The sequence below is a fragment of the Lonchura striata genome, chromosome 25, assembly GCF_050655825.1.
Source record: "Lonchura striata isolate lonStrDom1 chromosome 25, ASM5065582v1, whole genome shotgun sequence".
In the NCBI taxonomy this organism is placed as follows: Eukaryota; Metazoa; Chordata; class Aves; order Passeriformes; family Estrildidae; genus Lonchura; species Lonchura striata.
This window is the reverse complement of record NC_140727.1, coordinates 1,579,307-1,691,762: the sequence shown is the minus strand read 5'-3', so window position 1 is coordinate 1,691,762 and position 112,456 is coordinate 1,579,307. Positions and strand designations below refer to the sequence as shown.

Below are 112,456 nucleotides of genomic sequence, written 5' to 3'. Positions count from 1 at the left end.
GGCACGAGCCGCCCCCTCGCCGCTGGCCATGTGCTCGGCTGCATCCCGGGATCTCTGTCCGTACATCCCCCGCATCCCGGGATCTCTGTCCGTACATCCCCCGCATCCCGGGATCTCTGTCCGTACATCCCCCGCATCCCGGGATCTCTGTCCGTACATCCCCCGCATCCCGGGATCTCTGTCCGTACATCCCCCCCTGTCCTGGCACCACCCCGCAGCCCCGGATTCTCAACCTCTGCCACCCTGAGTCCCGAGCAGACACCACAATCACATCCCGGGCTCCTGGCTGTGTCCCCTCACCCCGAGATCCCCGTGCCAGCCCCGGTGACACCGCGCTCCCCCCACCCCGGGACCCCCGGCCCGGCACTCAGCCCCCCGGGCCCCCTTGCCCGGCTGCCCCCCGCCCCCGGCACACATTAGCGGCCTCGGCGGCTCCCGAGGCGCCGTTAATTGCTCTGCTCGTTACAGGAACAGCTCTAATCACTCGCAACGATTTGCACGTCCCGGGGAGACTCGGCTGCCCGCCCCCCTCGCCGTTCCTCCGCCCGGCTCTCCATTAGGATCGAGCCCACCCGCAGCTGGGGCTCCGTGCGACCACCCCAAAACGGCGCTCCCGGAGCAGGGGCGGCCACGGGGAGCGCGGGGGCCTGGAGAAGGAAAAGGATATTGGAGATGGGACAAGATGGGACACGCTGGGGACATCCGGAGCTGAGGGTCTGCTGGGGAAGCGACCCCTCCCTCCCTCCCTGCGATGCTTTTTAAGGTGTCCCCGGGGCGGGGGAAATATTGCTCGGGGACATCGCAGCGGCACTTCAGTGCCGAGATGCCTTTGCAGCCCCCCCGGGAGCCCCGGAGCCGGAGAGGACGGAGACCCCCGGGTGCACTTTGGTGGATGGGCAGGACCCCGCTGTGCCCTCAGCAACCCTAAACACCACCCCAAACACATCACTGAGCCTCTTACCTGGGGTCCCCTCAGTGAGAGTAAAAGGGTTTTAAAATCATGGGGATTTAGGGTGAAAAGGAAAAATAAGCTTAGTAGGCCTTGGAAAAATAAACAGCCTAAGCACATGGAGAACTTGTACTTGCTAGAACTGCACCTGTGTAGCTGGTACGTGATAAATAATTGTTAGATGTGATGATTGTTTAGTAATTAAATATAATTACTGTTTAATCGTAAGAATAATCATGAGAAACTGTGGTCAGGGGCCTAAGAAAGATCACGAGAAACTCATGTCAATGTATACAATAGAACAATATCAGTTTAATAATTAATATGTAAGTTATATAAGGATAGAATATAAAATACGTTCAGCTCGAAAGCCGTGTCGGAGTCAGATTTGGGTCTGTACCTGATTCCCAGAGCTCTTCATCAATAAAAGCACCTGCAAATAATGATATTCTGTGATTCTGTGTGTTCCTGAACGCTGACATTAGATTTTGGGAGGGAGCGGGACCCTCTAAAGATCAAACCCGACCCCGCCGCGCCCAGCGCTGGTGGCACCAGGGCGCGGGAGGGTGGCACAGCCGGGGTGGGACCCGCGGGGCGCGATGTGCGTGGCGACCACCGCAGCTGTGCCCGCCGCCCGAAGCGGGCTCGGCTCCGGGAACCCGGGCCCCGATGAAGCCGGGGGAGCGGGGCCGGGCCCCGGTGCCGCCCGGGAGCGGAGCCGTTAATTACCTCATTGCCAGAGTCCATTACCGCTCCCCGCGGAGCGCTGAAATGGAGAAACTTCCCCAGCAGGGAGGCGCGGAGGGGGGGGATAAAATCGATCGCGGGGTGAACCTTAACTCTTCCCTGACCGCTCCAAGGGGGAAACTGAGGCACAGCCACGCCCCGCTGAGGCATTGCCACCCCATGAAGGGATCTGAGCGACACAGGGAAGCCCAGCCTGCTTGGAGAGGGGGTGTCAGCACACACGGTCCTTTTGGGGCACCGGTCTGCGGCAATCTCCGGCGCGGGGCTGGAAAAGCTCAAGGTTGTAATCTAGTTCCTTCCTCAAATTAGATAAGGGGGCGGGGGGGGATGGCCATAAATCAGCGAGGGCAGCGATTAGAGACCCCAAGGAAGCGGGTGGGGGGCTCTGGCAGCCAGGCTGAGCCCCAGCAGAGCCGGACCTGCCCCTGGCAGCTCCCCTTTTCCCGGACAGGACCCTCAGCCAAGATCCAGGGCGAGCCAGAGGGGCCTGGCCCCGCTGCGGGGCTGAGGGCTGCTCAGGCTGGGAGCTCCCATTTCCTCCTGCCCTCACTGTGCCACGCAAGCCACTGGGCACAGCCAGGTGCCAAGGCAGCCCCAAACCCCTCCGCACCCAGCAAAGAGCCCCCTGATTTCTCCCACCTCGTGCCGTGCCTCAGTTTCCCCTGCGAGCCCGCTTTCCTCCTGCTTATCTTGGGTCACAGGGGGTAACAAAGGAGCTGCCAGGGCTCTGCCTGTGCTGCCTAATTATCCAGATGAAATCAATTCAGCTCCATTATGGTCAAATCCAGGTCTCAACCATTACCAAGGCGGCTGGAGAGCCTGAGGAGGGATGATGGAGTGGCTGCTGCGGGGCATGCGATAACCCCCGGTTCCACGGGAGGACACAGCCAAGGAGGGATGTCGCTCTTTTGGGGGGGATGGGTGGTGGCTTTGTGCTGCGGAGTCCCATCCTCCAGCTGGAGCCCTCTGCAAGGAGACTCCCCGGGCCAGGGTGTGGCACAAGAATCGCCGGAGCCCTCGTGGCACAGCCAAAAGCATCCCTGGTGACATCCATGGGGACACCAGCCCTGCCCCGGGGTGTGTGACCCCCGCAGCCCAGGCTGTCCCCGCATCCTGGGAGGATCGCTGGCCCAGCACCTCCTCTCCCCCAGACAGAGCAGCTTCCCTGAAGTGAAAAACCCCCTTTTTCTCCCCAAAATGCCCCCAGTCCCACCTGCCCAGAGAACGCGGGGGTCACTGCGGAGGAGACACGGTTTATTATTGATTGGCTTCGCTGCAGAGCGGGTGAGCACGGGGCAACCCCAACTCCCCGGGGAGAGCCGAGCCCCCCCAGCTCCTGCACTGGCACGCAGCCCGTGCTGGGGTCCCCCGGCTCTGCACCCCCCCCCGAGCCAACCCACATCAGCCAAGAGCCTCCATCCTGGCACTGTGGGAGCGTTAAGGAGTCAGACAAGGGGGGCACAGCCCCGGGGGTCCCCCAGCCCAGCCCTCCAGCCCCCCCAAGCCGGGATTGGGCTGGCGTTTTGCACTATAAATAAGGTTTCAGGCTTCTCCCGCCTGTGGGTGTGCGGGTGGCAGGGCGGGCAGGGGAACAGCAAGGAGCAGAGGGTGGCTGGGGGGGTCCCCACTCAGCCCAGGATGTCCAGATAGACTGGGGGTGTCTTGACGAGGGCCTGCAGGCGGCTGTGGATCTCCTTGATGGGCTGGCGCTGCTGGGGCTCCCGCTGCCAGCAGCTCTGCATGATGCCATAAACCTCGGAGGGGCACGTGCGGGGCCGCTCCAGCTCCCGGCCCTGCGTGATGCACTCGATGGCCTGCGGGAACAGGGATGGAGATGGGATCCCCCCGCGCTGAGCACCCCCAGAGGGGCTGCCCCCATCCTCCTTGCCCCAGCTCGCTCACCTCGGCGTTGGAGAGTTGGTACCAGGGCTGCTTCCCGTAGGTGAAGATCTCCCAGAGCACCACGCCGAAGCTCCAGACGTCGCTCTCGGTGGTGAATTTGCGGTACAGGATGCTCTCGGGAGGCATCCAGCGGATGGGCAGCATGGTCCTGCCCCCCACCTGCCCACAGCAGGGCTGTCAGCAAGGCAGGGACCCTCCTGTTTCCATCCCCCATCCCTGGCCCCGTTCAGTAAACCCTGCTGGAACTCAAACTGTCCCTCAGACATTTTTAGAGGTTCCAGGCCTTGCTCAGAAGCATTTTAGACCCTGGCAGGCAGCTGGAAACAGCTGGGATTTTGAGTTGGAGCCATGGGATGAGTTACCAACTTTGGAGGTGGAACACTCACAAAGGGTTGGATAGTATAGTAGAAGTAGTTACAAAACAGAAGGGAAATTTTTTTAGTATTGTACAGGGGGGTTTTAGCACCTGTACAGGGGGGTTTTTACTTTGTACATGGGGGTCAGGAGTTCTAAGATGGAGGAAAGTGGGCTGATCCTGTTCTTCCTCCTTCCTTTTCCTCGCCTCCATGTTCTTGGTGATGTTGGCACTCACAGATTGGTTTAGAGTAGAAAAGCACTTTGTAATATAGGTAGTAGGAATGGGGGGGAAACTATAAACACGTAATACGTAATATATCATAGAAAAGATAGCAGCAGCCCTGGGTGGGGAGGGAGAAGAAGAAGACAGCAGATAGAGAGGGTGTCAGGGGTGTGTGTGCCTCCTGCCTGGGCTGCTGAGCAAACCACAGCAGCTCAAGAAGACAATCTTTTAGATAACTCGCAATAAACTGCCTTGAGACCAAACAACAAGAAACTGCTGAGCCTTTCTTTGGAAGCACAGCTTGGAGGAGAGACTTTTCCACCACACGGAACCCCTGAACCAGGCTGGGTGTTCCCACAAAACCCCAGGTTAGGTGTAAGGAAGAAACGTTTTTACTCTGAGGGTTGCCCAGAGAAGCTGTGGCTGCCCCATCCCTGGAGATATTCAAGGTCAGGATTTGGAGCCAGCAACCTGCTCTATTGGAGAGCGTCCCTGCAGGTTGAGCTGGACCATTTCCAAACATCCTTTCCAACCCAACCCATCCTGCGGTTAAACGTGGATGGAGAAGAGGTGGCAGGCAGCAGCCACGGGCTGGGGGTGGAAAATCGAGCGTGACCTCCCACCCCAGAGCGGAGAGGAGAGAAGGAGCAGCTCACCCGGTAATAATCAGTGCTGTAGATGTCCCGGGACATGCCGAAATCGCCGATTTTCACCACCAGGTCGTGGCCCACCAGGCAGTTGCGGGTGGCCAGGTCGCGGTGGACGAAGTGCAGGGAGGCGAGGTAGACCATGCCCGAGGCGATCTGCGTGGCGATGTGCAGCATGTGGCCCAGCGCCAGCGGCCCCCGCGCCTGCCCCGCGCCCTGCTCCAGCATTTTGGCATCGGGGCCGTGGGACCTGCGGGGCACAGGGGCGGCTTGGAGGGCACGACGTGGGCGAGAGGCCGGGCGGGGAGAGGCTGCGCTGCCCGGCTGGGGAAAGGGGTAATAAAGGGGGTGCAGGGGGGGAAAGTGAAAATTTAAAGGGGGTGCACATGGGGAAAGGGGTAATAAAGGGCGTGCAGGTGGGGAAAGTGCAAATCTAAAGGGGGTGCACATGGGGAAAGGGGTAATAAAGGGGGTGCAGGGGGGGAAAAGTGAAAATCTAAGGGGTGTGCACATGGGGAAAGGGGTAATAAAGGGGGTGCAGGGGGGGAAAAGTGAAAATCTAAAGGGGGTGCATGTGGGGAAAAGTGAAAATCTAAAGGGGATGCACATGGGGAAAGGGGTAATAAAGGGGGTGCAGGGGGGGAAAAGTGAAAATCTAAAGGGTGTGCACATGGGGAAAAGTGCAAATTAAGGGGTGTGCAGGTGGGGAAAGGTGTAAATCTAAAGGGGGTGCAGGTGGGGAAAAGTGCAAATTTAAAGGGGGTGCACGTAGGGAAAAGTGAAAATCTAAAGGGTTTGCACATGGGGAAAGGGGTAAATCTAAAGGGTTTGCACGTGGGGATGAGTGCAAATCGAAAAGGTTTGCACGTGGGAAAAGTGCTCACGTGTGTTTGTGCAGGTACCCAGCACAGGCAGGCACTAGTGTTCACACGCACCAGAGAAGGGTGTGCAAGTGTTTGTGTGTGTGTGTCTGTGTGTGTGTGTGTGTGTGTGTGTGCAAGTGTGTGTGTGTGTGTGTACACGTGGGGGAAGAAGGCACCCACAGCCAGGGGGTCAGAGCACACTCACACACACACACACACACACACACACACACATGTGCATCCTCCCCTGGCACGCGGGCACACGAGAGAGAGGCGTGGACGTGTGTGCCAGGGAAGGGAGGGCACACACGTGTGCACGGAAGGGAAATGTGCTCACATGTGTGTGTGCGTGCACTGGGGAGGTGCACACTCACAGGGGAGAGGTGTGTGGGTGTGCACACGTGTGTGGGCATAGGGAGGGCACACATGAATGTGCACACACACAGGGAGGGTACACATGAACGGGTAAACACACAGAGGGCACACATGAATGTGCACACCCATGGGATGGCACACACACCTGTGCACACACACCTGTGCACACACACAGGGAGGACACACACACCTGTGCACACACACAGAGAGGGCACACACACCTGTGCACACACACACACACACACAGAGGGCACACACACCTGTACACACACACAGAGGGCACACACACCTGTGCACACACACATAGAGGGCACACACACCTGTGCACACACACACACACACAGAGGGCACACACACCTGTACACACACAGAGAGGGCACACACACCTGTGCACACACACACACACACAGAGGGCACACACACCTGTGCACACACACAGAGAGGGCACACACACCTGTGCACACACACATAGAGGGCACACACACCTGTGCACACACAGGTGCAGCCATTCCCCTGCAGAAGGCAGCATGCCAGGGGTGGAAAGGAGCATGTTCGGGTGTGAAAGCAGTGAGTCAGTGTGGAAAGCAGCGTGTCAGGGTGTGAAAGCAGCGTGTCAGGGTGAGAAAGCAGTGTGTCAGGATGGAAAGCCGCGTGTCAGAGTGGAAAGCCGCGTGTCAGGATGGAAAGCAGCGTGTCAGGGTGGAAAGCCGCGTGTCAGGGTGTGAAAGCCGCGTGTCAGGATGGAAAGCAGCGTGTCAGGATGGAAAGCCGCGTGTCAGAGTGGAAAGCCGTGTGTCAGTGTGGAAAGCCGCGTGTCAGGGTGGAAAGCCGCGTGTCAGTGTGGAAAGCCGCGTGTCAGGATGGAAAGCAGCGTGTCAGGGTGGAAAGCCGCGTGTCAGGGTGTGAAAGCAGCGTGTCAGGGTGTGAAAGCAGCGTGTCAGGGTGGAAAACCGCGTGTCAGGGTGTGAAAGCCGCGTGTCAGGGTGGAAAGCCGCGTGTCAGGGTGGAAAGCCGCGTGTCAGGGTGTGAAAGCCGCGTGTCAGGGTGGAAAGCCGCGTGTCAGGATGGAAAGCAGCGTGTCAGTGTGGAAAGCCGCGTGTCAGGATGGAAAGCCGCGTGTCCGGATGGAAACCAGCGTGTCAGGGCCCGTGGGGAGCTGTGCAAGCAGCCCTGGCTGTGAAGCGGGGCGTGCAGCCCCGGCCGGGCAGCGCGGCCCCGCAGCCCCTCGGTGCCTTTGATGGCGAGCGCGGCTGACAGCCCGGCCGGGGGCTGGGGCAGCTCTGCTCGGCACAGCCATTAATGCCAGCTCCCATCACAATAATCATAAAAGCCACGTCTCAGAGCTCCTGGCGCGGCCACTAAAGCGATGCCTCGGGCAGCCCCCCCCCCCCCCCCCCCGTCTAGCAGCAATACCTGGGGGGGCAATCGAAAAGTCTCTGCTTATTCCAGCTGATGGCCAATCTCTCTCTATTTAAGCCTCTCAGACAGCTAATCTAATCAATATTGCAAGGAGGGCTGCATTAGCAGGGAGCAGGCTGGCTGCGCTGGTGGAGAGGCAGATGGGGGGCTCCTGTCCCCCCCCCAGGTCCCACCTGAGGAAGCGGTTGAGGTCGCCGTGTTTCATGTACTCGAAGACCATGATGAGGGGCTCGCCCTCCGTGCACACGCCGTAGAACTTGACGATGTGCTCGTGCTGCAGCACCGTCAGCAGCTCGGCTTCGCGTTGGAAATCCGAGCGGGCGCTTTCCGTCACCTCCTTCAGCGCCTGCCGGGACACGGCGCCGGTGACAGCCCACGGACGCCCACCCCCACCTCGGGCACCCTCACCCCACATTGGACACCCTCACCCCACATTGGACACCCTCACCCCCACAGACCCCCTCTCCACCACATTTAACCCACTCACCCCCACCTCGGGCACCCTCACCCCGACACTGGACCCCCTCACCCCACCTCGGACCCCCTCACCCCCACATTTAACCCCTTTAGCCCACATTTAACCCCCTCACCCCCACATTTAACCCCCTCACCCCCACACCGGACCCCCTCACCCCCCCATGAGACCACTTCACCCCACATTTAACCCCCTCACCCCACACTGGACCCCCTCACCCCCACACTGGACATCCTCGCCCCACATTTAACCCCCTCACTCCATACTGGAGCCCCTCACCCCACACTGAACCCCCTCAACCCCACATTGGACCCCCTCACCCCCCCTTGAGACCACTTCACCCCACATTTAACCCCCTCGCCCCACACTGGACTCCCTCACCCCCACACTGGACATCCTCGCCCCACATTTAACCCCCTCACTCCATACTGGAGCCCCTCACCCCACATTGGACCCCCTCACTCCCACATTTAACCCCCTCACCCCACACTGGACCCCCTCACCCCCACACTGGACATCCTCGCCCCACATTTAACCCCCTCACCCCACATTGGACCCCCTCACTCTCACATTTAACCCCCTCACCCCACATTGGACCCCCTCACTCTCACATTTAACCCCCTCACCCCACACTGAACCCCCTCACTCCCACATTTAACCCCCTCACCCCCACACCGGACCCCCCTCACCCCACCTCGGGCCCCCTCCTCACCTTCACGGCCACCAGCGTCTTCTCCTGCTCCGGGAGGAGGTTGCAGCACTCGGCCAGGAACACCTTCCCGAAGGCGCCCTCGCCCAGCTCCCACTTGAGCACGATGTCCCTGCGCTGCACGTGGTGCACACCTGGGGGGACCCCCGCCCGTCAGTGCCCCCCGGCTCGGCTGGGAGCCTGGGGGGCTGCTGGGGGACCCCCAGTCCCTTACAGGCGTTGCAGAAATACTGGGGGTTCTCGATGACGTTGCTCTTCGGCCCCTCCAGCTTGCTCTCAGCCGAGGAAAGCGGGCTGCTGCCCAGGGTCATGAAGTGCAGGGACATGGCCAGGTCGTCCTCTTGGGCCAGCACCGCCGAGCCTCGTGGGGACAAGGACAAAGGCATCAGGGGACCCCCGGTCCCTCCCCCAGCCTGTGCGGCCGGTGCCAGGCTCTGCCGAGCAAACCCCCAGTTCATCCATCCCCGGGGGCCAGGCAGCCCAAAACCATTCGATCGAACCCATTTAGAGGCTGAATCCATTCCAGGAGTGAATTAGCAGCTGCTGCCCGCGCTCCCGGGGGAGCCGGCACCTCTCCACGGGTGTCCCCCCGCCCGCCGTCCCTCTTGCCACACACCTGGGGCCCAGCCCGGGTGGCCGCAGCCCCGGGGACGCGGGCACGGCGCTGTCCCCGGCTCACAGCCCCGCTACCGAGGCACCCGGCCGGCGGCACTCACGGTTCATGCCGAACTTGGAGCGGCGCCCGCACTTGTTGAGCAGGAGGAGCAGCACGGAGAGGGAGAGGCAGGCGAACACAGCCAGCGCCACGGCCACCGAGACCTGCTCCAGCGAGGACAAGGCTGGGGCCCAGGTCCCACCAGCTGGGTTCCCACCAGCCCAGGTCCCACCAGGTCCCTTTTCTCAGCCCATGGGGTGGGAACAAACCCCCGAGATGGTTACAAGCCCCAGGAGATGCCACGGGGGCGCTGAGGGTCTGTCCTTCATCCCCGTTGTACACCCCACATCCCACGCGGTGCTGGCTGCGCTGTCCCCACGGGATTTTTGTCCCCCCCTCTTCAGGCGTCCCCCCATCCCAGACGGCAGAGCGGCTCCTCACCCCAAAGGTGTGCTCATCCATGGTCTCCACAGGCCCCTCCAGCGAGCTGTTCCTGGTGCCTGGGGCAGGGAGAAGATGTAGGGTGACTGTGGGGTCCCCGTCCCCCGACGTGGCCCTGGCGAGGACCTGGACACCCCAGAAGAAGCCCTGGGGGGGTGGGTGGGACGCCCAGTTTAGGGGGGCCGGGGCAGCAATCCTGGCCACTCACCCAGTGGGGACAGAGACACTAGAGCAGGCCGAAAGGAGAGAAAGAAGAAACACTCATTATTCATCAGCTGGGAGCAGCCCATCCTTCCCCCTCTCATCCCTGGGGAAACTGAGGCACACCAGGGCTTGTACAGACAACAGGCGGAGCCCAGTACAACCCGCCCTGCCCAGCGGGTGTGGCACAGCTCCTCTGTAGGACGGGGGGGACACCCCAGGTGGCACCTACCGGGGATGGGCTCCTCAGGGCTGAAGCTGAAGGGGTTGTCCATGAAGCGCACCTGGACGCTGCGGGAGGCCGAGCCCAGGGCGTTGCGTGCCACGAGCGTGTAGTTGCCGTTGTTGACGTGGGTGGGCCGGTTGAGCTGGAGGCAGCCGTGGAGCACGGTGGAGTTGTGCTCGTACTCCATGATGAGGGTGTGGATGTAGGGTCCCTCCAGCAGCGTCGTCCCGTTGAAGAGCCAGCGGATGCTGGGGACGGGGAAGGCATCCACGGAGAAGGGGATGCACCAGAAATGCCGGGGGATGGCTGTGTCCAGCAGCAGAATCACGGGGGGAACTGGGAGAGACAGAGCTGGCTGCGTTCCCGAGCCAGACCCCTGGGCAGCCCTCACGCCAGCCCCTCCTGCGCTTCTCACAGGTGACGTTCAGCACCACGCTGTCCTCTGCCAGCCCCGCCGCGTTCTCGGCCCGGCACGTCAAGTCCTTGTGGTTGAGGTGGGAGGAGACGTTGTTGATCTCCAGGACGATCTCCCGGTCTGAGAGCTGCAGGGAACACCGGGACGGGATGAGCAGATGCCACCCCCCAAGCCTGGGCACCTCCTGCATCCCCCCACGCCCACCCCACCAGTGAGAGGGTGCTGGGGGGGGGTCAGCGCTGCTGGAGCCATACCCCTGGAAGGCTGAGCTTGCCTTGGTGACAACGAGCAGCTCGGGTCCCACCTCGGGGAGCACCTCGGGGAGCACCCACTCCGCGGTGGCCGGTGGGTTGGCGCTGACGTGGCACGTGAGGTTGGCGCTGTCCCCTTGGCGCAGCACCGCCTCGGGGGGCTCGATGCGGACGGCCGGGGGGTCTGCAGGGGTAGGAAGGGTGAGCCACGCGTGTCCCCGCGTCCCTGCTATGCCAAATGGGGACAGGGGACAAAGCCAGGGGGCAAAGCCATCCCCAGCCACGTACCACAGGGCTGGAGAACCTGGCTGCCCAGGGGCACCAGCACGCTGCCCTCCCAGCAGAGCAGGGACTGGTTCCCCAGCTCGGCCCGGCTGCTGCTCTGCCACAGCTGCAGCCAGCGGAGCCCGCAGGAGCAGTTGAAGGGATTTCCCACCAAGATGCTGAGATGGAGCAGGGAAGAGAGAACACGGGCTCAAAAGGACTCCAGGAGTTGGTGCGTGTCCCAGAAGAGTCAGCCAAGGCTGCGCCTTGCGCCGCCAGCCTCCAGCTTTGTGTCACACAACGCCCAACGTGCCACCCCCTTCCCCACACCCGTGGATGCAGAGCCACCACCTCACTGCATCCCCAGCTCTGTGTCACCCACAGGGTGCACCCCCAGTGGGAGACACTCTGCGCCCACCTCCCCCCTCTCTCTCATCACTCACAGCTCTTGCAGGGGCAGATGCCAGAAGGTTTTCCAGGAAAGGCTTTGCAGCGCATTGGAGGAGAGATTCCTGTTGGGACAGCCCCCATCAGCCACCCCTTCCCACTGGAATTCCCGCCCAGCATCCGCAGAGGATGGGGGCACGGGGCTGTCACACCGTGCCCCAGCACGGCCGGCTCTGCCAGGCGTGCCACCAGCCTTCAGCGGGGAGCCCCGTGCAGCCCAGGACGGCCCCCCCCCCCCAGTTTTTGGGGGATTCGGGAGCACAGGGCTGCCGGGGGGGCCGGCAGCTGCCCGCACTCCTGCCCAGATCGATGGTTTCCCACTCAGCAGCACAGCCCCGCCCGCCCCCGCGATGTGCCCGTGGGCAGCGGGACCATCGATCCCACGCGGGCACGGGGACCGGCCACCCCGCACCGGGGCCAGCGCCCCGGGGGGACCGGGGCGACCATCCCCGAGCGGAGGGGAGGGGGAGACTCACACGTGGCTCAGCCTGGGGGTGTCCTGGAAGGCGTCGGCAGAGATGTGCTGCAGCCCCGTCCTGGAGATGGTGCTGGAAGGAGGGAAGGGCTGAGCACCCGCGCTGTGCAGCCCCAGTCTCCCTCCTGGGAGCGGCCCCTGTGGCTCCGATCGAGCCCTGGGGATCCTCCCCCTCCACCAGCCCTTCCCTCCCTCCGATTCCCCGGGCAGGGACCCCATCCCCGGGCTGCTCACAGGTTCCTGAGGTCCCGCAGCGTCCTGGTGTCAGCTCGGGTCAGGGTGGTGAGCGCCGGCTGGTTCTCGATGATGCTGGAAGGCAAAGGAGAGGGCTCAGGGTGGCAGCCCACGACCCCTCGTGCCCGGGGCTGTTGGCAAAGCGTGGGGCATGAGAGCTCTCCCGCTCCCCAGGCCGTGCCCACAGCCGGGGATGGGGACAAGGATGGAGCTGAGCCACCCCACTGTGCCTCAGTTTCCCCTGGGATGAGCTGGGAAGAAGGGGGGATGGCAGCAGGTGGTCCCGGTGGTGCCGAGCCCCCGATCTGTGTGAACTGTGTGGGGTCAGGGCTGAGCCACCACTGGGAGTCCACACAGAATACGTTTGCTGGGTCCCAGCCCCACTCACCCTTTGGGTGCCCACCTTTTCTCAAACCCCAGGGTGTCCTGCACTGTGACAGGGACACCGCTGTCACTGTCCCCCCATCGCTTTATTCTTCAGGAGATGAAGAAAAGCCCCTGTGGGAGCAGGGCTTTTCCCTGCCCCACCCCACAGGCTGCTGCTGTGAGCCCCAGATCACAGGGGTTGGTTAATGGGGTTCAGAGCCACACCAAGGGGGTTTGGCCGCCCTGACCCCCGTGAGGGTGGGACGAGAGCAGCTGGGGCAGTGGGACGGCCGGGGTTCTCTCGGGGACCACCATCCCCACCACCAGCCACCCCACCCTACCCCACCAGCCAGCGAACAAAGAGCTGGCAGCGCCTGTGGCGCAGCATCCCCTGGCACGTGGGGAAACTGAGGCACGGAGACACTGCAGCCAGGCCCCAGCGATGCGGCACAGGCAGCGCTGTGGGGTGGGGGGAAACCCCAGGAATTGGGGCACTTTGGGGGCCTGCAGCACCCCGGCACCCCCAGCACCCTCCCATCTCTGCTCGCTCCAGCCCTTGTCTCCCCACCACGCATCCTGCAGCGGGGGAAGCAGAGTGGATGCCCCAAAGCAGCAAATGTGGGGTGTGTCCCCCCCAGCATGCCAACCCACAGACCCCAGGGCACAGCGACACCTCCAGCAGGGTGGGGACAAGCGGCTGCCCACAGCCCTGCCCTGCCCAGCACGGCGTGGGCGCTCCCCGCCCGGGGTCCCTGCTGCACCCTCAGCGTTTTGCCCTGGTTGGCATCGCCGCAGGAGGGGGTGAAGAGCTGCCCCCAGCCCCTCGCTTGCTCCTTGGGGGGATGCTGCAGCCCCCCCACCCCATTTTGCAGCCCCCAGGCTCTTCCCCCGCAGCGATCCCAGCCCGTCCAGCGATCCCTGCTCCAGCCCAGCCCCGCCATCCTGTCCCCGAGCTCATCCCCTCCATCCGCAGCACTGCCCGGTCCGTCAGCTCTGCTGCCCCCAGCCACAGCACCTCACCCCCAGCCTGGTCCCCAAAATCCCTCACTCCCGACCCCATCATCTCCATCCATGTCACCGCCAACTCCATCGCTGCACCACGGCATCCCCCGGCCCCGTCACCCCCAGCTCCTCTGCCTGCTCCCCGCGCTCTGTCCCCATCAAACCCCGTCACTCCCACCCCAGACCCCGTCACCCCCACCCCAGACCCCGTCACCCCCGGTTCCACCGCGCTGCCCCATCGCTCCCGGTGCCTCTGCCCGGTGTCTGAGCTCCATCACCCCGAGCCCCGGCCCCATCGCCCCCGGCCCCACTCACACGTCGGTGAAGCTGCCGCTTCCCAGCAGCGCGGCCAGGCTGCCCACGGTGTCGGGCTCCCGGCAGAGCAAAATCCCGGCCCCGGGGCAGCGGCAGGGCCGGGGGCAGGCACCGGCAGCGCCCGGGGCTGGCAGGGACAGGGACAGGGGCAGGAGCAGCGCGGCCAGGCAGAGCCAGGCGGGCAGCGGCGGCATCGCGGGGCCGGTGCCGGTCCCGGTGCCGGTGCCGCTGCTCCGGTGCCGCCCTCCCTCGCACTTGCCCGGCAGCCCGAGCACGGGGCCGTGCGGGGCTTAAAAGCAACGCACGGACCGGCCTCCCGGGAGGGGCCGGCGGCTCCCCCCGCCCCGGCACCGCCCCCGCCCCGGCCCGAGACACCCCCGGCCGTGATTCACCGGCACCGGGAATACTCCGACCCGGGGCAGGGGTCTCCGCACACGGGCACCGACCCGTCCGTGCCCTACCCGTGCCCTGCCGCCACCCTCCCTGCCGGCTGGCACCCTACACCTGCACCCCCAGCCCCACCGACGGGATCCGTCCCACCGCTGGATTCCCAAAATTCCCCCAAAATTCCTGGGGCACGCCCGTGCACACGCATGGACACACAGACGCCACACCCGCTCCAGGACCTGCCTCGCCGCGGGCTGCAGCATAAGGGACAGGGCTTATCGCCATCCCGGGGGCCACCTACAGCCCCCCAGGCTGTCACCTCCCCCGAGGGTGCCCCCAAATCTCGAGGCGTGATGGCCTCTTCTGGATGGAGCTCTTCCCAGCACCCCGTTATGTCGGGGCGCGGAGATGCTGGAGACAGGGGGGACGTTTGGTGGCACAGTGGCCCTGTCCCCAGCTGTCACCTCCGACCAGGACCCACCTCGTCCTCCTCCCCGAGGTGGGGCAGGGCAGGACAGGGTGCCCCATGCCCACCCGGATGCTGTTTTTCCCCGAACTCGCTCGGGAGCACGTCGGGGGTGGCTCATCCGAGCGTTGATTTCTGCACGTTCTCAGCCCGCACCCTTCCCCCCGCGGCTCATCTCCACCGCCAGCCCCCAGCGGCACCCACAGGGCCACGGTTCCCTCGGGGCCACCTCCCGTGGGGCCCCACTGGACACCCCAGCACCCCCCCGGCCGAGCGGGCCAGTGGCTGTTGCCACATCCTCCTAAATTCCACTGATTTGACGTTTTTCTCGAGAAACGCCCCCGGTTTGGGCACCGCAGGGCAAAGCCACAGGACGCAGATAGGGCCGGCGGCGTGAGGAGTGGGAATCATCGTGTGCCGCCCCCCCGAGCCAGGCACCGCCGCAGCTGAGCTTCATCCCCTTTATTCGCACTCAAATTAGGCAGTGACGCCCCTGCCGTGGACCAGCACGGCCTCAGCACTGGTCCCAGTGCAGGGGACTGGGGAGAGACATCAGGGCAACCTCAGGCTTCTCGGAGTGCTGTGACTCAGTTTCCCCGCCTGTGAAAGGTGTGGGGGTCACAGGGGTGGCTGACCCGCTTGCCAGGCAGCTGGGCAGCGATGACAGGGTCAGGTTGATGGGGGACCCAAATGCCAAACCCTGCTACCCATTCCCATACCCACATTATCCCACCCCCCCAAAAAAATAAGTAAGAAAAGACTGGGGTGTTCTCCTCCCAACCGGCAGCCCCCCACTCCCTCCCCCTGACTCGGAGCACCCCCAATTTAATTTTCAGGGGCAATGCACCCCACGGAACATCCTTGCCTTGCTGCCACCCTCTTCCCAAGGCAGCCACTCCCCGGCTGGGCCCTTGGAAGCAATAAATAATGCAGGGGGGGTCCCAGCAGTGGGGGGTGGCAGGAGAAGGGCGTGGGGTGCAGAGTCCAGCGGGGTCCGAGGGCACCCCGGGGTCAGAGCGGGGCTGTCCCGTTGGGGAGCTGGTCCTTGCGTGCGGGCAGGGGGGACGCGGGGGGCTCATCCTCCTCGGGGGGCGGCTCTGTCTCGGTGTTGGAGGGCTCTCCCGAGCCGTGATGGCCGTTCTCGGGGCTGTAGAAGAAGGAGAGGGTGCGGAAAGCAGGCGCCATGTGGTCCTTGATGCGCTCCAGGAGCTGGACGAAGGAGGGGCGCTGGCGTGGGTTCTGCTGCCAGCACAGGCACATCAGCTCGTGGCTGTGGAGAGAGGGCACCTGCTGGCTTCGGGGGGCTCCCAGCACGGCAGAGAGGAGGATTTCCCCCGGCAGCCTTCCCCACAGCCGGCTGTGGCAGTGAGGGGGTGCCCCCCGGCACTCACAGCTTGTCGGGGCAGTTCTCGGGCCGCTCCAGGATGCCGTTGTCCATGACGAAGCGCAGGACCTGCTCGTTGGACATGCCCTGGTAGGGCTGCTCGGCCAGCGTGGCGATCTCCCACAGCACCACCCCGAAGGACCTGCCGGAGCAGCGCTGCTCAGCCGGGGCATCCCCAGACCCCCCGGCTCTGCCCACCCCGGCACCTACCAGACGTCGGACTGCGTGTTGAAGATGCCATCCTTGAGCGCCTCGGGGGACATCCAGCGCACGGGGAGCAGCCCCTTGCCCCCTTTCCGGTAATAATCCGTCTCATAGATATCCCGGGTCATGCCGAAATCTGGCGGAGGAGGAAGAGGAGGAGGAGGAAGGTGTGAGCAGCCTGCCCCGCCGCTGCCCGCCCACTGTTGGGCGATGCCCTTTGCTGACCCAGAGATGGGGCAGCTGAGAGGTGCTTTAAAAACTTTTATTCTATTTTCAGTCTCATAAGAAGGGCGAGACAATACAGATGTTATAATTCACGCCATTACAATCAGGAGCTAATGATTTCTTAATTACAATACACTCTAAGTGTTTTTTGCCTATCAGCTTTAGCTACACTATGTTGTAAATGCCTCACAGCTCATCATCTAAAATTACTCTTCGTGGGTCCTACTACAATGCATCTTTCATAATTCCATTTCTCTGAAGTATCTAGTCTTTTATGTCAGGCTATCTTTTGAAACTTGTTTCTAGTTCAATCTTTTTCTCAACAATGTCTGTCTTAGACTGTGGTGTTTCTAAGGTAGTTTCTTATCTTATCTCAAGGTTTGTATACAGATACATGCTATACGAGTCTTCTCATGTAATTCACAGAATTCACAGAATTCACAGAATCACAAGGTTGGAAGAGACCTTAAAGATCTTTGAATTCAACCCCTGCCCTAACACCTCAACTAAACCACGGCACTGAGTGCCACATCCAGATCTTAAACACATCCAGGGATGGTGACTCCACCACCTCCCTGGAAAGGCCATTCCAGAACTTTATCACTCTTTCCGTGAAAACCTTTCTCCCAATATCCAACCTGTATTTCCCTTGGCACAGCTTGAGACTGTGTCCTTTGGTTCTGTCAGGTCTTGGAGAAAGAGCCCAACCCCACCTGACTACAACCACCTTCCAGGGAGTCGTAGAGTGACAAATGCACCTCCGAGTCTCCTTTTCTCCAGGCTAAACAACCCCCAGCTCCCTCAGTTGTTCCTCACAGGGTTGGTGTTCCAAGTCCCTCACCAGCCTTGTTGCCTCCTCTGGACGCACTCAAGCATCTCAACGTCCTCCCCAAACTGAGGGGCCCAGAACGGGATGCAGTTTTATCAGGTTTTGAGACTTTTCTGTGCATCTATTTCTCACACCCACCTCCAATCTTGACGGTGAAGTCCTCGGACACCATGCAGTTGCGGGCAGCCAGGTCCCGGTGCACGAACTTGTTGGCGCTGAGGTAGGCCATGCCGTCGGCGATCTCCCCCGCCATCTGGATCATGTCCTTGAGCGACGGCGGGGGCAGCCCGGGGTTGTTCTGCACCGTGCACGGAGTCAGGGTCACGCCAGGACCCCCCCGGACACCGGGTGAGTGTCCCCCCGGCACCTGAGCAGCCCCTCACCTCGGCTTCAGGCCTGAGCGAACGCAGGTAGCTCTTCAGGTCCCCACGTGTCATCAGCTCCATGATGACCAAAGCTGGCTGGCCCTGGGATACCACGCCGAGCAGACGGACCTGCAGGGACAAAGGGAGCTGGCACCTGAGTGGCCAGACGCCCCCGTGTCCCCTCCCTCTCCCTCAGCTGCCCACCTACCACGTGGTGGCACTTGAAGGCTTTCATGACAGAGGCCTCGTTGAGGAACTCGATGCGCTCCCGCATGGTGGCCAACTCATTGACTGTCTTCAGGGCCACCTTGGTCTCCTCTCCCTCCGTGACCAGCCCCAGCGCCACCCCCTCATACACCATCCCAAAGGAGCCCTGTCCCAGCTCCCGGATCACCGTGATCTTCTCCCGGGACACCTCCCACTCATCAGGCATGTACACTGTGGGGTGAGTGGGGAGCACCCATCCCCATCACTGTCACTAACCCCATCTGCATCCCCATCCTCATCTCCACGTCATCACCATCCTAGTCCCTGTCCCCATTCCCATCTCCATCCCATCATCATCCTCCTCCCTGTCCCCACCCCATCCCCATCTTGATCTTCATCCCATTCCCATTCCCATTCCTATTCCCATTCCCATTCCCATCTCCATCCCATCATCTCCATCCCATCACCAACCTCTTCCCTGTCCCCACCCCGTCCCCATCTTGATCTTCATCCTGTTCTCATTCCCGTCTCCATGCCATCACCATCCTTCTCCCTGTCCTCATCTCCCTGCCATTCCCATTCCCATTCCCATCCCCATTCCATTCCCATTCCCATCTCCATCCCATCATCTTCATCCCATCACCATCCTCCTCCCTGTCCCCAACCCATCCCCATCTTGATCTTCATCCCATTCCCATTCCCATCTCCATCCCATCACCATCCTCCTCCCTGTCCCCAACCCATCCCCATCTTGATCTTCATCCCATTCCCATTCCCATCTCCATCCCATCACCATCCTCCTCCCTGTCCACATCCCCATCCCATTCCCATTCCCGTTCCCATTCCCGTTCCCATTCCCATTCCCATTCCCATTCCCATTCCCATTCCCATTCCCATTCCCATTCCCATTCCCATCCCCATTCCCATTCCCACCTCCACCCCATCCCCATCCCATCCCCATCCCCATCCCCATCCCATACCCATCCCCACCTCCATTCCCATCACCTCCATCTCCATCCCCACGCCCATACTCATCCCCATTCCCTCCAGCGTGACCCCAGCACAGAAAGGGCTCGGTGGCCCTTCGGGGTGGCCCCTGCCTGTCCCCATGTCCCCACATACTGTCCGAGGCGCTGAAGTACTCGGGGTTGACGGAGGCGTAGAGCGTCCCGCTGGGGTACCCGTCGTGGTTCCTGTCGGGGTGGGCAGCGCTCGGAGCTGCTGCCTCCCCCCAGCCCTCCCCAGGCCTGGCTCGGCCAGACCCCACCCCAGCCCGGCCCCGGGGGTGCAGGGGGGTCGTTACCTCTTCTTGTTGCAGAAGAAGACGAAGACGGCCAGGCAGGAGATGAGCACCATGAGCACCACAGGCGTGACGGTGAGCAGCACGTAGAAGCTGCTGGACTCTTCCTCGGCTGCCAGGAGCAGGCGGCCGTGGATCAGGGTGTGGGCACTCATCCCACCTCGCATGGGACACCTGTCCCACCACCACCACCCCTGGGCCGGAGAGGGGGAGCCTCCTGCTCCCCAGAGCAGCAGCACCCTCTGATCCCTGGGTGCCGCTGTCCCCAGATGCCCCAATTTATCGGCAGCCCCTTCTGCCCCAGTGTCCAATTTGAGCAGCATCCCCCACTCCCCCAACTCCTCAATCCAGCAGCATCCTTGGATGAAGGATGGGAAGAAGACCAGCCCGGCTGAGCAGAGCTCTTTGGCTGGAACTCAGGGAGAAAGGAGAGGCTCTGATATTTGGAAGAGGGGGCGGGAAGTTCAGGAGGATCTGAGGGAGCTCAGGACAAGAATGAAAATTAGAAGGGCCAAAACCCATCTAGAACTGAATCGGACATAAGAGACAATAATAAAAATATTTCTATCAATCCATTAGTACCCAAGGGAGAGCTGAGAAGAAAGTGAGTGCTGGGCACTGCTGGGGGACATCGAATCCTCAGGAATTCATGACAAGAAAGGGGGGCTGGAATGTGATCAGAGAAGGGATCAGAACTGGGGAGGGGTCTGGAGCACCAGGACCACCTGAGGGGGGTCGGGGAGGCTCATCCTGGAGAAAAGGAGGCTCAGGGGGGACCTGTGGCTCTGCACAGCTCCTGACAGGAGGGGACAGCCAGGAGGAGGCAGGCTCTGCTCCCAGGGAACAGGGACAGGAGCAGAGGAAGTGGCCTCAAGTTGCACCAGGGATTGGATATTGGGGAAAACTGGAAAGCATTGGAGCAGGCTGCCCGGGGCACTGGTGAATCCTTAACAGATGTGTGGATGTGGCACTTGGGGACATGGGTTAGCGACAGCCTTGGCAGTGCTGGGAGAGCAGTTGGACTCGCTGGTCTTGGAGGTCTTTTCCAACCCTCTGTGATGACTCTGTGATGCTCCAGTGTCTCAGGCCAAGACCATCCCTCAATCCCTCAGCTTCCCCGTCCACCAACAACTCTCACCTTCAGCAGCCAGGCCCATCAGCATCTCCTGACCCCACAGGTCCCATCCCAGCAGCACAGCCCAATTCCCCATGAGCCCCAGCTCTCCTCCCTGCCCACCATGTCCCTGTTGATGTCCTCCTGTCCCCCACAGGTACCTGGCCCCAGGATGTAAAACTTGACCAGCCCCGTCCATGAGCCGTTGCCGGCCAGCGAGGTGGCCCGGACCTTGGCTGAGTAATTTCCTGGCTGGAGCAGAGCCAGGTGGACACCCCCATACTTGGAGTAGCGGTGGCGAGAGACGCAGACAACGGTGGTGACCTCCTGGAGGGGACAACGTGGAGGTGGCAAAGGGGTTTCATCCCCCCCAGCCACGTGTAAGCCTTGGGAGAGAGATTGGGATGGGATGGGATGGGATGGGATGGGATGGGATGGGATGGGATGGGATGGGATGGGATGGGATGGGGATGGGATGGGGATGGGGATGGGGATGGAGATGAGATAGATGGAGATGGAGATGGACATGGAGATGGAGATGGACATGGACATGGACATGGACATGGACATGGAGACAGAGATGGGATAGGGATGGAGATGGAGACAGGGACAGAGATGGAGACGGGGATGGGGATGAGATGGAGATGGAGATGGAGATGGAGATGGAGATGGAGATGGAGATGGAGATGGAGATGGAGATGGAGATAGATGGGGTTGGGATGGGTGCTGTGCCCCTGTAATCAGATCTGGCAGGGCATGCCATGGGGTGTTCTCACCTCACTCTCCCGGCTGTATTTAATCTCATACTTGAGGATGAGCCCGTTGGGGTTCCTGGGCTCCTCCCAGCGCAGCAGGACGCTGTTCTTGCCAGCCGGTTCCCACGTGACGTTGCCAGGAATGTTGTCAGCTTGCACTGCAGAGAGGCGCAGAGGCAGTCAGCTCCTGGGGGCATCACCCGGACCCTGACCCGCTGCCGATCCCCCATCTCAGCAACAGCCCAGCACGGCCAGGGTGGGGTTTGGAAGGGCTGGGGACGCACGCTCGGGCATGGTCCTGGCGAAGACGAAGGTGGCGGCGCTGCAGCCCACGGTGTGCGCGGCGTGGTTGCAGGCGTGGATGTCGATGCGGTACTCGGTGAAGTGGCGCAGCCGCGACAGCACCGCCCGGTCACGCACCACCTTGTCCTCGAAGATCTGGAAGTCAGGCTTGGGCTCTCCTCCGGGGCGGCTCGGGGCCGGCGGCTCTGCTGAGGAGGCGTTGGCCGGGGATGTGACGGCCACCACGTCCCTGCGCTGCTTTGGGGTCCTGCAGGACATGGGCACAGGAGGTGGTGGGGAGTCGAGGCGCTGGGATTATCCCCCAAAATTGATCAGGGGAGGGGAGATCCCCCAGGCTGGTGCGGTCCCAGCTCACCTCTGTGGGTTCTTATAGATGGATGTCACCTTCCAGGGTGGCCTGCGAGAGTGGGAAATCAGTTAAAGGGTCTGCCAGGAGCAGCCGCTGGGCCCCTCCCACCCAGGCAGACCCACGCACCCAGCTTGAGGGAGCCCCCCAAAGCAGGGACCCCCCCCAGATGGCACCTGGGGATGGTGATGGAATTGTGGAGGAAGTTCTCAAACTTCTTCTGGAAGGACTCGGCCTCGCCCTCCATGCGGAGCTGCCCGTCAGTGGGGCGGCAGGGGCAGCACCTCTCCTCCGCATCCTGCTCCCCCTCGGGACCATCCCCAAACCCGAAGCGCGTGTCTGCGCTGCTGGTGGGCAGCTTCAGGCCTGTGGGCAGCAACGGGCAGGGCTGGCAGAGCCTGGCTCAGCAGCACCGTCCTTGTTCTGCCGGTGTCCTCGGCTGCTGTGCCGCCCCTGCCCTGCCTGGCCTCACCTTTGTGGCAGTAGTCGTTGATGTAGAGCTCCATGTCCTCGGCCAGCTGCTGCCACAGCACCAGGTAGTAGACGATGTTGCCGTTGCGTTGCGTGGGTGGCTTCCAACGCACCACGATGTGGGAGGAAGAGTTGGACATGGAGATGACGTCCCGGGGCACTGTCGGGGCTGGGGTGACACGGGGATGGTCAGTCTTTCCTGGACGGGGTCCAGCGCGGGCATCGCCAGCCCCCTGCCAGCCCCTTACCCGCCGGCATGGTGCGGATGTAAACCACCTCGCTCTGCGCCCCGTAGTTGCGTCCTTCCTCGGCCGTGGTGAGGGTGATGGCGCGCACGAAGATGGCGTACTGGGTCCAGGGACGGAGGTTGAGCAGCGTCACCCCTGGCTCCTGCTCGCTGCTCAGGGGCAGATCCACGTCCAGCACGTTCCAGCTCTGGGCCCCACAGGCGTCCTGCCCCACGTACTCTGACACGTTCTGGAAGGGTCTGTGCCACACCGGGCATCAGGGAGGGTCCCGCCAGGGACAAAGGGCACCGCAGGCTAGCAGCATTCCCAAGCCCTCCACCGTGGGGATGAGAGGGAGCACTTACGACTCCTTGTAGTAGACAATGAAGCTGAGGAGGTCCCGGTACTCGGGGGGCCGGTACCGCTCCCACTTGAGGAAGATGCGATCGGACTCGGTGACGTTGGAGATGAAGCGCAGGGTCTGGGTCTTGCCTGTGGGGAGGAGGCAGGGCTCAGGCAGAGGGTCGTGGCACTGCTGGCTGTCCCCATCCCCGTACTCACAGGACGCCCGGTCCCCATTGGTGCGGGGGTTGATCTCCGCCTTGTTCTGCCGGCCCTTGGTGCCCGTCACCTCCTCCATGCGATAGATCTCGGCCAGGCACAGCTTGGGATTGAATGCAAAGTACATCTTGCCCACAGGGATGGAGAGGATGTGGTGGCTCCAGTCCCAGAGCTGCTGCAGGTTCTGGTTGTCCAGGACGTACAGGGTGTAATTCCTGGGGGAGGAGATGTGGATGGAGGCAGTGGGCAAGGGCACCTTCAGGGCCACATGTGCCCCCCAAAGCCACACCATCCTCACCCATCCACCATGGAGTCACCACGGATCAGTTTGAGGTTCTTGAAGAAGGACAAGGAGACGAGGGCGAAGGAGTGTTTGATCTTCAGGAAGCCCGTGATGGTCTCAATGAGCCCCAGGCTGCTCTGCAGCTCCGAGGCCAGGTTGTCTGGGAATGACAGACTCTGTGAGCTCAGGGAGAGAGGCACCTCCCCATAATTCTCTCTGCAAGGGAAAACACCCCCTTCCTCCAGCCCCAGCCCTCCACAGCAGCTCTCCCACCCGCGGCGGGTTTGGCGGGGCCAGCTGTGGCACTCACAGCCCCGGCGGATGTTGAGGATGAGGTTCCCCTCGATGAGGGTGCAGCCCCCCAGCTCCTGCGCCGCCTGCATCGAGTCGATGGTCTTGGTGCCCACCTTGCACTCCTTGGGACACAGCCCCTCGCACTTGTGGCAGAACATGCTGTGGGCAGGGTGACAGTGACGCGAGCCGGCCAGCGTGCCACCCCCGCGCCTGTGGTGGGGCACTGGGGTCACCCCCACCTGCTCTCGTTCCTGGTGTATCCCGAGGGACACTCGGACAGGCACTGCCGCTGGTGGATGACGAACTTGGAGGCGTCGCGGGGGTTGTCGGAGACCTTGCGGAGGCTGGCGCAGTACTCGGCGGTGACGCAGCGCCAGCCCTCGTACTCGTAGGTGCGGGGCGGGCACGAGGGCAGGCAGTGCCCGTTGAAGTGGAAGTGGCGGCAGGCGACGCAGGCCCGTCTGTCGTGGGGGCGGCCGCAGCCCCCCAGGCACTCGGCGTGGCAGCACTCGCCCGCCGCCGTGCACGCCGAGCCCGCGCCGCACGGGCACACTGAGAGGGGAGACACGGCGCGTGGGCACGGAGCCCAGCCTCGGGGGGGAGAGGAGAGAGGTGGGAAGGGCTCGGGGGGCTGCTGGCCTCCTCCAGGGCTGGGGGAAAGCAGGAGTGAGGGTGGGGTAGAGAGATAGATGGGGGGATGGAGGGAGGGAGGGACGTGGGGATGGATTCAGTGATGGAGGAACGCAGGGAGGGATGGATGGGGGGAGGAAGGGAGGAATGTGATGCAGGCACAGAAGGAGGGGCGCTGGGATGTGGGGATGCAAGAATGGAGGGGGAAAGGGGAGGATGCAGGTATGCAGTGAGGGATGCAGGGATGGGTTGATGGAGGAGTGGATAGAGGCACGGCAGCACTGGTGGAGGGGCGCCCAAAGGGATGGAGGAACGGATGGACAGCCTTGTGATGAGTGGCTGGCCAGGCAGGTGGGTTGATGAGTGGCTGAGCGAGCAGCTGGACAGGGGGATGAGGGGCTGCATGGAGGGACAGCAGCACACATGGATGGACAAGGTGGGGCTCGGCCCATGCTGAACCCCATCTGCCCAGCGCAGCCAGGCCGGGGCCACCGCCGGGGTTGCAGCCCTGATAAGGATCTGTGTTTATAGTACATATTTCATTACCAGCTCTCCTGTTTACAGAAAACGAGCTCAGGAGGGGCCTGTATTTACCTCGCCGCTGGGAAAACACAGCAGCCGGGAGCTGGCCTCTCCTCGGAGGATGATACAGCAGGGATCTGGTTACCCCACCGTGCTGCCTGCACAGCAGCTCCCAGCAGCAGGGGAGCCACAGCCACTCGCCTCCGGGCCTGCCATTCCCAGCCCTCCCAGTGTGCCCCACCGTGCAAACCAGCACCGTCCCAGAAAAAGCAGCACCGCCAGGCCCCGTGCCAGCGGCACCCACCTTTCTGGCAGTAGCTGGAGGTCCAGCAGCGATAATCCAGCCGCCCGTTGACGCTGGTCTGCACGCACGGCTTCTCCACGTCCAGGATGCCCGGGCAGACGTCGGCACACTCTTCAGCCGGCTTATTGCCGACGATGTAGGTGCTGTCCCCGGTGTCGGGCAGCAGCAGCCCCCAGTCGATGGTGGAGAGGTGGCAGAGCTCCTGGTTGCGCTCGATGCGCACCGAGCCGCGGAGGATGTGGCCCAGGCCGTGCAGCCCCACGTCCCGCAGGTGCGGCATCTCGAAGATGACCAAGGCGTAGCTGAAGAAGAGGTTGGTGCCGCGGATGACGGAGAGGTTGGGGAAGAGATCCCGCAGGCTCTCCAGCCCGTAGACACGGAAAAGGAGCAGGTACTCTGTGATCATGAGCAGGCGAGGGAAGCTGAGCCCCCGAAAGTCCTCAGCGCCCGTGGTGAACATCAGCAGGATCTGCAGGTTGCCTTCGATGATGGAGCAGTTCTCCAGCTTCCGCAGCTGGGAGACGTCGTTGCGGATGTCCATGCTGCCGCAGACTGGGGTGGCGAGAGGGGGACCCCATGGGCGGCAGCAGGGACGGGGCAGCTGCCCCCCACGCCCACCCAGGGATCCCCCAGATGATTTTTGGGGGTTTCATGTCCTGGCACTGCCTGTCAAGCGTGGCTGGGATTGGTTTGGGCGGCCGGGGAGACGAGAGCGGCTCCGGCAGCAGCCGGCGCGCCGCGGCTCTCCGGGGCACGGCGCATCCGTCAGCAGTGATGCTAACGAGGCCTGGCAGGCTGCCCTGCCCCATGGCAGCCCCAGATCATGTCCCAGCCCTGGGGGAAGCTCTCTGGGGGTGCTTTTCCCCTTCCCCAAGTTGTGGGGCAGCTGTGGGTGCTCACAGATCTCCCCAATCACTTTACCCAGTGTGCGGCAGCTCCAGCAAGGTTGTCCCCATCAACTCCCCCTCGTGCCCAGACAGGTAATGGGGCACACAAGGCCACCACAAGTGTCCATGTGGCACTGCCCCAGCCCCACCTTGGGTGTCCTGGGGCTTTTAAACCCAGCAGTGGGCAGCACGAGCCCCAGCACCTCCTGCTTCGTCATCCTGGCAGGGATACAAGAGCCAGACTGAGCAAAGAGCTTCCCACTGGCAGCATCCCCAGGCAGAAACCAGGGCCAGGTCCTGGAGGGGATCATGAGCATGGTTCACCCCTCATCTGTCCCTGGCAGCCTGGGCTAGTGGCTCGTGGCCATGTCCTGGTGACCCCATGCCCGGTGGCAATTTTCCCCTCTCGGTGTCATGAACCGTGGGCACTGTGGTCCTGGCAGCTGCCCACAGCCCCTCACCCCAGGTTCAGCCCCTCACTGGGGGCCCTGTCCCCTCCCTCTGTCCCCTCCCTCTGTCCCTCTGTCCAGATGTGAGTGCAGCACCAACCCCGAGGGCTGCAGCCCCTTGCAAAGTCCCCCTGGAAGGGGAGGGGTCCCCCGTGCCCCTGGCAGCACAGAGGACATGGGTGCCAGGTGGGAGCAGGGACAGTGACGTGTGTTCCTCTCGGGTGCTTCATCCTCTTCCTCCATCGCTCCCACCCCCCAGCACAGCCCCTCGGTGACTGGGGAAACTGAGGCACGGGCGGCAGGGAGAGGGGAAGGCAGCACAAATGACAGACCCTGCTCGTACCCCCCAGCTGTCCCCCTGTTGTGGCCATGAGACCCAGGACCCGCAGCTGCCCCCTCCCCAGCACGGCACCCCCTCCCCAAGCTTTCCCACCCCAGCAGCTGCGCAGGGAGCAGCGCTCCCCACTCCTGTGACGATTTTCCACCGTCCCACTGGGGCTGAGGGACCCGCGTCTGCCCAAACCCCCCACTCCACTCCCCTCAGCCCATCCCAGCAACAGGGAGCTCCCACTCTCTGCCCCTCCTGCCCAAAACGGGGGGTCTGCAGCGCCGGGGGGGTGCAGCCATGGGGGCAAACTGAGATGGGGAACGCCCCAAGAGCTTTGCCTCGGGGTTCATCTCTTGCAGCCCCCCGAGCACAGGCAGCCCGCACCCCAAAACTCACTCGCACCCCAGCCCGGGCTCCCCATCCCCGGCACTTACTTTCGGAGGGAGCCCGCACGGGGGGCACAGGGAGGTGGCCAAGGAGCAGCAGCATCAGCCCCAGGCGCGGGGTCCGCAGCGCCCTCGGCCCCATCCTCCGCGGGACCCCCGGGCCCCGTCCCTGCTCGGGCTCTGCCGCTCCGGGTCGGGTCCCGCTCGCCGCGTCCGGCCGGTGCCCGGGGGCCCACGGACCCTGCCCGGAGCCCGCGGCCCCTTCACTTTTGTTTTCGGCTGCCGCACACAAAATATTTAGCCTGACAACTGTCAGGGCCAGGGCCGGGGCATGTTTGGGAAATAGAGAGGGGGAAAACAGGGCGGCCCCCCCGCGCCGGCGTGGGTGGGAAGGGAGAACGGCCTCTTGCCTCAGTTTCCCCAGCCACAGCAGGGGGACACCAGGAAAGCGGCCGGCAAGCCACGGAGCAGCGCAGAAGGGACAATTTAAGGGTCACTCTGCCTCGCAGGGTGAATGTGGGGTGCCGGGAGCCCACGGCTTTGGGGTCCCCGCAGAAGAGCAGTGAGGGAGGAAGCACTCAGCACCTGCCTGGCTGTGACGAGCCATGCTTAAGGGGAAGGGGAAGTAGGAGAAGAGGATTGGGGAGGAGGAGGTGACATTTATTTTTCTCATTAGGACAAAGCAGGGAGGAGGGTCCCAGGCCTGGGCGAAACCTGGGGGCAGGAGTGGGGTGCTGATGCCCCAGTGACCCTCCAACACCACGGAATTAGGAGCTGGACAGTGCCCCTGCCCCGGGGATGGGGCGATGGGGGGACCCCCAAGGCTCCTCTCGCAGAGGTCCCGGTTGTTTTTGGGAGGAGCTCAGGAGCAGCTGTTCCTCCGCCGGCGCAGTAGAGCGGTGTGCGGGCTCCTCTCCTCCTCTTGGTCGCTCTCACAGCAGCGCTGGGGGCACAGGGGGGCTGCAGGGCAGCGACAGGACTTCCCCCAGAGCAGAGCACAGCATCCCACCAGTTCCATACCCACCACACTCCCCTCATCCCATCCCAGCAACAGGGGGCCCCACGCTCTGCCCCTCCTGCCCAAAACTGGGGTTCTGCAGCACGGAGGGTACTGCCATCGAGAGAGACCCCCCAGATCCCTTCTCCCCCCTCCCCAGGCCGTGCTGGGTGGGATCTGGGGGCTCCCGGGGGCTCACCAGCTCCTGGTCCTCGCGGCCGAGGCGGCAGAGCGGCCGCGTGCGGCGCAGGCGGTTGCAGGCGGACACGGTGTTGTAGGAGAGCTACGGGGGGACAGGAAAGGGAGGGGGTCCGAGGTGGGGGTCCCTCCCCAGATCCCCAAATCTACCCCCCCGGGGGACTCCGGGGTGCTGGGACGCCACGGCCGGGCACCTTCCACTTCCTCCGGGCGTTGAACTTGCGGAAGTTTCTCATGTTGATGGAGGAACGGCTCCGGCTCAGCGCCTGCTTCCCGCTCAGGGGCTGCGGGGACGAGGACGTGGCACCGTCACCGTGTCCCCAGCGTGCTGCCAGGCCCCTGCCAGCCCCAGCCCCTGCCAGCCCCAGCCCCTGCCAGCCCCAGCCCCTGCCAGGCCCTGCCCCTGCCAGCCCCTGCCCCTGCCGCTCACCTTGATCCAGGGGTGGCGCAGGCACTGGGCCGCGCTCATGCGGCGCCTGCGGCACAAAGGGAGGTTGGGGTTGGGGGTCCCGGCCCCACCGGGGCATGGGGATGGTGGGGACAGAGAGGGGAACCAGATGGAAGTGGAGATGGGGGGGATGGAGATCTGGATGAGATGGAGATGGAAATAGAGATGGGATGGGAAGGAGATGATGGGGATGGAGATGGGGACAGGAATGGGATGGGATGGGATGGGATGGGATGGGATGGGATGGGATGGGATGGGATGGGATGGGGATGGGGATGGGGATGGGGATGGGAACGGGAATGGGATGGAGATGGAAAGAGAGATGGGGATGATGGAGGTGGCGATGGGGATGAAGATGAGTTTGGGGCCAGGATGAGATGGAGATGGGGATGGGGATGATGAAGACGGGGACGTTGGAGGTGGAGATAACGGAGGTGGAGGTGGGGGTGGAGAAGGGAAGGAGATGGATGGGATGGCAATGGGGCCTCACTCTGGCTCCTTCACCAGCAGCTGGCGGATGAAGTCCTTGGCCATCTCCGAGGTCTGGCTGAAGCAGCGCTCCTCGAACTCGTAGGCACCAGCCACAACGTTGGAGAGGGTCTCAGCATCCGTCTCACCCTGGAAGGGGGACAGGCCACTGAGCCTGTGGGGACACAACAGAGCTACTGAGTGCCAGGACGGCACTGCCTCGGCCGCCCCGGCACCCACAGCGTCCCTGTGCCTCAGTTTCCCCCAGCCACAGGGAGCACTGCCCCATACTCACAGAATGTAGGTGATGACTCCGATGCTCCTGAAATGCAGAGGTGGGCATCAGGTGCTGCCCTGGGACCCCCATGCCCTGCGGCACCCGGGGGTCCCTCCTCACCCACCAGCTCAGCCTGTTGCCCCCCCCAGGTCCTGGCTGCTCACCACATGTCTGTCGCGGGGCTCAGCGGCTCATAATTGATCACTTCAGGAGCTGGGGGCAAACACAGAGCCAGGGTGGACGTTGGAGGGACAGGGGGACAGGAGCACGCCTGCATGGCCATCCCCACCCCTGGCTGAGCAGCTCAGCAGTGCAGGGACCCCCAGGGACGTGCCAGCCCCCTACCAATGTACTGGGGGGTCCCACAGAGGCTCTTGAAGGTGACGCCATCCTCCAGCTGCTGGGCCAGCCCGAAGTCGATGATCTTGATCAGAGGCTTGGGGACATCCTTGTCCTGCAGCATGATGTTCTCGGGCTGTGGGAACAGGGCCGGGCACAGGGGGTGATGGAGGGGTGGTGGGGGTCCCAGGGGGTGATGGGGGTCCCAGGGGGTGATGGGGGTCCCAGGGGGTGATGGAGGGGTGATGGGGGTCCCAGGGGGTGATGGGGGTCCCAGGGGGTGATGAAGGGGTGATGGGGGTCCCAGGGGATGATGGAGGGGTGGTGGGGGTCCCAGGGGGTGATGGAGGGGTGATGGGGGTCCCAGGGGGTGATGGAGGGGTGATGGGGGTCCCAGGGGGTGATGGGGGTCCCAGGGGGTGATGGAGGGGTGATGGGTTTCACAGGGGGTGATGGGGGTCCCAGGGGGTGATGGAGGGGTGGTGGGGGTCCCAGGGGGTGATGGAGGGGTGGTGGGGGTCACAGGGGGTGATGGAGGGGTGGTGGAGGTCCCAGGGGGTGATGGGGGTCCCAGGGGGTGATGGGGGTCACAGGGGGTGATGGAGGGGTGATGGGGGTCACAGGGGGTGATGGGGGTCCCAGGGGGTGATGGAGGGGTGATGGGGGTCACAGGGGGTGATGGGGGTCCCAGGGGGTGATGGAGGGGTGGTGGGGGTCACAGCAGCCCCCCGGGAAGCTGAGAAGAGCAGGAGCAGGGCTCTGGAGAGGCCTGGCAGTGCCTGGATCCTCAGGGAGTGAGGCTGGGGGGTCCCATGGGCACCTTGAGGTCGAAGTGAGCGATGAGGCGGGCGTGCAGGTATTCCACCCCACACAGGATCTGCCCCAGGAAGCCGATGGCCTCCTCCTCTGACAGCATCTCCTTCTCCGCTATGAAGTCGAAGAGCTCCCCACCGCTGACCCTGCGCAGGGCGGGGACAGGAGAGCTCGGCCACCCCCAACCCGCGGCACAAGAAACGGCGTCACCCCCACCGGGAGCCCACTCACAGCTCCAGGACGAGCACCACCTCGGCCGTGCTGGCGAAGAGCTGCTGGAGCTGGATGATGTTGGGATGGTGGAGCCGGCGGAGGATGGCGACCTCCCGCTCCACCTGCGGCCGCTCCACGCCCAGGCGGCCGGCCTGGCCCCGCCGCGTCTTCACGAACTTGGCGGCGTAGAAGGAGCCGGTGCTGCGCTGGCGGCAGCGCCTCACCACGCCGAAGTGGCCGCTGCAGCGAGAGCCGGGCTGGGCACGGCTGGGCTGCCCCCGGGCCGGGGAGGAACCCACAAATCCGGGCACCCCTGGGGCTCCGGTGGAGCTGGGGTCGCTGCCTGTGCCCCGCTGGACCTGCCTGCATCCCTGCGTGCCCCGTGCTCACCTGCCTGCGACCTGCTCACCTGGGCTGGGTCCTGCTCGCCTGCCTGCGACCTGCTCGCCTGCCTGCGACCTGCTCACCTGGGCTGGGTCCTGCTCACCTGGGCTGGGTCCTGCTCACTGGGCTGGGTCCTGCTCACCTGCCCAGATCCCCCTCACCTGCCCGGATCCCCCTCACCTGCCTGATCCAACTCACCTGCCCAGGTCCCCCTGCCCAGATCCCCCTCACCTGCCTGGATCCCTCTCACCTGCCCAGATCCCCCTCACCTGCCCAGATCCCCCTCACCTGCCCGGATCCCCCTGCCCAGATCCCCCTCACCTGCCCAGGTCCCCTTCACCTGCCCGGATCCCCCTGCCCAGGTCCTGCTCACCTGCCCAGATCCCCCTGACCTGCCCGGATCCTCCTGACCTGCCTGGATCCCTCTCACCTGCCCGGATCCCCCTGCCCAGATCCCCCTCACCTGCCCGGATCCCCCTGACCTGCCCGGATCCCCCTGCCCAGATCCCCCTCACCTGCCCGGATCCCCCTCACCTGCCTGGATCCCCCTGCCCAGATCCTCCTCACCTGCCTGGATCCCCCTGACCTGCCTGGATCCATCTCACCTGCCCGGATCCCCCTGCCCAGATCCTCCTCACCTGCCTGGATCCCCCTGCCCAGGTCCTGCTCACCTGCCCAGCTTCTCCAGCAGCTCATACGTGTCCTCCAGGTTGCCCAGCTTTGGGGGGGCTGCCGGGCCCTCGCTCCCCTCGCCCTCCCTGGGCTCAGCCACGTCCTGCGAGGCAGCACCGGGACCCGGCTCAGCCCCTGCCCAGCCCGGGGGGTGCAGAACCCCCCAGGACCCTCCAAGGGCATTTCCCCAGTGCCGCATCAGAGCTCAGGCCCTGCCCACTCCTTCCACATTACACTAAATTCGTCAGAACGTGGAAATTTGGAGACTTTCAGCCCTGGAGAAGGACGTGCAGGAGCTGCTCAGGGGGTTTGGGAACGGGGTAGGAGCAGGAGAGGGGCCCCCAGCAGCCTCACTGCGCTCGGGGTGCCAAATGCAGAGGAAACACAACATTTGGGTTTGTTTTTGAAGCGGGTTAATAGGAGATGGAACCCAGTGAGGCCAGCCCAGCCAGTGCCAGCCCCCTGGCAGTGCCCCCCACAGCCCTGGCTCACCTGGGCGCTGTCAGGGGCGCCCCTCAGCCCCCCGGCAGCCAGGACCTGGCTGCTCTCGGCCATCCCTGCAAGGCAAGAAGGGTGAGGGTCAGTGGCTCTGCAGGGCAGCTCCTGGCAGCAGTGGGGGCACAGGCGTGGGCACAGGCGTGGGCACAGCGGGGAGGTGCCAGGAGCCTCCTCTGTGCCCAAGAGAGACGATGCCACCGCTCTGGGAGGGACCCTGCTGCTGGCCAAGGGGTGACAGTGGGACAGGAGGGTCAGGAGGGGAAAAAATGGATCGAGGAGAGGAAGAGGAAGAGGAAGAGGAAGAGGAAGAGGAAGAGGAAGAGGAAGAGGAAGAAAGAAGAAGAAAGAAGAAGAAGAAGAAGAAAAAGAAGAAGAAGAAGAAAGAAGAAGAAGAAGAAGAAAAAGAAGAAGAAGAAGAAAGAAGAAGAAGAAGAAGAAAAAGAAGAAGAAGAAGAAAGAAGAAGAAGAAGAAGAAAAAGAAGAAGAAGAAGAAGAAGAAGAAGAAAAAGAAGAAGAAGAAGAAGAAGAAGAAGAAAAAGAAGAAGAAGAAGAAAGAAGAAGAAGAAGAAGAAAAAGAAGAAGAAGAAGAAGAAGAAGAAGAAAAAGAAGAAGAAGAAGAAAGAAGAAAGAAGAAGAAGAAGAAGAAGAAAAAGAAGAAGAAGAAGAAAGAAGAAAGAAGAAGAAGAAGAAGAAGAAGAAGAAGAAAGAAGAAAGAAGAAGAAGAAAGAAGAAGAAGAAGAAGAAGAAAGAAGAACGAGGAGGAGGAGGAGGAGGAGGCAGAAGCCTCCTGTGCTGAATGCCCAGGCCCCTGTTCCCATCTCCCGTGCCGCTGGAGGGAGGGATGCTGAAGGAAGATGTTGCTGAGCTTTTACTTTTCATTATCCCGCTCCGATTTGATTAGTAATAAATGCAATTAATTTCCCCAAGCTGAGTCCCTTTTGCCCACGACATTGAGAGGAATGTGGGATTTGTCTTTCCAAACCAGCTGTGGCTCTGCTGGTGGAGAAAACCAGCACTGGGAGAGAAAAGGAACAATGGGAAGGATTCCGCAGATTGATGAATGGAAAAAGAGTTTTTCTTTTCCAAACAAACCTTAGGTTTGCTGATAAATGAAACTGGATTTTGAAACAATGAGGAAAAGCCCTAAATTCCATAAGAATTAAAAATGAAAAAGGAGGGGAATTCTTTCGTATCCATTAGAGGGGAATCTTTGTATCGGACATTTTGGAAAGTCTGAACCTCTCAAGCACCTCAGAAATGGGGAAAGAGAGAAGGGAAATGAGGCCAGGAAATTGGGATAAAAATTGGGATCAAAATTGGGATAAAAATTGGGATCAAAATTGGGATAAAAATTGGGATCAAAATTGGGATAAAAATTGGGAATGCCCCGTGGCCTCTCCCTTTATTCAAATAAAATAAAAACTCTCCTCTGATGTTTGTGGATTCATTTTCCTGACAACATTAACGGGTGAGCGACCCCTCCCTGCCCTGACCCCCCCCCAGAGCCCTTTGTTCTTGATGTAAAAATTAAATTGTGGATGTAAAAATGAAATTAAAAGTTAAAAATGGCTGTTAAAGTACGCAGACATCGAGTAGAAAAATCACAACCTTTTGTTTCTATAATTATAATATGAAGGTGTAAAAATTAAATTAAGTTGATGCAAAAATGAAATTAAAAGTTAAAATAGATGTTGAAGTACACAGGCAATAAGTAGAAAATAATAAAGGTATGTTTCTATAGTTATAAATAAGAATATGCCTTAAGTAAAGTGAAAAACTGTTGATAAGACAGTGAAGAGTCTATATTATAGTAATGTGATTCTTTAAAGTTAAAAATTGATGTAAAATTAGATTAAAATTTAAAAATGGATGTTGAAGTGCACAGACATTAAGTAACAAAATCATTAACTTATGTTTCTATAATTATAAGTAAAAATATGCCCTAAGTGAGTGAGAAACTGTGTTAAATAAGATGGTGAAGAGTCTATAGTATAGTAATGTGATTTTATAAAGTTGATGTAAAAATTAAATTAAAAGTTAAAAATGGATGTTAAAGTATATAGACATTAAGTAGAAAAATCATTAACTTATTTTTCTATAGTTGTAAAAATATGCCTTGAGTGAGTGAGAAACTGTGTTAGAAAAGAGGTGGGGTTTATTTATAGTAAAGTGAATATATAAAAGTTAAAAGTTGATGTAAAAATAAATTTAAAATTAAAAATGGATGTAAAATAAAGTGCACAGACATTAAGTAGAAAAATCATTAACTTATGTTTCTATAATTATAAGTAAAAATATGCCTTAAGTGAGTGAGAAACTGTGTTAGAAAAGATGGTGAAGAGTCTATAGTATAGTAATGTGAATCTTTAAAAATTGATGTAAAAATTAGATTAAAATTTAAAAATTGATGTTGAAGTACACAGATATTAAATAGAAAAATCGTAAGCTTATGTTTCTATAATTATAAGTAAAAATATGTTTTGAGTGAGTGAGAAACTGTTTGATAAGGTGGCGAAAAGTCCTTAGTATAGTAATGTTATTCTTTAAAGCTAAAAGTTGATGTAAAATTAGATTAAAATTTAAAAATGGATGTTGAAGTACACAGACATTAAGTAGAAAAACCATTAACTTATGTTTCCATAATTATAAGTAAAAATATGCCCTAAGTGAGTGAGGAACTGTGTTAGAAAAGATGGTGAAGAGTCTATAGTAATGTGAATATATAGAGTTAAAAGCTGAAAAGTCACAATAGAAGCACATGTGCATACGTGCAACAGCAGCCTGTTAAATAAAAATAACCACAGTGCAGAAAAAGTGAATAAAGGTGATGAGTTAGAAAAGCAAAATAAACCTTGTAGACACTGGCCATTAAATTCAAAAGTTATATATTGTTTTGGAGCAAAGAGATGGTGACCGCTTCGTGCCACGGTTGGATGTTTCCTCTAAAACCTCACAGCCTCCAAGAATAATGTTTATCCACGCAATAAATCATTGTATGTTGGAATTGGAGGTATTGATGATTCCCAGATTGTAAAAGTCTCTGTCTTTCTGCCCCGCTGCCAAAAAAGTCATAATTGGTCTGTGCTGGTTTCCAGGTTGTTTATTCTGTTTATCTCTCACATGTTCTGCTGCCCTGCCCAGCTCTGTCCTGCAGGGCAGCGTGTGGGGCTCTGCCCTCAGTGGGATGTGACAAACATTAAATACCAGAAACTCCCTTTGCTATATTTACAATAATATGCCAGTATTTATCATTTATATTGAACAGTGTCTCCAGCCTAAACCAACAGAAAAATGCCAACACCACAGTGAGACATGGAGGGCATGAAGAAGGAGAAAAAGGACAAGGCACACCCAATTTCCTCCAGCTTGTCCCCTTTGGACCCCTCATCTAGAATTCTAAAATTTTACTTTTGCATCCGTGCCACACTTAATTATTACTGATATCAAACACTCAGAGCTGGCAATTCATCCTGTAAGACTGAAAACTCTTTTCCATGGACAGAGATCCCAGCCAGTGTCTCTGGGGGCTCTGTCTGGGGGGGTCCCAGCGCAGCCAGAGGGAATTCCTGGGTTCCCACAGTTGTAGGGTCGGTGACAGCCCCGCGCCTTTGCTGCAGGGGCAGAGGGAGCAGCCGGAGTGCCCAGAATGGGACATTTTGTCCCCAGCCCCGGCCTTGGGGACATCTCAGCGTCCCCACCTGCGTGTCCCCAGGAGCAGAAATGTCCCTGGGCTGGGCTGGGCTGTGGGGTCCAGCGGGAAGGAGACGGGGATGGAGATGTTGGAACTTCTGCAGGAAAATCCAGGGGCGTTCTGGAGGGATCTGAGCCCCACAGGGACGGCGATGGGGACAGGGACAGGGGCTAGGATGGGGACAGGGACAGGGACAGGGGCTGGGATGGGGACAGGGATGGGGACAGGGATGGGGACAGGGACAGGAACAGGGGCTGGGATGGGGACAGTGATGGGGACAGGGACAGGGACAGGGACAGGGACAGGGACAGGGGCAGGGACAGGGACAGGGACAAGGATGGGACAGGGATGGGACTGGGACAGGGGGACAGGGAGAGGGACAGGGACAGGAACAGGGATGGGGATAGGGACAGGGACAGGAATAGGGATGGGGACAGGGACAGGGACAGTCCTGCCCTGAGGACAGAGGCACATCCCGCTGCTGGACGCCGTTCCCAGCCCCATGGGCTGTGCTGCACCAAACAGGACCTGGGACCCTTCCTGTCCCCCCCCGGGACCCCAAAGGACACCCTGTGGTCCCCAAGCCCCGTTCCCCTCCAGCCTCTCCCCCTGCCAGCCCAGCTGTGCCCCCTTACCGTCCCCGAGCCTTCCTCCACATCCAGCAGCGCCTCTTCCTCACTCCCCAGCCCGCAGCCAGCACCGGGGACAGTCCGTGCCTGCCCTGGCTGTCCCCTGGCCCCCGGGGCCCCCGGGGCACCCTGGCACGGCCCGGAGCTGGCCCACCCCCGGCGGGTACGTGCCCGGGGGCGGCTGCGGCTGAAGCCGGGCCAAGCTCCCCGGCCGTGTGACGTGTCCGTGGGGGACAGACAGTGTGTCTGTTTGTCCCCTGGGGATGGACAGCAGCAGCTGATGCCCCCGTGCCTTGCCAGGCACGCCCTGGCATTGTGCTGCTTTGGAAAGGAGGGAAACTGAGGCACGGGTGGCCACAGGTCCCGGAGGAAACCGCTGAGCTCCTGGGCAGAACGGGACCCACGGGGGCTGCGGGGACAGAGGGTCCTGTCCCACCACGCCACTCAGCAGGAAAACCAGCCCGGCCTCGGCACCGGCTGCCCAAAAACGAGCTGCCGGCTCAGCATCCAACTTCCAACAAACCCCGGTGCACCCCAAAACCCCCCCCAACCAAGGCCAGCCCCGAAGCTGGCGTGCCACGGGCACCTGGGACCCCTCACCTCCAGCTCCAGCCTTCCTCCAGCAGCCCTGGCAGCGCCAGGATCTTCCTCACCTTCCTCAGCGCCGCATTCCCGGGGAGCGGGGCAGGCTCCGGCTCTTTGCCTTCCTCCTCCCGCCGGCTCTCGAGAGCAGCCCCGGCTCTGAGGAGGAGCCCAAAAAAGCCTTTTTAGGACCAAATCCTGCTGGTTGCAGGCTCAGCTCGTTGCGGAGCGGCCGGGACACGACGGGACGAGCCGCGGGCGGGCGATGCCGCCGGTCAGCGCCTCTCCCCCGTGCCCGTGGGGATGGCAAACAGGAAGCCTGGCTGCCACCGCCACGGGAAACGCGCGGGGCCGTGAAGGTTTTGGGGAGGGACGAGTTTTTTTAGGTGGAGGCAGCCGGGGGGCACCGGGCACCGCCCCGGGGCTCGCGGAGCCGCCGCACGGTGAGCCCGTCCCTGCTCCCGGTGCGATGGATGAGCCGCTCCCAGCCCTTCTCCTTGGCCTAATTCCCCAGCCATGGGCTTGGCACGGCTCTCCCTGGCTCCAGCTGGAGCCTGGCACCGCCTGGGCCGAGCGTGGCAGCGGACACGGGGCAGGGCAGCCGGGCTGCTGCTCCCCACAGCGGCGCTGGTGCCCCCAGGATGGCCCAGGACAGCCCAGGACGGCCCAGAACGGCCCAGAACGGCCCAGGACAGCCCAGGATGGCCCAAAACGGCCCAGAACGGCCCAGAATGGTCCAGAACGGCCCAGGACGGCCCAGAACAGTCCAGAACGGCCCAAAACGGCCCACAACGGCCCACAACAGCCCACAACGGCCCAGAATGGCCAAGAACAGCCCAGAACATCCAAGAACAGTCCAGGACAGCCCAGAACAGTCCAGGTCAGCCCAGAACTGCCCAGAACGGTCCAGAATGGCCCAGAACAGCCCAAAATGGCCCAGAACAGCCCCAAATGGCCCAGAACGGTCCAGAATGGCCTAGAACAACCCAGAACGGCCCAGAACAGTCCAGGACAGCCCAGAACGGCCCAGAATGGCCCAGCTCGGGCACCCAGAGCCTGAGGAGGGGAATGGTGCTGGTTTACACCGTGCCAGGACTGAATCTGGGCTCCTGGGGTGAGCCTGGGCCCAGCAAGACTGCTGTCCCCTCGGAGCCTGCTGTCCCCATGGAGCTCTGCTGTCCCCTCGGAGCCTACTGTCCCCTCGGAGCCTACTGTCCCCTCGGAGCCTGCTGTCCCCATCCTGCTCTGCTGTCCCCATGGAGTTCTGCTGTCCCCATCCTGCTCTGCTGTCCCCACAGAGCCTCCTGTCCCCTCTGATCTCTGCTGTCCCCTCTGCTGTCCCCAGCACTGGCAGGTCCCATGGTGCAGACAGAAAGGGACAATGCCACCTTTGCAGGCTTGGATGTGCTGGTGGCCAGGTGGCCACAGTCCCCTCCTCGCCACGGCGCAGCCTGTCCCGAGGCTGCCGCTGTCACCTGGCTGTCACCCCGGGGCCACCAGGCCACCTTCCCGTGACGTTTCCCCGTCACGCTCTCGCAGCTTTGGTCGCTGCTTCCTTCCTGTGGCGGGCAGCAGAGGCAGAGCACAGCAGGGCAGAGGTGCTGCCTCACCCTGCGTGTCCCCTGCGTGTCCCCTGCCCGTCCCCTGCCCGTCCCCTGCCCGTCCCCTGCCCCTGCATCACCAGCCACGGACACCCAGAGCCCCGCGGGGCCGAGCAGAGGTAGGAGCCTGAGCTGGGGCTGGGGTTGGGTTTGCAGCGAGGCCAAGGAGCAAACCCTGAGCAGGGATGCTCCCCCTGCCCAAAGGCAGGACAACAGGCACGATAATGGGGTGAAAAGAGAAGGTTTGGGGTCCCCTGCCCACAGCAGCCCTTCCCCTCTCCAAAGGGGGAAGTTCAGCCCGGAAATGTCTCAGGGAGCGAAGCTTTCAGCCCGTTTCAGCACTGAGCTGACTCGTTCCAGGCTCAGGAGCGCAGGGTTTCAGAGGCACATCCTGCCCCCGGCAGCAAATCCCCCTGAGCTGCCCCACCTGGGATGGGGAGCGGGGCTGAGCCCAGACCCCTGCCCAGCACCCCCACCCAGCTGGGGGATGCACGGCGAGCTCAGGACTGGCATTGTCCCCACAGCCTGGCGTGCCCGGGCAGGAGCTGACCCGAATTCTCCTCGGCAGCACTCCCCGAGCTGGGTCACAGCAGTTTGGGATGTTTTGTTTGTCTTTGTCACCTCACCTCCCGCTGCCTGCAGGGCCGGGCTGGGCACGGCCCTGGGTTAAAGGTGGAGCTGGGGTGCCTTTGCTGGATCCCCTCGTTCTCAGACAAGCCTCGACCCACTCCCCTGACTCAGCTTTGCCTCCCAGATCCAACCAGCCCCAGCATTTCCCACCCCCTCACGCTTCTGCTGGGGATTAGCGTTGTTTTGCTGGGTGTTGGCAGCTCAGGGTCAAGCTCAAGGTCCCTCGGGAGCTGCTCAGCCTCTCCCTCCCCTACCCAGGGCTGGCCTGACACGCTGGGGACTTCAGAGGGGCTGGAGCATTCACAGGCTCTGTCCTCAGCTCCTCCCCACCTACATCTCTGTCCCCAGGGCTTTTCTCTTTTGGGGTCCCCAGGTCCCTCCCCATCATGCAGGCACAGGGAGAATTCTCTCCCTGGGGAGAATCGGGGTGCTGAGCCTGGGGAGCACAAGGTGAAGGTGAAGCTTCCCCAGGTTGTTGGTGCAGGGCCGGCGGGGGTGTCTTGGAGCCCCCAGACTCGCCAGTGCTCCCCTCAAAGGAGCCCCCCCTGCCCTGAGCCTTTTCCTCCCCACTCCCTGTGACAGGGCACTCCATGGATGACGACCGTGACCGTCCCCTCTTCATCACCTTCAAGCCCTTTGGTGAGGACAGCACAGCCAGAGCCGAGGCAGCACCCAACAGAACCCCCAGCCAGCCCCAGGGGGCAGAGCAGGCGCCGGGACACCACAGCAGGCATGGCAAGGTAGGACAGGGGGACACGAGGGGGTCACGAGGGGGACATCAGGGGGGACACGAGGGGGACACGAGCCCAGCTCACCACCCCACACCCTTGGGGCCATGTCCTCACGGGCTGCACTGGGAGCAGAACATCCTCACCTGAGCTCCCGGGGCTGTTCCCTTCCCTGCAGGTGTCTCCAGGCTTCTGGGCACCTCCAGCAGCCCAGCCCCCGGCTGCCGGGGAGCCGTGGCTGGAGCAGGAGGCCCTGCGTGCCCTCACCAGGCTGTGGTTTGAGCAGACACAAGCCCAGAGGTTGGGGCCCGAGGGGGAGTTCCCCCCGTGGTTCCACGGCTTCATCAGCCGCAGGTGAGCCAGGGGAGGCCAGGGCGGGGAGCAGGGCCGGTGTCCCCAGCCCTGGGCTCCTAAACAGGGAGCTGGACTCCCGGATCACCCCAAGGGGGTGAGCTTGAAGGGCTCGGTGTCCCTTCCCGCAGGGAGGCAGAGGAGCTGCTGCAGGATCAGCCCCTGGGCTGTTTCCTGGTCCGCTTCAGCGAGAGCACCGTGGGCTTCGTCCTCTCCTACAGGTGAGGGGCCCAGCCCTGCCCGAGGCAGCGGCCGAGGAGCTCAGTCCCCTCCCGTGCCATGCCATGCCGTGCCATGCCGTGCCGTGCCGTGCCGTGCCGTGCCAGCCCTTCTCCCGGCAGGGGCAGGGAGCGCTGCCGGCACTTCGTGCTGGACCAGCTGCCGGACGGGCGCTACGTGATCCTGGGGGAGCGCAGCGCCCACGCCGAGCTGGCCGGGCTGCTGCAGCACCACGCCACGGCCCCGGTGACGCCGTACCACGAGTTCCTCACCGTGCCCCTGCCCTGCGGACGGGTGAGTCCCGGGAGAGCCCCCAGAGCCCCCTGAGCCCCATTCCGGCTGCACGGACCGGGGGATTTGCCCAAACAGCCAAGAGGAGTCCAAGCATCACGTCGGAAGCACCGTGGCTAGCGGAGCAAGGAGCCAGCGCCCGGCTGGGTGTGCGCTGCCCACGCACCCATCCCGCATCTCTCTGCTCTCCCTGCAGAAGGAGAAGCCCCCAGGGCGGACACAGCCCCCGGCTGGCAGCGATGCTGCACGTTCCCCACCGAGCCAAGCCCCAGCGAAGCTCCCAGAGCACCGCTCCGTGTGCCTGGAGTCCGCCAGGGCCGAGGGCAGCTCCGCCAGGGAGGTAACAGGGCAGAGGGGATGGAGGCGCTTCCCAAAAACAGGAGGCACCCTCCCGTGGAGGCGGGGAGATGCAGTGACACCCACTCCCAGCCCTCACCTCTGTCCTGCCCCATCTCTCCCCCAGGCTCCCGGTGCTCCGCCGCCATCGCTCCCGGCCAAGACCGGCTCCCGGGGGTGGGCTCGGGGGCTGCGCAGCCCCTCCGGCAGCGCGGCAGCAGCACCCGAGCCTTCCTATGCCCAGGTGCACAAAGAACCCGCCCGCCCCGAGCCCCACGAGGCCAAGTACCAGCAGCTCATGTGCTTCCACATCTACGCCGAGCCCCGCGAGGAGGAGATCGCCCCCAGCCCCCCCAAGCCCCAGGAACCCAGCCCCGAGGGTCCCATCCCCGAGGGACCCATCCCCGAGGGTCCCATCCCCGAGGGTCCCATCCCCAAGGGACCCATCCCCGAGGATTCCAGCCCCGAGGGTCCCATCCCCTTCTACGCCATGGCCCGCGGCTGGAGCCCCCGCACCGGCCCCGAGGAGAACATCTACTCCGAGGTGGGGCTGGCCCGGCAGGATGCGCCTGCTCGGCTCCCCAGGGCACCCCAAAACGCCTTCTCCACGCTGCCCCCCAAAGCCTGGCCCCACCGCCGGCTCTTCCGCAGCGTTTCCAGCCAGGACGGCGAGAGGAGGCAGCTGGCAGCGGCTCCCAGCAGGGAGAGGAAGGGCGCAGGAGCTTCCAGCACGGGCACACAGGTGGGTCCCCGAGGCAGGTCATTGCTCTGGAGCTCAGCCCCAAACCGAGGGAAAGGCTCCAGGAGGCTGAGGGATCAGGGTTTGCTCCACGCCAGGAGCACAGGGAACCTGGAATGGTTTGGGATGGAAATGGCCCATCCCATTCCACCCTCTGCCAGGGGCAGCGACACCTTCCATGATGCTCCCAGCCCTGTCCAACCTGACCTGGAACACTTCCAGGGATGGGGCAGCCACAGCTTCTCTGGGCAACTTGTGCCAGGGCCTCCCCACCCTCACAGGGAAGAATTCCTTCCCAAAATCCCACTGATCCCTGCCCTCTGGCAGTGGGAGGCCATTCCTTCCCAAAATCCCATCCATCCTTGCCCTATGGCACTGGGAAGCCATTCCTTCCCAAAATCCCATCCATCCCTGCCCTCTGGCAGTGGGAGGCCATTCCTTCCCAAAATCCCACCCATCCCGACCCTTTGGCAGTGGGAAGCCATTCCTTCCCAAAATCCCACTGATCTCTGCCCTATGGCAGTGGGAGGCCATTCCTTCCCAATATCTCCCCCAATCCCGACCCTCTGGCACTGGGAAGCCATTCCCCCTGTCCTGTCACTCCAGGCCCTTGCAAAATCCGGGTCCCTGTCCCTGTCCCGAGCAAAGCCAAGGGCTGGGAGGGTGAAAGACCAACCTTGTGCTGTTTCCTGGCTCTCAAATCCACCCATCCCTGGGAATGCCCCAGGCTGCTGTGAGCCCTGAGCTGGAGCTGGATGATCCCGTGTACAGCAGCACCGCCAGGGACGTGGCTGAGAACGTGTACGAGCAGCTGCCCGGGCACTGCCCCTGAGCCACTGCACAGCTGGGCTCAGACAGCACCCGGCTCCCAGGCAGGAGGAACCTCAGCCTCCAGCTCACTGCAAAGCCCTTGGCCCTGGCAGGAGAGGTCCAAGGCTGCTGGTGGCCCCAGCTGGTGATGCCAATCTGCTCCATGGGGAGATTTTCCAGCTTCCCAACCCCGTGGGATGGCGCAGGGCGAGCAGGGTTACCTCACCCATGAACACATTCCACATTTATCTGTTAATAAAATGACAAAAAGGGCTGTTAGAGGAAAAACAGGGATGGGTTTGGCATCGTTGGTGCATGCAGTTTGGTATCAAATTGGCCAGAAACTGGAGTGATGCTGCACTGAACCTCCCCAGCCTGCAGCCAACACTCCAAGCCCTCCTGCTTCCTCAGGCACAAAATTTGGGGTGGCACCACTGCCCCAGGGCTGTCCCGTGGGGCACAAAGCCTGGCAAGCCACAGTGGACCTGGCAGTGCCAGTGGTGCTCCCAGCTCAACACAAGGAGCCAGGATGGCCAAAGCCATCCTTGGAGGGAAAAGGAGGGTTGGGGGACTGTAGGTGTTTTATCTCTGGGAATATTCACTTCTGACCATTCACAAACCTGAATTTTGTTGCTCTTAGAGGGTTGAAAGCAGAACACGAGCCTTTGGAACTTCCCTTGGTGCTAAACCCAAGCCTTTATCCCAGTGAGAAATGGAAAGGGGAACCTGGGAGCTCCAGCCCCCACACAGGCTGTGCTCCACACTGCAAACTCCCGGGCCAAGAGGGTACCTGGATGAGGATCCGAGCCCCACGGGGTGGAAACGGGGCTGGGTGGGTTCATTTAGAAGTATATTCCTTTATCAAATCTCTTCTGGGAGGATTTCACTGTACATACAAGATATGAATAAATTACTCAACAGTAACTTTTATTCTGATCATTCAAATACTCAAAACAGGCTCTGCAAAGTACTAAACATACAGGGAGCTAAACTAAAAATGAGATTAGTTTAAAATGCTCTAAGAAAAGACTTCATGGGGGTTTGCCTGTTTTTAAGAGGTAACACGGGAGAAAAAACACCTCTTGGGAGTTCTTCTTACCAGAATAACAAATATTGGCCATTTGAGCTGTGGTACAACGAATAAAACCCAGAGTGGTGGGAATATAAATTAAATAACCAGGCCAGCTCTCTGCTCCCTGCAGCATCACATGCTTTGGTGAACAACAACATGATGCCACGGATTTGGATCCATGGATTGGGCCAGCAGAGCTGCACAGGATTTGCAGTCACATCACCTCGACAGAATTCCTTAAATTAAAAAAAAAAACGGTTTGATTTGAAGAAATTAGGGCTGGGCAGTCTCCTCTTCCCAGCCAGGAGGGTAAAGTCAACACTTAATTGAAACAGAATTGATACAAACAAGCTGGGAAAAAGAAATTACAGTTGGCAGCTCTGCTCTGTGTCTGCCCAGAGGAAACTGCAGAGCTCAGCCCCAGCCAGCCACACTGGGATACTCGGCCTGATGAGTGAGAACAGCCTGGGGCAGGACAGAAGGCCTTGGGATGGGGGAGAAGGAAAGAGGAGGAAAAAGGAAGGACAATATACATGCATGGCTCAGGGTAACCCAAAGCCCCGAGTATGCCGGGCAGGAGAACCTCCCCTCCACGTGTGGTGGCACAGGCTCTGACCTCACCCTCAGCGAGGCTCAGCCTGTGGAGCCCAGAGCAAAAACAGCCACTTAAAAACCAGGATATCAAAATTATTCAAATTCGTTGGCATGAGAGGGGTGCTGGGGCAGCCTGGACACGAGGAAAACAGCTGTGAGGACATCTTAAAGGTAAGGACAAAATAGAAATTCCAAAGCCAGGCTTGCTCTTGGAACTCACCGTTGTTTTAGAAAGGAAAACGACACTCTCAACGCACAGCAAGTCCAAGAGAGGAGCGAAGTGGGAACTGGGAGTTTATTGAGCCTCTGCTGAAGGGTCTGGTGGCAGGAGGCACAGCCTGTTCCCTCAGGACAGGAGCTGCAGCCTCACACCCAGCACGTTCCCCGCGGCGCCTCCTTGGCTGATGGGAACCTTCCACTTTATGGTTGACGAGGAGGGAGGGGAAGGATTACAGGTGGAGTTTCAGGACCTGCTTGCAATGACCCTTCTTCCTGGCAGGCCAGGGAGTGCCGTGTCCTCCCAGCCCATCCTGGGGCTGGCTGATCTCCCAGAGGCCAGCAGAGCCCAGCCAGGGCAGGTCACCCGGGACGCCAGCCAAAAAAGCAGGACAGATGTGTCAGAACCCGTACTTGGCTTGAGTCTGCCGTCTGCTGAGTTTGTTTTCAGACCATGTGTTTTTCAGTTCCAGTTCCCTCTCCTTGGCCTGCAGAGATGGAGAGCATGCTGTTAGCTGTGGGAACCCAGAGCTTCCCTTTGGCTGCCCTGGCAGGGCTCAGGAACCCCCTGGACAGAGCCCCCAGAGACACTGGCTGTGATCTCTGTCCATGGAAAAGAGTTTTCAGTCTCACAGGATGAATTACCAGCTCTCAGTGTTTGATAGAAGTAATAATTAAGTGTGGCATGGGTGCAAAATAAAATTTTAGGATTCTAGATTAGGGGTCCAAAGGGGACAAGATGGAGGAAATTGAGTGTGCCTTGTCCTTTTTCTCCTTCTTCATGCCCTCCATGTCTCACTGTGGTGTTGGCATTTTTCTGTTGGTTCAGGCTGGGGACACACTGTCCAACGTAGGTGACAGATATTGGCACGTTATTGTAAATCCAGCCCAGGGAGTTTCTGGTATTGAATGTTTGTCACATCCCACTGAGGGGTGTTACATTGGCACATTATTGTAAATATACCATAGGTAGTTTCCGGGGTATAATGTTTGTAATATTATATACCATAAAATGGGGACTGGGTTTAGGCTGGGGACACAGTGTTCAATGTCGCTGATAGATTTTGGCACATTATTGTAAATACAGCACAGGTAGTTTGTGGTATTTAATGTTTGTAACAGCCCACTGAGGGCAGAGCCCCACACGCTGCCCTGCAGGACAGAGCTGGGCAGGGCAGCAGAACATGTTAGAGATAAACAGAATAAACAACCTGGAAACCAGCACAGATTAATTATGACTTCTTCTTTAGCAATGGGGATGAAAGACAGAGACTTTCTACAATCTCAGAATCATCAATACCTCAGATTCTGACAGTTAGCCTCTGTGTTTCAGTGACTCAGCAGCATTCCAGCCTCCTCTGGCCCTGCTCATGTGGATTAGGGAGCCCTTCAGCCAGAAGCCTCGTTACAGGGGTTTGCACAATCATCCTGACAGAGGCCTGCATTAATTGGGATGCACAAGCATTTCATTCATGCTGAAAAGCAGCTTCTCGTGGGGACGGGCTCTGCAGCCAAGCCCGGGGCAGAATCCAGGACAGAGGCCCCAGAAGGTGCAGGAAGGGCAAAGCAAAGCTGAAAGCTCAGGACTGGGACACCCTCAGGGCCAGGCTTCACCTCTGGGTCTCACCAGGACTCTGGGGGTTCTCAGCTGGTCCCCAGCAGCCCAGCCTTGTGTTGCCCTGCAATTCTGCCTCACACACACAGGGAGGCCACTCACCTGATGGATCAGGTAGGTGATCTGGTGTTTTCTCCTCTGCTGACCTGTGGGCTGATCTCCTTTTTTCTGGAAAGCAGAAAGAGGTGAAGTGTTCAGCCTGGAGAGGTGCTTCCCTGGACAGCAAACCAAGACAAAGGCCTGCACACAGCCATCCCAAGCAGCATTTGTTCCCTATTAAAGTGCAGATTCCTTGGGCTGAAGCACTTCCTGGCTGGCCCTCCCCACCCACACAAAGTGTTCTGAGAAACTCTACTGGTCCCTCACATGTCATTATTTACCCTCCCTGGTGACTGCCCAGCACCCACGGAGCTCCAGCTGGGGCTGATTTGGGTTCCAACCACTGCCCTCGCCCTCCACCCACCTTGCTGAATGACTTCATGGTCTTCTCCTCTGTCAAGGACTTGGTCAGCCACTGCTGGGCCCCACTCAGCTGGTCGTCACCTTTGATGTCCACGAAGTTGATCTCTTCCCTGCCACGATTCCGCTTACCCTGCAGACGCTTGAACTGCAGGAGGAACAGAAGAGCTGGAATTACACCCAGCACTGACCTGACACGAGGCACAGCAAACAATTTTCCAGCCAGGGTTTTGATCTTTGGGAGAATTTCAGCTTGTTGTACATTGAAGCTTTAGCAGGAAGTTAGTAATTTTGTTTTCCTATGCAGAAAACAGCATTTATTCCTGCTTCCAGGCAGTGCCCATCCCCTGTGCTGGCACAAACCTCCAATCCCAGGGTCAGTTTGGGGCCCTTCATGCCCCAAAGAGATTGAGGAGCTGGAGCATGTCCAGAGAAGCAAACCAAGCTGGGGAAAGGGCTGGAGCACCAGGGGAGTCTGAGGGAGCTCAGCCTGGAGCAAAGGAGGCTCAGGGGGGACCTTGTGGCTCTGCAGAGCTCCTGACAGGAGGGGACAGCCAGTGAACTCTGCTCCTAGGGAACACGGGACAGGACAAGAGAAAATGGCCTCAGGTTGTGCCAGGGGAAGATGAGGTTGGATATAGGGAAAATTCCTACACCCAGAGGGTCGTCCAGCCCTGGCACAAGCTGCCAGCACTGTGGTGAAGTCCCCACCCCCAGAAGGATTTAAAAGCCAGGTGGACGTGGCACTTGGGGACGTGGTTTAGTGGTGGCCTTGGCAGTGCTGGGTGATGGTTTTGGAGGCCTTTTCCAACCTCAACAATTGATTCTGTCGTGTCCTCATCAGGCCTGCAGACCCAGCTGGAGCAGACTGTGGGAAGGACCTCACACGTGTCCACAACACAGCACGAGGCCCCCCCAGAAAAACCACCCAGCCCAAGCCCCTGGAAACCCAGGCTGTGCTGGGGGGCAGGAGCGTGGCTGCCCAAGGGGGTCCCATGTTCTGGCAGAGCTCAAAGCCCAGCTCCACAGGGGGACAGAAAACCAAGTGCCAACCGCTTCGTCGTCGATGAAGGAGGAGTCGGTGCTGCTCTCCTGCGGCGAGGCCTGGGCTGGTTCCACCTCCGGGTAGTACCCGCTGCTGTAGTAATCCTGGCAGGGAAAAGGAAACCAGTTTGGCACCAGAGCACTCCTGGAGTGGCACCACAGACTGCCCCGTGGGCTCACTCCATCAGAGGGACAAACCAGGGAACTCTGAGGGGCTTTTCACCAGGGTCTGGAGTGACAGGACAAGGGGGACTGGTTTCCAGAGGGCAGGGATTGGTGGGATATTGGGCAGGAACTCTTCCCTGTGAGGGCAGTGAGGCCCTGGCACAGGTTGCCCAGAGAAGTTGTGGCTGCCCCATCCCTGGAACTGTCCAAAGACAGGTTTGGACAGGGCTTGGAGCAACCTGGGATAGTGGAAGGTGTCCCTGCCCATGGCAGGGCTGGGACCGGATGGGCTTTAAGGTCCCTTCCAACCCAAACCAGTCTGGAATTCTATTTATTAGAATTCTATTAATCAGAATTTTATGTATTAGAATTGTATTTATTAGAATTATTAGAAACAACCAGGGCTCAGACACCAGCTCCAGTGAGCCCTGACTTTGTACCCTCACATCCAGGGCATTTCCACAGCAGTGCAGCTGTCAAACATCTGTCCAGCAAAGAACATCTGCAGCTCTCACGCTGCAGGAATCCCCTTGTGCCTGGTACTGCGGCTCCCTGTGCCAGATAGCTCGGGCTGGATTCCCTGCCCTGTGTTCCTCACACAGGCTGGATTCCCTGCTCTGTGCCCTAGGCACCTCACACAGGCTGCATTCCCTGCCCCATGTCCCAGGTACCTCACACAGGCTGCATTCCCTGGCCAGGTATCTCACACAGGCTGCATTCCCTGTCCCATGTCCAGGTACCTCACACAGGCTGGATTCCCTGCCCAGGTACCTCACACAGGCTGCATTCCCTGCTCTGTGCCCCAGGTACCTCACACAGGCTGGATTCCCTGCCCTGTGCCCCAGGTACCTCACACAGGCTGGATTCCCTGCCCCGTGTCCCAGGCACCTCACACAGGCTGGATTCCCTGCCCCGTGTCCCAGGTACCTCACACAGCCGGATTCCCTGCCCAGGTATCTCACACAGGCTGGATTCCCTGCCCCGTGTCCCAGGTACCTCACACAGCCGGATTCCCTGCCCAGGTACCTCACACAGGCTGGATTCCCTGCCCCGTGTCCCAGGCACCTCACACAGGCTGGATTCCCTGCCCCGTGTCCCAGGCACCTCACACAGGCTGCATTCCCTGCCCAGGTACCTCACAGAGGCTGGATTCCCTGTGTCATGTCCCAGGCACCTCACACAGGCTGGATTCCCTGCCCAGGTACCTCACACAGCTGGATTCCCTGCTCTGTGCCCCAGGTACCTCACACAGGCTGGATTCCCTCCCCCGTGCCCCAGGCACCTCACACAGGCTGCATTCCCTGCTCCGTGCCCCATGCACCTCACCAAGGCTGCATTCCAGGAGCAGCCAGTAACCAACTTGAGCCCCTCCCTTCACCCCACCTGGTAGTAGCCCCCCGGCTCGCCGTAGCCAGGGGGGAACTGGCCATAGGGCTGGCTGCCGTAGTCCTCGCCGGGTTTGGCTGCCCAGCCGTGCTGAACTCCGCTGGAGCCCACGCCGGTCTTGAACTCCAGCGGGGCGTTGGCGGCCGCGTCCTGGAACTGCGGCTCCGGCTCCGTGCCCGGAGGAGGCTCCTCCGACCCGCCCGTGCCCGGGTACGGGTAGGGCTCGGTGCCCGCGGCGCCGGGCTCGCTCCTGTCGGACAAGGAGAAGTAGTTCTCTGGCTGCACCTCCTCGTCGCTGTCCTCCTCCTCCTGCGTCATCTGCTTGGTTACCTGCAGCGCCGCGCTCTTGGCCGCCGCTTTGATGGCCGACGGCGACGGAGTGGTGGCCACGGCCGGCTTGGGCACGGCTTTGGTTTTGGAGGAAGAGCTCGGGGCCTTGGCGGGCTTGGAGTCGGAGGAGTTTTCTCCTGCTTTCCTCGAGAAGGAGTAGGGCAGGAGTAAGCGGTTGGTCTCTTTCACTGTCATGTTTTTGGGCTGAGGAAGCAGAGCGGACAAGCCGGAGCCCTCGCTGCGTCCCTGGGGATGTCCACGCAGGACAAATGGGTCACAGAGAGAAAAGAGAAAGATTATTCATTTTTCCTCACTTCCTGCCAATTATTGCCCCAATTCTAACACTTCCTGTGGGTTTCTTGCTGTTTGGCCACTCCAAATACACTGCACAAAAAGCCAGAGGGGTTTTGAAGGGAAATGTGAATGTTGCAAATATCTGCCCAATTCCCAAATTAATGCCTCTTTAACCAGGATTTAAATTGATGAAAATGCCTAAAAGAAAGGACTGGGATTTCAGGAATATCCTTAAAGCCACCAGGTGATCAGAGTGGATGATTTACACAAGGTGATCAGTGTGGACACATGGATCACAGAGAAAAGAGAAAGATTATTCAGTTTTCCTCACTTTCTGACAATTATTCCCCCAATTCTAACACTTCCTGTGGGTTTCTTGCTGTTTGGCCACTCCAAATACACTGCACAAAAAGCCAGAGGGATTTTGAAGGGAAATGTGAATGTTGCAAATATCTGCCCAATTCCCAAATTAATGCCTTTTTAGCCAGGATTTAAATGGGTGTAAATGTCCAAAAGAAAGGGTGGGAATTCTTAAAATCATAGGGTTTTAGGAAAGGTGTAAAAGGTAGGGCAATATCTTTATGTTTGATTCCTGGGGGGCAATAAAATGGCAAAAAAAAAACCCATTTATTTCCATGTTTTATTCCTGGGGGCAATAAAAAGGGATTTTAGGAATATCCCTAGAGCAACGAGGTGATCCGAGTGGATGATTTACACAAGTGCAAGCCCAAGAGTCAAACGCTTTTTCCCATGAAAATTGTTTAACCAAGTGCTCTTGTTATTTACCTGAAGAGTATTTTTTTTCTTTGCTGGTTCATCTTCCTCTGAATCTGACTGAGAGAGAAAACCAGAGCTCAGCACAACTTGAGACTCTAAACTAAAAAAGTCATGTTAATAAATCCCAGGAAAATAAACCCAAAGGGAGGGAAAAAGTGCAGGTGCACAGCTACAGTTCTTCAGAGGGACAGACAACAACAGAGTTACTGGAGGGGAAGCACAAACCACACAAAGGATGCAAAGTTCACTGCAAGGATACAGAGGATTGCTCCCAATAATGCTGAAATTGCTAAATATACAGATAAAACTTGTGTGGAAAGCCTGGTTGGCATCAGAAAATGTATCTTTATAATTTCATGGCTCCTCAGAGAACTTGGAACAGGCAACAGGGATTGAGGGCTTGTGCCAGCTTACCCCCAAACCATAAACCAGGGAAAGACAAGGATTGTGCATAAATAAAATAGTTGGGAGTGACTGTAAACCCACGTGTTGGTTTGGGAGAGAGCAGACACTGCAACTGCCCTGGAGCATCTCCAGGGGATGAACTGCAGCCGTGGGAGGGATTTTAAGGAGAAACAGGGAACAACTGAGGATGTCAGCCACATGCCAAGTGGGAACTGCTCACACCAGCTCCAGTTTAAGGTACTTTTTGTCCCTTCCAAATTCATTAGCTCGACGCTGAGAATGTGCAGACTGTGTGCACACAGCAGAGCACAGAGAGGGCTGAAGCAGGAACAGATCCCTGCTCATTCCAGGTGTCTGGAATCCCCCCACACTGCTGCAAGGAGCTGAACAAAAAGTGGCTGTGAGGGACTGGGAGATCTCTCATCCCTCTGTCCCAAAGGCTGAACCTCCAGAGCTCTGGGTCTGCAATTTGCCAGACTGGGATGGTTACTGGGATGGGGAACCTGTGTCCTCCCTCTCCTCCTCTTCCTGTGACCCTCCTCAGACACAGCACTGACTTCATCTGGGCTCTCCCAAAGTGCTGCCAGGCCACTATTAATGGACAACGTTTATAAATCCTTCCTTGAGTCCCCATGGAAATGACCCCAAGCTTCCAGATCAGCTGTTCCTACAGCCACAGGCTCTCCTGTCACACCTAAACCAGTGACACAACCATCACCTGCACATGGCAACAGGCCAACCTGGTCTAGTGGAAGCTGTCCCTGCCTGTGGGAACAGGATGAGTTTTAAAGGTCTCTTCCAACCCAAACCACTCCAGGTGCTGGTTTAGATTGGGGAAAAAATTGTTCTGTGAAGGTGAGGAAGCCCTGGCACAGAGTGCCCAGAGGAGCTCTGGCTGCACCATCCCTGGAAGTGTTCCAGGCCAGGCTGGATGGGGCTTGGAGCAACCTGGGATAGTGGAAGTTTGCTCCATGGCAGGGGGTGGAACAAAATGGGCATTAAGGTCCTTTCCAACCCAAACCATTCCATGATGCTGTGAGAGTGCTGTCCCAAAGGAAATGAGCAGTGGGGAGAGGATGAAACCTCATCAGCGGGGATGACGACTTAAAAAAGCAGACGGAAAGGGACCTGCCTTGCCCTGCTGTCGTTGTCTGTGTCCACAAGCCCTGCAAGGCATAGGAATTACCAAAAAAACCCACAAAATGAGAGGGAAATGGTCACCTAAAAGTTTGAAAGACACCTGAAGCCTTTAGACAAATAAGCAATAAACTCACTGAAAAATCTATCACCTGCACAGGAAACAAAAGATGGTTTTGTGCTACAATGCCCTGCAGCTCCACATCATCAACTCGTTAACTCCAGGAATAAGAAGGGTGCAGATAATCTAGGTTTGGCTGCATTACGATTATAAATAAGGTTTCTATATCAGTGTAATGCTGCAAAGCGCTTTAGCATTAGGGCAGGCAGCCAGGACAAATCTCCCCGCGGATGACACAATAGCTCCCGGCACCTCGGTGCGGGAGAGCGAGGGAAGAGACCCGCAGGGGGGGAAAGTTTCCCCCTCGAGGGTTTGCTCCATACTCACATCCCCCTTGCGCAGCTCGGGCGCCGCGATCCGCACCGGCTCCGTCCTCTTCTTTGGCTTGGGGAGGCCCAAGCCCGGCCCGGGGGAGGCAGCGGGGGGCGGGCTGCGGGGGGAAGCCGCGTTCCTGGGGGGCGGCAGCAGCAGCCCCCTCGGCCGGGGGGACTCCGCCGCCCCGTCCCCGCTGGCAGCCGGCTCCGGGGGGCTCTCAGCCCTGGCCTGGCCCGGCGGGGCGCTGCCGAAGCCGCTCACGGTGGGCAGCGGGCCCGCCAGGAACGACGCGGGCACGGCGGGGGCTCTGGGCGGGGGCAGCGCGGCGAAAAGCCCCCGGGATGAAGGCTGCTCGTCTGCGGCTGGGGGAGAGTCGGCGGCTTCCTCCTCCTCGCCCGCAGGCTCCTCCGCATCGCTGTCCTCCTCGCTGCTGGCGTAGGCCACGAGGGACATGGCCCCGGGGAGGGCGGCCCTTGGCGGGCAGCGGCCGCTACGCGAGGCCGGGGATCCACCCTCCGCACTAGGCCGCACCGCCGCCGCGCCTTCCGCGCCCGCAGCGGGGAAGAAGGGGCGGGCGGGGGCGAGGCTACGCCGCCATGGCGGCCCCTCCCCGTGCGGCGGCGGGGCCGCGGAGCGAGCCGAGGCGACGGCGGCGGCTCCGCGCTCCCGGTAATGGCCGCCGGCAGCGCCCCGCTGTCCGCGCCGCAGCCGCGCAGGACTACAGCTCCCGGCGTGCACCGCGAGCGGCGCTGTGCCCGCCTCCCCTCTGCGCCCCGCCGCGAGGCACCACGGGAAGTGTAGTCTGTGGTGCCACGCGGCGGCACCTCCGGGCGGGACCGGGACAAGGCCTCGGCACAGCGGGGATGCGGGAAGGGCCCTGGGGATGGAGCGGGGCGGGGACGGGGATGGGAACAGCGATGGAGACGAGGACGAGGAGGGAGAAGGGCCGAGCCAACCCTTCCAGACCACTCGGTTCACTGCCAAACAGAGCCCTGAGCTGGCAGTCCCCGGTGCAGTGCGGTGTCAGTGGGACACGGACTGGCGGTCCGGGGGCTCTCCTTGCCTTCCATCCTTTCCTCCTGGCATAGTCTGGGGAGGATCAGCGCTGCGAGCTCCAGCAGAACCTGCTGGTGTGGAACGCAGGAGGCCTGGCCTGGAGCTGGTTTGTCCCTCCGGCACTTTGCTGATTTTTTGGTTTGACGCCTTTGACCTCCTTCTGGCTCGTTCTGGCCTGAATAAGCAGCGAGCTGGGCTCAAATTTGGGTCCCCAGCAGCCAGGGAAGCGATTTGCAGAGCTGCTGTGAACTGCCAGCACAAGTGATGAAAGCAAAATGGAGATAAAGGAGGAGCGAGTCCTGAACCCTGTGTTGTTTGAAATCCAGCCCTGTCCCACCCCTCCTGGCCCGTTCTGGAGGGCTGAGGAGTGTTAAAAATACAGGATTAAAAATAGGCATTGAGGCCTTGGGGAGCCGGAGGGACGGGCACGGGAGGATTCCAGGAGCTGGGACACACGAGTTACGATTCCCCCTTCTGCTCCTTACACGGTGGTGACCTGCGAGGGCAAAGCAATCCCGGCACAAGGACGCCAAGGAGGACAACGAGGAGAAGGAAACATCCCCGTGGCTCCCAGAAAGTCCCATCTGTACCAGGAACCCCCTTCCCTGAGACTGTGGGTTCCATTCCCACCAGAAACAGCAAGATTTTTGTCTTTGTTGTGACACACACGAGTGTTGGCCACTGGAAGAGCGAATTGCAGGGGCCGAACCCCAAAAAGCCTTCTCCTCAAAGCCTTCTCCTTTCAAAACTCCACCAAACTCTACAAAGCAAAAAAAAACCTGTCGGAATCTGTGGTATTGATGATTCTGAGATTGTAAAAGTCTCTGTCTTTCTGCCCCGCTGCCAAAGAAGAAGTCATAATTCACCTGTGCTGGTTCCAAGGTTGTTTATTCTGTTTATCTCTCACATGTTCTGCTGCCCTGCCCAGCTCTGTCCTGCAGGGCAGCGTGTGGGGCTCTGCCCTCAGTGGGATGTGACAAACATTAAACACCAGAAACTCCCTGGGCTGGATTTACAAGAACGTGCCAATATCTGTCACCTACGTTGGACAGTGTGTCCCCAGCCTGAACCAACAGAAAAATGCCAACACCACAGTGAGACATGGAGGGCATGAAGAAGGAGAAAAAGGACAAGGCACACCCAGTTTCCTCCAGCTTGTCCCCTTTGGACCCCTCATCTAGAATCCTAAAATTTTACTTTTGCACCCATGCCACACTAATTATTGCTTATATCAAACACTCAGAGCTGGCAATTCATCCTGTAAGATTGAAAACTCTTTTCCATGGACAGAGATCACAGCCAGTGTCTCTGGGGACTCTGTCCAGGGGGTTCCTGAGCCCTGCCAGGGTCCCAAGGCAGCCAGAGGGAATTCCTGGATTCCCACAGAAACCCAAAATGAAGATGGGGATTTTTGTGGATCAGGCCCAGTGTCGCTGTCACCTCCCCAGCCAAACGCTCTTTGTGCTCAGAATCATCATTTGGGCTGGAAGTGACCATAAACATCATCCCGGGTGTGAAAAATGCAGATTTTATGATTGGCTTTTCGCAAATGTTACAATGAATATGATATGTGTGATGTTAGAAAGTGATACTGTATGAATTCTCTTAAGTAGTGTGTTAAATACAGTTTTAGGTTACAACATAATGTTGAAATTGTAGAATTTTTTTACTAGCTCAAGCAAGAGATGAGATAATCAAGAAACTCTTCACACAGTGACTTGGGGCCCATAAAGAATTACTGCCACCTTATCAGAAAAGACAAACATTCTTCCACCTTTATGGAACCACCAGGATTAAGGTGAAGAAGTTGACAAAAACCAGAAAAATTCTTAATTTGCAAGGAATTTATGCATAATTTATGAGATATATGAATATGCAACAGGCCATTTAAGGTTATTCCTTTGTTCACAAGGAATGCTTTTCCTGACTTAGTGCCTGAGAGCATCCAGACATCTGTAATTCTTTGCTTTTTGTTGTCTTGTAATTGTCCTCACCCTAAATTTTATTACTCTAATGGTATTACTATTTTTACAACCATTTTATTATTATTATTATTCAACTTTCAAATTTTAAAAACCAAGTGATTGGCATTTTTCACTCTAATTGCATTACTATTTTTACAACCATTTGATTATTATTATTCAACTTCCACATTTTAAAAACCAAGTGATCGGCCTTTTTCACGCTGGGGGGATTGGTTGGGATCTTCCTGGCAGATTTCTTCCACTGTGTCCTAAATTTTTAGGATTTAGGAAAGGGAAACGGGTGATTCCCTGAGAAGCACAGAGGGGTTCAACCACCCCAAGCTCTAACACCAGGCAGCCTTCATTCTGTGCCAAGAAAAATCAGCAAGAACTCAGGCAGGGAGAGGAGGGACCAAGCTTAAATAAAATCTGGCTCCTGCTGTGAAGAAAGAGGGAGGAATCCTTATTTCCCTCGGCCTTTTTCCATTTTTCCATAGCAGGTGGAGATTCCTTGAGCCTGGTCTCACCCCCAGAACAGCAGTAGGATCCTGCTGTCAGCCCTGACCCCGTGGATTATTTATTTGTGTTACTTTGCAGGTTTTTTAGGAGAAATTAAGCCAAGGAAAACACAGGGGGATGGAAAGAAAAGAGCCCAGCCCAGGAACCCCGAGTGCCAGGTCAGGGTGGAGGTTCTGGCTTCACAAATTATTTAATCTGCATTTAAGATCAGGTTTGGTTGGGCACAACGAGGACAGCAGCACCCAGGTTTGGTCCGAAGTGAGGACTAAATCAATTAAATAAATCAAAATAAACCTCCCTTTGTCACCCTGGAACCCCACGCTGAGGCTGCCTAGGGCCCAAACCTCCTCCCCAAGTGAAATAAGAGATTTTCCAGATATTACTTGAGCTAACAAAATGAACGCACCCAGGGATTTTCCAGGGATTTTCATGTGCCCTGAGCAATCCCAGCAGCTCCAGCCCGGGCTCTGCACTTCCTAAGGAAAAATTCATTTTTCTGCTGGGGGTGAACGGGGCAGCTTGGCTGAGGGGACCCAAATGCTCACAATCACCATTTTCTTTCTTTTCTAAAGCTCTTCTATCACCTATTCAGCTGCAGCCGGGATGTGGGGGTTTTTTTAGGGATGCTGCTACATCATTTTAGGCTGGTTTGCACATTTTGCACTGCTTGACATGCTTTCACCATGTATGTTGTCTTACACCAAATCTGACACAGCTTTAAACTGGTTTTGCACTGTCTCACGTGGCTTTTGCACTGCTTTGCATTTTTTTAAAACCAGTTTTGCGCTGCTTCACACAATTTTATGCCAATTTTGCACTGTTTTACACGATTTTATGCCAGTTTTGCACTGTTTTACAGAGGTTTGCACCATTTTGGTGTTGTTTTACACCGGCTATGCACTGTTTTACACCTGTTTTTCGTGGTTTCACATTATAGTTTTGCACTGTTTTGCACTTTTACATAGCTTTATGCCAATTTTGCACTGTTTTACAAGATTTTATGCCAGTTTTACACTGTTTTGTGTTTGTTACACTGTTTTGGTGCTATTTTATACTAGTTATGCACTGTTTTACACCTATTTTTCACATCATACTTTTGCACTGTTTTGCACTGTTCTTTACACTGTTTTGATGCTATTTTATTCTGGTTATGCACTGTTTTACACCTGTTTTTCACATCATGGTTTTGCACTGTTTTACACACTTTTGACACTGTTTTGGTGCTGTTTTACACTGGTTGTGCACTGTTTTACACCTATTTTTCACATCATAGTTTTGCACTGCTTTACATGTTGTTCACACCATTTTGGTGATTTTTACACTGGTTATGCCCTGTTTTACACCTATTTTTCACATTATACTTTTGCACTGTTTTGCGTTGTTCTTTACACTGTTTTGATGCTATTTTACACTGGTTATGCACAGTTCTACACCTATTTTTCACATCATAGTTTTGCACTGCTTTACATGTTTTTTAAACCATTTTGGTGATTTTTACACTGGTTATGCCCTGTTTTACACATTACACTTCTGCACCGCTCTACATATTTCCCACACCATTTTGGTGATTTTTACACTGGTTATTCACTGTTTTACACCTATTTTTCACATCATACTTTTGCACTACTTTACATGGTTTTTACACCATTTTGGTGATTTTTACACTGGTTATGCCCTGTTTTTCACATCACACTTTTGCACCGCTCCACATACTCCCCACACCATTTTTGCTGCTGTTTCACACTCCTGCATGCCTTTTCGCCCCTTTCCCTCTCTTTTTACCCCCGTTTTCCCCTCTCCAACGCCCCATTCTCACCATTCCTCCTCCCAGCCCATCCCCACCCACATCCCCCACCAGGGCCACCTGCAGCCGGGCACATTTTGGGGGTTTTTTGGGTGGTTTTTTTAATTATATATTTTTTTTTTTTTAGGGCGGTCGGGTGCGCGCGCGGCCCCGGGGGCGGGCGGCGCGTGTGCGCGCCCAGGCAGCGCTGCCGAGCGCCGAGCGCATCCACCGGCAGCGGCAGCAGCAGGAGGAGGAGGAGGAGGAGGAGGAGGAGGAGGAGGAAGGGGAAGGGTGGTTTGGGGGGGTGGGGGGGGTTGGCGGAGGGAGGGAGCAATTGAATTTCAAACACAAACAACCGCATGGGGCTCGGGCCCTCCGCCGCTGCGCCGCGCCGCCGCTGACCCCGGCGCCGCCGCCGGGGCGGGGGGGGGGCAGAGCAGCCGCTGCCTCCGCGCCTCCCCCTTCGGATTAGGGAGGCGTTTTTTTTGTTGTTGCTGGGGTTTTTTGGTTTTTTTTTTTGGGGGGGTGTTTTTCCTTTTTTTTTTTCTTTTTTTTTTTGGCTAATCCCCTGCCTCGCCGGGTTTTGCCTCCCAAACTTCATCCCTAAACCCCCCTCCTCCCCTCCCCCATCCCTTCCCTCCCCCCCCCACCCTCCCCTCCGCCGCCCGCTCCTCCGGTCCCGGGAGGAGCCGCCAGCCAAGATGTCCCGGTCCAACCGGCAGAAGGAATACAAATGCGGGGACCTGGTTTTCGCCAAGATGAAGGGCTACCCGCACTGGCCCGCCCGGGTAAGGAGCCGGGGAAGGGCTGGGAGGGCGGTGGGACCCCCGGTGCCCCCCCGGTGCTCTCCCCGGTGCTCCCCGTTGCATAACGCGGGCGGCCGAGGTGTCCCGGGGGATGGGGGCGCACCGGGGTCGGGCTGCCCCCGTTACCGGCGGGGGGGTGTGTCCGCACCGGGGTCAGCCTTCGGTCCCCCCCGGTGCCCTTCCACCGGGGCCGGGGTCCAACTTTGCCGGCACCTTATGTAAGGCCCGGCAGACTCGGGGCTCCTTCGGTACCGCGGCGCTTTCGGGACGTTTCCTCGGCACGGGGTGGGATTTCTGTGCTGGAAACAACGTCCCGGGCTCCCCCCGCCCCACCCCGGGCCCGTTTTGTGCTGTTTATTCATTTCTCTCGCGGGGGTGCGGGGGAGGGAGGGGGTCACGGGTGGAGACCGCGTGGCTTCTGCCGCCGCGTGGGAGTGGGGACCCCGCTGGTGCCGGTGACCACGAGGCTGGGCCAGCCCCTCCCCGGTGTGTCCCCCCCTCCATCCCGGTACCGGGGGTCCCTTTTCCACGTGGGGCCGCCCCTCCCGCCCCACTGCGAGACCCCACGGAGGGGCCGGGGCGCTCCCCCTCCTCTTCACTGATGGTCTGGGGGATACCTGGGGGGGGTTTCAACCAAACCCCCCCGTCCCGGCCTCCCCCGAGCGTGTCCCCCGGCTGGTGGTGGCCTTACCTCTCGCCACGGGTGCCGGGGAGGCGGCAGCGCTGGCCGGGACTTTGGCTTGGGAAAATCGATGGAATTATTGAGGATTTAGGACGGGGAAGGGGGGGGCCGTGCACACGGGGAGGGAGGGGGTGGTCGAGGTCCCACCGTGTGCAGACCCCGCTGCTCCCCACGGAGGGTCCCGGGACCCCCGCGATGAACCCAAAACCCCCCGTGGGCAGCTCTGGCTGCACAACCCGGCGCTGGTTATTTTTAAGCGGTTGGTGATGCAGTTTAAAATTTCCTTGGAGTGTTCCCCCCCACCTCCACACGCGCACTCTGCACACACGCACTCCCCTCCCGGCCCTGCTGCGAAAGGGCACCGGGGCTGCCTGGAAACCCCAAATTGAGCGGAAAAAGGGAGGAATGGGGCGATGGGCTTTAAACCCCCCACCCCCCCCCCCATCCCCTCCTCCTTCCCCCTGCCGGATTTGAATAACTTTTGTTTGGTTTGTCGGGTTCTGGCGGGGAGGCCGGGAGGGGGTTGGGAGCCGCTCGGATTTGGCACCGGCCTCCCAACGCGCATTTGAAAGCGGCTTTGCGAGGAGGAGCCACAGGGATCCCTGGGAGCTGCTTCCCCACCGCCTGCTTTTGCTGCGCGGCTTCCCTGCGGGCGCAGCCCCGTCCTCCCGCAGCCTCCATCCCTGGCAGCGGCGTCCCCAGAGCCGCGGGCTCCGCCGCCGCTCCGGGGTGATGCCAGGTCGGGGCTGGCATCCCTCGTGTCGGGCTCGGCTCCCGGGCACCGCTCGGGTTTCGCTCCTGGCGCCTGGTTTCGGCTGGGCAGGAGCGCTTTGGGGTGCTGGGGAGGGCAGGGAATTGGGTTTTCCCTGCGGGAGGTTTGCGCTCCCCAAGCCCAGGGGTGCTGGTTGATGCCCGGGGGGGGTTTGGAGCTCAGCCCTCCCACCCCACCGTGACTAATCAGGCAGGGCTTGCCCGTGACTAATCGGGTGCTGTGATGAAACGTTACCCGGCCACGCGTGGCGTTCGCCGGGGGATTCGTTTGCAGCCAGGTGTGGCTGGGGAGATACGGGAAGAAATGCAGGGGGGAGGGCTTCTTGCCCTGACCCGTTCCCTGAGGATGGCACCTGGGAACGTGCCATCGGCACGTTCCCCACTCCAGCAGCTCGGTGGAAACCTCTCCCCGAGAGGCGCAGCGTTAAACAGAGGGGAAACTGAGGCACGAGAGCGGGGAGACGAGTCGCTGGCAGCTGGAGGATGATGCTTGCCTCCCTTTTCCCCTCGCCCCTTCTCTGCAGGGTCCCTTGTGCCGGACCCTCGTTGTCACCTGCCCCCCTGGTGCCACCCTGTGCTGTGGCCGGGTCTGCAGCCCCCGTTCTGTACAGGGCTCTGGGCCAGCACGGCAGGGCACGAAGCACCAGCAGCACACCTGGCACCACTGACATCCCCCTTCCCCAGCATCTCCTGCTGCTCTGCTGGGGTCAGGATCCTGCTCCGGGTAATTCCGAGCCCTTCGGTGCTGGGATGGGGCTCAGTGACGGCCCCAGGGCTGAGGAGAGCCCTGGGGAGTGCGTGGGGGCACCCATGGGACTGAGGGGTGCCACAGGACCCCCACCCAGAGCGTGTGCCCCCCACCGTGTGTGTGACCCACGTGAGCTAATTCCATTAATTAATTCCTCGTCCTGGCTGCCAGCCTTGTCGTGGAGCGGGGAAACTGAGGCAGCGAGGGGGCTGCTCGCAGCGCCCATGGGCAGTGCAGGGCAGGCTGCATCAGCCGTGGAGCAGTTGAAAGGTGAAGAGCAGAGGTTGGGGGCAGAGTCCAGAGCGGGGGTACGTGCCCGTCCCTCCCCTGCCACGCTCCAGAGCTTCCCCTCCCGTGGGACCTGTCCCAGCCCATTTTCAGAGCCCCCCCCCGAGCCCCAGGGTGCAGATCCCGGGCAAGGCCGGGCTGTGACACCAGTGCCATTCGCAGGAGCTGGCAGGGGGACAGAAATGGGCACGGTGGACTTCGCCCTGGCACCGCAGCCCTGTCTCCCTCCAGTGACGGGGATGGACAGACACGGCTGTGATGGGCCCCCATGGGGTGGGTTTTTGGGTGGGTTTTTGGGTGGGTTTGCAGCTGTCCGTGCTATCGGTGTCCCCAGCGGGGTGTCACCCGCCTGCCCCGTGTCCCCACGCCCTGCTGATAGAGCGCTGCCTCCCCTTGGGGTGCAGGAGGGGCTGATAAAGGGCTGGGCAGGAGTCCCACGGGCAGGGGGACCCCAGCTGTCCCTGGAGCCCCTCAGTCCCTGGCTTGGGGACACGGTGGCACTGTGCATGCCGTGCCTGGAGCTGCTGCCCGTGCCTCTTCCCCCTTTCCTTGGGGAAGGAGGTTTGGAAACTTGCTGGGGGAATCTCCATCAGGGTCCTGGCACTGCCGGGGGGTTCTGGGGTGCCTCTCCAAGCCTGGCTGGGGAGGGTTTGGGTTCCTGGGGCGCCCCAGGGGCCTTTGGCACATTGTCCCAGGAGTGACCTGCAGGAACGGGGCCTGGGGGAAGCGCCATCCCCGGCAGGGCAGGGCTGGTGGCCGCCCCTCTGAGTCACATCATCCCCTCCTCCACCTTCGGTGCCACGCAGGGATGGAGCTGCTGCTCCCAGCTGCCACCATGGGCCAGGGTCCCACTGGGCGCTGGTGCCAGGGCCAGGCTGACCTGTGCTCTGCTGGGGACTGTCCCTGCTCCTGGAATGTCCCCGTGCCTTTGCTCTGGGGCATGACACTGCCACTCGCCCCAGGGCGCTGGGTGGGAGCACTTCAATCCTGAAACCCTCCCTGGATCCCGGTGCAGGATGGTCTGCACGCCCCAAACCCCGTTTGGGCAGTGGGGACGGCACAAAGGCACATCCCACGCAGGCATGGGACATCCCACCGAGCCTCCACCACATCCTGGTGCCCCTCCCAGTGCCCCGTCCCCTCCGTCTGCCCCCGGGGCTGTGCCAGCATTGCCCCCCAGCACGGGGGCGAGTGTTGGTCCCATCCCCAGCTCTGTGAAGGCAATCAGGAGAAACTCTTGGCCAGGTCCACCCTGTCACAACACCCTGGCTCTGCTGGCTGGGGAAACTGAGGCTGGGCGAGCTGTTGGGGTCATGGTGAGTGAGGAAAGGTTGTGCCATGAGTCAGCAGAGCGCTCAGGGAACGGGACCTGGCATCCCGACCGTGCCCGCTGGCACCTTCCAGCCCGGTGACGTGCTGGCGCCTGCCCCGAGACCCCCACCCGCATCCTCCTTCGGCTCCTTGCACCTCCCTTGGAGGTTTTCTCGGGGAATTTATGGCTGCTGGCTGCAGGGGGGGTTATTTTTAGACGCTATAAAAAGCAGCCGGAGTTGCTTTCGCTCCCTTCCCGCTTGGCGCCTCGGGATTATTCGCGCTCGGTGGAGCAGCACCTGCCCGTGGCCTTGGCACCGGCTGCTGCTCGAGCCCGCAGCCCTCGGCAGGCTGTCCCCTTGCCTGCTGACCCCGTTTTGGCCAGGGTGGCACCTCGGGCCCGTTGCTGGCCCAGGCTGGGGGAGCTGCCTGTGGCACTGCTGGCAGCGCCTGGATTTGCTGAGTGTGTGTGAGCTGGTCTGGACTAGAGCTTAGCGGGGAGGGGGTGGGAGAAGGGGAGCCCTGCTGGCCCCCACACCAGCGTGGGCACAAGAATTTGTTCTGCTGACCCCTTTGTGCCAGCTCTGTCTGCTGGGGGAGTTCCCAAGGGCTTCTCCTTTCCTGAGCTGTGCCCGTCCACAGGGTGCTGGAGGGGGTGGGGGGATGTCCTGGGGGGGATGTCCTGGGGCTCTGAGGGGCTCCAGGGGTCTCTGCCCTCTCCTGTCACCCTGTCCTTCGTGTCACGCAGATTGACGAGATGCCAGAAGCTGCAGTCAAATCCTCCTCCAATAAGTACCAAGTCTTCTTCTTCGGGACCCACGAAACGTGAGTGGGAGCCGGGGCTCCCGGGGCGGGTGGTGCCAGTGAGTTTGGGGGAGGCAGAGATGCCCCCCTGCTCCCACCCCTGACTGCTTCCCCCCCGGCACAGAGCATTCCTGGGGCCCAAAGACCTCTTCCCCTACGAGGAGTGCAAGGAGAAGTTTGGAAAGCCCAACAAGCGGAAAGGGTTCAGCGAAGGTTTGTGGGAGATCGAGAACAACCCCACGGTCAAAGCCTCCGGTTACCAGGTGGGTGAGGAGCTCGGGGGGGCTCCATCCCACCTCCCCCCCCATTGTTCCTCCTTCCTGGGGGGCTCGCTGTGAACCCCCCCATGCCCACAGCCCACCCAGAAGAAGAGCTGCCCCGAGGCGGCCGAGCGGGAGCCGGAGGGGGACGGGGAGAAGAAGGGCAGCGCCGAGGGCAGCAGCGACGAGGAGGGGAAGCTGGTGATCGACGAGCAGTCCAAGGAGAAGAACGAGAAGGGCGGCGCCAAGAGGAAAGCCGAGGATGCTTTGGAGGTGCCGGGCAGGGCGTGGGGGTGTCGGGGATTGGGGTCGGGCTGGGCTGAGCCAACCTTCCCCCCGGGCAGGATTCCCCCAAACGCCCCAAGGATGCGGAGGGGCAGGAAGGGGACAAGGAGGTGGACAACGAAGAGGCGCCCAAGGAGGAGCCCAAAGGCAACCCGGGCGAAGGGGAGAAGAACAGTGACGCCGCCGACACGCCGGCCACCAACCAAGCCAAGCAGGAGGGCAAGGAGGAGGTCAGAGACCACAAGGAGAGGTGAGGGGGTCGGCGTGCTGAGCCTTGGCCTCGCAGCCTGCAGGTTTTGGGGGCATCCCCGGCGCCACAGGGGTCTGACCAAGAGCCTTGCCTCTCTTCTTGGCTCCTCACAGCCTGTAGTGGCTTCCCTGGCGAGCTGATCCTTCCCCCTCTGGCTCCTGGGTGCTGCCTCACGCCGGCTCGTCGTGTCAGGAGCTCCGGACAAGAGAAACCACCCCAAAAGGAAATTTCCAAAAGAAGAGAGAAAAAAACCTACAAAAAAAAAAAAAAAAAAAGAGGAATGCAGAGCAGCCCGGTACTGACCCCGAGCGCTCCGTGCCTGCCCTGCCGTGGGCACACGCTTTGTATTGGTGATTCCTCGGGGCTGAGCAGTTGATTTGAAATAAAAGCGAATCTTGCCTTTTTAAAAGCTGGGTTAGAGCCTGGACCCCCCTGCATGGGTGGTTTTGGGAGCCGTGGGGCTGCCACAGCCCCTCTGGCAGCTCTGGGGTGGGGGGAGAGATGGGGCAGGGGCAGGGAAGGGTTTTGGAGAGGAGCAGAGAGTGCCCTGACTGGATGGGACACAAGGATCAACTCTTAATCCCAGCCCTGCACGTGGTACTTCAAAATCCCAGCATCCAAAAGCATTGTCAAAACACTCTCGACCTTTAGGATCATGAAATTATGGAGTATCCTGAGCTGGAAGAGACCCACAGGGATCAGCGAGCTCTGGGCTTGCACAGCACACCCCAAAATGCTCCCAATCCCACCATCCTAGAGTTGCATAAACACTCAGCTTCTCTGCTGGATGGAATTGTGGAATATCCTGAGCTGGAAGAAACAGTTCTGGGACCTGCGCAGGACACCCCAAAATACTCCAAATCCCACCATCCTAGAGTTGCATAAACACTCAGCTTCTCTGCTGGATGGAATATCCTGAGCAGGAAGAATTGAGTCCAGTTCTGGGGCCTGCACAGGACACCCCAAAATGTCCCAAACCCAATGTCCTAGATGTCCCAAATGTCCCAGAGCTTTGTCCAAGCACTCAGCTTCTCTGCTATAACAGTTGGAATATCCTGAGCAGGAAGGGACCCATCAGGATAATCGAGGTCAGTTCTGGGGCCTGCACAGCACACCCCAAAATGTCCCAAACCCAATGTCCTAGATGTCCCAAATGTCCCAGAGCTTTGTCCAAGCACTCGGCTTCTCTGCTGGGATATTCCACTATCCTGCCAGGACAATGAAGTCCGGCTCTGGCCACCCCAAAATCACATCCTGTGCCCGAGGGCCGTCTCCAGACACTCCCTGAGCCGTGCCAGGCTCGGGCCGTGACCATCCCTGCCCGCTCTGCCCCACACACCCAACCACGCAGGAGAGGCCAAACCGGGCCCTTCTGGCCGAGCCCGGCTCCCTGCAGAGGGGACAGCGGAGCCCGTCCCGTGCCCCTGGGCCAGCCGCGGGGACGGGGAGGGCAGCGGCAGAAGATGCAGCCGCGGCCGGACCACGGCTCCCGGCAGCCGCTCACCGGGGCCGGGGCTGCGGCGGGGCCGGGGCACCGGGGCGGCGCTGGAACTACAGCTCCCGGCATGCCCCGCGCCAGGACAGCAACTCCCGGCGTGCCCCGCGCCAGGACCTCAACTCCCGGCGTGCCCCGCGCCAGGACCTCAACGCCCCCGCGTGATTGGTCACTCCCGTGCCGTTCGGCCACGCCCCCGCCGCGCCCCCGGAGCGCGGGAGCGGCGCGGCCCCGCAGGTGAGCGGGGTCGGGCTGCGGGACCCCCGTGCGGGCTCTGCGGGCCCTTCCCGGGCTGCCGGGGGTGTTTGCCGCGGTTTGGAGCCCTTTCGGCGTGGCCGGGGCTCTGCGGGCCCTTCCCGGGCTGCCGGGGGTGTTTGCCGCGGTTTGGAGCCCTTTCGGCGTGGCCGGGGCTCCGCGGGACGCCGCGGGGTCGTTGCCGGCGGGCTGGGTGGAAGGGGTGTGCTCTGCGGGTTCCCTGGGGGAGGTTCGGGGGGTTTTGGGGTGGGGGAGGCTCTGCCAGTGGCCGTGTGGTTTTTGGGGGGACGGGATCTGCGGGACGCCTGGGTGCTCTCCCCGGCCCGTGTTCCCCCCTGGGGGAAGGGGAAGATGAACGTGTGAGTTCTCGGTTCTCTTCGGGGAGCTGGGGGTCTCCACAGGTCCCCTTTGGGAGCTTTGCAGGACACCTGCGTCCCCTTGGGGTGGGGGGGTGCCCTGTGGGACCCCTGGGTCCCTCCATGGGTGAGCGATGTACCTGGGTGAGGGATGTACCTGGGTGAGGGATGTACCTGGGTGAGGGATGTACCTGGGTGAGGAATGCACCTGGATGTACCTGGGTGAGGGATGTCCCTGGATGTACCTGGATGTCCCTGGATGAGGGATGTACCTGGATGTACCTGGGTGAGGGATGTGCCTGGGTGAGGGACGTCCCTGGATGTACCTGGGTGAGGGATGTACCTGGGTGAGGGATGTCCCTGGATGTACCTGGATGTACCTGGGTGAGTGATGTACCTGGATGAGGGATGTACCTGGATGTACCTGGGTGAGGGATGTGCCTGGGTGAGGGATGTCCCTGGATGTACCTGGATGTACCTGGGTGAGTGATGTACCTGGATGAACCTGGATGTACCTGGCTGAGGGATGTACCTGGATGTCCCTGGATGAGGGACGTACCTGGATGTACCTGGGTGAGTGATGTACCTGGATGAGGGATGTCCCTGGATGTACCTGGGTGAGGGATGTACCTGGGTGAGGGATGTCCCTGGATGTACCTGGATGTACCTGGGTGAGTGATGTACCTGGATGAGGGATGTCCCTGGATGTCCCTGCCAGTACCTGGATCCCCCAAAGGCACTGCGGGGGGTGCGAATCTCTGGGACCCCGTTTGTGGGGGGCTCTGCTGGGCCCTGCGCCCGCCCGGCCCGGGACACACACGGCCCTGGCGAGGTGTGCCGTGACCCCAGCGCCCCCCGACCCCCCGGTCCGCAGCACCATGCGCCTCTCGGCCCTGCTGAGCGCCGCACGGCCGCGGCTGCCCCCGGGCTACCGGCACGGCACCTGGCCCCCCGACTCCACGGCCGCCCGGCTCCGCAACCCGCCAGGGCAGCGCCGCCGCAAGATTTTCGTGGAGCCCATCGCCAAGGAGGACTGGAAGGTGTTCAAGGGTGACACGGTGAGGCTCCCCCCTCGCCAGGCTCCCCCCGGGCTGGCGGCCGCGCCGGGGTCCCACCTCTGCCCCTCTCCCCGCCGCAGGTGCAGGTGCTGGCCGGGAAGGACGCAGGGAAGCAGGGCACGGTCACCCAGGTGGTGCAAGCCCGCAACTGGGTGGTGGTGGAAGGCCTGAACACGGTGAGGCTGGGGCAGGGAGGGCCGTGGGAGGCCGTGGGGAGGCTGGGGAGCCCACGGGCCACCCGTGACCCCCCCATGCCCTCGTAGCACTATCGCTACGTCAACCGCACGGCCAAGTACTCGGGGAGCTACGTCGCCAGCGAGGCGCCGCTGCTGCTCAGCCAGATCTCCCTGGTGGACCCCGAGGACCGGTAAGGATTTGGGGGGGTGCTGAGGGGACCCCTCAGCTCAGTCCTGCCCCCGTGTTGTTACAGAATTTCTGAGAGAAAGAGGGCATGATTTATGTCTGGAGTGAAAATTCAGCTCCCCAGTCAGACTAGGCCCTGATAAGTGGCCTTGATGGGCCTGGAAGCTTTGATGCAGTGAGAATTTAGTTGTGGTGCAGTTAGAAATTATGTTAAGGTAATTACAAAGTAATGAGCCATCGGAGTGTGAATTAGGGTAGAACTGCAGCGTGAAAAGCCTGACCACCTTAAGGCAAACAATGTTAGCATGCCAATCAGACTATATAGCAGTGTATAAAAACTGCCATCTTCTCAGGAATAAAGGGGAGAGCGTCGCATGAATCGCACAGGTTGCATTTCCCGTTTTCTGAGCCCCGGCCCTGCCGTGTGCCCACAGGAAGCCGACGGAGGTGCAGTGGAGGTTCACGGAGGAGGGCGAGCGTGTGCGCGTGGCGCTGCGCAGCGGCCGCATCCTGCCCGTGCCGCCGCAGCCGCGCCGCGACGGCGTGGTGCCCGAGCAGTGGATCGGTGAGCGGGGCGACGGCGGGGCTGGGGGGGACACGGCGGGCGGGGGGGACACCGAGGGGCTCAGCGCCGTCCCCTCGCCCGCGCAGATGGCCCCAAGGACACGTCGGAGGAGGAGGCGCTGGCCAAGACGTACCGGCCGTCGCTGAAGACGTTCGAGGAGGAGATCATGGATGCCATGGGGATCGTGGAGACGCGCCGGGCTAAGAAATCCTACTGGTATTAACTGGGGGAGCTGGAAGCCCCCCCGGGCTGGGCTCTGCAATAAACCCCCCTCCATTTGCTGTGTTTGCGGCGTGCGGCGCTGACTCGCACCCAGCCCCGGAGCGTAAAAATCCTGCGTTTATTGTGGGTTGTGGCGGCTCTGCTCCTCCTGGGGGGACTCTGCTTCCTCCACATCCTCATCCTCGCCGCCCCTGTCCAGCACCGTGGCCAGCGGGGTCCGTGCGGCCACCAGCACCAGGTTCCTCGGGGAGAAGCGGGGGTTGAAGAGGGGCACGAGGGCACAGTGGAAACCTGGGAAAAAGGCAAAGGAGAGTTGAGAACACAGAGAGGGGTCCAGGGAGAGAGGGAACGGGAGGGGAGGGTCGCCCTGGCGGCCGTGCCCGTGCCCACCTTGCTCCCGCAAGTAGAGCAGCCGGTCGAGCAGGATGAGGGTCTCCACGGCAGGTGCCAGGAGCTGCCCCAGGGTGCAGAATGCCACCACCTTGTGCTGCTGCTCCAGCATGGCCCCCACAGCCTCCGAGTCCAGCTGGAACTCTGCTGGGTCCAGCCCTGCCAGGGGCAGCCCCAGCTGGGCGTATCTGTCATAAAAGAGGGCAGGGAGTCCCAGGCAGGACCCCCCATCCCCAAATTCCTGAGGAGGGTCCCAGAAGGGAGTTCTACCCCTCCCCAGTCTCACTGCGGGGCCAGGAGGGGCACAGGAGGTTGATCCCATTCCCCACAGTCAAGAAGAGGGTCCCAAAAGGGGGCTCCCCCTCCCCAAATTCACTGCAGGGCCAGGATGGACACAGGAGGTTGAACCCATTCCCCACACTCACAGAGGGTCCCAAAAGGGGGTTCCCCCTCCCCAAATTCACTGACACAGGAGGTTGACCCCGTTCCCCACAGTCATGAAGAGGGTCCCAAAAGGGGGTTCCCTCTCCCCAGACTCACTGCAGGGCCAGGAGGGTGTCCCCACTCCCTAAACTCACAAGGAGAACTCCAGAAAAGGGTCCTCTCTCCCCAAACTCATGGGGGGCTAGCAGACATCCCAGAAACGGCTCCTCCACCCCCAAACTCGGGCAGCGCCAGCAGATCTCCCCCAAAGCTCCCTGGGGAGCACCAGGGGGGATGCAGGAGGGGATCCCCCTGCCCAAACTCACTGGGGGAAGCTGAGGCCATGAGCCTTCCTGCCCGGCTGCAGGCCCAGGTGCCTCTTGGCGGGGTCGGCGGCGCGGATCAGGCTCTCGAGCGTGGCGCGGTAGCAGTGGGCACGCAGGTGGGCACTGCCCCCGAGCAGCCGCCCCTCGAACTCCTCCAGCGCGTGGCACGCCGCCTCCCGTGCCCGGTAGGACAGCTGGTGGCCCGGTAACGCCGCCACCGAGGCGCTCAGGGGGTAGCCAGGGGGCTGCTGCGGGGCGGTCGACAGCTTCATGTAGCAGCAGCCCACCAAGGCCACGGCAGCCACGGCGGGGCTGCGGGCGAAGTGGCACAGCAGGGCCGGGCCGAGGTCCCCGCAGGCGTGGAGCCCCGTCAGCAGCACCCGCCCCCCGTCCTCGGAGCCCCCCGGGCCCCCCAGCGGGTTCCGGGCAGCGGGGCCGGCTCCTGGCGGCTCGGGGGGCAGCAGGAACTCCCCCCAGGGGGCTGCGGGGTCCAGGCGGCCGGCCAGGTGCTGGGGGGCGCGGGGGGTCAGGGGGCACGGCTGGGACCCCCTGGCTTTGCCCAGCTCCCGCAGCAGCTCCTGGTCAAAGCGCTGGGCCAGGCCCGCCAGGCGGGCGTCGCTCTCCACTGCGGTGACCTCCATGCCCAGCCCAAAGGCCAGGAACCGGGACAGGTGGCCCTGTGGGGGGACAGGAACTCAGCTGGGCTGGGGGGGACACCCCGGCACCCCTCGGTGCCCCCCAGCTCTTACCTGCCCCGCTCCGACGTCCACCACGCGCTGGCAGCCGGTGGCGCGGCTCAGCCGGCGCAGCAGCTGTGGGCGAGGGCGGCTCTTAGGGGGTCTTGGGGGGTGGCTGTGGGGGTCTCGGGGCGCAGGGAGGGGCACCCACCTCGCCCAGGAGCTGGATCTCGTGCTGCTTTTTGGGCTTGACGTGGCGGCGGAGCAGCGGGTGCAGCCGGCAGCTCTGGCACGGGGGGCGCGGGGGCCCGCGGGCGCGGCGCTGGGGCAGGGCCAGGGCGCGGGCAGCGGCGGCGAAGGCCAGCAGGGACAGGGGCCAGGCGGCCCCTGCGCCCCCCGCGCCGCCCCCCAGCAGCCCGGCCAGCTGCACCGGGCTGGCACCGGCCAGGGCGGGCTGCCAGGCTGGCGGCAGCTGTGCCCACAGGTCCTCGGTGAAGAAATCCTGCGGGGAGCAGCGGGGTCAGCGTGGGGAATGCAGCAAGAGGGGGGCACGGCTTGGGGGGCAGAGCTGGGGGGCACAGCTCAGCGGGCACAGCTTGGGTCACAGCTCAGGGGCACAGCCCAGGGAGTTCATAGCTTGGGGACACAGCTCAGAGGGAACAATTTGGGGGTCACAGCTTAGGGGGCACAGCCTGGGGGGCACAGCCCAGGGCACAGCTCAGGGGTCACAGCTCAGGGGGAACAACATGGGGGTCACAGCTCAGGGGCACAGCCTGGGAGGCACAGCTTGGGGTCACAGCTTGGAGGGCACAGCTTAGGGGGCACAGCCCGGGCACAGCCCTGGCACACTCACGATGACGAAGGCGTCGAGCAGGGGCCGGTAGAGCGTCAGCAGCTGGACGATGTGGGCGGCTCGGCGCTGCTCCGGGCACGGCCGGGGGGTGCCCTGGGGGGTGCCCTGGGGGGCGGCTGCCATGGCCCTGCCCTGTGAGGCCACCCTGGGGAAATGACACACGGAATAAATCCACAGCCTGGGGCACTGCTGGAGTGGCCATGTGTGGGAACTCAGAATGTCCCTCGGGCATTTTTGGATGTTCCAGGTCAGAAGCATTTGAGACCCTGGCACAGCTGGAAACAGCTGTGATTTTGGGTTTGAACCATGAAATGATTCACCAACCTTGCAGGAAGAACAAGAAATCACAAAAGTTTAGATATTAGAGTAAAAGTAGTAACAAAGTAAAGGGAAGAATTTTTGAGTGCTGTACAGGGGGGTTTTGGTTTTGTACATGGGGGTCAGAGGTTTTAAGATGGAGGAATTTGGGCCTGCCCTGTCCTCCCTCTTTCTCCTTCCTCACCTCCATGTTCTTGGTGATGTTGGCACTCACAGATTGGTTTAGAGTAGAAAAGCACCATTTAATATAGGTAAAATTGGGGGAAAACTATAAACATTTAACCTGTAATGTCCCATATAAAAGAGAGCAGCAGCCCTGGGTGGGGAGAGAAGAAGCAGTCGGGGTGAGAGAGGATGTCAGGGTGTGTGTGTGCCTCTGCCTGAGCTGTGAGCAAACCACAGCAGCCCAAGGAGAAAATCTTCTAGATAATTAGCAATAAAGTGCCTGAGACCAAACAACAGAGATTGCTGAGTTTTCTTTGGAAGCACAGGTTGGTGAAGTTTTCCACCACATGGAGCCACCCCTGACCTCGGGTGGGCTTTGACAGGATGTGTTGTCAGTGCCTGGCACAGGTGAGGTATCTCCCCAAAACCGTGTGCCCCGAGCCTCAGTCTGACCCACTCCTTTATGCACAAAGGTGTTCCATATGTAATAAATTACACTTCTTTATACATATGGCCCCGCCTGGCCTCTCCTCTCATGCTAAATAGTCCCATGCCCTATTTAGGCAGGCGTGGTTTGCCGTGGTGGTCCTGCGGGGGTCCCTGGTGGTCTCTTGAGGCTGAAGATCGAGGTCTTCTTCATGGGTGAACTTTGGGACTCTCCTGTGCTTTTGGTGCTAATCTGAGTACCTTGATCTGGGTTCTTTGTATATTTTGGTATTGGATTCTGGTATTCTGTATTTTTCTGGTGTTGCTCTTTATGCAAGAAGCTTCAGAAATCTGCATTTTTTCACGCCCTTTGCACCACGGCGGGGGTTTCTTAAGCAAAAGGTTAAAATCCAACACTTAACTCTACAAGCTAGCATTTAAACGCTTCATTCATTCCGTTAACTTAAAATAACTCCAAAAATTTGTTCCACCTCCACTCTCACCCCTCCCCGGCCCTGCCCCGCCATTCGCCACCCGCGTGACGTCACCGCGCAGTGACGTCACGCCCGAACGCGTCCCGCCATGACGTCACGCGGCTGTTACACCACCACCACCACCCCCCCCGCGTCCCGCACGGCGGCACTCACCCCCCGTACCCGTGACGTCACCGGGACACCGGGAATTGCGTCATGATGACGTCATTGGTCGCGTCATGGAGCCCCCGCCGCCGCGCCCGGCGCCGCCGAGTTCCCGCCGCGGCGCGCCCGGATGACGTCACTGCCGGTACCGGACGGCCGCGTGTTTCACGGGAACTTCCGGTTCCGGGGCGCGGAGGTGCGGGTGGGTCCCGGGGGTGTGTGCGGTACCGGGAGTCCCGGGGGTCGGGGATTGCCGGGACCGGGGTTCCAGGGGTCTCCGGTACCGGGAGTCCCGGGGGTCGGGGATTGGCGGGGGTCCCGGGGGGTCTCCGGTCAGGGGTCCTGGGAGTCAGAGATTGCCCAAGCCGGGGGTCTCCGGTACCGGGAGTTCCGGGTGTCGGGGATTGCCGGGACCGGGGGTTCCAGGGGTCTCCGGTACCGGGAGTCCTGGGGGTCGGGGATTGGCGGGGGTCCCGGGGGGTCTCCGGTCAGGGGTCCTGGGAGTCAGAGATTGCCCAAGCCGGGGGTCTCCGGTACCGGGAGTTCCGGGGGTCGGGAGTTGCCGGTACCGGGAGTCTCGGGGGTCTCCGGTCCCGGGGGTCTGGGGGTCTCCGGTACCGGGAGTTTCGGGGGTCGGGGATTGCCGGTACCGGGAGTCCCGGGTTCGGGGATTGCCGAGGGTCTCCGGTACCGGGAGTTCCGGGGGGCGGGGATTGCCTGTACCGGGAGTCCCGGGGGTCGGGGATTGCCGAGGGTCTCCGGTACCGGGAGTCCCGGGGGTCGGGGATTGCCGGGGGTCTCCGGTACCGGGGTCCCGGGGGTCCCGGTGCCGCGGGCCCCGGCGCTGAGCCGCCTCTCCGCCCGCAGCCTCCCCGGCGTGCCGCCGCCATGGACGATCTGATCCTCAACGTGGACTTGACCGCTCCCGAGCCGCGCCCGCAGAAGGAGCCGGGGAACGGAAAGCACCGGCGCTTCGTGCGGCGGCGACGGGAGCTGGAGCGCCGCGGCGTCCTGCGGCAGAAGCAGCTCCCGGCCGCACCGGGACGGCGCTCGGGGCCCAAAGCCCGGCGGCGCCGCAAGGAGAACGGCCCCGCCGCCGCCCCGCCGTGCCCCCCGGTGCCCCGGCACGGCCGCACCGAGGCTGAGACAAAGCGGAAGGCTCGGGGGACCGGCGGAGCTCCCCCGGTACCCCAGACTCGGAAGGCTCGGGGGACCGGCGGAGCTCCCCCGGTACCCCAGACTCGGAAGGCTCCGGGGACCGGTGCAGCCCCCCCGGTACCCCGGTCTCGGAAGGGTCGGGGGGCGGCTCGCAGCGCCCCCGAGAGCGGCGGCACCCCCCTGGTGCCCCACAAGCTGGTGGCCATGGACTGCGAGATGGTGGGCACGGGGCCCGGCGGGCGCACCAGCGCCCTGGCCCGGTGCAGCATCGTGGGCTACGGCGGGGACGTGCTCTACGACCGGTACGTGCGGCCCGAGGCGCCCATCGTGGACTACCGGACCCGCTGGAGCGGCATCCGCCGGCAGCACATGAACGGCGCCGTGCCCTTCCGCAGGGCGCAGCAGGAGGTGGGGTGGGGTGTGGGGTGGGGGCTGTGGAGATATAGGGTGGGGGGCATTGGGGACATGGGAGGTGGGGTGGGGGCTGTGGGGTGGGGGATATGGGGTGTAGGGCAGTGGGGACGGGGAGGTGGGTTGTGGGGTGGGGGTGTGGGGATGTGGGGTGCTGGGGACAGGGTGATGTGGGGTGGGGGCTGTGGGGACAGGGGATATGGGGTGTGGGACATTTGGGATATAGGGTGTGGGGTAGGGGGCTCTGGGGACAGGGGATGTGGGGTGGAGAGCTGTGGGGACACAGAATAAGGGGTGTGGGGCTGTGGAGACAGGGAGATGTGGGGAGGGGGCTGTGGGGACCGGGGGATATGGGGTGTGGGGCTGGGTTCTGGGGACAGGGAGATATGGGGTGTGGGGCACCAGGGACAGGGGATAAGGGGTGGTGGCTATGGAGACATGGGATATGGGGTGTGGGGCACTGGGGACAGGGGATATGGGGTGGGGGGCATTTGGGATGGGATATTGGTTAGGGGGCTGGGGAGACAGGGGATATGGAGTGGGGGCACTGGGGACAAGGGACATGGGGTGGGGGGTGCCGAGACACAGGATGTGGGGTGGTGGGTGCTGAGGACACGGGCTGTGAGGTGGGGTTTCTGGGGACATGGGGATATGGGGTGTGGGCTATGGAGACATGGGATATGGGGCACTGGGGACATGGGATATAGGGTGGGGGGCTGTGGGGCCAAGGGTGGGAGTGCAGGGGTGGGATTGGGGTGGCTGCAGGGTGAGGAGATGGGTGGGGGGCTGCAGGGCTTGGGATGGGGGGGGTTGGGGGGCTCAGGGCTGGGGATGAGGGTGGGATGAAGGGCTCAGGGCTGGGGATGGGGGAATGGGGGGCTCACTGCTGGGGATGGGGGGCTCAGGGCTGGGAATGAGGGTGGGATGGGGGGCTCAGGAGCACAGGGATTGTTCCTGGGGCACAGGGTTTGTCCCCAAGGCACAGGGGTTGTCCCTGCCCTGCCCTGTGGGGCACAGGGACTGTCCCCAAGGTACAGGGATTGTCCCCAAGGCACAGGGACTGTCCCTGCCCTGCCCCATGGGGCACAGGGATTGTCCCCAAGGCACAGGGACTGTCCCTGCCCTGCCCTGTGGGGCACAGGGATTGTCCCCTGTACCCCATGGTGGTCCTGTGCTCCCTGCCACACAGTGCTCAGGAACTGTCCCCACTGCCCTGTGGGGCACAGGGATTGTCCCCAAGGCACAGGGACTGTCCCTGCCCTGCCCCATGGGGCACAGGAACTGTCCCCACTCTGCCCTGTGGGGCACAGGGATTGTCCCCAAGGCACAGGGATTGTCCCCAAGGCACAGGGACTGTCCCCAAGGCACAGGGATTGTCCCTGCCCTGCCCCATGGGGCACAGGAACTGTCCCCACTCTGCCCCATGGGGCACAGGGACTGTCCCCAAGGCACAGGGACTGTCTCTGGGGCACAGGGACTGTCCCCAAGGCACAGGGATTGTCCCTGCCCTGCCTCATGGGGCCCAGACACTGTCTCCCCTGCCCTGTGGGGCACAGGGACTGTCCCCAAGGCACAGGGATTGTCCCTGGGGCACAGGGACTGTCCCCAAGGCACAGGGATTGTCCCTGGGGCACAGGGACTGTCCCCAAGGCACAGGGACTGTCCCCCCTGCCCCACGGGGCTGCCCCCGTTCCTGGTGGGGTGGCAGAAGCTTCCCACGGAGCGGGGCTGGCTGTGCTGGGGGCTCACCCCCCTGCTCCGCCGCAGGTCCTGCGGATCCTGGCGGGGAAGGTGGTGGTGGGCCACGCCATCCACAACGACTTCAAGGCGCTGCACTACTGCCACCCGCGGGCGCTGACGCGGGACACGGCGCAGATCCCGCTGCTGAACCGCCGTGCCGGCTTCCCCGAGAACGTGGCCGTGTCCCTCAAGCGCCTCACCAAGGCCCTGCTCAACCAGGACATCCAGGTGCCCGTGGGGACCCCAAAACCGTGCCAGGACACGGTGGGGAGGGAACGGGGGAGGTCCCAGGAACGCTGGAGCAAGGCTGCCCCGTGCCTCAGTTTCCCTTCCTTCAGCTCAATCCCTGCAGCCTCAAGAGATTTTTTTTCTTCTTTATGCACATCCCACAGCGTTTCCTTCACCTCCCCAGTTTTCTCTGCACCCCTAAATCTCCCTATATTCCCCTAAGCTCCCTGCATCCCGCCAGAGCTTCCTGTACCCCCAAATCTGCTTACATCCCCCCCATTCTGCCTGCACCCCTCCCACAGTTACTTGCCACCCCCTCATCTCCCTGCATCTGCCCACCCAATCCATCTGCAGCCCCCTGGAGCTGCCCATGTGCCCCAATCCACCCCAAATCGTGCACGCCAAATCTTCCTCACACCCTCACCTCCCTGCATCCCCCCCCTCCTGGCTGGGTGCGTTACCCCACAGCTGCCTTCACTCCCTCATCTCTGTATATCCCTCCCAAAAACGGGAGCTGTGGTGACTTCGTGTCCGTGTCCACAGGTGGGGAAAAGCGGCCACTCCTCGGTGGAAGATGCCCGAGCCACCATGGAGCTCTACAAGGTGGTGGAGGAGGAGTGGGAGCAGCACCTGCAGCAGAACCCGGAGCAGAAGTGACACCCTGGGGTGCTCAGAGTGACACCCCCAGCCCGGTTCTGCTTCAGGGGGTCCCGAAGTGACACCCCCAGCCCGGTCCTGCCTTTGTGGGGTCCCAAAGTGACACCCCCGGGCTGGTCCTCCCTTTGAGGGGGCTCAGAGTGACACTCCCGGCCTGGTCCTGCCTCTGGGGGGGCTCAGAGTGACGCCCCCAGCCTGATCCTACCTTTGAGGGGACCCAAAGTGACACCCCCAGCCCGGTCCTGCCTCTGGGGGGGTCCTAAAGTGACACCCCCGGGCTGGTCCTCCCTTTGGGGGAGCTCAGAGTGACACCCCCAGCCCGGTCCTGACTTTGGTGGGGGCTCAGAGTGACACCTCCAAACCTGGTCCTGCCTCTGGGGGGTCCCAAAGTGACACCCCCAGCCCAGTCCTGCCTTTTGGGGGCTCAGAGTGACACCCCCAGTCTGGTCCTGCCTCTAGGGGGGGGCTCAGAGTGACACCCCAGCCCGGACCTGCCTCTGGGGGGGTCCCACAGTGACGCACTCAGCCTGGTCCTGACTTTGGTGGGGGCTCAGAGTGACACCCCCAGCCCTCTTCTGCCACTGGGGAGACCCAAAGTGACACCCCAGCCTGATCCTGCCTTTGAGGGGACCCAAAGTGATGCCCCCCAGCCCGGTCCTGCCTCTGGGGGGTCCCAAAGTGACACCCCCAGCCCGGTCCTGACTTTGGGGGGGCTCAGAGTGACACCCCCAGCCCGGTCCTGCCTCTGGGGGGTCCCACAGTGACACCCCCAGCCCGGTCCTGACTTTGGGGGGTTCCGCCCCGCTGCCCCCAGGACCTGTGGAGGTTCTGGGCCGGTGCCTTCCCCCAGAGGGGTCTCTGGGGTTCTGCACCCCCCGAACACTTCGGGGCTGCTGCTGCTCCCGATCTGGGAGCGCCCTTGGGGCATCCTGAGCACAGCCCCCATCCCTGGGGCGTTGGGAATGGAGCGGGCTCCTTCCTCATCCCAAAACTACCTCTGTCAGCGCGGGGAGCTGCCGCTGGGACTCAGATCCCTCTGCAAAGTCTTTAATCGGTGGAGAAGTTCCACCTTCCTCGTTGTGCAAGGGGCGGCACAAAGCCGGGCACGGCGAGGCCGCATCCGCCGCCCGAGCCCCCCGCGCTGCCCCGGGGACACCCCCGGAGGGCGGCCGTAACCCGAAGGTGCCCGAGCCTTGCCGGGAACCGCTTTGAACTGAAAGGTTTATGTGCAAAAATCTAATTAAAAAGCAATGATTGAAGAGCTCTTCCCTTCGGTGGCGGCGGGGAGGAGCCCCCGGCCCCGGTGGGCGGGAGGGGGGGGTCCCTTACCGGGCCGTCACCCGGCACCCTCCGACATCTGTCCCGTGGGCTCTTCCTCCTCCTTCTCTTCTTCCTGGCGAGCTGGCCCCTTCCCCGACCCCCGCACCCCCTTTTCTGCCGGAACGGCTCCCCGGTGTCGCCGTGCCCGCGGCAGCTCCGGGAGCGGTGCCGGTGCCGGTGCCGGTGCCGGTGCCGAGCCCGCAGCCGCCCCCGCCGGGCTGGCCGCGGCCCCGAGCCCCCGTTGCGTCACTTTTTCCAGCATTTCCTCGTGTTTACGTGGCCGCGCTTGCTTCGAGCCCGAGGGAGGGTTTTGGGGGTACAACCTCCTTTTTTTGGGGATAAACGCGCGGGTCCGGGTCCCCCCGCGGTGCTGGAGAGCGAACAGCCGAGCATCCCCACGGGCCGGGAGCTTGCGGGGTTCTGGGGGTTCGTCCCTCCTGCTCCCGTCCCTGTGGGCCGGGTGGGGGTGGGAAAAGCTGTCAGAGCCCCAAAAAGCAGAGGAAGGTGGGAGGGCGGAGGAGCAGGCGGGAGCCTTTTGTGTCTGGGCCGGCTCTGGCGGTGATTAGGGGCTTTACAGCGGTTATAAATGGCCGGTCGTTAAAGGGGTTTACGGCCCTGGAAATGAGAAGCAGCCGGCCGGGCCCCAGCCCCCGGCGGGTGCGGGGTGCGGGTCAGGGTCCCGGGGGATCGCTGCAGTCTCACCCTGGGGTCCCTCCGAGTGGGGCTGGGCACAGGGCGCGGGCTGGAACAGGGACTGGGTTCCCGTGGCTGAGGAAGGGTCCCGGGACTGGGGCGAAGTCCCGGGACTGAGGAAAGGTCCCTGGGTCGGGCTGGATCAGGGTCTGGAACCAGGGCAGGGTCCTGGAGCTGAGTAAGGGTCTGGAACCAGGGCAGGCTCCTGGAGCTGAGTCCAGAATCAGGGCAGGGTCCTAAAGCTGAGTAAGGGTCCAGAACTAGGGCAGGGTCCTGGAGCTGGGTCTGGAACCAGGGCAGGGTCCTAAAGCTGAGTGGGGATCCGGAACCAGGGCAGGGTCCTGGAGCTGAGTAAGGGTCTGGAACCAGGCCAGGTTCCTGGAGCTGAGTCCCAGGCCAGGGCAGGCTCCTGGCACTGTGCAGGGATCCAGAACCAGGCCAGTCTCGTGCTGTGCAGGGATCCAGAACCAGGCCAGGCTCCTGGCGCTGGGTCCAGAACCAGGCCAGGCTCCTGGCACTGTGCAGGGATCCAGAACCAGGCCAGTCTCGTGCTGTGCAGGGATCCAGAACCAGGCCAGGCTCCTGGCGCTGGGTCCAGAACCAGGCCAGGCTCCTGGCACTGTGCAGGGATCCAGAACCAGGCCAGTCTCGTGCTGTGCAGGGATCCAGAACCAGGCCAGGCTCCTGGCACTGTGCAGGGATCCAGAACCAGGCCAGTCTCGTGCTGTGCAGGGATCCAGAACCAGACCGGCTCCTGGTGCTGTGCAGGGATCCAGAACCAGGCCCGGCTCCTGGCGCTGTGCAGGGATCCAGAACCCTGCCAGGCTCCTGGCGCTGTGCAGGGATCCAGAACCCTGCCAGGCTCCTGGTGCTGTGCAGGGATCCAGAACCAGGCCCGGCTCCTGGCGCTGTGCAGGGATCCAGAACCCTGCCAGGCTCCTGGTGCTGTGCAGGGATCCAGAACCCTGCCAGGCTCCTGGTGCTGTGCAGGGATCCAGAACCAGACCGGCTCCTGGCGCTGTGCAGGGATCCAGAACCAGGCCAGGCTCCTGGTGCTGTGCAGGGATCCAGAACCAGACCGGCTCCTGGCGCTGTGCAGGGGTCCAGAGCCAGGCCCGGCTCCCGCTGCGGGGCACGGCGGAGCTCTCGGGGCACGTGGGCTCCCTCCCGCCCCGCAGCCGGGGGTCCCAGCGGCCGCGGGGCCGGGGCCGGGCTCGGTCGCGCCGTCCAGCTGCGTTTCATTTCCGCAGCGGCCGCGGCCGTGGCCGGGGGCGGGGGCCGCGTCCCGCCAGCTGGGAAGGATTTGCGGGGACATGGGGCGGGGAGCACGGGTGACCTGCCCTTGCTCAGCCCTCAGCCCCCATGCTGGAGCCCCCCGTCTTCTCTCCCAGACTGGGGTGGCCCCCAACAGCTTTGGCTCCCGTATGGGGTGAGGGTACCCCGCACCCCCTCCCGGCTCGGGGGGAACATCCCCAAGCAGCCCCATCCTCCCACGAGGGGCTCTGGGGCACGGCAGTGGTTTTTGGGGGCTCCACGGGGGTCCCGATGGAGCCCTGCCTGGCCTGGGGGAGCCCCCCAGGGTTTGCGCTGAGGATTTCTGCGCTCCGTGAGGGTTTTTGCCGGGAAGGGGGTGCGGGCGGCGGATGGTGCCGGATGTTTCCGGAGGCTGAGCCGGGAATCGGTGCCCTTCCCAGGGGTGAGCGGCGCTCCGGGGGGGTTATTTAGGGCCAGTGGTTCGCCTGCTCGCCCCAGGGCTTCACCAGCACGGGAGGGAGAGGAGGGTGGGGTGCAAAGGCTTTATCCGCCCTTCCCTGCAGAATCCCTTCCAGATGTGGGGCTGCCGGCGCTGGCGCTCACGCCCCGCTGGCTCGTGGTACCCAGCAGGGCACGGGGGTGCCCCTGTAGGAGTTTGCAGGCAGATCCCACCCCAGACCCCTCCGCTCACTTATCCTGGAATGGAATTTTTTTTTTTTTTTTTTTTTCCCCCCCGTTTCCCCCAGATTTGGAGCAAAGCCACAGCACCGCCCCTCCTGTGACTCGGGGATGGGGGGAGGCAGCTCCTGCGTCCCTGGGGCGAAGGGGTTGGGGTGACCCCCTCCCCGAGCCCCTGCAGCTCTGCCTGTCCCTGTCGCTGTCCCCGGGCACGGCCCCGGCGCTGCTGGAGGTGAGGCTGTGTCAGTGCTTGGTGAGAAATCCTGTTCTTCAGGGGATTAGGGATGCGGCAAGCTGGGACTTGGCTCGCCGGCCCGAGCCGGAGCTTCTGGGGGCACGGGGAGGGGATGTGGCCGGGAGGAGGGGGGGCCACGGGGGGCTCCGTGGGGCCTTTTCACCCCAAATCGGAGAAGAAGCCTCCCTCCTTCCATTCCAGCGCTCCTGCTGAACCAGAAACGCCATTTCTGGCTTTTCTTGCCCAGAACCGGCCCCGCGGCACAACCTGCCCTTCCCGCGGCGGTTCCCAGGGCTGGGAAAGCTCGGGAAATCCCTGCGCGCTCCTTAACCTGGCTGGGAGCGGGGTTCCACCTGCCCCTGGCAGCTCCCCCCCCACGCGTGTGCACAGCCACGGGCGTGGGTTGGTGATTTTGTGCGCGGGTTTGGGAGTTTGCGAGTGATGGTGTGGCTGGGAAAGCCGTGGATCAAAAACCCACGTGTGTGCAAGTGAGCCCAGGCACCTGCACACGGCCGTGCCAGCATCTCAGCTGTGCAAACACGCGTGTCCCGCGCACACTCGGGGGGTGCGGGGAGATTTGGGGGCGCACGCAGCCGGGGGGGATTGGGGGGGGGCGCACGGAGATCGGGGGGTGCAGGCGGCTTGGGGGGGGGGGTACAGACAGATTTGGGGAGGGCGCAGCGCGTGTGGGGTGCAGGCAGTTTCGGGGGGAGCAGGGAGATGCCGCGCGGGGAGCGCGGGGAGCTCAGCGGGGTGCGGATCTCGGGGGGATGGGGGGAGTTTGGGGGGCACGGGCAGAGCAGCCTGCCTCCCCCACGGCAGATCGGGGCGGGGGGCTCCCCCCGGCCTCTCAGGCCGCAGGTGAGCGCGGAGCCCCCGGGCCGGGGCCGGGGCCGGGGGGTGGGACCAGCCCGGCGATAAAAACGGCGGCGCGGGCGGGACGGGACGGACGGACGGAGGGAGCCAGCGGCGGGGCCGGTGCCGGTGCCGAGGGAGCGGCGGAGCCCTCGAACCGTTTATTGCTCCCCCTCGGTGCCCTCGCTGCGCCCCCCACGCCGGCAGCCGCGATGCCAAACTTCTCCGGGAACTGGAAGATGAAGAGCTCGGAAAACTTCGAGGAGCTGCTGAAGGCGCTGGGTGAGTGGATCCCCGCTCTGCCTCCGCGTCCCTGCGGGATTCCCTCGGGCTGGGGGCGGGGGGTCCCCCCATCTCCCCCCATCTCCCCCATCTGCCCCCCAAATCCTCTCGCAGCCCGGCAGTGCCGGTGCCCGGAGCCGCCGTGTGCCGGGGGGATCCCTCTGCTCCCCCTTTTAGCAAAGTTCTCGTGCTCGGTGCCCCGCTGAGGAGCCCGAGGCACGAGGGGGCCGGGCAGCGTGTCCCGCTCCCCAGGGATCCCACACGGCCCCTGCGGGTCCACTCTCTGTCTCTCCTGCCTCAGTTTCCCCACCCCGGTGCTCCCCCAAGCACCACCCCGATCCCCTCCGCCCCCCATCCCAAAAGCTCCCGCGGGCTCACCTGCCCCAGGGACCCTGCGAACAGCCGCTGATCCCCAAAACCAGCCCGGGCAGGACCCCGCTGTTTTTGGGGTCCCATTCTCCCAGGCCTCACCTCGGGCCCCTTTGCGCCCCACGGCGGGGCTGGGTCTCGGCTGAGCGGGGTGGGGAGGGCCCGGACTCACGGCCGGGGTTGGAATTTGGGGGGAGCACCGGCCGGGGGGGGGGATCCCCGGGGCTTTGGGCAGGATCAAATCCAGCTCCCCCGCTGCTCCCCTCCGCCTGACCCAGCCGGGGAGCTGCCGGAGCAGAATATTTTCCAGGTTAGGGGATACGTAACGAATATTTCAGGATAATTATCACTTTCTTGGGTTTCACTCCCGATCCCCCGTCGCCCCTTCTCCCCGCCCTGGCCCCGCTGATGGAAGCGGCTCGGGGAAAACCTCAGCAGGAAAATAAATCTGCCAGCCCCCCCGGAGCCCTCTTCCTTTCCCACGGCGCAAGTGGGGGCTCCCCCCGGCTGCTCCCTCGGGGGGCTGGGGGCTTGATGAGCCCCAGACCCCCAGGCTGACTGCACCAGACCCCCGAGCCTTGGTTTCGCTCCCTTTGGGGGCTGCTTTTATCCCCCACCCCCGGCAGCATCATGCGGGGGGCTGCGTGTGCCCCGGTTTCGGGCACCCCCCGGCTGGGAATCAAACCTGGGGGTGCTCGTGGGGTCTCGGCGTGGCCACCCAGGGGACCCCTGAGGGACGTGGCCCTTCCCACGCCAGGGGGGTTCGGCTCCTGGAGCCCCCCCGACCCCTCCGCGTCCCCCCCTGCTGGGCCGGGGGCACCTCCTTTGTGCGGGGGGGGTCTCTGGGGGGGTCAGCCACACCCCGAGGGTGACACGGGAACAATGTCCCCAAAGTCCCCTGTGACAGCCGCGCCGTGATGGATGAGCCGCCTCTGGAGCGGGGACAAAGCCCCGGCTGCCCCGCGGGGGGACACGGGGACCCCTCGGGGGGTCACGCAGGTCACCTCAGGCAGGGCTGCCGCTGGGGCCTTGTCCCCGCTGTCACCCCGCTCTGGGTGAGCCTCGCCCCCGTCACCCCCCGTCCCTTCCCCCGGGCGCAGCCGGCGCCAAGCCCGGCATCCCCCCGCCCCTGCAGCAGGTAACGAGAGCCAGATGTGGCCCAGCGGTGCTCGGGGGGGGCTCCTCCGTCCCCCCTCGGCTTGCCCGGAGCCACCTGCGGGGCTCGCCGGAGCCCGGGATGTGTCCCCGCCGCTGCCCCCGGTTCGCCGGGCCGGTGCGGAGGGTAGCCCGGTGCCACCGTGCCCGTCTGCAGGCGTGAACGTGATGCTGCGCAAGATCGCCGTGGCGGCGGCGGCGAAGCCGGCGGTGGAGATCCGGCAGGACGGCGAGAGCTTCTACATCCGCACCTCCACCCCCGTGCGCACCACCGAGATCCGCTTCAGGGTGGGCGAGGAGTTCGAGGAGCAGACGGTGGACGGGCGGCCCTGCAAGGTGTGCCAGGGGCACCCAAGGGCGCTGCGCGCGGCTGGGGGGGTGGGAGAGTGAGTGGGAGATGGTGTGAGAGCGTGTGAGTGTGAGTGAGTGTGACCCGTTCCCTGTGCCATCATCCCCTCCTTATGAGTGTGGCTGTGAGTGCAACTGTGTGAGTGTGAGACTCCTTGTGTGGGTGTGTGAGTGTGAGTGAGTGTGACCCGTTCCCTGTGCCCCCAACCCCTCCCTGGGCCATCATCCCCTCCTTGTGAGTGTGGCTGTGTCTGTGAGTGTGAGACTGTGAGTGTGACTGTGTGAGTGTGACTGTGTGAGTGTGACTGTGTGAGTGTGAGACTGTGAGTGTGAGTGTGACCCGTTCCCTGTGCCCTCAAACCCTTCCCTGTGCCATCATCCCCTCCTTGTGAGTGTGGGTGTGAGTGTGAGAGTGTGAGTGTGACTGTGTGAGAGTGAGTGTGAGATTCCTTGTGTGGGTGTGTGTGAGTGTGTGTGACCCCTTCCCTGGGCCATCATCCCCTCACTGTGAGTGTGAGAGTGTGAATGTGACTGTGAGTGTGACTGTGTAAGTGTGACTGTGTGGGTGTGAGACTCCTGTGTGGATGTGTGAGAGTGTGAGTGAGTGTGACCCCTCTCCTGTGCCCTCTTCCCAGTGCCATCATCCCCCCATTGTAAGTGTGTGTCTCTGAGTGTGAGAGTGCAAGTGTGAGTGTGACCCCTTCCCTGTGCCATCCCCTCCCTGTGAGTGTGACTGTGTCTGTGAGTGACTGTGTGAGAGTGAGTGTGAGTGTCAGACTGTGAGTGTGACACCCTCCCTGTGCCATCATCCCCTCCTTGTGCCCCCAATCCCTTCCTTGTGCCCCCAACTTGTCCCTGTGCCCCAAATCCTTTCCCAGTGCCCCCAAACACCCCCTGTGCCCTAAACCCCTTCCCAGTGCCCCCAAACCCCTTCCCAGTGCCCTTAACCCTTCCCAATGCTGCCACCCCCCTCCCCGTGCCCCCATCCCCTCCCCGTGCCCCCCAGGTGCCAGGTGAGCCCGCACACCCGCCTGGCACGGGCACAAACGGCCCCGTTCCGCTGCCGGGGGCGCTGAGAGATGCTCCGGGCCGGGCAGGGGGTGTTCGGGGGTGGGTACCGGGCAGGGGGTGCCCGGGGTTGCTGGGCAGGGGGTGCCCGGGGGGTGCCCCGGTGCCCACCCGGCGCTGCCCCCCGTGCCCCCGCAGAGCTTGGCCAGGTGGGAGAGCGAGAACAAGATGGTGTGCGAGCAGCGGCTGCTCAAGGGCGACGGGCCCAGGACCGGCTGGTCCCGGGAGATGAGCAACGACGGGGAGCTCATCCTGGTGCGGGGGGTGCGGGGGAATGAGGGGGGATGCGGGGAGATGTAGGATGAGGGGGATGGGGGGGTGCGGGGGATGCGGGATGCGGGGGAATGAGGGGGGATGTGGGATGTGGGGGGTGCGGGGGATGCAGAATGCGAGGGGATGAGGGGGATGCGGGGAATACGGAGGATGCGGGGGGATGCAGGATGTGGGGGAATAAGGGGGAATGAGGGGAGATGCAGGATGAGGGGGGATGCGGGGGGATGTGGGGGGATGCAGGATAAGGGGCATGCGGGGGGATGCAGGATGCGGGGGCGATGCGGAAGGATGATGCGGTGGGGATGCGGGGGGATGAGGGGGATGCAGGATAAGGGGGTTGCGGGGGGTTGCGGGGGGATGCGGGGAGATGCAGGATACGGGGGAATGCAGGGGGATTCGGGGCGATGCGGGAGGATGATGCGGTGTGGATTCGGGGGGACGCGGGGCGATGCGGGGGGATACTGGGGATGCGGGGGCGATGCGGGGCCAGCGCTGCCCGCTGGGAAACTCCCTCGGAGCGCTCCGGGACGGGGGCCCGGCCGCGCCCGTCACCCAGCGCGCTTCTCCTCGCAGACCATGACGGCGGACGACGTTGTGTGCACCAGGGTCTACATTCGGGAGTGACCCCCGCCCCAGCTGAGCCCCTCCCCCGTATCCCCTCTCCCCCACCCCTGTCCCCTCAGTGCCCCGCACGCACCCCCCGGCCACGGGGAGGGTGCTGCATCCCCCGGGGGGGGTACAGCAGCGAACCCCCTTTTTCTGGGGGCACACACACACGGATTTCCCCCCCTCTGCAGGGCGGGGTGCTCCGGGGGCAGCGGAGCCTCCCGGTCCGGCCCCGCTCTGCCGCGCTCGGAGCCGGGCGCGGCGCCGGGCCGCGGCGGGGGAGATCGCGGCCCCTCCCTGCCTTTTTTAGGGCTGCTCGGAGCTGCTTTGGGTTCGGGCTGCTGTCGGTTCCCGCAGCCCCCAGCCCTGCCCCGCGAGCCCTCCCCAGTATTTATTTGTGAATATGGAACCAGACGGGCACAGCAAACCCCCCAGCCTGGGCAGTGCCAGGTCCCAGCCCCCCCAGGGTCCGACTTTTCTCTGTTCCCCCCCTCCTTTTTCAATAAATGTCCTGCGAGCCGCCCGGGCTGTCCTTGTGTCTCCTGGTCCCGCTGGCACGCAGATCCCACACCCCAGGACTGTGGATCCCACATCCCAGGTTCTGTATTCTAGATCCTGCACCCCAAATCCCACAGACTGGATTCCACACCCCAAATCCTGCACCCCAAATCCCACAGCCTGGATCCTGCACCCAGATCCCACACCCCAGGACTGTGGATCCCACATCCCAGGTTCTGTATTCTAGATCCTGCACCCCAAATCCCACAGCCTGGATCCTGCACCCAGATCCCACCCCCCGGGACTGTGGATCCCACATCCCAGGTTCTGCATTCCAGATCCTGCACCCTGGATCCTGCACCCCAGATCCCACAGCCTGGATTCCACACCCCAAATCCTGCACCTTACATGCTACAGTCGGAATCTGACACTCTAGATTCCACACCCCAAATCCTGCACCCCGGATCCTGCACCCCAAATCCCACACTCCAGATCCCACACCCCTGATTCTACACCCCAAATCCCACAGACTGGATTCCACACCCCAAATCCTGCACCCCAGATCCCACACCCTGGATCCTGTGCCCCAGATCCCAAACTCAGATCCCACACCCTGGATCCTGTACCCCAAATCCCAAATCCAGATCCCACACCCTGGATCCTGTGCCCCAAATCCCAAATCCACATCCCACACCCTGGGTCCCACACCCTGGATCCTGCACCCCAAATCCCACACCCCGGATCCTGTACCCTAAATCCCACACCCTGGATCTTGCACTCCAAATCCCAAATTCAAATCCCACACCCTGGATCCTGTGCCCCACATCCCACACCCCAAATCCCACACCCCAGATTCCACACCCCGGATCCCACACCCCAAATCCCACACCCTGGATCCTGCGCCCCAGATCCCACACTCCAGATCCCAAATCCACATCCCACAGCCTGGATCCCACACCCTGGATCCTGTGCCCCAAATCCCACACCCCAAATCCCACAGCCTGGATCCTGCACCCCAGATCCCACACCCCGGATCCCACACCCCAAATCCCACACCCTGGATCCAGCACCCCAGATCCCACACCCCGGATCCCACACCCCAAATCCCACACCCCAATTCCCACGCCCTGCATCCTGTGCCCCACATCCGCTCCCCGGCCGTTGCGCAAGGGGCCGGGGGCGAGGGCGGCGGCCGGGCTGGCACATCCCGGCGTGGGAAGCGGGTGGTGACCGTGGGGTGACCGTGGGGTGACTGTGGGGTGACTGTGGGGTGACCGACTGTGGGGTGACCGTGGGGCAGGCAGGGCAGCGTGGGGCCGGACGCGTGGATGTGCTCCAGCTCCCAGCAGGAGACCCCAGCCCGGCCGGGAGCACCTGCGGGTTATTCATTATCGGGCTGCCCGATAATTGCGCTGCGGGGGATGGCATTAATTAGCGCGGGATACCAGGGAGGTGTGGGGAGGCTCGGGGTGCAGGACTGCCCTGCCTCGAGGTTTGGGGTGCTCCTGCCCCATTCTCTGCCCAGAAGGGGCCGTGCCCCCCACCCGAGCCGCTGTGGATTTGGGGCACAAGATCCAGGGTGTGGGATGCAGGGTGTGGGATCTGGATTTGGGATTTGGGGCACAGGATCCAGGGTGTGGGATCTGATTTTGGGATTCAGAGTGTGGGATGTAGGGTGTGGGATCTGGATTTGGGACTTGGGGCACAGGATCCAGGGTGTGGGATCTGATTTTGGGATCCAGGGTGTGGGGCCCAGGGTGTGGGATTTGGGGTGCAGGATCCAGGGTGTGGGATATGGATTTGGGGCGCAGGATCCAGGGTGTGGGACCCAGGGTGTGGGATGTAGATTTGGGATCTGGAGTGTGGGATCCAGATGTGGATTTGGGATCTGGAGTGTGGGATCCGGAGTGTGGGATGTGGATTTGGGCGATGGGGGATGGAGAAGGGAGCCAGGGCTCAGGGCTGGCGTCATCCCCACGCCCGGGGTGTGATCCTGCACCCCGGGAGCTCGTCCAGGAGCAGCGAGGGTGGAATTACACCTTCCCTGGGGAGGAGGAGGAGGAGGAGACGGGGGAGGAAGGCTCCGGTATCTCCAGGTGGACGCTTGGCAGGCGCCCATCGCCCCTGGCGCCGCTCCCAAAGCGCTGCCAGGGCCCTGTCCCGGCTCTGCCGAGGGTGGGCGCAGGACCCGGCCCCCTCCCCACTTCACCCAAGCGGCCCCGGAGCCCCCGGGAGCGCCGGGGCCGGGCGGGAGCAGCCGGGAACGGAATCCAGCCGCCCCCCCGGCCCCCAGGGCTCCCCTCGCTGGAGGAATATCCGCTTTCCCCGCCAGCCCTGGGGACGGCTCCGGTTCGCCTCGGGCTGGGGGGATCACTGGGGGGGCTCCGGGACCCCGGGAGCTGGGGGGGCCCGTCTGGGTGGGGAGGGGTCTGTGGCTGCCCGCGCTGCCCCCGCAGCGGCCCGGGGGTCCCATTGCTGCTGCGGGGGGCTCCGGGAGCTGCCCCCTGCCCGCAGCGCGGCTGCTCTCGGAACCAAAGCGAATTCCTCCGTGCGGAGCTGGGGAGGGGGGCTGGGATGGAGGGGGGGCTGCGAGTAACCCCCAAACTGCCCCGCAGGCTGTGCCCCCCTCCCACGGCTCCGCGTGGGTGGTGTCGAGGTTCCCGGCGCCTCTAATCCGGCACTAATCCTCCCCGGTGACCCCGGTGGCCCCGGGCGGCCCCGGCGGCCCCCCGGGCTGGGGAGGGGGCCGGGCTGGCCCCTCGCCTTTCATCTCCGCAGACAAAGCGGGGCCCGGCCCCCTCCCCGTTCTGTGCGCGGGCAGTGAATGCCCGACCCTGGGGGGCCCTGGCCCCTCACCCCGGAATTTTTCCGCGCATTCTCTGGAAGCAGAGCCTGGGCTGGGTGTGGGGGAGCTGCGTCTCATCCCCCCCTGTCCCGGAGCCATCGGGAGGGAGCGGGGGGGGCTCCGATCCGCCCGAAGCCGGGGGGATGCGCTGGCTGCTGCCGCTGCTCGGGGACAGACGGGGGGACAGGACTCGTCGGGCAGGTTGGGGGGTCACCCCGCTGCTCGGGGACAGACGGGGGGACAGGACTCGTCGGGCAGGAGGGGGGTCACCCCGCTGCTCGGGGACAGACGGGGGGACAGGACTCGTCGGGCAGGCTGGGGGGGTCACCCCGCTGCGCTGACGGCTCAGGAGGGAGGCTGAGGTGGGGGAACACCCCCACACGCATCCCCTGGGAAGGGACCCAGCCAAACTGTGCCCCACAAGGGCTGGGGTCACCCCCCGGTCACCCCCCACCCTCCGGGCCGGCCGCTGGTCCACCCTGGAGCCCACCCTGGCTGGTCCAGGCTGGCTGCTGGGCATCCTCCCCCCAAAAATCCTCCTGGCCGAGGGGCTGGGGACAGGGGGGCTCGGCCCTCACCTGCCCTGCTCTCCGGAGGGGTCTCGGGGCGTGTGACGAGCCTGGGGACCCTGCTCGGTGCCCGGCAGGGCTGGGGCATCACACACAGGGCACGGGCACGCAGGGGACCCCGCTCGCGGGGGTGCCCCCACCGAACTGGGGTGCCACGCGTGTCCCCGGGGGTGTCCCCACGGCTCGGGGTGGCTCGGCAAGGCGCGGCGAGCCCCGGGGGACAGCGGCTGTCACCTCCTTGTGCCCGGCAGGCCGGGGGCTGTGCGGGAGCTCCCCCCTTCCCCCCCACTCCCCTCGGCTGGCGGCCGGCCAGCATTGTTCTCCTGCCTCCTCCTCCTCCTCCTCCTCCTCCTCCTCTCCCCCTCCAGCTGCAGCTGGCGCCGGAGCTTTCCTGGGCTCAGTGCAGGGGGAGCCTCCAACCCCAGCCCCACAGAGTCCCCCGGGGGGTTTCACCCCCATCCCACAGTGCAGGGGGGTCTGGTCCAGCAGCCACACGTGGAGGTTGTGGGATGCAGCTTGGCCCCCCAATAGGATATTTTTTTTTGGGGGGTGTTTCCCCTTAACAGCTCAGCAGCCCAGCTCTGTGCCACGGCTGGAACCTCCCGTGGGCAAGTGCAGGGCTGGGAAAGGGGGGCTGAAGCTGGCTGGGGGGGTTTGTCCCCACTGTGGGGTCTCCAGGGATGCTGAGGTGATGCAGAGGGTCCAGGAGGGCAACTGGGGATGGGTTCTGGGAGTGACAAGGACAGGGCGAGGGCCTGGGGGTATCCACGGGGTCAAGCCTGTGTCAAGGACAAGGGGGGGCTGCAGGGCTGGCAAAGGCAGGCTTGGGGTCCGTGCGCTCCCCTGCTGGGGCAGGAGGAGCTGGGAGCAGCCAGGGGCAGGGGAAGGCAGGATCCGGCACCTCCCGGTTGTGTAAGGATGGGGAAACTGAGGCACACCCGAGATCAAAGCGGGGCAGAGTCACTGGCCCCGAGCTCCTGCTGCCCCACGCTCAACCCCACACCCTGCCCCACGCTCAACCTCACACACTGCCTTGGGATTCGCGTTTAATGCCAAGTACAAAGTCAACACCCCCCCCTCCAAAAAAAAAAAAAAAAGAAAAACTTCTAAAATTCTTCCAAAAATAAATTAAAAGGAAGGGACGGGCCCACCCCACAACCCCTCCTGTCCTGTGCAAAGAGAAAAGAGCCACCCCCTCTGCATCCCAGGCCTGAGCCACGCTCCAGTAAGGAAAGAAATGGGCAAAGCAAGGAGCTGGGGGCCCGGGCAGCAGGCCCCCACAGTGTGGGGCTGGGAGTGGGGCATCCCCAAAGGGGTGGGCAGCTCCCCTCCTCCCCGCCTTGGCTCCAGCACAAGCTTGGCCCCACCCAGCAGATGGAGAAACTGAGGCAGGAGCATCGGGTACCCCCTCCTCCTCTCCGGCCAGGGCTGGGATGTGCCCACCGGCGCTGGAGCCCGCCACACGCCCCCCGAGCTCCAGGCAGGGCAGGGCGGGGGGCTCTGCCAGCTGCCGGGGAGGTGAAGTGCTGTCGGAAAGGCGACCTATGAACATCCCTGAGGGTGGTGGCTCCGCCAGCCCCTCCCCGGCCCTGCCCTGCCTGTGCCCGGGGGGCTCCGGGCCGCCCCCGCTATGAGGTCTGGCACTGAACGTGCTGGCGCATCCCGTCCTCGAAGTCGTCCTCGTGGTAAGCCTCTCCGCTGTAGGGCCGGCGGCCCGGCCCCCCGTGCGCCGTGTAATCGCTGAGCTCCACCTCCTCCGTGTCCTCCGTGGCCATCACCTCCTCCTGCGGCGGGAAGAAGGCCTGCAGCTGGCGCAGGCGGTCCGCGGGGAGCCAGCCCGGCTCGGGGAACTTCACCTGAGGGCACAGAGCGGCTGGCAGGCGTGGGCTGGCCACTCGGGAAGGCCACAGGTGGGGCATGGCCACCTGAGCTCACCTCGAACTGCAGGATGAGTTTTCCTTTCTGAAAGGGGCTCCTGTAGACGGGCATGCCCTCGTTGGGGATGCACTTCAGGTCCCCGGGCCGGATCACGTCACCTGAGAGAGAGAGGTGGCGGTCACCGCGCTGCGCCGGCGGCTGCTGGCGCGTCGCTGAGCCCCGAGTCCCCTCACCTGGCGGGGAGGACACGAGCAGGGTGCGGTTGTCCAGGGTGCGGATCACCTGCCGGCACCCACACAGGGCGTCTGCCAGGCTGATCTCCCTCCTGACAATGAGGTCGTCGCCGCTGCGCCGGAAAACAGGGTGCTCCTTCTGATCCAGGACGATGATGATGTCCCCGGGCTCCAGGCCGGGCACCTGGTCCCCTTCCTCGTGGAAGGTGATTTTCTGCCCGTCCTTCATGCCTGTGAGGAGCGTGCAGGAAGCTCAGAGCCCGCGTGGCACTTTGGGGTGAGCCCGCTCCGCCTTCAGCCCCGGCTCACCTTTGTCCAGGTGCACGCTGAGGATCTTCTTCTCCCGCACGACCTTGCGGCCGTTGCAGGTGAGGCAGCAGTCCCGGGGCCGGATCCACTCGCCCTGGCCCTGGCACTGGGAACACACGGTCTGGATCTGCTGGATCATGCTGGGCCCCAGCTGGTGGATGCGAACCTCCATGCCCGAGCCGTGGCACTTGGGGCACCTCCTCTGGGCGCCCTCCCGCACCCCGCAGCCTGCGCCGAGGGGGGCAGGGGGTCAGGCACTGGGGTAGGGGGTGCTGGGGCGGTCCCCCGGGCCCTGCAGCCCCTCGCTCACCTCCACACTTGCGGCAGATGATGTTCTTCTGCAGGGACAGCTTCCGTGTGGAGCCGTTGTACAGATCCTCCAGCGACACCGAGAGCTGGTGCACCACGGTCTTCCCTGGGCACAGGGCAGAGCCTGGCTCAGCACCAGCCACGTGCCACCCCCTGTGCCACGGCCAGACAGGCACTGGACACCGGGTGAGCCAGTCCTGCTCCTTCCCCAAGGAGGGAAGCAGGGACACCATGGACAGGGACAGTTCCACCCCAAGCCCCGATCCTGCCCTGGGGCAGTGCCGGGGTGGGCAGGGCACGGCTCCCACCCCGGCTCCCACCCCGGGGCTCTCAGCTGCCCTCCAGCTGGAGTGGCTGGGACGATTCCCTCCTAATTGCCCTGCTATTAACTCCTGCCGTCTCAGCAAGAAGCGCCTGGCGAGTCAGCCCGTCCCTGTGACCCAGGCCCAAGGCACGCCGAGAGTCACCGGGCCGGCCCCGCACGCCCCGCGTCCTGCTGCCAGCCCGGGGCCGCAGCGTTGACTCAGCCCGGCCCCGGGCACGGCGGGGGAAAGCCGGGACAGGGACAGGGAAGGGCCCTTTGAAGAGAGGCAGGTGGAGAAAGTAATGAGGGTGCTGAGGAGCTGCACCGGGCTGTGCCGCGGGGGCAGAGACAGTCGGGGGAGCCCGGCTGGATCCCCAGAGCCAGTGCCATGCTGGGCACCGGCCCCCTCTCACCCCAGGGTCCCGGCAGGGCTGTCACCCCCTGAGACAGTGACACTGACACACGGGGTCCCTGCAGGTCTGTGACCCCCCCCCAAGCCAGTGTCACACCGTGTTTGGGTGCCAGCCCCCTCCCTGTGGTCCCCTGTCCTCTGAGCCAGTGCTGTGCTCTGGGGAGCTCTGGGGGATCCTTCCCACCAAAAGGTGCCAGCAGGTTTGTCACCTCCTCACCATGCTGGGCAAAAGCCCCTTCCCACCGAGAGGTGCCAGCAGGATTGTCACCTCCTGTCACCTCTTCACCATGCTGGGCAGCAGCCCCCTCCCACCAAAAGGTGCCAACAGGGTTGTCACCTCCCCGCCATGCTGGGCACCAGCCCCTTCCCACCAAAAGGTGCCAGCAGGGTTGTCATCTCCTCACCATGCTGGGCAGCAGCCCCTTCCCACCAAAAGGTGCCAGCAGGGTTCTCACCTCCTGTCACCTCCCCACCACGCTGGGCAGCAGCCCCTTCCCACCAAAAGGTGCCAGCAGGGTTCTCACCTCCTGTCACCTCCCCACCACGCTGGGCACCAGCTCCTTCCCACCGAGAGGTGCCAGCAGGGTTGTCACCCCTGAGTGAGCACCGTGCTGGGCACCAGCCCCGTGCCCGCCCGGGCTGACGGCGAGTCCCTCACCCCGTACCTCTCCTGTCTGCCCGGCCGCGCATCCTCACTCCCCCTCCGAAGAAGAGGTCGAAGATGTCCATGGGCGAGCCGAAGCCGCCGCCGCCCCCGCGGCCGCCCAGGCCCCCTTCCTTCATGGCCCGCTCGCCGCCGCGGTCGTACAGCGCCCGTTTGTGGGCGTCCGACAGCACCTCGTAGGCCTGGGAGATCTGCTTGAACTGGGGAGGGGGAGAGGCGGGTGAGGCGGGCCAGGGCCGCCGGGGGGGGGGCCGGGGGGCCGCACGTACCCGCTCGCCCTCGCTGGGGTTCTTGTCGGGGTGGTAGCGCAGCGCCAGGCGCCGGTACGCCCGCTTGATCTCGTCCAGGCTGGCGCCCGGCCGCACGCCCAGCAGGTCGTAGTAGCCCGTCTCCTTCACCATCTTCCTGCCTGTGATGTGCTGGGATGGGACAGAGCCGTGAGCCCGGCACCGTGAGCCCGGTGCCGTGAGCCTGGCACCATGAGCCAGCCCTCCATGAGCTGGGACCCCCGACCCGGCCCACGACAGCCCCCCTAAACCCCCGCTGATCCCTGCTCTCGGTTTCCTCAGTTTCCCCCCAGCGAGACAGGGGATGGCGACAACAACGTGACAGCGGTGACAGCGGTGACAGCCAGCCCCACACAGGCGTCCTGCAAGTCCCGTCCCACCGCGGGACCCCCCGAAAAAGCTTTGATCCCTGTTCTCCCCCACGCACAGCCCCGCCTCATGCGTCCCCCCGCAGCAGCATCCCGCGGCTGCCGGGGGATGTGCGAAGCGGCTGCGGGGACATCGAGGCACCGCGCGGGGGTCCGGCCCCGGGGGTGGCCGGGGCCATGTGCCGCAGCCGATAAGCCCCGCGTGGGGCGGGGACGCGTTTATCTTGCGACACGGGGGGACGCGGGGCAGCGCCCGTGAGGCACGCACGAGTAAATAAATAAACAAGCGCTTCCCGCTGCGCACCGCTCTGACCGGGACCGGAGCTGGGGACCCCCGGGGCTGGGTCGGTGCCGCCCGGTCCAACGCGGGATCCCCGCAACGGAGCTGGGGACCCCCGGGGCTGGGTCCTGCCCGGTGCCACACGGGATCCCCGCACTGGAGCTGCTCCATCCCCCGGGACCCCCGGGCTGGGTCGGTCCCGCCCGGTCCCACCGCCCCGAGGGTGGCGGACCGGCGGTGTGCAGGGGTACCGGCAGCACGGCAGTGGCGCGGTGACATCCCGGACCCCGGAGCGCTGTGACGGAGCGGAGCCGAGCCCGGCGCTCACGGAGGAGCGGCCGCCTCCGAGCCCCCCCCGGAGCCCCGCAGGCCCTCAGGTCATCCCGAGGAGCCGCCGCGGGGCTGCGCGGGCCCGGCCCGCCCTGACCGCGGCGGGGCGGCCCGGAGGGGTCGCGGAGGTGCCGGGGGCTCGGGGGGCTCCGGGCGCTCCGGGGTCGCGGCGGGGTCCCGGGGCCGCCCCCCCCACTCACCGCCGCCGCCGCTCCGCCGCCGTCTCCGAACTCTCTGGAAGCCGCGGGCACGCCCCCCGCGCCGGCCCCGCCCCCTCCGCGCCGCACGCCGCGCCCATTGGTGGAAACGCCCTCCTCCGCCCGCCCATCACCCCGCAGCCCCGGCGCTGATTGGTTGTGGGGGCGGTTCTCGCCGGGCTAGGGTGGAGGGGCGGTGCTTCGCGTTACGATTGGCTGAGACAGCGGTTGGGCGGGGACTCACGGGTGGATACTTCTCTCTGATTGGCTGGCAGCGGGTGGCCAATCAGAGGGAAGAGTGGGAGGTGCGGGTGCGGCGGGCGTCCGGCAGGGGGCGCGCTGGGCGCGCGCAGGGCGGGGCAGTGGGCGGGGCAAAGAAGTGGGCGTGGCCATGGGCATGGTCACACCAGTGGGTGTGGCAGTGGGCGTGGTCAGTACTGGGGGCGTGGCCTGGGGGGACATGGGGGTGACCCCCGCAGATTTTTGGGGTGCTGGGTGGGGGCACCGGGCGTTCTGGGGGGGCTGAGGGCTCCCGGGGGGTTTGGGGGAACCAGGGGGTGTCCCAGGGGTCCGGGATGCTGGTGGGGGGTCCTGGGGAGCATCCTGGGGGTCTCAGTGAGGGCACTCCTTGAGGGGTCCCCTGGGTCCTCCCGGGGGTGGTCACAGGGTGGTCCCCGGAGCTCTGGGGGATCCTAAAAGGGTCATGGGGGGGGGCTGGAGCAGGGAGGGGGGTGGGGGCTGAACTGGGGGGGTCTGAACCTGGGTACCAGTGTGTGACTTGAGGGCCAGGGGGCAGAACTGGGGGTCTGGGGTCTGAACTGAGGGTGTGGGGTCTGAACTGGGGGGCTGGGGTCTCTCCAGGGGGCAGAATTGGGAGGCTGGGGTCTGATTGGGGGGCTGGGGTCTGATCCGGGGGCTGGCATCCCCCAGTTCCGTTTGTCCCCACTCAGGGGGGGCAGTGGGGGGGTCAGGGCCGCTCCTCCAGATCCCTCCAGGCTCTGGTGCCCCCCTGTGCCCCCCAATGGCCTCAGCCGGGCTGCGGGGTCAGGACCCCCTCGGGGAGGAGGAGGAGGAGGAGGAGGAGGGGGAAAGGGAGGGGGAGGAGGATGCCAGAGCTGCTGGCGGGGTTTGGGGGTGCAGGGACCCCCTGTCATCCCCTCCCCTCGCCCTGCCCTGCTCCAGCCCGGCCCTGCTGTGCCCCCCGGCCGGGTTCGGGCAGGGGGCGGCTCCCGGGGGGCTGCCGGGCAGGCTCGGGGGGTCCCCCCTGCCCGAAACCCGAGCCCGGCCGGCAGCTGCTGCCCCCGGGCCAGCTGGCCCCGGAACGCGGCAGAATTCCCGCAGAATTCCCGCAGAATTCCCGCAGAATTCCGGCCGCAAGTGGCGGCTCCCCGAACTGGGAACGGGGATTGCAAACTGGGAATGGACTCCCCAAACTGGGAACAGGGTCCCTGAACTGGGAATGGGGTCTCTAAACTGGAATGGGGTCTCTAAACTGGGCACAGGGTTCCCAAACTGGGAGTGGGGTTTTTAACTGGAAATGAGAATTCTAAAGTGGGAATGGAGGGAATGGGGTTTTCTGAACTGGGAATGGAGTCTCTAAAATGGGAATAAGGTTCTTAAGCTGGAAATGGGGTTTCTAAATTGGGAGTGGGGTTTCCAAACTTGGCACATGGTTCCCAAACTGGGAATGGAGTCCCCAAACTGGGAATGGGATCCCTAAACTGGGAATATGGTTTCTGAACTGGGAATGGGGTTTCTAAACTGGGAGTGGTTCCCAAACTGGGAGTGAGGTCTCTAAACTGGGAGTGAGGGTTCTTAACTGGGAATGGGGTTCCTAAACTGGGAATGGGGTCCCTAAACTGGGAACAAGGTTTTTAAGCTGGAAATGGAGTTTCTAAATTGGGAATGGGACTTCTAAACTGGGCACAGGGCTACCAAACTGGGAGTGGGGTGTCTAAACTGGGAATGAGGATTCTAAACTGGGAATGGGGATTCTAAACTGGGAATGGGGTTCTCAACTGGGAGTGGTTTCCAAACTGGGAGTGAGGTCTCTAAACTGGGAATGGGGTCTCTGAACTGGGAATGGGGTTTCTAAACTGGGCACATGGTTCCCAAACTGGGAATGGGATCCCAAACTGGGAGTGGGGTCCCCAAACTGGGAATGGAGTCCCAAACTGGGAATGGAGTCCCCAAACTGGGAATGGAGTCCCAAACTGGGAATGGAGTCCCCAGACTGGGAATGGAGCCCCCAGCCCCCCTGTGGAAGCTGTTGGGGACAAGGCCCCCCCCTGTTCCGTCCTGTCCCCCCTGTCCCCCCCGTCACCCCTGTCCCCCCCTGTCCCCTCTGTCCCCCCCCGTCCCCTCCCGGGCTGGCACCGGTGCCAGCGGTGACTCGGGGCTGGCCGCGGTCACCTCCTGTCCCCGGCGCGTGTCCCCGGGCTGGCACCGCGCCCCAGCCCTGCCCTGGCACCGGGGCTCAGCCTTGGCACGGGGCTCGGGGACACGGCCCCACTATGGGTGTCCCCAAATCCGGGGGGCTCTGGGGGGGATTCTCCTCTGCCCATCCTTGGCTCAGCCCCTTCCCGCCGTGGCTGGGCGGGAAGGGAAACTGAGGCACGGCGCTGGGGTGTGGGGGCCGGCGGGGTTTTTCACTTTCTGTGTGCCCGTGTGCCACACCCGTGTTCCCGTGCCACACCTGTGTGCCACACCCATGTCTCTGTGCCACACCTGTGTCCTTGTGCCACACGCGTCCCTGTGCCACACCCATGTCCCCGTGCCACACGTGTCTCTGTGCCACACCCGTGTCCCCGTGCCACACGTGTCCCTGTGCCACACCCATGTCCCCGTGCCACACGTGTCCCTGTGCCACACCCATGTCCCCGTGCCGCACGTGTCTCTGTGCCACACCCGTGTCCCCGTGCCACACGTGTCCCTGTGCCACACCCATGTCCCCGTGCCACACCTGTGTGCCACACTCATGTCTCTGTGCCACACCTGTGTCCCACACTCATGTCTCTGTGCCACACCTGTGTCCCTGTGCCACACCTGTGTGCCACACACCCGTGTCCCCATGTCACACCCGTGTCCCTGTGCCATACCCATGTTCCCGTGCCACACGTGTCCCTGTGCCACACCCCCTGTGTCACACCCATGTGCCTGTGCCACACCCGTGTCCCTGTGCCACACCTGTGTGCCACACCACTATCCCTGTGCCACACCCGTGTCCCTGTGCCACACCCATATCCCTGTGCCACACTCCGTGTGCCACACCCAGGTCCCCGTGCCACCCCCGTGTCCCTGTGCCACACCCCCTGTGCCACACCCGTGTCCCTGTGCCACCCCCTGTGCCACCCCCGTGTGCCAGGGCAGGCCCGGGGCTCTCGGGGTGCCGCTGTCCCGGGGGGGTGTCCCCTGGCAGGTTCGGGGCAGGTGACGGGGCCGGGCCCAGGGCTGGGCTGGGAGCCCGGGACCGGCAGGGATGGGGGGGTCACCCCGGGAACGGGAAAACATCACCCCGGGAATTGGGGAGGGTCACCCCGGGAATTGGGGGGCATCACCCCGGGAATTGGGGGGGGTCACCCCGGGAACGGGAAAACATCACCCCGGGAATTGGGGAGGGTCACCCCGGGAATTGGGGGGGGTCACCCCGGGAATTGGGGGGGGTCACCCCGGGAATTGGGGTGCATCACCCCGGGAATTGGGGAGGGTCACCCCGGGAACGGGAAAACATCACCCCGGGAATTGGGGGGGGTCACCCCGGGAATTGGGGGGGGTCACCCCGGGAACTGGGGGGGCTCACCCCGGGAATTGGGGTGCATCACCCCGGGAATTGGGGGCATCACCCCGGGAATTGGGGGGCATCACCCCGGGAATTGGGGGGGGTCACCCCGGGAATTGGGGGGGGTCACCCCGGGAACTGGGGGGACTCACCCCGGGAATTGGGGGCATCACCCCGGGAATTGGGGGGCATCACCCCGGGAATTGGGGGGCATCCCCAGTAATTTGGGTTAACCCCCAAGAATTGGGGTTCATCCCGGGGGGTTGGGGTTCATCCCTGGGGATTGGGGTGCATCCCCTGGAACTAGGGTACATCCCCGGGAATTGGGGTGCATCCCCGGGAATTGGGGTACATCCCGGGAATTGGGGTGCATCCCGGGAATTGGGGTGCATCCCTGGGGATTGGGGTACATCCCGGGAATTGGGGTACATCCCGGGAATTGGGGTGCATCCCGGGAATTGGGGTACATCCCTGGGGATTGGGGTGCATCCCCGGGAATTGGGGTACATCCCGGGAATTGGGGTACATCCCCGGGAATTGGGGTACATCCCCGGGAATTGGGGTGCATCCCCGGGAATTGGGGTACATCCCGGGGATTGGGGTGCATCCCGGGAATTGGGGTACATCCCGGGAATTGGGGTACATCCCGGGAATTGGGGTGCACCCCGAGAATTGGGGTACATCCCGGGAATTGGGGTACATCCCGGGAATTGGGGTGCACCCCGGGAATTGGGGTGCATCCCTGGGGATTGGGGTGCATCCCTGGGGATTGGGGTACATCCCGGGAATTGGGGTGCATCCCGGGGATTGGGGTGCATCCCTGGGGATTGGGGTACATCCCGGGAATTGGGGTGCATCCCGGGAATTGGGGTACATCCCGGGAATTGGGGTGCACCCCGGGAATTGGGGTGCATCCCTGGGGATTGGGGTGCATCCCCGGGAATTGGGGTGCATCCCGGGAATTGGGGTGCATCCCGGGAATTGGGGATCATCCCGGGGATTGGGGTGCATCCCGGGAATTGGGGTGCATCCCGGGAATTGGGGTGCATCCCGGGAATTGGGGTACATCCCAGGGATTGGGGTACATCCCGGGAATTGGGGTGCATCCCGGGGATTGGGGTGCATCCCGGGAATTGGGGATCATCCCGGGAATTGGGGTACATCCCGGGGATTGGGGTGCATCCCCGGGCTCGGGGCACGCGGGCCCGGGCCCCGCCGCTGACGGACGGCCCCAGGCGCGCATTCCCGGCGGGTTTGCCCCGGGCTCGGCTCCCGCAGCTGCCGCCGGCCCGGGGCACGGCGCTGCCGCGGGGGCACGGCCCGGCAGCTGGGCGAGCCCCCGAGCCGGCCCGGAGCCGATTTTAGCCCCGGGGCAGCTATTCCGGGCTCTGCCCCGGGCGAAGGGGGCACCGAGGGGGTGCCCGAGCCCCTCCCCGCCCTCGGCGTGTCCCCGGAGGCGCTGGTGGCAGCGGTGATGCCACCCCGGGGTGGCACCCGCAGCGCTGCTCTGCTCCCCCGTGGGGATTTTGGGGTCCCTTTGGATTGTCCCCACCCTGAACCCCCCCTTGGCGACAGCCCCGGCGCTCCGGTGGCCCCAGCGGCTCATTTTGGGGAGGGGGAGCGGGGGCTGCCCGCGCCCCCTCCCGATGTATTTTTAGTCCTTTCCTTATAAGGTTCCCATGAATTTTGGGAGCTGGGAGAGGAATGAAGTCATCGCTGAGGTCATCCCGCCTCATCCCCCTCCCGGCTCACCCCACAGGGAGGTTTTTGTGTGGCCTCCATTGAAAGTTGCCTCGCCCAGGCCGGGAGGAAACAAAAACCCTTCCCTGGCTGGCGGGGGGCCCGGCTGCGGGGGGTGGGGGGCCCCCAAAGCTCCAGCCCCGGCAACAACGGGCAGCTCCCCCCGAGCCGTAGTCCCCCGGACCCCCTGCCCCCCTTTGCACCCCCCTGCTGCTCCTGCCCGTGCGAGGGCAGGGCGCTTCCATTGCTCTTTGCAGCCCCCGCGGTGCCCCAAATCTGCCGGTGTGTGCCCAGCTGGGGGTGGCACGGTGGGTGCTGCCCGTGGGGTCTGCAACACTCGGCTTGGGGCTGACAGAATTTGGGCTCAGGGGACCGAGCTGCAGCCCCAGCCAGGGCACTCATGGGGGGACCCAGGCACCCGTGTCCCCCCCAGGGTCATGTTTGGTCCTCCCAGGGTCATTTTTGGTCCCCCCAGGGTCATGTTTGGTCCTCCCAGGGTCATTTTTGGTCCCCCCAGGGTCATTTTTGGTCCCCCCAGGGTCATGTTTGGTCCTCCCAGGGTCATTTTTGGTCCCCCCAGGGTCATGTTTGGTCCCCCCAGGGCCATTTTTGGTCCCCCCAGGGCCATGTTTGGTCCCCCCAGGGTCATGCTGATCCTGTTGTGGTCACACAGGGCTGAGGGACGGTCCAGGTCCCACTGGGAACACTCTGGGATCCCACTGAGGACACGCTTTGTCCCATCAGGGACACCCTTCACCTCACTGGGGACATGCTGGGTGACATCAGGGACACATTCAGCTCTGTGGGGACACACTCAGTCCCTTTGGGGACACACTCAGACCCTTTGGGGACACACTCAAACCCTTTGGGGACACACTCAAACCCTTTGGGGACACACTCAGACCCTTTGGGGACACACTCAAAGCCTTTGGGGACACACTCAGTCCCTTTGGGGACACTCAATCCCTTTGGGGACACATTTGGTCCCACCAGTGACACCCTTGCTCCTGCTGGGACACACTCAATCCCTTTGGGGACATTCTCGGTCCCTTTTGGGACATTCTTGGTTCCATTTGGGACATTTTTGGCCCCGTTGGGGACATTCTTGGTCCCGCTGGGGACATTCTCAGTTCCTTTGGGGACATTCTCGGTCCTGCTGGGACACGCTCAATCCCTTTGGGGACATTCTCAGTTCCTTTGGGGACATTCTCGGTCCCGTTGGGGACATTCTCGGTCCTGCTGGGGACATTGTTGCTCCCGTTGGGGACATTGTTGCTCCCGTTGGGGACATTCTCGGTCCCGTTGGGGACAATCTCAGTCCCGCTGGGGACATTCTCCATCCCGCTGGGGACATTCTCCATCCCGTTGAGGACATTCTCGGTCCCTTTGGGGACATTCTCCATCCCGTTGGGGACATTCTCAGTCCCTTTTGGGACATTCTCGGTCCCTTTGGGGACATCCTCGGTCCCTTTTGGGACATTCTCAGTCCTTTTGGGACATTCTCGGTCCCTTTTGGGACATTCTCGGTCCCGTTGGGGACATTCTCCATCCCGTTGGGGACATTCTCGGTCCCTTTGGGGACATTCTCCATCCCGTTGAGGACATTCTCAGTCCTTTTGGGACATTCTCGGTCCCTTTTGGGACATTCTCAGTCCCTTTTGGGACATCCTCGGTCCCTTTTGGGACATTCTCGGTCCCGTTGGGGACATTCTCCATCCCATTTGGGACATTCTCGGTTCCTTTGGGGACATTCTCGGTCCCGTTGGGACATTCTCGGTCCCTTTGGGGACATTCTCGGTCCCGCTGGGGATCCCATCCTGCACAGCCCTTCCCAGCCCCGGATCCTCACCGGGGCTCTCCCCTGGCTGCAGATCCCAAATCTCCCCCACGCCCGGATTTCAGCCCTCCCAGATTCCGGCTCTTCCTCCCCTCCTGCTCCTCCTCCTCCTCCTCGCGGGGAGGAAGGGGCTCGCCCTCCCCCCGCCATCTGTCCCCGCTCCCGGCTCTGCGGCGGGGCAGGAATGCGGATTCATTTCGGGAGGAATGTCGCCCCCCGCGCGGCTCCTCCTCGCCATCCTCCCCCTCTGCGGGCCCTGGGGACCCTCGGGGGGCTCGGGGGGCTCCGCCGGAGCTGCTGCCCAGGAGCCCAGGGGACGGAACGCCGGCTCGGCGCCGGACCCAGCCCATCCGAGGGGGATTTTTGTCTTACGGGCGCTCGCATCCGTCGGGGTTTCACCTTAAAAGGAATCTGTCGCCTCCGGGCAGGGGAGGGGGCCCTTTGGCAAGGAGGAAAGCGGCGAAATGTTGCGTTCTTATCGCTGCTGGCTCCGAGCATCCCCGGCCGCGGGAAGCACCGAGCTAAATCGGGCACCGGGAGCAGCGCCGGGGCCGGCCGGGCGGGCAGCGCTGCTGAGCGCACCCGTGGGGGCGAGCCCGGCGGGGCCCGGCGGTGCCAGGGCCACCCGAGCCACCGTGTGCCCCGTGCCGCGGTGACTCAGCCCTTCGCCCGGGATAAAGGAGCCCGTTCTTCGGCTGCAGGCTGATTTATGCGGCTCTCCCCACGCCCGGCTGCACAACGGGGCGATTGAGCCCCTCCCGCAGCCCCGCTCCGGCTCGGGGGGTCCCCGCGGCTCCCGGGGCCGGGATGTGCGGGTTGTTCCGCGGGCATCGTGCCCACAGCGGGCAGGATCGGCGGCCGGGGCCGTCGGTCCTGCCTCGGGGCGCTGGGCGGGCTGGGCTGGCATCCCGTCCGCTCCCGGCCAGCAGCGAGGCTGGAGTGGCATCTCTGGAGCCCCGGGGATGGGGGAGCAGCGCCTCGGGGGGTGACATCGCTCTGGGGGTGGGGGAGCAACACACCAGGGATGGGGTCCATAACCCCCGGGGGCTGCACCACCCTGGGATGGGGGAACATCTCCTGGGGGGCTGCATCCCCCTGGGATAGGGGAACATCTCCTGGGAGCATCACCCTGGGATGGGGGAACATCTCCTGGGGGTATTGTCCTGGGGTGCTGCATCCCCCTGGGATGGAGGAACTTCCTGCTGGGGGGCCACATCACCCTGGGAATGGGGGAGCATCTCCTGGGGGGCTGCACCACCCTGGGAAATGGGGGAACATTGTCCTGGGGAGCTACATCACCCGGGAAATGGGGGAACCTCCTTGGAGCATTGTCCTCGGGGGCTGCATCACCCCGGAATGGGGGAACATCTCCTGGGGGCATCACCCTGGGGGCTGCATCACTCTGGGAAATGGAGGAACCTCCTGCTGGGGGGCTGCATCAGCCTGGGAATGGGGGAACATCTCCTGGGGGCATTGTCCTGGGGGCTGCATCCCCCTGGAACAGGGGAACATCTCCTGGGGGGCTGCATCACTCTGAGAAATGGGGGAACACCCTCCTGGAGGTATTTCCCTGGTGGCTGCATCCCCCTGGGGATGGGGGAGCATCTCCTGGGGGCTGCACCACCCCAGGGCTGGGGGCCACGTAGCTCCAGGGATGTGCAGCTCCAGGGATGTGCAGTGGTCTCAGAGTTCCACTGATCCTGCCCCCAGCCCACGCTGCTGGATGGCCCCAGGGGCATTTCCCAGCCAAAAGCAGCCTGGAAGTGCAACCCCCCCCAAAACACTGCCCTCCCTGCCCCCCCAAAACACTGCCCTCCCTGCCCCCCAAAACACTGCCCTCCCTGCCCCCCCAGCCCTGCTTCCCCGCCCCCAGAGTGAGGAGAGCCAGGCCCGGAGTGGGAGGATGAGGCTTTATTAAATTAATGTCGAGGCAGTGGATCCATCCAGTGTGGCTCAGCTCCCAGTGTCGGGTTGGGGCTGGGGACCCTGGGGTGATGTAGCCCCAAAACGCTGAGTGCCAGGGTGCAGTTTTGGGGGGGGGGGTCCCTAACCTCCAGTTGGACCTCTGGGACAAATCCTGGGGGAGTTGGAGGGGGGAGATTGCAGGGAATGGAGAAACACAGAGTTTAAATTAAATACAGCCACGGCAACCCACCCAAGAGGAAACTCCAAATGAAGCGGGGCTCCCAGAGCAAGCATGCGAATTTGGGTGGGCTGCAGAGGGGGGCAGCTTGGTGCTCCTTCACTCTGAGAAAGGGTGCAAAAAATCCACACAAACATGTCAAAAACCTCGAGGAGACAGGGAGGCATCAGGAGGGGGGTGGGACGAGTGGAGGTGCTGGGTTTGGGCAGGGAGGGGGCTACCAGAAGGATGCTCCTGGCCGCTGTCACTCGTCCCCTGAGGACCAGGGCTGCTGCTCAGCCCTGAGCTGGCACGCTGGGGGCTGCTCGGCTGGGAGGCACAGGACATCCTCCCCCAGAGCAGGGGGCACGGCGCTGGGCTCGGCTGTGCCACGCTTCCCCCTCAGGGTGCCATCTCCGGGGCTGGGCGCCTGCGGTGGCATCCCCAGCGCGGGCTCTGTGGTGCCCGTGGGCAGCTCCTGAGGCGGGGCAGTGCTGGTGATGCCGTTCAGCACCTCCTCGGGGAACTCGGCCAGGTCTTCCAGACTGGCCTCGCGGTGCAGCCCGTTCTCAGCCCGGTTCTCAGCCTCCGTCTCCGCTGCCTCCTGCACCGTTGGCTCCTCCTCGCTGGATGAGCCAGGCCAGGACTCTTCCCCTGCATCCCGGGGGAGCTCGGTCCTGCCAGGACCCTGCCCACCCTCCGCCAGCCTCGCCCCCATCAGCTCCTGGTTGTATTCCAGGGCCTGCTCAACTATTTCCAGAATATCCGAGTCCTTCATGAGCTCCGCCGGCACCTCTGCGGGGAGAGCAGCCGCGCCAGGGACGTCCGGAATCTCCTCTGCAAAACCTCCCTGCCCCAGCGCAGGGCCCAGCTCAGGGGGGCTGGCCCCAGGGGGCTCGTTCCCGGGGGGAGGAAGGCTCTGAGTGCCCAGTGCCTCCTCCTCCGTGGGTGCCTGCTCTTCCAGAGGCTGCTCTGCTCCACCGGGCACCGCCTGGAGCCCTGCTGGAGGGGCGGCCTTGGCCGTGTCACGGAGAGCCGTGCCGGGCTCATCCTCATCTTCCTCCTGCCCCTGCTGCCCTGCCAAGCCCAGCGTGCAGCCCGGGGGGGTTGTTGCTCCGCTGGCATCCCTCTCCAGCTCGGCTGTGTGCTGGAGCTCCACAGATTCAGCAGCCAGACTTGCTGAGGGCTCTGGTGTCTCCCATGCCTCAGCGCCTGTGGCAGCCTGGGCTGGCTCATCAGGACCTCCTGCCAGCACCCCGACACAGCTGGGATCTTCTTCTGGGCCTTCCTCCAGCTCAGCTGTGCTGTCCTCATCCCTTGGCACCTCAGATTCTTCAGCGGGCATCTCCACATCCTCATCTGCTTCCGCAGCAAGCACCTCGAGGTGCTCTTTGTCCTCTGGCACTGGGGATGCTTCTCCAGGAGCCCTCAGACCATCTCGGCTGCCTTCAGTCGCTTCAACTTTAATTTCTTCAAAGTCCTCGGAGATCTCAGCTTCCTCTGAGCTGGACAGCTCTTGGCTGGGAGCAGAGACCATGAAATACCCTTCCTCCTCCTCAGCCCCCTCTGCCCCTGCCTCCTCCCCGGGGCTGTCTGGCACGGTGGGAGTCGGGGGCTTGTCCTTCCCCTGCAGCCACCCTTCACCCTGCCGAGCTGTGCCACCCACGGGCGCCGTCTCCGAGGTCTCCTCACTCTCGGGAGGGTTTGGGCTGGGTGCCCCCACAGCCAGCACCTCCCCTGTGCAGAGGTGTGGGGCTGTGCTCTCCGGCAGCGCGTCCTCCAGCTCCAGCCTCCTGCCGCTGCCCGCGGTGGGCTCCAGGTCCCTGGGGGCTTCCTCCAGTGCCCACTCGCCACTGGCACCTGGCACCTGCTTCAGTGCCAGCAGCTCTGAGCTCTGCAGCTTCCCCAGCCCTGAGCTGAGCCTCTCGGTGGTGTCCTCGTCCTGCACCTCCTCCTGCGCCTCCTCCTGCGCCTCGTCCTGCAGCTCGTCCTGCAGCTCGTCCTGCAGCTCGTCCTGCAGCTCGTCCTGCACCTCCTCCTGCGCCTCCCCCGGAGCCTCGGCCGGCTCCTGCCTGTGCCCCTGCTCGTGGGCACCTGGAGGGGCTGGGTCGGGCTCTGCCACGCTGCCCTGCCGTGCCAGCTCCGCTGCTGGCTCAGCCTCTGGCAGTGCCCACTGCTGGTTCATCTCCTGGCTCTTGGCATCGTCTTCATCATCTTCCTGGCCTTCCTCCAGCTCTGCTGGCCTTGTGCCGTGTCTCTCCTCGCTGTGCAGCCCTCCTGCGCTGCTCGGGGTGTCGTCTGCCCAGGCTGGTTCTTCTGGCCCCAAAACTCCCTCAGTGTCCTCTGCTGTCACCTCCCAGTCCTCTGGACAGGGCTCTTGGCCATCATCCCCCTGTCCCCAGCGCTCCTCCTCCTCCTCCTCCTCCTCCTGTTCTCCCCCCTCTCTTTCCTGCAGGTCCTCGGGGTCCTCTGGGGCTCTGCTCTCCCTCTCCAGGGTGGCACCTCCCACAGCCTCTCCTGCCCCATGGTCTTCTCCTGCCTCAAAGACTTCTGCCCCACGGTGTTCTCCTTCCTTGGAGCCCTCTCCTGCCCCATGGTCTTGTCCTGCCTCAGAGTCTTCTCCTATCCCTTGCTCTTCTTCTGCCTCAGAGTCTTCTACTCCTTGCTCTTCTGCCCCATGATCTTGTCCTGCCCCATGGTCTTCTCCTGCTGTGAGGTCCTCTCCTGCCATGGGGTCCTGCCCTACCCCACGATCTTCTCCTCCCAGCACCTCCCTGCTGGCCTCTCCCTTTTCTCCCTCACCATCTTCCACTCTGCCCATGTCCTCCCATCCCACAGCATCTTCTTCAGCTCCTGTGGAAGCCTCCTCTGCTGGGATGGCCTCATGGACACTCGAGGGCTTCAGCTCTGGACCCAGCTCCTGTCCCCTTTCCTTCTCTGCAGTCAAATCCATCTCACACACAGGCACCTTCTGCTGCTCGGACCTTTCCTGCTCTGCATCAGCAAAGTCCTCTTCCAGGTGACCTTCTGTAGGCAAAACCAGGTGGCTTTGCACAAGGACAGCACCAGCAGCTTCCACTTCTCTGCGTGGACACTCCTCTTCTTGCGCATCTGGTCCTTCTCCCTGGAAATCTCCTTTCTCCTCGCAGGGGCTGCAGGGTGCCCTCTCCTCCTCCTCCTCCTCCTCTGAGGGGTGTGAAGGCTCTGTGCTTTGGGTCTCTGTCCTTTCCTGCTCTGGCTTTTCCCAGCTGCTCACTGTCTGCCCAGCAGGACCCTTGTCCCTTTCCTGAGCCTCCACTTCTGGATCTCTTGGGCTCAGCACAGCAGGTACCTCCTCTTCCTCCTCCTCTTCCTCCTCCTCCTCCTCCTCCTCCCACGCTCCCAGATCTTCCCGGCTGGCCGAGGCACTCAGGGCCCCGGCTGTGTCCTGCAGGATGCTGCTCCCCACGTCCAGCCCCTGGAGCACGGCCTCCCCACCCCTCTGCTCTGCCTGGGGGCTCTCGCCATCCTCAGAGCCCTCGGAGGGATCCCGCTCTCCCCCAGGCCCCTCCGGCCCAGCCTCCCCACGAGCCTCGGGGGGCAAAACGGGGCTGGGGGCACAGAGATCCCACATGGAGCTGCCCGCGGGCTCCTCTTCGGGCCGAGCACCGTCTCCCATCGCCTTGAGCGCGTCCTCCAGCGCCTCGCTGACCAGCCGGGCCGGGTACCGCAGCCCGTCGGCGGCTCCCGGGCTGGCGCCGCCGGCGTCCCCCGAGCCTCGGGACAGGGCACGCTCCGTGCCCGGGCTCAGCGCCGCCCCGTCTCCTCCCGGCCAGGCGGGACCCGCTCCCGCGGAGCTCTCCTGCCCCGGCGCTGCGGGGCCGGGGGGCTCCGGGGAGAGCGGAGGGGCGGCTCTGCCCGCCCGGGCCGGGCTGGGCGTGGGGCAGCCGGGGGTTCCCGGCCCCCCAGCCCTGCCGCTGGCCGTGCCGTGGAGGACTGCGGTGATTTTCTGCAGCTCCCCGGCACCGCGGCTTTTGGGGCTCAGCGTGTCTCTTTGGGGTTGTGCCCCGGGGAAGGCGGAGGGACTGGCGCAGCGCTCCCGGGGCAGCAGCCGCCTGCTCTCGGGGCTCGCTGGCACCAGTTTGCTGCCGCTGCTGCCGCTCACCTCCAGTTTGAGATCTGCGAAGAGTGAGGTGGAGCCCTGAGCAGGCGGGGAGAGCTCCTGGCGCTCCCGGCGCTCCCTCCCCGGCCGCCTGGCTGACCCTCGCTGCCCCCTCTCCTATTTTTAAACAGCTCCTTCTTGGAAAGTGGGAAATTCCTCTCTCCTGAGTGCAGCGGATGCTGCTGCTCCCGGGGGACTCAGCATCGGGCCGGGACAATGCTGTGCCCAGCTGCAGCCGCAGCCGGCTCCTGCTGCTGGGGAAAGCGTGCAGGTGACAAGCTTTCCTCCTTGTTTTGTTTTTGTTTTGTTTTGAGGAAAAAGGAAATGCTCAGCTCGTTACCGCAGCTGGGCAGATCCGCTCCTGCCCTTCCCATGAAAGGCAGGGAATTAAAAAAGGAGGGGAAGGAGCAGATAAGCCTTAAAAAGGAGCAGATATGCCTTAAAAAGGAGCAGATAAACCTTAAAAAGGAGCAGATAAACCTTATCTGGGCTGTGAGCCCCGTGCCAAGAGCCCCCGGCCGCTGTTCACACCTTCCTAAGCAGCACCGCTGCCAGGAAAGTGCAGGGAAACGCGTCTAAATTCACATTTCAACACATCTAAAGCCCCCCACGAGCCCTCCCAGGGTGAGGCAGTGGTGTTGGGGTGGTGCTGGGGGTCTCCCTTACCTCGCACACCGCTGGCCAACCTGAATTCTCCGGCGGGCATCTGCAGGCGGGTGCTCTCCGCTTCCAGCAGCGTCCTGGAGGAGGAGAGGAGCTCGGTGGGTGCTGCGGGGTGGGTGCTGCGGGGTGGGTGCTGGGTGCTGCAGGGTGCTGAGTGCCCCCTGTGCGCGGCCCAGCTCACCCCGCTGGGCTGCGGCAGCCTCAGCGCAGGTAAACTGAGGCACGGGTGGTTGCGCGGCTCTCTCGCGGCTCGGTGAGGACACGGGCCGCACCGAGGGAGCCCCCCTTGCTCCCGTCTCCCCTCCCATCCCCCCGGGGCCGGGATTAGTGTCCTCGCAGGGTGACATCATGCTCTGCCGGCGAGGCCCCTCGGCCGGGCCGGGCCAGCCCCTATTCTCATGCTAATGGTCCCCGCGGTGCCCGGCAGGCCGCCTTTGTGCGGGGCCATCTGGAAGGGCTGCGGAAGGGGCACGGGGCTACCCCGAGCCGCACCCGCCTTGTGCCAGCCCCGCCGCGGTGCCAGGCACGCCCGGCTCCGCTCCTCACCTGTAGGTCGCCACTTCCAGGCTCAGGGACATCTTGAGGTGCATGAGCTGCTGCCTGTCCTCCAGCACCCGGGCGATCTGCGCCCGCAGGCTCCGCTGCTCCTGCTCCAGCGCCTCCATCGCCAGCTGCGGGAGCACGGCGGGGTCAGGGCCGCCCCCAGCCCGGCCCGAGCCCCGCCGCTCCCTGCGGGCTGCCCGGCTCGGCTCGTCCCCCCGGGATGCTGAGGGACGGGAGCCTGGGCGCTCCTTGAATTTAAAACAGGATTGGACCAAATGACCGGACTTGTCCAAGGCGGACGGGTCACCTTTACTTAACCCGGAAAAAGAACAGATATGGTTTACATGTGTTCGGAAAATAGCACGGGGGGCAGAGGATGGGGCAAGATGAGCTGGGCTGAAAGGCGATGGGAAGAGGGAGGAAAGGCCGCGGTGATTCCCAGCGTGGGAAAGAAACAACTTTCAGGGCAGCAGCCGAGGCGGCTTCAACTCTCCGCCCCGGGACCCCCACGGCTGCTGCCAGGAGCTGGAACAAAGGGAGACCCTTCCCCGGGCAGGGCTGACCCCGCTGCCGCCGTTTCCAGCCCAGCCGCCTCCGCCTCCCGCTGCTGAATCGCTTCTGCAGCTGCAGCGGACGCGGGGGGAGTTTGTCCTGCCCGCACCGGGGCACGGCGGGGCTGGGGCTGTCCCGGGGTCCCGGCCCCGGAGCGGGTCACGGAGAAACAGCCCCGGGCAGGGTGCTGGGGGAGCACCCGCTGGCTGCTCCGCTGCACTTCGGTGGCCCCGGGTCTGTTGTGCCGGGGGCAGAGATGTCCCCAAGCCACTTCTCTCTTCCTCCTGCCCTCCTCATCCTCCTCTGCAGCCACCGTCCGTCCCTTCCCTGGGGTTTGCTCCCTCTGTTTCCCACCCACCTCTCCCATCCCTCTGCTCAGGGAGGTGCCCTGAGCACCCACCCAGGCACCCACAGCCCCCTGCCCTCCCCTCCCCGGGGACCCGGCTCCTTCCTGCCGCCTTCACTCGCCTGGAACTTTTCTGCCTCCCCGCGCTGCTCCTGCCACTGCCGGGCCAGGCTCTCCTCCAGCATCTCCTTCCGTGCTTTCAGCCCCGCCAGGTCCTTCTCCAGGTGCTGCAGCTGCAGCTGGCTCTGCTGGTTGTCCTCCACCGCCTTCCACAGGTTCTCCTTGGCCTGGCAGAGGGAACCCTCCAGCTGCGACACCTCCGTCTTGTAGGTCTCCACCGCCCCTTTCCAGATCTCCGAGAGTCTCTTGGAGTAATCCTCCACCTCCACCGGCTGGAAAGCCACCGGGGCACAGCGGAAGCTCTCCAGGCTGTGGGAGAAACTGGCGATCTCCTGGTCCAGCCCCGCTTTCTCCTCCTCGTGCACCTCCAGCAAGGCTTCCACCTCCTTCTCCAGCTGCACAGCTCTCTCCTTCAGCCAGATCTGCGCTCTCCTCTCCTCCTCCAGCTCCTTCCTGCTCAAGGACAGCCGCTTCTTCGCTTCTTCTCGGGCTGCCTGCTCCTTCTGGCACCTGCTTTTCACCTGCTGCACCTCCTCGTAGAGGTTGTCCCTGGCCAGCTCGGCCGTGCACTTCTCCCTGAAGGCGAGATCCAGCGCATCCCGCAGGGCTCGCAGCTCCTCCTCGTACTTGGCCCGCCGCGACTCCCCGGCCGGGCTGCTCCTGCTGCTCTGGATTTCAGCTCGCAGCACCTCGTTCTCCTCCTCCAGGAACT

At 62.7% G+C, this 112,456-nt stretch overlaps 12 protein-coding genes and 1 long non-coding RNA gene across 36 annotated transcripts in view; 5 read left to right on the top strand and 8 right to left on the bottom strand.

Moving 5' to 3' along the window:
* Positions 1 to 2,933: 2,933 nt before the first annotated feature.
* On the bottom strand, positions 2,934 to 14,216 carry NTRK1 (neurotrophic receptor tyrosine kinase 1). Of its 2 annotated transcripts, XM_085560536.1 has the most exons (16): positions 13,959 to 14,216; positions 12,276 to 12,350; positions 12,043 to 12,114; positions 11,563 to 11,631; positions 11,144 to 11,298; positions 10,605 to 11,039; positions 10,196 to 10,525; positions 9,971 to 9,988; positions 9,763 to 9,821; positions 9,383 to 9,485; positions 8,881 to 9,027; positions 8,670 to 8,800; positions 7,656 to 7,828; positions 4,835 to 5,075; positions 3,599 to 3,757; positions 2,934 to 3,510 (listed from the first exon to the last, which is right to left on the bottom strand). In XM_085560536.1, the coding sequence occupies exons 1-16, from the start codon at positions 14,150 to 14,152 to the stop codon at positions 3,325 to 3,327; spliced, it is 2,547 nt and encodes an 848-aa protein (XP_085416662.1). In that variant the 5' UTR covers positions 14,153 to 14,216; the 3' UTR covers positions 2,934 to 3,324. The 2 variants fall into 2 exon arrangements, with proteins under 2 accessions (XP_085416662.1, XP_085416661.1); XM_085560535.1 differs by having other exon boundaries at positions 9,971 to 10,525.
* Positions 14,217 to 14,965: 749 nt separating this feature from the next.
* On the bottom strand, positions 14,966 to 27,679 carry INSRR (insulin receptor related receptor). Its single transcript, XM_085561013.1, has 21 exons — positions 25,136 to 27,679; positions 23,919 to 24,231; positions 23,696 to 23,838; positions 23,401 to 23,545; positions 23,103 to 23,317; positions 22,907 to 23,033; positions 22,563 to 22,801; positions 22,316 to 22,483; positions 22,020 to 22,209; positions 21,853 to 21,894; positions 21,479 to 21,744; positions 21,216 to 21,352; positions 20,601 to 20,766; positions 19,329 to 19,437; positions 19,148 to 19,218; positions 18,027 to 18,256; positions 17,837 to 17,947; positions 17,592 to 17,751; positions 16,406 to 16,535; positions 16,203 to 16,337; positions 14,966 to 16,081 (listed from the first exon to the last, which is right to left on the bottom strand). Exons 1-21 carry the CDS (start codon positions 25,674 to 25,676, stop codon positions 15,823 to 15,825), a joined length of 3,897 nt encoding a protein of 1,298 aa, XP_085417139.1. The 5' UTR covers positions 25,677 to 27,679; the 3' UTR covers positions 14,966 to 15,822.
* Positions 27,680 to 27,824: 145 nt separating this feature from the next.
* Positions 27,825 to 37,866, bottom strand: LOC110471576 (death-associated protein kinase 2). Of its 9 annotated transcripts, none has more exons than XM_085561019.1 (13): positions 37,413 to 37,866; positions 32,487 to 32,551; positions 31,994 to 32,097; positions 30,957 to 31,178; positions 30,733 to 30,871; positions 29,919 to 30,048; positions 29,738 to 29,786; positions 29,592 to 29,618; positions 29,319 to 29,471; positions 28,811 to 28,856; positions 28,575 to 28,664; positions 28,382 to 28,465; positions 27,825 to 28,128 (listed from the first exon to the last, which is right to left on the bottom strand). In XM_085561019.1, the coding sequence occupies exons 2-13, from the start codon at positions 32,547 to 32,549 to the stop codon at positions 28,048 to 28,050; spliced, it is 1,188 nt and encodes a 395-aa protein (XP_085417145.1). In that variant the 5' UTR covers positions 32,550 to 32,551; positions 37,413 to 37,866; the 3' UTR covers positions 27,825 to 28,047. The 9 variants fall into 9 exon arrangements, with proteins under 9 accessions (XP_085417145.1, XP_085417146.1, XP_085417147.1 ...); XM_085561020.1 differs by having other exon boundaries at positions 37,466 to 37,866; XM_085561021.1 differs by lacking the exon at positions 37,413 to 37,866 and adding an exon at positions 36,819 to 37,039.
* A 2,349-nt stretch (positions 37,867 to 40,215) lies between these two features.
* On the top strand, positions 40,216 to 44,409 carry SH2D2A (SH2 domain containing 2A). Of its 3 annotated transcripts, XM_077789301.2 has the most exons (7): positions 40,216 to 40,365; positions 40,532 to 40,707; positions 40,836 to 40,925; positions 41,046 to 41,217; positions 41,411 to 41,554; positions 41,678 to 42,292; positions 43,017 to 44,409. In XM_077789301.2, exons 1-7 carry the CDS (start codon positions 40,216 to 40,218, stop codon positions 43,119 to 43,121), a joined length of 1,452 nt encoding a protein of 483 aa, XP_077645427.2. In that variant the 3' UTR covers positions 43,122 to 44,409. The 3 variants fall into 3 exon arrangements, with proteins under 3 accessions (XP_077645427.2, XP_085417141.1, XP_085417140.1); XM_085561015.1 differs by having other exon boundaries at positions 41,678 to 44,409; XM_085561014.1 differs by having other exon boundaries at positions 41,411 to 44,409.
* Positions 44,410 to 45,046: 637 nt separating this feature from the next.
* PRCC (proline rich mitotic checkpoint control factor) lies at positions 45,047 to 58,610 on the bottom strand. The gene is made up of 7 exons (XM_021532185.4): positions 53,042 to 58,610; positions 51,061 to 51,108; positions 49,648 to 50,226; positions 48,109 to 48,204; positions 47,060 to 47,203; positions 46,699 to 46,764; positions 45,047 to 45,469 (listed from the first exon to the last, which is right to left on the bottom strand). The coding sequence occupies exons 1-7, from the start codon at positions 53,480 to 53,482 to the stop codon at positions 45,383 to 45,385; spliced, it is 1,461 nt and encodes a 486-aa protein (XP_021387860.2). The 5' UTR covers positions 53,483 to 58,610; the 3' UTR covers positions 45,047 to 45,382.
* Positions 48,620 to 49,641, bottom strand: LOC146765363 (uncharacterized). The gene is made up of 2 exons (XR_014950129.1): positions 49,005 to 49,641; positions 48,620 to 48,896 (listed from the first exon to the last, which is right to left on the bottom strand). It is a non-coding gene; the product is annotated as an uncharacterized LOC146765363 (long non-coding RNA).
* Positions 58,611 to 58,670: 60 nt separating the features above from the next.
* On the top strand, positions 58,671 to 64,968 carry HDGF (heparin binding growth factor). Of its 2 annotated transcripts, none has more exons than XM_021532187.4 (6): positions 58,671 to 59,142; positions 63,709 to 63,785; positions 63,889 to 64,027; positions 64,121 to 64,297; positions 64,369 to 64,539; positions 64,673 to 64,968. In XM_021532187.4, the coding sequence occupies exons 1-6, from the start codon at positions 59,056 to 59,058 to the stop codon at positions 64,697 to 64,699; spliced, it is 678 nt and encodes a 225-aa protein (XP_021387862.3). In that variant the 5' UTR covers positions 58,671 to 59,055; the 3' UTR covers positions 64,700 to 64,968. The 2 variants fall into 2 exon arrangements, with proteins under 2 accessions (XP_021387862.3, XP_021387861.3); XM_021532186.4 differs by having other exon boundaries at positions 64,369 to 64,559.
* Positions 64,969 to 66,263: 1,295 nt separating this feature from the next.
* MRPL24 (mitochondrial ribosomal protein L24) lies at positions 66,264 to 68,936 on the top strand. Of its 2 annotated transcripts, none has more exons than XM_077789391.2 (6): positions 66,264 to 66,291; positions 67,540 to 67,723; positions 67,804 to 67,899; positions 67,987 to 68,090; positions 68,521 to 68,651; positions 68,738 to 68,936. In XM_077789391.2, the coding sequence occupies exons 2-6, from the start codon at positions 67,544 to 67,546 to the stop codon at positions 68,872 to 68,874; spliced, it is 648 nt and encodes a 215-aa protein (XP_077645517.1). In that variant the 5' UTR covers positions 66,264 to 66,291; positions 67,540 to 67,543; the 3' UTR covers positions 68,875 to 68,936. The 2 variants fall into 2 exon arrangements, with proteins under 2 accessions (XP_077645517.1, XP_085417154.1); XM_085561028.1 differs by having other exon boundaries at positions 66,264 to 67,238.
* Positions 68,937 to 68,974: 38 nt separating this feature from the next.
* On the bottom strand, positions 68,975 to 73,278 carry METTL25B (methyltransferase like 25B). Of its 3 annotated transcripts, none has more exons than XM_085561016.1 (7): positions 73,099 to 73,278; positions 71,543 to 71,687; positions 70,901 to 71,191; positions 70,762 to 70,824; positions 70,013 to 70,689; positions 69,264 to 69,451; positions 68,975 to 69,164 (listed from the first exon to the last, which is right to left on the bottom strand). In XM_085561016.1, exons 2-7 carry the CDS (start codon positions 71,663 to 71,665, stop codon positions 68,992 to 68,994), a joined length of 1,515 nt encoding a protein of 504 aa, XP_085417142.1. In that variant the 5' UTR covers positions 71,666 to 71,687; positions 73,099 to 73,278; the 3' UTR covers positions 68,975 to 68,991. The 3 variants fall into 3 exon arrangements, with proteins under 3 accessions (XP_085417142.1, XP_085417143.1, XP_077645516.1); XM_085561017.1 differs by having other exon boundaries at positions 73,108 to 73,278; XM_077789390.2 differs by lacking the exon at positions 73,099 to 73,278 and having other exon boundaries at positions 71,543 to 73,027.
* ISG20L2 (interferon stimulated exonuclease gene 20 like 2) lies at positions 73,151 to 78,542 on the top strand. Of its 3 annotated transcripts, none has more exons than XM_085561027.1 (4): positions 73,154 to 73,285; positions 73,957 to 74,655; positions 76,426 to 76,626; positions 77,170 to 78,542. In XM_085561027.1, the coding sequence occupies exons 1-4, from the start codon at positions 73,220 to 73,222 to the stop codon at positions 77,281 to 77,283; spliced, it is 1,080 nt and encodes a 359-aa protein (XP_085417153.1). In that variant the 5' UTR covers positions 73,154 to 73,219; the 3' UTR covers positions 77,284 to 78,542. The 3 variants fall into 3 exon arrangements, with proteins under 3 accessions (XP_085417152.1, XP_085417153.1, XP_077645472.2); XM_077789346.2 differs by having other exon boundaries at positions 73,154 to 73,291; XM_085561026.1 differs by lacking the exon at positions 77,170 to 78,542 and having other exon boundaries at positions 73,151 to 73,291; positions 76,426 to 77,028.
* A 247-nt stretch (positions 78,543 to 78,789) lies between these two features.
* Positions 78,790 to 86,941, top strand: CRABP2 (cellular retinoic acid binding protein 2). Of its 3 annotated transcripts, XM_085561030.1 has the most exons (6): positions 78,790 to 78,919; positions 81,297 to 81,460; positions 82,526 to 82,600; positions 84,282 to 84,460; positions 85,679 to 85,795; positions 86,387 to 86,941. In XM_085561030.1, the coding sequence occupies exons 3-6, from the start codon at positions 82,531 to 82,533 to the stop codon at positions 86,435 to 86,437; spliced, it is 417 nt and encodes a 138-aa protein (XP_085417156.1). In that variant the 5' UTR covers positions 78,790 to 78,919; positions 81,297 to 81,460; positions 82,526 to 82,530; the 3' UTR covers positions 86,438 to 86,941. The 3 variants fall into 3 exon arrangements, with proteins under 3 accessions (XP_085417156.1, XP_085417157.1, XP_085417155.1); XM_085561031.1 differs by lacking the exon at positions 78,790 to 78,919 and having other exon boundaries at positions 80,875 to 81,481; XM_085561029.1 differs by lacking the exons at positions 78,790 to 78,919; positions 81,297 to 81,460 and having other exon boundaries at positions 82,408 to 82,600.
* A 4,419-nt stretch (positions 86,942 to 91,360) lies between these two features.
* On the bottom strand, positions 91,361 to 96,024 carry LOC110471577 (dnaJ homolog subfamily A member 1). Of its 4 annotated transcripts, XM_021532293.4 has the most exons (8): positions 95,906 to 96,024; positions 94,710 to 94,859; positions 94,442 to 94,640; positions 93,062 to 93,166; positions 92,752 to 92,979; positions 92,443 to 92,673; positions 92,267 to 92,367; positions 91,361 to 92,187 (listed from the first exon to the last, which is right to left on the bottom strand). In XM_021532293.4, the coding sequence occupies exons 2-8, from the start codon at positions 94,839 to 94,841 to the stop codon at positions 91,960 to 91,962; spliced, it is 1,224 nt and encodes a 407-aa protein (XP_021387968.1). In that variant the 5' UTR covers positions 94,842 to 94,859; positions 95,906 to 96,024; the 3' UTR covers positions 91,361 to 91,959. The 4 variants fall into 4 exon arrangements, with proteins under 4 accessions (XP_021387968.1, XP_085417129.1, XP_085417128.1 ...); XM_085561003.1 differs by having other exon boundaries at positions 92,267 to 92,673; XM_085561002.1 differs by lacking the exon at positions 95,906 to 96,024 and having other exon boundaries at positions 91,361 to 92,115.
* A 9,129-nt stretch (positions 96,025 to 105,153) lies between these two features.
* The window catches only part of NES (nestin), a 10,098-nt gene continuing 2,795 nt past the window's right edge, over positions 105,154 to 112,456 (bottom strand). Inside the window, exons 1-5 of one of the 2 annotated variants that reach the window (XM_077789388.2) lie at positions 111,747 to 112,456; positions 110,730 to 110,854; positions 110,187 to 110,260; positions 108,072 to 109,537; positions 105,154 to 107,918 (exon numbers count right to left, since the gene is read on the bottom strand). The exon at positions 111,747 to 112,456 is cut by the window's right edge and continues 2,795 nt beyond it. In XM_077789388.2, the coding sequence (XP_077645514.1) occupies positions 105,645 to 107,918; positions 108,072 to 109,537; positions 110,187 to 110,260; positions 110,730 to 110,854; positions 111,747 to 112,456 (4,649 nt within the window). In that variant the 3' untranslated portion in view covers positions 105,154 to 105,644. Of the gene's footprint in view, positions 109,538 to 110,186; positions 110,261 to 110,729; positions 110,855 to 111,746 lie in introns of both variants that reach the window. The other variant, XM_021532275.3, reaches the window with a different exon arrangement.

Bases quoted from the DNA above. Each gene is read 5' to 3' on its own strand.
- ISG20L2 (XM_085561026.1), top strand. From the start codon at position 73,220: ATGACGTCACTGCCGGTACCGGACGGCCGCGTGTTTCACGGGAACTTC. The intron at 73,292-73,956 runs GTGGGTCCCGGG...CTCCGCCCGCAG, and splicing joins TCCGGGGCGCGGAGGTGCGG to CCTCCCCGGCGTGCCGCCGC. The intron at 74,656-76,425 runs GTGGGGTGGGGT...GCTCCGCCGCAG, and splicing joins TCCGCAGGGCGCAGCAGGAG to GTCCTGCGGATCCTGGCGGG.
- MRPL24 (XM_077789391.2), top strand. From the start codon at position 67,544: ATGCGCCTCTCGGCCCTGCTGAGCGCCGCACGGCCGCGGCTGCCCCCG. The intron at 67,724-67,803 runs GTGAGGCTCCCC...TCCCCGCCGCAG, and splicing joins AGGTGTTCAAGGGTGACACG to GTGCAGGTGCTGGCCGGGAA. The intron at 67,900-67,986 runs GTGAGGCTGGGG...ATGCCCTCGTAG, and splicing joins TGGTGGAAGGCCTGAACACG to CACTATCGCTACGTCAACCG.
- NTRK1 (XM_085560535.1), bottom strand. From the start codon at position 14,152: ATGCCGCCGCTGCCCGCCTGGCTCTGCCTGGCCGCGCTGCTCCTGCCC. The intron at 10,526-10,604 runs GTGAGAAGCGCA...TGTCTCTCCCAG, and splicing joins CGTGGTGCTGAACGTCACCT to TTCCCCCCGTGATTCTGCTG. The intron at 5,076-7,655 runs GTGGGACCTGGG...TGTGCCCCGCAG, and splicing joins GACCTCAACCGCTTCCTCAG to GTCCCACGGCCCCGATGCCA.
- LOC110471576 (XM_085561018.1), bottom strand. From the start codon at position 32,193: ATGCGGCACTGGGGAAATGCCCTTGGAGGGTCCTGGGGGGTTCTGCAC. The intron at 31,179-31,993 runs GTGAGCAGGACC...CTCTCGCTGCAG, and splicing joins CTGCTGGAGAAGCTGGGCAG to CGGCCACTTCGGCGTGGTGA. The intron at 30,872-30,956 runs GTGAGTGGGCTC...CGCCCTGCGCAG, and splicing joins GTGGTGCTCGTCCTGGAGCT to GGTCAGCGGTGGGGAGCTCT.
- PRCC (XM_021532185.4), bottom strand. From the start codon at position 53,482: ATGTCCCTCGTGGCCTACGCCAGCAGCGAGGAGGACAGCGATGCGGAG. The intron at 51,109-53,041 runs GTGAGTATGGAG...TTTCTCTCTCAG, and splicing joins CCGAGCTGCGCAAGGGGGAT to TCAGATTCAGAGGAAGATGA. The intron at 48,205-49,647 runs GTGGGGTGAAGG...TTTCCCTGCCAG, and splicing joins AGCCGGGGGGCTACTACCAG to GATTACTACAGCAGCGGGTA.
- SH2D2A (XM_085561014.1), top strand. From the start codon at position 40,216: ATGGATGACGACCGTGACCGTCCCCTCTTCATCACCTTCAAGCCCTTT. The intron at 40,366-40,531 runs GTAGGACAGGGG...CCTTCCCTGCAG, and splicing joins ACCACAGCAGGCATGGCAAG to GTGTCTCCAGGCTTCTGGGC. The intron at 40,708-40,835 runs GTGAGCCAGGGG...CCCTTCCCGCAG, and splicing joins CACGGCTTCATCAGCCGCAG to GGAGGCAGAGGAGCTGCTGC.
- CRABP2 (XM_085561030.1), top strand. From the start codon at position 82,531: ATGCCAAACTTCTCCGGGAACTGGAAGATGAAGAGCTCGGAAAACTTC. The intron at 84,461-85,678 runs GTGTGCCAGGGG...GTGCCCCCGCAG, and splicing joins TGGACGGGCGGCCCTGCAAG to AGCTTGGCCAGGTGGGAGAG. The intron at 85,796-86,386 runs GTGCGGGGGGTG...TTCTCCTCGCAG, and splicing joins ACGACGGGGAGCTCATCCTG to ACCATGACGGCGGACGACGT.
- HDGF (XM_021532187.4), top strand. From the start codon at position 59,056: ATGTCCCGGTCCAACCGGCAGAAGGAATACAAATGCGGGGACCTGGTT. The intron at 63,786-63,888 runs GTGAGTGGGAGC...CCCCCGGCACAG, and splicing joins TTCTTCGGGACCCACGAAAC to AGCATTCCTGGGGCCCAAAG. The intron at 64,028-64,120 runs GTGGGTGAGGAG...CCATGCCCACAG, and splicing joins TCAAAGCCTCCGGTTACCAG to CCCACCCAGAAGAAGAGCTG.
- INSRR (XM_085561013.1), bottom strand. From the start codon at position 25,676: ATGGACATCCGCAACGACGTCTCCCAGCTGCGGAAGCTGGAGAACTGC. The intron at 19,219-19,328 runs GTAACGACCCCC...CCACCCCGACAG, and splicing joins TTCTTCTGCAACAAGAAGAG to GAACCACGACGGGTACCCCA. The intron at 17,752-17,836 runs GTGAGGGGCTGC...TGCACGGTGCAG, and splicing joins CGCTCAGGCCTGAAGCCGAG to AACAACCCCGGGCTGCCCCC.
- METTL25B (XM_077789390.2), bottom strand. From the start codon at position 71,800: ATGCTTCTGACCTGGAACATCCAAAAATGCCCGAGGGACATTCTGAGT. The intron at 70,690-70,761 runs GTAAGAGCTGGG...GTCCCCCCACAG, and splicing joins TGGACGTCGGAGCGGGGCAG to GGCCACCTGTCCCGGTTCCT. The intron at 69,452-70,012 runs GTGAGTTTGGGC...CTTTTATGACAG, and splicing joins CATGGCCTCAGCTTCCCCCA to ATACGCCCAGCTGGGGCTGC.
- LOC110471577 (XM_085561003.1), bottom strand. From the start codon at position 94,841: ATGGTGAAGGAGACGGGCTACTACGACCTGCTGGGCGTGCGGCCGGGC. The intron at 94,641-94,709 runs GTACGTGCGGCC...CCCCCTCCCCAG, and splicing joins ACCCCAGCGAGGGCGAGCGG to TTCAAGCAGATCTCCCAGGC. The intron at 92,980-93,061 runs GTGAGCGAGGGG...CCCTCGGCGCAG, and splicing joins CATCTGCCGCAAGTGTGGAG to GCTGCGGGGTGCGGGAGGGC.